The 130,810-nt window shown below is 44.4% G+C and overlaps 12 protein-coding genes and 2 non-coding genes across 14 annotated transcripts; 8 read left to right on the top strand and 6 right to left on the bottom strand.

Moving 5' to 3' along the window:
- Positions 1-3,389: 3,389 nt before the first annotated feature.
- LOC149272904 (olfactory receptor 52P1-like) lies at positions 3,390-4,325 on the bottom strand. Its single transcript, XM_089506614.1, has one exon. It carries the CDS (start codon positions 4,323-4,325, stop codon positions 3,390-3,392), a length of 936 nt encoding a protein of 311 aa, XP_089362740.1.
- A 16,880-nt stretch (positions 4,326-21,205) lies between these two features.
- LOC149272903 (olfactory receptor 51G2-like) lies at positions 21,206-22,204 on the bottom strand. The gene has a single exon (XM_089506630.1). The coding sequence runs from the start codon at positions 22,202-22,204 to the stop codon at positions 21,206-21,208; it is 999 nt and encodes a 332-aa protein (XP_089362756.1).
- Positions 22,205-27,178: 4,974 nt separating this feature from the next.
- Positions 27,179-28,448, bottom strand: LOC149272902 (olfactory receptor 51H1-like). The gene is made up of 2 exons (XM_089506629.1): positions 27,537-28,448; positions 27,179-27,220 (listed from the first exon to the last, which is right to left on the bottom strand). The coding sequence occupies exons 1-2, from the start codon at positions 28,446-28,448 to the stop codon at positions 27,179-27,181; spliced, it is 954 nt and encodes a 317-aa protein (XP_089362755.1).
- A 9,662-nt stretch (positions 28,449-38,110) lies between these two features.
- On the top strand, positions 38,111-39,064 carry LOC149272901 (olfactory receptor 51E1-like). Its single transcript, XM_089506616.1, has one exon. It carries the CDS (start codon positions 38,114-38,116, stop codon positions 39,062-39,064), a length of 951 nt encoding a protein of 316 aa, XP_089362742.1. The 5' UTR covers positions 38,111-38,113.
- Positions 39,065-41,572: 2,508 nt separating this feature from the next.
- LOC149272900 (U1 spliceosomal RNA) lies at positions 41,573-41,736 on the bottom strand. The gene has a single exon (XR_016279509.1). It is a non-coding gene; the product is annotated as a U1 spliceosomal RNA (small nuclear RNA).
- Positions 41,737-42,503: 767 nt separating this feature from the next.
- Positions 42,504-42,719, bottom strand: LOC149272899 (small nucleolar RNA U3). Its single transcript, XR_016279512.1, has one exon. It is a non-coding gene; the product is annotated as a small nucleolar RNA U3 (small nucleolar RNA).
- Positions 42,720-48,801: 6,082 nt separating this feature from the next.
- On the top strand, positions 48,802-49,758 carry LOC149272898 (olfactory receptor 51E1-like). The gene has a single exon (XM_089506615.1). The coding sequence runs from the start codon at positions 48,808-48,810 to the stop codon at positions 49,756-49,758; it is 951 nt and encodes a 316-aa protein (XP_089362741.1). The 5' UTR covers positions 48,802-48,807.
- Positions 49,759-69,460: 19,702 nt separating this feature from the next.
- LOC149272897 (olfactory receptor 51E1-like) lies at positions 69,461-70,420 on the top strand. The gene has a single exon (XM_089506628.1). The coding sequence runs from the start codon at positions 69,461-69,463 to the stop codon at positions 70,418-70,420; it is 960 nt and encodes a 319-aa protein (XP_089362754.1).
- A 2,549-nt stretch (positions 70,421-72,969) lies between these two features.
- Positions 72,970-73,974, bottom strand: LOC149272896 (olfactory receptor 52K1-like). The gene has a single exon (XM_089506627.1). The coding sequence runs from the start codon at positions 73,972-73,974 to the stop codon at positions 72,970-72,972; it is 1,005 nt and encodes a 334-aa protein (XP_089362753.1).
- An 874-nt stretch (positions 73,975-74,848) lies between these two features.
- LOC149272895 (olfactory receptor 52R1-like) lies at positions 74,849-81,254 on the top strand. The gene is made up of 2 exons (XM_089506626.1): positions 74,849-74,978; positions 80,905-81,254. The coding sequence occupies exons 1-2, from the start codon at positions 74,849-74,851 to the stop codon at positions 81,252-81,254; spliced, it is 480 nt and encodes a 159-aa protein (XP_089362752.1).
- Positions 81,255-87,747: 6,493 nt separating this feature from the next.
- Positions 87,748-88,692, top strand: LOC149272894 (olfactory receptor 52M1-like). Its single transcript, XM_089506625.1, has one exon. The coding sequence runs from the start codon at positions 87,748-87,750 to the stop codon at positions 88,690-88,692; it is 945 nt and encodes a 314-aa protein (XP_089362751.1).
- Positions 88,693-102,227: 13,535 nt separating this feature from the next.
- On the top strand, positions 102,228-103,247 carry LOC149272893 (olfactory receptor 52K1-like). The gene has a single exon (XM_089506624.1). It carries the CDS (start codon positions 102,228-102,230, stop codon positions 103,245-103,247), a length of 1,020 nt encoding a protein of 339 aa, XP_089362750.1.
- A 5,322-nt stretch (positions 103,248-108,569) lies between these two features.
- On the top strand, positions 108,570-109,511 carry LOC149272892 (olfactory receptor 52N4-like). The gene has a single exon (XM_089506623.1). It carries the CDS (start codon positions 108,570-108,572, stop codon positions 109,509-109,511), a length of 942 nt encoding a protein of 313 aa, XP_089362749.1.
- Positions 109,512-125,716: 16,205 nt separating this feature from the next.
- On the top strand, positions 125,717-126,799 carry LOC149272891 (olfactory receptor 52K2-like). The gene has a single exon (XM_089506622.1). It carries the CDS (start codon positions 125,717-125,719, stop codon positions 126,797-126,799), a length of 1,083 nt encoding a protein of 360 aa, XP_089362748.1.
- Positions 126,800-130,810: the final 4,011 nt, after the last annotated feature.

The raw sequence follows: 130,810 nt of genomic DNA, 5'->3' as shown, positions 1-130,810 counted from the left end.
AACCAGGCTTGACCATGGGTACCTCGTCCGCACTACATTCATGGGGCCCCTCTGTCCAATTCTTTCCCTCCGGGGCTGTTCTTTACTGTCCCCGTAAAGAAGTGTCGCTGCTACCCCAACTGGTGCCGGGCCTGGGCTGGCCAACTGGCACACCGGGCAAATCTTACGTTCCGCACCTTTCTGGTGACATCATGGCTGATGGGGGATCCCCTCGCTGTGACATCATCGAGGTCCCGATCGGGAGATCGCCGCAAGCTCTGTGACAGGCTGCCGAGTGACCCCGCGGAGGGAGTGAAAGAGAGATTATCAGATCACTTGTGAGAAGTTTAGGCCTCGCTCTCTGACAGCTGTCGCTGGTGGGAGGGAAAGGGGTTAATCCATTGGCTGTCGTAATGATCGGCTCTCACTCCTGACCAATAGGAATGATCTGATTATCCGCGGAGGACCCGCTGCAGAATGTAACTAACGTTAACTTTCAGGTCGATCCTGGTAAAGTTTTTGTGTTTTTTTTTACTATTTTTTTGTATTTTTTTTTTAAATGTGTTCACAAAGGTAATAGTTCTGTGTTTTAACCCCTTCAGCACCGGGGTTTTTTTTTAGTTTTTTTTTTACCATGTTTGCACTAAATGACCAGAGCAGTTTTTGTGCTTTTGCTATGACTTTATTCAACTCATTAACCGCACTCCTACAAAATATATATATATTTTTCAGCACGAGTAGGGCTTTCTTTTGAAATAATAATTATATATAAACCATCATTTAGTATGAAAAATATCTAATAATGTGGGGGAAATTAGGAAAAAAGGAAAAATGTTCACAGTTTCGCCTATATATATAACCCGTGTAAACGGGAAAAAACCTCCAAAAATGTATTTAGGTATTTGTCCTACTTTTGGAAACACCACATATGCCTGGTATTTTCATTTATTATGGCACTTACAGGGTTAAATATGAATGACGCGCATCGCTGTTTCTAAGCAAGATTTTTGAAAGATGTGATTGGCTGGGATTTGCGCCCCAATAGCAGCCAGAAAAAGAAAAACTGTTCAACAAAATCCCAAAGTATTTAACTAGGGGCATTTAAACAATTTTGATTTAACCATTTAAGCGCCAGTCCGTCCTAAACACTGCAGATTTTTTTTCATTTTTAACCCATTCTATCCAAACTCAGTATTTCAGTATTTTTTCCCCCTGGGTACGTGAAATGACTAAAATAACTTGTGATTTGTATTCAGAAACACCCCCCGCGTACAGGAATACCCCGTATACATGGGTAGGGCATGTCTCTGTGGCACTGCGGGTTTGGAACATGCGCATTTCAGTTTTCAAACATGGAATTTTGACAGATCAGTTTGTTGGCTCCAGGTCTCATCTGGAACGCGTAGACGTCCCATATTCAATTTTAGGTAAATCATGTTTTATTGTTTTAACATGTCAAAAATAGAAGGGTACAAGAAGAGAAGGGGTGGGGGGCAACAACAGAGTAGATGCTTCATAATATTAGAAATCGGTACGAGACACACAGCCACGTTGTGACACGAGGTAATTATGACCAGTAGTTACATGACCCATATTCAATTTTAACCCCTAAAACTATATATGTCCAAAAACTATACAGCCCAGGGAATCTAGTTGGGGCGTATTGGCCCGTCCCATGCAGCTGATTCCACCCCGGCTCCTTACAAATTTAGTCTAAAAAAAGAAAAACATTTTCACATCCACGTTGCGGTTTCACCATGTAAAAGAACAAAAAAGGTCTTGATTTGTGTTCAGTAACCCCCCCCCCCCGAGTACAGCGATACCCCACATGCATGGATAAGTCATTTCTCAGACATTGTGGAGTCAAAACTGGAACATGCGCAGTTCAGTTTTCAAACTTGTTTTATGTTTTTTTATATGTACATATCACTTGTAAGTGACAAGTTCAGGCCACTGACATTAATCTGGGAGAACAATTAATAAGTGATGATTTTGTGTATAATTATAGATGAAACACCATAGATAACCCTTCTCTCTTTCTAGGGCAGGGTCATCCAGGGGCTGCCATAATGATCAGATCACTCCTATTGGCCAGGAATGATCTGAGCATCATCAGCCCACTTTTGATTGGTTCTGCAGCAATTCACCTGGAAGCAACCACGACTTTCAGGTCAGTGCTGTTATTGTTATTTTTTTAACTCTTTCAGTGCTCATGCTCCATAGGAGCACAGCATTGACTGAAATTTTGTCCCCACAAGCTTGTGGGGACAAATATTAACCCCTGCCATACACGATCGCGGCATTAAAGGGGTTAACACTGCACGCTCGCTCTTAATGGAGAGTTGGCCTTCACACTGATGTGGAGACGAAGAAACCTTTCTTCCTGTCCCTGAAGGACACAATCGTCAACAAACTGGCGATTGTGGGGGGGAGCCTCTTTGATCACTCCTGTAGGACTGATGCAAGGGCTTGTGGGGGCCCTTTTTGCCATTGCTGGTCCGCCTGGGCGTGAGTAAGGGAAGGAGGTAGAGAGTAGAAGGAAGGAAGCATGTATGACTATATGTATGTTAGAGTGTATAAGTGTGTGAGTATGTATGTGTCAGTATGAACCTGTAAGTATGTATAAGTGTGTGAGCATGGATGAAAAAGCTTTTAAGCTTTTCCTCAGACATGAGAGGTCTTTAAAGGTTGCACTCTAAATCTACTCAGTTAGCCAATAAAGGTATCAAGTTGACTCTACTTGTCCCCCCCCCCGGGATACATACCTCATCGACACTGAAGCTGTTAAGGCAAAAAATGCCTTATTTTGTTTGCGCTCTGTTATATTTGTTTTTTCTCTTAAATACACTCTGGAGTTTGTGTTACAATATCTCCAGGCAATGGCTCTTGCAAGGTGGGGTGAGAGAGAGAGCAAAATACTCTGCATGACATTTTGTGCCCAATTGCTTTTTCATTCACATAAACATGTGTGTAATGCGAGTAATAGAACCGTGTAAACCATTATATAGATACCATTAAAAACCATAAAAACCATTATATAGATACCATTAAAAACCATTATATAGATACCATTAAAAACCGTAAAAACCATTATATAGATACCATTAAAAACCGTAAAAACCATTATATAGATAGGGTTTATCAGCATTTATTTAAGGCGGAATTAGTCAATGGCTTAGCACATATTAACTCTTCAACGGTAATGATTACAATAAAAGGCAAATCATAAAGTCAAAATCCACCGCAAATATGTGAAGATGGACCCAAAATTATATATATATTTTTATCAATATTTTTCAAATTATGATGTGGAGAACACCGTACCATCTGCTGATCAGCGAGAAGTTATAGAGAGATGAAAGGTGTCTTCAGACATATGATGAGAAGTGTTTTGGGTCAATAAATGATTTTCAGTGGAAAATCAATACAATTCTCTCCCGAATTTCCTTGGTTTTTACGCCGTAAACAATTGGATTGCACATGCATGGAATAAGAATATAAAGGTTTGCAAAAATAATGTGAACGTGGAGTGGAATGATGTGTCCGAAGCGGTGGGTGAAGAAGGAGAAGAGCGCTAAGATGTAGGAGATCAGGATGACGATAATGTGAGAGCCACACGTGCTGAATGCTTTGCGACGAGCTTCCTTAGAGGAGAGTCTGAGGACGGCCCTGACTATAACAACATACGAAAACGAAATACATGCTGTATCCACCGCGATCACCAGGAGAGCTACCGTCAAGCCGTAGACCTGATTAATGGTTGTGTCTGTACAGGCGATCTTCACCACGGCCATGTGCTCGCAGTAAGTGTGCGCTATGACGTTGGTCCTACAATAGGACAATCTGTTGATCAAAAGTGGGCAAGGAGCTGTGATTAAGAAGGCTCTCATGATAGCCAGAATGCCAATCCTGATTATAGTCTGATTGGTTAGAATGGTTGTGTATCTCAGAGGGTGACATATGGCAACGTATCGATCGAACGCCATGGCCAACAGTACCATTGACTCCATCACGGTAAAGGAATGAATGAAGAAGAGCTGGACCAGGCAGGCATTAAAATCAATGTCCAATGACTTGAACCAAAAGATGCTGAGGATTTTGGGTGTGGTGGTGCACGAACCAGCAAAGTCGATAATTGACATCATACAAAGGAAAAGGTACATGGGTTTGTGGAAACTTTCTTTGGACAAGATAATAACCAGCATGGCGCTGTTTCCCAGGAGCGTGAGGATGTACATGAAACACATAGGGATGGAAATCCAGAACTGGACGTCTTCCAGGCCGGGGATACCAATTAGGATAAAATTCGGGGGTCTGTAGAAAGTCTCATTTGAGTCGGACATCATTTAAACGTGAAACAGCCTGTGAAAGGAGAAAACGGAGATTAACCTTCACAATTTGCAAAAATACAGACATCACTGATAACTACGGGATTGTAACTTCGTCCTGATTCGTTAATAGTAACATATTTATAGGCATAATGAGATAAGATTAATAAAGATAAAGAAAACTCAACCCTCGCTGCCCACAGTCACCGTATTCCTCTGATTGAATCCATAATTATCTATGAAGGTGGCAGCTGTTAATTAGAATTGAACGTAAAGGTTTCTAACAGCAAAGTATATTATGTCACATTTATATGGCGCCAGATTCCAGATTTAGAATGACATAACAGATAAGTGGGATAGTATTTTGGTTGTTTCTTGTGTGAGGAATGGGTGGATTTGGGCGATTCTCAGGTGGCAGCAGGACTTGGTGAGGGACTGGATTTGAGGGATGAAGGAGGGAGTCTAGTGTAACAACAAGGTAGTGAACTTGGTCTGTCGGTTGGATGGTGGGGTTGTCAGTGGTGATGGATGGCGGGGTCGCCATAAGCTCTGTCTTGGAGATGTTGAGCTTCAGGTACTGTGACGCCATCCATAATGCAATTCCGGAAAGACAGTGGGTGAGGCGAGTTAGAGGGTGAGAGGTGGGGAGAGGAGATATAGATTAGGGTGATGTCGGCGTATAGGTGGTATTGGAAGCCAAAGGAAGATATGAGATGTCAGAGAGAAGCGATGTAGAAGAGCAGAGACCCAATAACTGAGCCCTAAGGGACACCAACAGATAGTGGAGGGGAGAGGAACAAGGAGCAGGGAAGGAGACACTAAAAGTACGGTCAGAGAGAAAGGATTTGAGACATGAAAGAGTTGTGTTTAAGATGCCATGAGCATGTAGGGTTTGTAGAAGGATAGGATGGCCGACCTGGTAAAGGCTGCCAAGAGGTCCAGAATTATAAAATGCAAGATGAGATCTTTGTGTTAGGTGGCCATTAATTAGTAATTTTAGTGAGCGCAGTCTCGGTGGACAGAATCCAGAGTGTAGAGGGTGAAGCAGAGAGTTAGAGGAAAGATAATGACTCAGTTATATGTTCCTCGTTACAGCAATTTGGAGGCCAGAGAGGAGGAGGGAAACTGGACAGTAATCTGAAGGGGATGTGGGGCCAAAGGAAGGTTTCTTTCGCATGGGAGAGAGGATTGCATGTTTAAATAAATATCGGAGGAAATAGAGAGGTTTACAAGATTGGTTAGGGTTGTTGTAAGGGCACCATTAAGAGATTGTAGGAGATGTGAGGGGGAGAGGGATCAGGTGGTGAGGTGGGAGGATGAGAGGACCTCAGAAACTGCAATAGGGGTGGCAAGACTGAAGCAGTTGAGGGTGGCTTGTGGCAGGGAGAGGGGTTGAGTTAATATTTGATTAACTCTATGGGGAGGATGTTATCCCCGATGATGTGTATTTTATTGTTAAGTGTAAAGTCTCCCTCCAAAGGCGCTCAGCAGTATTTAAACACATTTGGAGGGGACGGGTCTGTGTGGAATTCCATGGCTGAGGTGGACAGTGTGGTGGATGGCACAGAGTTACAGGGCCGACCATATCTAGCACTGAGGCCAGCGTATGGCCGTGCTGAGCTGTGGCGACAACAGGACCGGAGGGATCTGAGGGAGATTTTAGTAGTTTTCGTAGTTTGAATGTTAACTGGCTTTGGTGAGGCTGAGAGAATTGTGAGATTAAACAAAGATGGGAGAACACCAGATTGGTGGCCATCACGGTGTGTGGGGGAAGTGGTCTATTGCAAGAGACCAAAAGAGGATGCGAGCGATAGTACTTTAGCAGCGCCAGACGAGGATGAGTCTGATGTAGGAAAGATGGAAAGCAACTTTCTCGCTTTCTTTCCTCAATCAGGAGGCTGAGGTGGTGAGAGAGAGAAAAACAGCGGGGAGTTTGTTGCACACAGAAAGGAGTGCTGGGGTAACAGCAGATGGGTTTGAGGTTGTAGGCATGGAGGTTGTTTGTGTGGAAGGTGCGGGGGCTGGAGCAGGTTGGAACAGAGCATAGAAGAAGTAAGACCAGTAAGTGATGGTGTTGGGACTGGTGGAGATGGGATGCCATCACATGAGGTCGGTCATTAGTACGGAAGGTTTGAAGACAGGAAAGATGAGCATGTGAGATGAGGTGGGGTGATGACACAAGGGAAGAAGAGATGCAGAGATGGTGTTATTAAGTATGCTTATGAATGAAGGAAGGAAAGAAGAAGAAGAAGAAGAAGAAGCAGGTAGGGGTCATACTGAGGATCAGAGAAAGTGGGACGAAAGTATTTGCTGAATTACCTGATGAGTGTAACGGGAGATGCCAATGCCGTTCCCTGCAGGATTCTCTCAGTTTGTCTGTTTGCTTCTGATGATTCCGCTGGGGATGATGCCACTGAAGCTACATTTCCAAACAAGATGTTTAATGGCTGGATCTAGCTGCTTTCACAGCTGGGTTTTAGTTATTAAGACAAAAAAATCACGTTTTTCTAACAAAGAGGGATCTCTGGGAGCCATGTCTAAACGCCGACGCTGACACGTATGCAGTCCTAATCTCTATACATATAATACGAGCGTAGGGTGTCCTCCGTTATAAAACACATATAATTATCTTACATCACAATCTGCCTGTTAGTGCTAATTACCCTTTCAATTAACTGCCCTGTAATCATCTCGTTAGTGACCTGGATTTAATAACCGCAATTTCTATGCAATTCCATCATCTGGAGACATGTGGATCTCATACCGAGTGGAAACGTAACCCAAGGGACCGTATTTGCGCCTGCGCCGGTCGCCGTTCTCTGCAGAGAACGCAGCTTTTTTTAAATAAAAACCATTAGAATTCATTGTATTTCTCACTGAGCCCCGGACCCTCTCTGATTATTATTATCTCTGAGCTGTTTCGTAATGTCCTTGTTCTTTCAGGCTGTTATATATACATAGCTTTAAATATCTGTAGATAATTTGGGTGACTTCTGGTTGAAGGAACAAATTTCAAGGTTGGACGATCTGTAAGCATTTCCTTAAAACAGATCTCTCTGGATTTGATCTATACAGGTTCAAGAATCCCTGGTTTTACCCAAACTGCTCAAACCAATTTCACAAAGTTATCGAAAAAAAATGTCATCAATCTGAGATGATTTAAAGAGAAAATGTAACCGATAGAGGGTTACGTCGGTCTTTACCCCACAAAAGCACAGACACTAGACATTAGTAAAAGCGGACACTTATTACCATCGGTGGGACGCATCCCACCGGTCATTGGCGTAACTTGATCTGAATCCAGATGAGATCCATCCCGGTTCTCCGCCGCTCTTCCTGTGTCCGTCACGTATAGACGGGTTTATTTATGTCCTTGAGAGCAGCTGCTGTGGATCCGCCTGGGAATAATCCTCGCTCCGGAGGTGATCTCTGATTCTTACGGCCATGACCGGGCAGGTCTCCAAGGAGTCGCCCCCCGAGGACCTTCTGGACCAAGAAGCCCTCAGATCCCTCAGGATTAAGTGGCCGTGCATAATGATGGGTTTCCCGCATTATATGTAGCGACTCACAAAAAGTGTTACCCAAGTGCCTCTGATACCGGTCATCATGGGAACCTTCACTTGTTATTATTTAATGACGCACTTAATTGAGTCACCTGTGTTCAAGCAGAGATATCAACCATAACATACTGGGGGCAAAAGCACCAACTGGGAGCTTTATATATGATCCTAGGAGTCACCCCCCTCGGACCTTCTGCACCAAGAAGCCCTCAGATCCCTCAGGATTAAGCAGCACAGATAATAAATCATGTATAATGTGCGATGTGTAAATCCCTTTTTCCGGAAACAAAACAGCAAAATGGAGAAAATGGTTGGGCAGGTGGAAGAGGACATTTGTTTTGGATTCACCTCTTGTTCTTGTTTTGCATTCATTTCCGTAATATACAATTTCCTCCACATTGTTTAATTTAAAATGGAACTTCCGTGTGAAAGAACCCTCCATCACTGGGGCCCCGGAGAGGCCTGACTGCCAGCCTCCTCCCTATTCACGATGGGCCCTGGGTCTGTAGAGACTTCTGTGTCCCCCCAGCAGTATCATCTCATCACTGGGTGAGGGGTTTTTTCCCAGCCCTTACGAAAAATTACTGCAGTTTTTTCTGAAGTAATACTACAGTTTTTTGGACATGAAAAAACTGCAATACTGCACTTTTACTGCAGTTTTACTGCACTTTTATTTTATATTGCAAACCTACAGTTGTACTTCAATGTACTGCAGCTTTATTGCATTTGTACTTCCGTACAAAAATAACTGCAGTAAAACTGCAGTACAGTGAAGTCCAAATGCAGTAAATGTGCAGTAATACTGCAGTAAAACTTCAGTATTGCAGTTTTTTCATGTCCAAAAAACAGCACTATTACTTCAGAAAAAACTGCAGTAATTTTTTGTAAGGGCGGCAGACAGCCAGGATCTGCAACCAGGGAGAGACCGCCATTGTTTTAATTTAATATCAGACCCCCCCCACTCCATGGTGCATTATTATGTCCCCCCAGTTCCACCACTACATTTACCCCGGCCATCCCTGGAACTGGTTTGGCCCGGTAATAGATAGTGGAGGTTGGGACCCTATTGTATTGTTAATCCCGTTACTGCCCCTGTTGTCTCTGGGAGGCAGATTAAGGGGGCGGTTTGTACCCCAGTATCTTCTTTTATGTTAATATGTGTTTTGCTGGATATATCCAGCCGTCTGTGTCTAAAATAAATCAGTTCTCCTCTTCTTGTACCTAAAGACTCGTCTCGCCTGGTTATTTGGGTAGCGGATAGTGATAACCCTTTACTTTGCTTGGGGATATTGCTGACGGATTGCGGTGGGTTGTCATCCTAGCGGGAGAAGTCGTCTCTTGGCGGAGAGGGACAACCTGAGGTCCCTGGTGGGTCTGTCACATTCGTTATAAACGTGATTCGGTGCCTGTAGGTTACCGGGTAATATCGCCCGGCGGAGGTGGAAATGCCAGCTTTTTCCTGTTTCTTAAGTCCTGGGAATGCGCCTCCTTTAGGATCTGAGTCGAGGCCAGACCCTGATCTCTGACTCGCCAGACCCTGATCTCTGACTCGCCCCACCCTGATCTCTGACTCGCCAGACCCTGATCTCTGACTCGCCTGACCCTGATCTCTGACTCGCCAGACCCTGATCTCTGACTCGCCCGACCCTGATCTCTGACTCGCCAGACCCTGATCTCTGACTCGCCGACCCTGATCTCTGACTCGCCCGACCCTGATCTCTGACTCGCCAGACCCTGATCTCTGACTCGCCCGACCCTGATCTCTGACTCGCCCGACCCTGATCTCTGACTCGCCAGACCCTGATCTCTGACTCGCCCGACCCTGATCTCTGACTCGCCCGACCCTGATCTCTGACTCGCCCGACCCTGCTCTTTGACTCGCCCGACCCTGCTCTTTGACTCGCCCTCTTTCTCCTTAAAACAATTTTTTCAAGTAAGCGGATATAACACAGCAGATTCCCATTCCTTATGAGATATTTCCCTGAATCCTGTGAGATACGGGGCATCTGCCACCTCACCTGTTATTTAGTAACTCCCCGATGGCTACCCCATTACATAAATCTATGTGAGATTGTACAGCACTGTGGAATATGATGGTGCTACATAAATCATCAATAATTAGACTTGTGCAAATGGACCAAAAACTATTTTTCGTTTCGTTTTTGGTCCGTTAATTTCCAGACAATGAAATTTGTTTCCTGTCCTTTCGGTTCAGACAAAAATGTTTCCATTCGGAAACGAAAATTGTCACTCACCTCACTCAGGCTCTTTCACGCTCTCACTTACACTCTCTTATGCTCTCTCACTTACACTCTCACTTAATGTTTTGTTTGTTCCCTTGTGGGCTAGGCCCCGGTGAAAGGTGAATGTTTTATGAGGCAGGCACTATTGGCAATTTGGTTCAAGTTTCAGTTAGTTACAGAAGGTTGAGGCTTTATTAAGCGTGTCACAGTTTGATGGAAATGCTCAATACATTTGCTTTGGTCTTTTTATTATCCAACAAATAGTTTTTCTGCAGTGGGTCACACTCAGTTTTCATTGGGAGAAATTATACAGCATGACTTTAATTATTGTATAGTGAGCCAGACACAGGCGGTCGTACAGCATGACTCTAATCATTATTAGACTTGGGCACCAGGGGGCTCTTCGTGTTCGTCTTCGTGCTCGTCTTCGGGGGGGAAAAAACCTTCGTATTCCGCGAATATTCGCCCGTTCCTGTCTTCTCTTCGGGCGAATATTCGCGGACATTCTTCGTGCTCGTTTAATCTTCGTTTCCTTCCCGGTTGCCTAGCAGGGGTTAATACGGGGTTAACAACACATCGGAGCAGCAGCAGCTGCCGTGAAGGAACGTGTGTGCAACTCTATTGGTCGTTTCGGCAGGGGGCTGGTCTGGCATCAACTAGTGAATTGCAGAACGCACTTCATTCGTTGATGGCAGGCCAGCCCCCTGCCGAAACGACCAATAGAGTTGCACACACGTACTGAGGTGTACTGTACACAAAATGACCTAGAGACAAATGCTCCAAGGAACTTGGCCTCCGTTTATCATACACAATCACACATCCATAGATGTTTAATAAAAGAATAGGGATTATTTTACATTTTTAAATTGATTTTGGACCACTTGTAATACATGCCTAACATTTGCTACCTATTTACAATGGCATACTTTGCAACAACCCAACTTTTACTGGACAGGACTGGAAAAAAGCAGGACTGTCCACCAAAATCTTGGGTGTGTTGGCAGGTATGCGGATGGAAAAATGTTGGACAAGAACTAAAAAATAGCTTAGGGTTAATGTACGGTTATGTTTAAGATTAGTAGCAGTGCACTGCTTTGGTTAAAGATGTATTATGTCTAAATAATAATTTAATTTTAATGGGTTTTAAAAAAAAATTAGGGGTTTATTTAAATGTATTTTAAAGTTAGATTTATTATTTAGTACTTTATTATATTTATTTAATGTTTATACTAGTGCTACCTACCGAGCTATAACTACCAACGTGTATTTGCATACCTAGTTTAGCTAAATTAGATGGGACAGGACTGGAAAAAAGCAGGACTGTCCCTGAAAAAGTTGGGTCTGTTGGCAGGTATGTGGATGGAAAAATGTTATAGTATGAAGTGTGAGTTATAGCGTTAATGCTAGTGAGTGTAGAAGTGAAGGCCAGGACAAATAACAAGAGGAAAGGTCCTTGTGATTTTTGCATTGTACGTGTATGTGTTATGTGTGTTATGTGTGTTGTCACTTGTCACTGTGTTATATGTGTTATGTGTGTTATGTGTTATGTCACTGTGTTATTTGTGTTATTGTGTGTGTTATGTTTGGTTGGTTGTGTATCAGAAGGAAAATAATGAAATGGAAATGGAAAAGGAAATGGGAAAGGCGAATGAGTGGGCAATTGGCGACCCACTCACCTGTTTCACCCCAGAGCAAAGCATCCAAACACTGTCAGTCCTAGACGTTTGGCAGCGGACTTCCAGAGCTCAGACACAAGGCCCTAGCGTAAGCTGGCCACTCCGGCGGAGGTAGCAGGCGTTGCCACACCGCAAACAGACGCAGCCAGGGGGGAGAAACTGCCCTTACCATTAGGGACATTTTGGGCATGACTCTAGCCAGGAAGCGAACTGGCACAGAAGAGATGCTGGCACCACCACAACCACCACCACAACCACCACCAGCAGCAGCATTGAAAAATGGGAAAGGCGAATGAGTGGGCAATTGGCGACCCACTCACCTGTTTCACCCCAGGGCAAAGCACCCAATCACTGTCAGTCTTAGACGTTTGGCAGCAGACTTCCAGAGCTCAGACACAAGGCCCTAGCGTAAGCTGGCCACTCTGGCGGAGGTAGCAGGCTTTGCGACACCGCAGACAGAGGCAGCCAGGGGGGAGAAACTGCCCTTACCGTTAGGGACATTTTGGGCATGACTCTAGCCAGGAAGCAAACTGGCACGGAAGAGATGCTGGCACCACCACAACCACCACCAGCAGCAGCAGTGAAAAATGGGAAAGGCGAATGAGTGGGCAATTGGCGACCCACTCACCTGTTTCACCCCAGGGCAAAGCACCCAAACACTGTCAGTCTTAGACGTTTGGCAGCAGACTTCCAGAGCTCAGACACTAGGCCCTAGCGTAAGCTGGCCACTCCGGCGGAGGTAGCAGGCGTTGCCACACCGCAAACAGACGCAGCCAGGGGGGAGAAACTGCCCTTACCATTAGGGACATTTTGGGCATGACTCTAGCCAGGAAGCGAACTGGCACAGAAGAGATGCTGGCACCACCACAACCACCACCACAACCACCACCAGCAGCAGCATTGAAAAATGGGAAAGGCGAATGAGTGGGCAATTGGCGACCCACTCACCTGTTTCACCCCAGGGCAAAGCACCCAATCACTGTCAGTCTTAGACGTTTGGCAGCAGACTTCCAGAGCTCAGACACAAGGCCCTAGCGTAAGCTGGCCACTCCGGCGGAGGTAGCAGGCGTTGCCACACCGCAAACAGACGCAGCCAGGGGGGAGAAACTGCCCTTACCATTAGGGACATTTGAGGCATGACACTAGCCAGGAAGCGAACTGGCATCGAAGAGACGCTGGCACCACCACCAGCAGCAGCAGCAGCAGCAGAATTGGGAAAGGCGAATGAGTGGGCAATTGGCGACCCACTCACCTGTTTCACCCCAGGGCAAAGCACCCAAACACTGTCAGTCCTAGACGTTTGGCAGCAGACTTCCAGAGCTCAGACACTAGGCCCTAGCGTAGGCTGGCCACTCCGGCGGAGGTAGCAGGCGTTGCCACACCGCAAACAGACGCAGCCAGGGGGGAGAAACTGCCCTTACCATTAGGGACATTTAAGGCATGACACTAGCCAGGAAGCGAACTGGCAGAGAAGAGACGCTGGCACCACCACCAGCAGCAGCAGCAGCAGCAGAATTGGGTAAGGCGAATGAGTGGGCAATTGGCGACCCGCTCACCTGTTCCACCCCAGAGCAAAGCATCCAAACACTGTCAGTCCTAGACGTTTGGCAGCAGACTTCCAGAGCTCAGACACAAGGCCCTAGCGTAAGCTGGCTACATTGGCGGAGGTAGCAGGCGTTGCCACACCGTAGCAAGTGCAACCAGGGCGGGAGAAACTACCCTCTCCATTAGGGACATTTAAGGCATGACACTAGCCAGGAAGCGAACTGGCAGAGAAGAGACGCTGGCACCACCAGCAGCAGCAGCAGCAGCAGCAGCATTGGAAAAGGCGAATGAGTGGGCAATTGACGACCCGCTCACCTGTTTCACCCCAGGGCAAAGCATCCAAAAACTGTCAGTCCTTGGCGTTTGGGAGCGGACTTCCAGAACTCAGACACAACGCCCTAGCGTAAGCTGGCTACATTGGCGGAGGTAGCAGGCGTTGCCACACCGCAGCAAGTGCAACCAGGGGGGGAGAAACTACCCTTTCCATTAGGGACATTTAAGGCATGACACTAGCCAGAAAGCGAACTGGCAGAGAAGAGACGCTGGCACCACCAGCAGCAGCAGCAGCAGCATTGGAAAAGGCAAATGAGTGGGCAATTGACGACCCGCTCACCTGTTTCACCCCAGGGCAAAGCATCCAAAGACTGTCAGTCCTTGGCGTTTGGGAGCGGACTTCCAGAACTCAGACACTAGGCCCTAGCGTAAATTGGCTACACCGGCGGAGGTAGCAGGCATTGCCACACCGCAGCAAGTGCAACCAGGGGGAGAAACTACCCTCTCCATTAGGGACATTTGAGGCATGATTTCAGCCAGGAAGCGAACTGGCAAAAGATGCTGGCACCACCACCAGCAGCACCGTTGGAAAAGGAAAAAGGTGAATGAGTGGGCAATTGACGACCCGCTCACCTGTTTCACCCCAGGGCAAAGCATGAAAGTCTGTCAGTCCATGGCGTTTGGGAGCGGACTTCCAGAACTCAGACACTAGGCCCTAGCGTAAATTGGCTACACCGGCGGAGGTAGCAGACGTTGCCACACCGCAAACACGTGCAACCAGGGGGAGAAACTACCTTAAACATTACAGATAAAAAAAATTAACTTTCCAAGCTAAGAGCTGGGTAACCCAACTTGGGCAGATTGAATTTAAGGAAGGCAATCTGCTCCATCAGATGAGGTGCCATGCGTGAGCGCTGTGGACTCAGTATGTTTCCAGTCATAGAAAACACGCGCTCACTTTGAACAGTGGTTGGCGGACATGATAGTAGCTGCTGCGCAACCCATGAGAGTGCAGGCCACACACTCTTCTTTTCATCCCAGTAGCTAAGAGGATCAACATTAGGCGCAGAAGGAACTTCACAGAGGTAAAGTTTGACCATTTCAGCAGCACTACTCTCCTTTCTGCTGCTAGCTCTGTCAGATGGTCCAACTATACTCCCAAGTGCCTCTTCCCAAAACGCAGCTGCTCCACTCAGCTGTGTTGTGCTGCTTGTGGCACTGCTGCTGATGCTGCTGCTAGGAGTAGCAGACCACATCATCTCTTCCTCCTCCTGCACCTCTCCCTCCTCGGACAGCATTCCCATTTTACGCTGCCAGTCACGCACCTTGTTGACCAATTGCTCCCGGTAGCTACTGAGAACACTGAATTTCAAAGCTAGCTTTCCCTTAATTCTTGGATCGCAAAGGCACGCTAGCATCATTTCGGGACTCTCTTCCATTCGCTTGCGAAGGTGTACTTTTAGCAGATCCTTCAGCTTCCTGACTATGGCTGCTATGTCAGGATGTAGAGTGCCACCTTGAACAGCCTCACGGTTTCCAAGGAACACATCCATCTTGCTGCCTAGATGGGAGAACACTGGGATTACCTGGGCCAGACTGGCAGTGTTTGAGCTTAAATTTTCTGTGGCATCCCTGAATGGTTTAAGGACTGCCACTAGCTGGGCGATCACTGTCCAATCCTCCCTATTCAATGGAGAGGTAATCCCAATATTGTGCTCTGAGGCAAGATTATGGATTGCCCTCTGCTGCTCCAAAATCCTCTCGAGCATGTCTAACGTGGAGTTCCACCGTGTACTGACATCCTGACGTAGGCAGTGTACGGGAAGACCTGACCTCTCTTGCTCTTCCCTCAAAAGTTGGCTAGCCTTAACACTATGGTGAAAGTGCCCAGCGATCTTTCTGCAGCGGGACAGAACTACTGCTGCCACATTAGTTCCTTCTGACATTGCTGCCTTCACTACAAGATGGATGATGTGGGCTGCACAGCGCACACCAACAATATGACCATCTCGCAGCGCTTTCACCATATTGGCACCTCCGTCAGTTACCACAAAACCAACTTCAACATTGGTGCCCGCCTCTGCTCCCACCCAAAGGCTAAACATTTTCCTCATCGCATGCAGAATGTTTTGGGAAGTGTGCTTTTCATCCATCACTTCTGCATGGAGAAGGAAAGATCGGTAGCCTGCTGCAGCAGCTTCCTTAGACACACCGGGCTGCCACCAGTGTGCTGTCAAAGAAAGAAAGGCATGCTGGCCGCTAGGTGCACTCCACAAATCTGTAGTGAAATGAACAGACTGACCAGCAGCCTTGGAAAGCTCCTCTTTCACTGCTGCAACACAGGACCGATACAATGAGGGGACAATGTTCCTGCTGAAAGTGGAACGTGACGGAACTGTATATTGTGGAGCCACAGCCGCCATCAATTGTTTGAAAGGCTCCCCTTCGATCATAGAGAAGGATGCCCCTCCAACAGCAATGAACTGACCAATCAGTCGCGTTACTTTATTGGCCTGCTGTTTGGGCATTGACCTTTTGGATTGGAATGCCACAAATTGTTCCAGGGTGGGCTGGACATGCAGTGCTCCAACCTGCCTTGGTCTCTGGCTGCCAGCACTAGTTGCTGCTGCTGCTGCTGCTGCTGCTATTGGCTCAGAAGAAGAAGCTGTTGGGGTTTTTCCATGGCCACCAGCTATGCTGCCTGCACTAAGTTTTCCCTCTGCATCTTTCCCCAATAGCACAGCGTTGTGTTGAGTGCTGAGGTGATGCTTCATGCTAGCACTGGTAAAATGGCCAGACACTTTCCCTCTGCTTATTAGCTTCCCACAATGTTTGCACTTTCCATAGCGCCCTTCTTCAACATTTTCAAAGTGCTCCCAAATTGGGGCGCGCATAGCCTTGGAGTGTGCCTTGGGTGCTGCTCCTACTGCTCGGGGTGGATGAACAGAGGCAGAACTAGTGGTGGTGGGACTGGTGGTAACAGTACTGGCCATAGTGGGACTGCTAATTGCTTTAGATTTGCTAGGTTTTGCTGCTGCTGCTGGTGGTGGTGGTGGTGGTGATGATCGTAGCGGAGAAGGTGGAGGCTCAGGGGAAAATTGTGCACTAGTCATTTGGACACTGCTCCCTGAGGAATCTGATTCCTGACCACTCATCTCCTCTACTTCCTCTGGCTCATAGTCTAGCTCTTCATTAGCCAGATCGAATGGAATACCTGCTAGGCTGGAGCTAAGACTGATATCGTCGTGAGACTCGTGACTAGTAGTAGTGCGAGCAGGAAGAATAGACTCTGCACTTGGCCTCTCAGTCTCAGGCTCCTCTGCTACCTCGCTAGGTGGAGTTCCACTATGTGTAGCCCTCTCTCTAACTGTCTTTACAAAAATTTTGTAAGGACTTGGTGGCTTGCTAGAGGTACTAGGAGGACATGGCGTGGCGGTACCAGTGGGAACAGTAGGCACAGCACTAGTGGTGGTAGAGGCGGTAAAGGTGGGGGTGGTGGTGGTGGTGGTTTTCCCTACAAAGGAATGAGATCGCTTTGGTTTGGGACCCCTCTGAGTCTTGCTGCTAATTTGGCTCTGCTTGGTACCTTGCATGCTGCTGGTGGATGGGGAAGATGCTGCTTGGGGCAAAAGGCACTTCTTTTTAGTCACTGGGCTGGTACTACTTGTGCTACCCTTTAACTTTGAACGTGCTTCTGGTGCTTTAGGCTTTCCGTAAAAAACCATAGAGCTTGTGGGCCTAGCCGCACTACTACTGCCTGCTTTTGGTGCCTTTCCTTTACTTGATGATCCTTCAAGCAATGCTTCCCCAAATGATAAGCGAGAGCTTGGCCTACTTGGCCGACTAGACTGACGCAAAGGCTGCATCTTAGAACTGGTGGTGGTGCTGGTGGTGGTGCTGGTGGTGGCGGTGGTAGATGGAGCTTGTCCCTCCTTAGTCCCAAAAGGAGGATCCATTTCAAATTTTGTGTTGTGTGTGTAGTGTAGTGTAGTGTTTAAAAAACTATAAAAAAAATAAAAAAAAATAAAAATAAAAAAAAAGGAAAAACGAATTAAAGACAAAAAATTAGAGGAAGTTCTCTTCAGTGCTACTGCTTAAAAAGTAAAACTATGCACTACTGCACTGTGCTGTGTGCAATCTGCCAAAGTGCTAAAGTTATTTAAATTATTAACTCAAGATTAACTATTTAATAACTAGCAGTATTTTATTTTTAATTTGAATTTACACGGGCCTAAGAGCTTAGCCTACTACTATGCTAGCCTAAAGCTATATTTCCTTACTATAAGTCTACCTCTAGGCAGACGCTCTCAAACCCACTAAGCTAAAGTGAGGTTAAATCAGATTCAGTATATGATTTATTAATTAATATTAAGTTATATAATATTAATAGATTAGAAATAATTTACTTATATATTATGTATTATAGATAGAAGAATATAGATTATGAATTAGAATTTAGAATTAGAATTACTTATATTATAGATTATGAATTAGAATTTATATTGTTATATATTATTTATAATATATTATAGATTAAGATTAAAGAAGATTAGAATTATTTTAGTACTACAGCTAGTAGCTTGAAGCTTTGCTTAGTACAGCTCGTCACAGTCAATTTTTCTTGAAAAGAATTAGAAATAAAATAAAATGTCACAGCAAAACAGTTAGCTTCACTGCTTGCTGCACTCACTAGCCCAACAAGTTCACTTCACTGATGGACTGAGGTGAGCAAAACACTAAGGGTACTTTTAATAAAATTGAAATAAAATGTAAAATAAATGAGAAAATCTTTGCAAAACAGTTAACGTCACTGCTTGCTGATCAAAAAAAAACACAGCACTTATGCGGCTGCACTCACTAGCCCAACAAGTTCACTTCACTGATGGACTGAGGTGAGCAAAACAAATGAAATAAAATGAAAGATTAATTAAGAAAAATTGACTTGGTCTCTTGCTGTTGCTAAAACAAAGCACAAACTATAGAGCTGCAGCACCAGTACTAATAAGATTAGCTGAACTATACGCTAGTAGTAATTATTTAATATTATTACTTTTATTTATAGCTAATTTAATTAACTATTAAGACAAGAAAGAATTATAGAATTATTGATATTACTGATTTTAGATTAGACACTAGTAGATGTCTTGAATGTCTACAGTACACTCTACACTAGTATACTATTACTAACTATAACTGACAAATATATATATAATTTTATAATGAATTCAATTATTAATTATATTAATTAATATTACTGATTTTAAATTAGACACTAGTAGATGAATGTCTACAGTACACTCTACACTAGTATACTATAGAATATATATATATATATGACTGACAAATATATATATATATATAATAATGAACTATTAAATTATAGATTCTATTAAATTATTATTTATAAATGTTATTTAATTTATTTAAGCAGGACAGGCAATAGGCACTAGTGCCAGCCCAGGGCAAGGGCACCCCAGTGCCACTGAGGCACTGGGTGCACTGTCAACTCAACAGCACTTACACTACAGTTGATGACAAATTAAATAAAAAAAATTAAATTAATCAAATTATTATTATTAATTATATTAAGTAGCACTGAAGTGAGGATGAAGTACACAGTGAGAAATGGCAGGCTAAGGCTTACCAGTCTCACACAGAACAGAACAATCTCTCTCTGTAACGCTCGGATGCAGCACAGCAGTGTTGCCAAAGCAGTCACAGCGAAAAATGAATGGATCTCTCAGGCAAGCTCTGGTCTTATAAAGGCGCCTTCAGAATTCAAAAAACAGCAGCACAGGCATTGGACGAGACCCTTAGCGTGACGTCACAAGAGTGAGCTGATTGGACAGACAAGATCAGCTCACTCCTGTTTGAAATTTTGGCGGCTGCGCGGCAAAAACGAAGACGATCACGAAGAATCTTCGATTCTTCGTGGTTGTGAGTCTTCGTCTTCTCCTACGTTTTGCCGGCACTGTATTCTCTTCGGCGTGTCTTCGGAACGAACAAAAAAACGGCCTCTTCGTGCTCGTTTTCATGTTCGCCCGAAGACGAATGCGCAAGTCTAATCATTATATAGTGAGCCAGACACTGGTGGTCATATAGCATGACTCCTATAATTATATAGTGAGCCAGAGAAAGACGGTGCTACAGCATGGGTCCTATCATTATTAAGTGAGCCAGACACAGACGTGGTTGTCATGACTCTGGTAAGCAGGTCGGGTAGGAGCCCAGTCGCAGGGTACTGTATTATTGAAGGTAACAGGAACAGCAAGTACAGGCAGTAAGTCTCTAGGGAGGATGCCCACTGGCAGGGCGGACGGCAGGTTGCCCACTGGCAGGGCGGACGGCAGGATGCCCAATGGCAGAGCGGACGGCAGGATGCCCAATGGCAGGGCGGACGGCAGGATGCCCAATGGCAGGGCGGACGGCAGGATCAACATAGGGTCAGGTACAGGGCCAAAGCAGAACGGACCAAACACTTTAATGCAAAGGCCCTGACTGAAGGGCAGGGCAGGTCTTTTAAAGGCAGGGCTTCAATCAGGTAATGGGTGCAGCTGTACCTGATAATCTGCTTCTGAGCACTACAGAGGGAGGAGGGTGGCCACTAGTGGTAGCAGATGGACATGACAGCGAAATAATTATGCATGGTCCGGGCTAGCAGGGTGGAATCATGACAGTGGTACAGCACGACTTCCAATCATTATATAATGATCCAGACACAGGCAGTGTGCGGTCCTGCTGACAGTAGTGGAAGGTCCTGCTGGTGGCTGTGGGCGGTCCTGCTGACGGCGGTGGGTGGTCCCGTCAACATCATGGGACACATGCTATTTTTAATGCAGAAGTAGGTTTGCGACCTTGAGTCTCTTCTTAGTGACCCGGCGAGTTCTCTGGTCTCGTACTGATGCCCCCAGCTCTCCCTCTCCGACAGTTATCGCCCCCTCCCCAGCATGTTACCCGCGCTGCTCCTATCCTCCAGAATCTCCTGCCCTGTTCTGTCAGACCCTCCCATACTTCTTATAATTTTTTAAAATTTTAATAATTAATTTTAAACGCTCACTATAAACCCTCCTGTTCAAAGGAGCTTGCAGTCTAATCTCTAAATACTCCACTGCATTAGGAATCTCTAATATCTCCAGTGGCCCCGGAGCGGCGTTGTCTGTTGGTAGAACTTGTTGCATGAAGCAGGCATCGGGGTTCAGGCCCAATGTACAGGAATGTACAACCATATATATTAGATACATTTACTGAAGGGTGTTTGGGGCTTTTAAGGAAAAACTGGGTGTGGCCTCTAGGCAGCCGTTTATTGTCCTTTTATGGTAGTGCCACCTATAGCCCCGCCTCCGGAAGCTACGTTGTATAGTGTTATAGGTCTGTCTGCACTCACTGGAAATTGTGACTGTCGCCCCCTGCTGGGGTTCACTCACCTACCCGTACATAGTCCAAATCGGTGGGTTTAGGGGACCTCATTCTTCTGCCTAAATAATTGTTACAAATGTACCAGATACGGACCCCCACCTGAAATCAGAGGCTCCATCAACTACTTCCTGCCGCAGATAGGCCCATCCTCCGGGGCTGGAATCTGAAGGTCACATAAATCCAATCTACTCCTGTAGAGTGAAGCCACCATCGAACGGATTCAGAGGCGTCTCTCTCGTGGGGTGAAAAAACTTGTAGAAGCCTCTCCGGATCTGCTTGCTTTTGATGCTGTAAATGATTGGGTTGAGCATCGGTGGAGCAAAGAGGTAGAGATTAGCCATGAAACTGGTAAAGAGAGGAGGAACGTCTATCCCAAACCTGTGAATCATGGACAGGGCTACCATGGGGACATAGAAGAGGAAGACGGCACACAGGTGGGACACGCATGTGTTGAACGACTTGTAATGCTCCGTCTCCGAGGTGATACTCAGCACCGCTCTGATGATCAACAGATAAGAAAGTACAATCAGAACTAAATCCAGAGTAACCGTGCATATTATGACCGCCAAACCGTAGGTGATGTTGAAGACGTTGGTCCCTTCACAGGCCAGTTTCATGACATCCTGGTGCAAGCAGTACGAATGGGACAAACCGTTACCGTGACAATATGGCAGAAGTGTGAGGCTCGCGACCGGCGGCAGGTGGATTAATGTCCCTCGTATCGCTGAGGCCAGACCCATCTTGCCTACGGCTGGATTGGTGAGGATGGCCGTGTATCTCAGGGGATGACAGATGGCCACAAAGCGGTCGAAAGCCATTGCTACGAGGAGAGCAGACTCGATGACAGAGAGAGAGTGGATGAGGAACATCTGGAAGAGGCACAGTTGGGACCTCACCTTCCGAGAGTTAAACCAATAGACTCCCAGGACAGACGGGCTCGTGGACAGCGAGAATAAGAGGTCAGTGATGGCTAACATGGACAGGAACAAGTACATGGGTTGGTGAAGTCTAACTTCTTGACTGATCACAAGGAGGACCAGCCCATTACCCACAAAGGAGGTGAGGAACAGGAGACAGAGTGGGATGGAGATCCAGACGTAAGGATCTTCTAGTCCAGGCGTGGCCATCAGGAGGAACGAGGAGGGCATGGAGCTGCTGTTCAGAATGTTCTGACCCATCTGCATTTACAATGTGACAAAAAGGCCATTAACGGTGATCCCTGCAAGAAAAGCATTCAGCATAAGCACGGTGAGCTCCAAGAGTTAATTAGCCATATTCAGACCCAGTTGCCTTGGTGCTCTTTCTCTGACTCCAGCTGCCAAAAACCCCGAATCGCCCACATTCCACCAGTTTAACCCCTTCCCACCGGACAGGTCCATGTCTCAATACAGAAATGAAATCAAATGGAAATAAAACCTCCCGGGCACCTGCAAACCTATAACACACAGGTATACTCCTGCTATACCCCCACCTCACACAGGTATACTCTTGCTGTACCCGCACCTCACACAGATATACTCCTACTGTACCCTAAGCTCACACAGGTGTACTCCTGCTATACCCCCACCTCACACAGGTATACTCCTACTGTACCCTCACCTCACAGTTATACTCCTGCTATACCCCCACCTCACACATGTATACTCCTACTGTACCCCCACCTCACACAGGTATACTCCTGCTGTACCCTCACCTCACACAGGTATACTCCTACTGAACCCCTACCTCACACAGGTATACTCCTGCTGTACCCTCACCTCACACAGGTATACTCCTACTGAACCCCTACCTCACACAGGTATACTCCTGCTGTACCTTCACCTCAATACTCCTGCTGTACCCTCACCTTGCACAGGTATACTCCTACTGTACGCCCACCTCACACAGGTATACTCCTGCTATACCCCCACCTCACACAGGTATACTTCTGCAGTACCCTCACCTCACACATGTATACTCCTGCTGTACCGTCATCTCACACCGGTATACTCCTGCTGTACTGTCATCTCACACATGTATACTCCTGCCGTTCCTTCACCTCACACACATATAGTCCTGCTCTACCTTGATCTTACACAAGTAAACTCCTGGTGTACTGTCATCACAAACACGTATACTCCTGCTGCGCTGTCACGGGTATACTCCCGCAGTACCCCCACCTCACACAGGTATACTCCCGCAGTACCCCCACCTCACACAGGTATACTCCCGCAGTACCCCCACCTCACACAGGTATACTCCCGCAGTACCCCCACCTCACACAGGTATACTCCCGCAGTACCCTCACCTCACACAGTTATACTCCTACTGTACTCCCACCTCACACAGGTATACTCCTGCTGTACTGTCATCTCACCCAGGTAAACTCCTGCTGTACTGTCATATCACACACGTAAACTCCTCTGTTACCCCCAGCTCGTACAGCTATACTTCCACTGTACCCCCACCTCACACAGATATACTCCTACTGTACCCCCACCTCACACAGGTATACTTCCACTGTACCCCCACCTCACAGATATACTCCTACTGTACCCCCACCTCACACAGGTATACTTCCACTGTACCCCCACCTCACACAGGTATACTTCCACTGTACCCCACCTCACACAGGTATACTCTTGCCATCTCCTTACCTCACACAGGTATACTTATGCCATACCTACCACCTAACACAGGTATAATCCTGCAGTGCCTCCACTTCACACAGGTATACTTCCGCTGTACCCTCACACAGGTATACTCCTGCGGTACCTCCACCTGACACAGGTAAAATCTCCCGCAGTACCCTCACCTCACACAGGTATACTCCTGCTGTACCCTCACCTCACACAGGTAAACTCCCGCAGTACCTCCACCTCACACAGGTATACTCCTGCTGTACCTCCCCCTCACACAGGTAAACTCCCGCAGTACCCCCACCTCACACAGGTATACTCCCGCTGTACCCCCACCTCATACAGGTAAATTCCCGCAGTACCCCCACCTTACACAGGTATACTCCTGCTGTGCCTCCACCTCACACAGGTAAACTCCCGCTGTACCCCCACTTCATACAGGTAAACTTCCGCTGTACCCCCACCTCATACAGGTAAACTCCCGCAGTACCCCCACCTCACAAAGGTATACTCCCGCTGTACCCCCACCTTACACAGGTATACTCTTGGTGTGCTTTGTGGCCACACAGTCAGATGCCCTTCTTATAGCTGGCAGAGAATCTGTGGGGAATCTGTCCCTAAATGTCCATTCTTCATAATGCAGAAAATTAACCCTTTTTTGCCAGAGGCAGCTAATAAACCATCCAAGGCCCTTTTACTCCGTGCGAGATGGAAACGCGATTATCGGACGCATTAAATGCAGTTTTATGCAGAATACGTTGGCAGAGACGTATGGCTGATAACAGGGGTCCCATTTCGGGGGCTCAATGGAAGGCAGTGAAATGGTTATTTTTCCAGATCTGGAATAACCGATTTAAGGAAATTCACTGGGAGGGAAAGAATCAGAATGTCTCCGACATAAGGTGTAGCGCAGTAAGAATTAAAGTCATTAACCCGGCCCGATCGATCTCTCCGTCTAAGGTCTCCATGTTAATGCCCCAGGAACCCGAGGCCCCCTGTGAGCTGGACTGAGGGGCCTCCTGTAACAGTTTATTGAAAAGTCTGAATATATTAGATAAGAACTTATTTTATTAAATAACATTATAAAAACAATTAACCCTTTATAAGCCGCCAGTGCCTTGTCTACTCTCAGAAAACTGATGAATAACCGACTCTCTGTCTCCCCATTACTATAAAATCCCCCCTATTATTACAGGTTGTGCTGTACGAGGAAGCCGCCATCTTGCTACCCCATCACATGGTTTAACCCCTTATGGACCATAAAATGTTTTTTCAAAAACAAGCAGAGCGATTTTGGTGTTTTTATTCATTAACTTGTTTATTTAACCCCCGCACATTATATATTAATGTTTTTTTCCAAGACAAGTAATGCTTTCATTTATACACAAACCATCATTTAATATGAGGAAAAATCTAAACAAAAATGGAAAGATTTGGTCAATTTTTCTTAGTTTTCACCTATAAAAACTATACATTTTATGCCTGGCATTTTCATTTCTTTTGGCAGTTATGGGGTTAAATATGAGTGATGCGCATCCGTTTCCAAACTAGATGTTGGGTCCCAGTAGCGGCCAGTTTAACCATTTTAGGGCCACTCTGTGCCAAACATTGCAGTATTTCAATAGACTTCTTTCCTTTTGTATTGAGCCGCAGCCCCCGAGAGCAGCAATGACCCAATCCATGGGGAGGGCCTGATTACCGGACGTTGCGGGGGTTAAAATTGGAACTTCAGAATTTTGACAGCTCAGTCTGATAAGTGATCAGATGTAATAATTAATTATGTATTAAAAATAAAATGTTTCCTTTTTTATTCACAGTTTGTGAGTGGGCGGGGGGGTTAACCTCTTTCTCTCGTTCTCTCTCTCTCTCTGTCATCACTGTCATAATGATCAGATCACTCATTTTGGGGAATAAAGACACAAACATTAACTCCTAAAACACTTTCTGGAAGGTACAGGGTTTTCGCCTCCATGGCATATCTATATGGAATGAGATAAATAACATAAATCCCAGAGTGTGTTTCTCGTTATTAATCCGTATTCTCGATGTTATGACGCCGATCGCCCCTCTAGGACCACATTATATGAATTCAACCCCCACGGAAACTTCGACATGAGGGGTCATTATTGTGATTTATCCCAACAGGATGGGCTGCTGGAGAAGTTAGGCTTTATTACGCCATCATCGCCTGGCATTAAGACACGCCCATTCTCCGCCCACTTTCCCTCCTACCACTTGAGATTTTTATGTGTTTGGGGCTAGTGGCGAGCGGGACTGCCCACTGTTGCCAGCGGAACCGCCCACTACTGCCAGCAGTACCGCCCACTGATGCCAGCGGGACCGCCCACTAATGCCAGCGGGACCGCCTACCAGCATCCCTCAGAGGTACGACAAAAAATCTCAATGAAAGTAATTAATTGGTGAGATTTTCGGTTATATTTTTATTAGTTACAGATTTTCTATTAATCGAGGGAATTCTCTTTTTACACATTATAATGCATCATTTGAACGGTTCCTTCATAGGCGCAGATATTGCCCCGCAGGTAGGGCTTTTCCAAGAGGCGTGGGGTAAAAAACGCCAACATGTCACAGACATTTGGACGCGGATTGTTTTTTTTTTATTGCGAGATTTCCGTGCATACATTACCGGGACAAAACTGACACATTCATCAAAAAATAGAAAAGAGGAACTAAGAGAAAAGGAAGGTGAGAAGCGAGCTCCCTGAACCGCGTTACACCTCGAGGATAAATAATTAAATGAAATAATTGAAACTTTAGTTATTATTAATGAAAACGTTTCCATCGCTCTATCCAATAATATAATATAATAACAAACTGCATGGCGCTCGAGGGCAAACGATACATCACATGGGCAGAAACCCCCCATATCTTTATCCCAAAGTTTCAACCCACAAAACACTTATAATCGCTTGCTTTTTATGGGTTAAAAATTCTAGAAGGGGGCTAAAGCCTCCGTGGGGTTCTGACGGCCGTCCTCTCCTTTCCCGTTTTGATTTCATGGTGATATTTGTACTGTAAATTCTAACCGTACGGCGGGGTCAGACGGCACAGGGTTCCGGGTGACAGCCCAGCCTGGGGTAACGCGGACATCACCCCGAGGAGTACCGAAGGAACCCCTTTACGGGAAAACTCCCTGCTGCGTTTCTGTGTTGCGGGGCCAGACGTCTTCACATCGTTCCTTTGCACATCTGGACTGTTCTGGTCTCTTGTTTTGGTTCCCGGCCCCCCAGGCCGCTGCTCCTCAGTGTCTTAGGACTAGATTTTCCCCTAAAACCACAGAACGTTACACTATTGTCAACGGGGAAATCCTCGCCCTCGTGTTCCTGCTATTCCACTAGTGGTGATGACCTCACATGACATCATGACATCGAATTACCACAGAGGTCACTCCAGTGAGTTTTACTTACGTTTGTCCAGGATCTTCTGTTCCAAGATCAGCTGTTCCTCAGGTCTGAACATCAGCACGGCCTGGGCAAAAGCCGAACCATTTCTCCATGTGGTGTTTGGTTGTCCCAACATCTACCCATTCTGCAGACGGGGTCTCTGCGAGAGGAGAAAGACCTGGCTGGACCCTCTTTCAGGCTCCAGGTGCTGTGACCCTTCCCCTTATTATTATTTTTATTCAAATATTCACATTTTATTCATATATTCACATTTTATTCATATATTCACATATTATTCATGCCGTCCTATATGACATACATCGGACGTTATATGTGGAGCTTATCTTTCGCCTACAGCATGCGACAGAAAATGACCAAAAATGACTCACTTGGTGAATAATATAGAACATCGGTGACGGAGCACAGAAAGAAACCTACACCGTTATAACAGCGATCCCGTTATCCGGAATCCCAACCTTCGGCTGTTTCAGAACTTTCAGAATCTTCTGCCGGATCTGCTTGGTTTTGATGCTGTAGATCACTGGGTTTATCACTGGAGGGACCAGGAGATAGATGTCGGCCATGAGAATGGGGACAAGCGGCGCGGCGTGCTTGCCAAACCGGTGGACCACTGATAACCCAATGAGGGGTATGTAGAACAGCAACACGGCGCACATATGGCAGACACAGGTATTAAAGGCCTTGACGCGAGCGTCATTTGTTTTAATGCTAAAAACAGTCCAAAGAATCATTCCGTATGAAACAACGATGAACATGGAGTCCACTCCTTTGGTCAATAGCACAGCTATCAGCCCGTACCAGCTATTGACCGCCGTATCGGCACACGCCAGCCGTATAACGTCCTGATGTAGACAGTAGGAATGTAGTAGGACGTGGCTTTTACAAAATGGAAACCTTCTGGTGAGAATTGGGACCGGGAAGACGACACAGATCCCCCTGATTACTATCACCAGTCTAAACTTGGCTACAACAGAACTGGTTAAGATGGAGGCGTAGCGCAGGGGATCCCAAATGGCGATCAGACGGTCTACTGCCATGGCCACCAGAACCCCAGACTCCATTGCTGCAAAGGTGTGAAGGAAATACATTTGGGTGAGGCACGACTCAAAGTAGACCTGGTTGTAATTGAAGCAGAAAATGCCAAGCATGGTGGGGAGGGAGGTTAAGGAGACGGCGAGGTCGGTGAGGGCCAGCATGGAAAGCAAAATGTACATGGGCTGTCGGAAGCCTTCTCCTCCATGAATGATATACAGGATAGTGCTGTTCCCCAGCAGTGCGATTGTATAGAGGACGCACAGGGGGAAGGCCAGGAAGGTTTGCTTATCGCCGAGCTCTGGAATTCCACTCAGGGTAAATGTAAAGGAAACGTTCCGAGGGAATGCCATGGTCCCCGACTAAAGGAAGAAATTCCTAAGAGAAAGAGTGAGAACATGCAGCGTGAGGGTTCAGCAGTGCATGGCAATATGGGGGGATAGGTGTTTAAACATCTATGGAAAACGGTAAAGGGAGGGAGGGTGTTGGTCTTGGGGGGCATCAAGAAATGACTCCATTGATGACCAGGGGCAATAGGCTGGCTTCCAACAGAACCATTACTATTTATATGATTATTACTGATCATCGGGATGTGCAGAACTCATCACAGCAGGTCCTCAACGGCGTGAACTGCATGACTCTAAATCACGTAGCTGGGCATAGGATGGCCCGTGTCCCCTCCAAATCCCATAGGGAGGTACCTGCTCCGCTATAGTAAACAGGGGGTCTTGGGGACCCCATGCACACTTTATCATTTATTATACTGGGGGGGGGGGGTTACAACAGTTATTGTAAATTATAACTCCCTGTCTGTGCTGATCTGCAGCATTATCCGAACTTAAATCGATCAAAATCAATAGAATGAGTATCCCTGAGTGTAATATGTTCAAACGCTGTTAGTGTTTCCCGACGCGTTTCACCAAAACAATGTATTTGCTTCCTCAGGAGAAAATATTGACGGACTATGCAGAACTTCGCTGATTTTATTTTAAATATTTTCTCCTGAGGGAGCCGATACGTTGTTTTGGTGAAACGCGTTGAGATATTGAAGATATTGCGGACGTTTCTCACCATCCTGATTCGGTTGGGATTTCCACCCGTTTAAGCCAACCCTTTTGTAAGTTTTCTGGCTTTTATATTGAAGATATTGCACCATTCGGGGTTTTTATCTGTCTTATAGATTTGCCACTTGTGGTGTTTTATTTGTGAGTGTAACCGTATCGCACAGCGTTTGAACATATTACACGCTTGTGCTTTATTTCCCCCCATATGTCCATGCTGTACTTCCCACAATAAATAATGTTTGAATATTAACCCTTTGGCTGTCTATCACACATACACATGTTCCCAATGCAGTCACCTGTGTGCAGGCAGTGATTTCAGCTGTGGTAAAGCAGTCTGCGTGCATTTGTTTAGTTACTGCTGGCGTTACGTTTCGTTGTGGTCTAGAATGTCCGTGGGAAATGTTTCCGCTTTAGTCGCGCACTCTATTGAAGTGCTCGGGAGGCATCGACTCCAATGTTTTTTGGTGGTCCCGCAGCCTCATGCAGTTTCCATTTGCTGCCGTTACGGTTCAGACGGGTCACTGAAACGAGCCCCTCGTGTTTTAGGTACCTGACGCGCTTCTCAAACGGACGTCCTGCATCTCTTATTTCTCCGCGTCCCCAAACGAGATGTGAAACTGGATTTATAATGAGCCCACCAGAGCCCTACGGAGACCTTAACAGCTAAAACAACGGGCGCCTTGGGCATTAACCCCGGCAGGCAAAAGAGTTTCGGTTCTTTTTACTTTTAACTCCTAAACTGATGAGTAAATACGACACACAAGTAAGAAACCTAGAATCTGCCAGCAGATCGGATCCATCCGGCCTGTTTTTCCTAATATTTTAAATACCTGCCTAGATTAACTACTACCACTTCTGCTGGGAGACTGATCCATTTATCCACTGCCCTCTCAGTAAATGAAAACTACCATATATAACATCTAAGCCTCTGAGCCTCTAGTCTTAGATTATGACCCTAACATTTGTTCTCTCTGGGAGTAGCACTGCACCTATGGCACTGCCAGTTGGAGCGCAAGCTCTTTAGGTGAGGGATTGCCTCCCTATACAGTAGCATCGTGGAGTGCTGTATAATGGTATACAGTGCCCTGGAGGGTAACTGGCTGTAATTCGCAGGTGTTAAGATCGTACAGTAAATACTTAACAGAAGGTACAGCGTTACCCTGTTAATGTCTACCTAATGCTCCGATAAATTGCCCAATACATGTTAACGGCAGGGTCGAACTGACCAATGACAAGACATCAGGGATGTTGGAGTGCTGCTCCTAAGACCGTTCCTCGTGGGCGTAGCCCTTCCAGTACACCAGGCATTCCAACGGTCCTCGTCATATATGGGAGTAAAGGCTGAGCGGCACTTTGAATTCCTCTGTTTTGTTAACCACGATGGGAGATGGCCGAGTAGGAGCTCTTCTTTGTGCGCCATCAGGTACCCAACACTTGAGGAGCGAGACATGAAAAGTAGGGTGAGCATGCCAGGTAGAAGGCAACTGAAGAGAAGCCATCACAGGGTTTACGATCCTGATGATGGTAATAAATAAGTTTGGTTCCTAGGTTTTTGGTAGGAGAAGACAATTTGACGCGGGCAGAGGATATCCACTACTTTGCACGGAGGGGGCTGATGTTTGCCGCCGGTCAGCATGCGCTTTATAGGCCTCTTTGGGTTTATGAATGATCATGTTAGAGCAGCCCAAGGCCGGTTAGGTACCTGTAATGGCTGCAATAACCCAACGGGTTTGGGATTAGATCCTTAGGTTCGCCCACATCTCACAAGAAAGAATGTCAATGTCCTCTTTCATGCCAGGCCACCAAAATGAACATTGAGTTTGACCAACACATTTTTTTGAGGTTTTACAGAAGTATGGATTCAATTCCTTGTGTTTGAACAAGAAGCATATAGAGAACGTACAACTTACAAAGTATACATCCCGAGTCCCACTTTTGTCCCAGGTTGTGGCCAACAGCGGCCCAGACTGTTTTCAGAGTGTTTGCTGTAAGGTGCTCTGCACGTTCACTAATAGCTTACCAAAGGAGATCATAATGCAGGGTAGGATACTGTGTCCCAAAAGAGAGAGCCGTCCACCACCCTCCAACCGTTTTCCCCTCGGGTTGAGCTTTTTGGGCCGTGGGACATGTGATGATCTTCCACGGACTGGGGATAAGCACAGACAGGATAACGGGAAACAAGCCATAGTCAGGAAACCGGAGGTCAGGATAGTTGAATAACAGAGCCGAAAAAACCCAGGAAACCAGAGAAAAGGTTAGTCGAGGTCAAGCCAGGTTCAAATAAGGAATACATTTCTGGAATGCTCTAGAACATTTACACTCTGGCTGAGGTTTAAATAGGGCCTCCTATGAACATTGTGGGGGGGGGGGGTCATACGCTAGGCTGAGGCGCATTGACGTCACTCTGTAACAAGTCACCAGAATGAGGAATCTGCACACACCACAGGAACTCAGGTGCTTAGCTGTGCCAGGAAGAGCCAGCTCCCCAGTAAATCAAAATAGAAAAAGGCTCCAGGCACTCAAGGGTTCCACTCAGGCATGTTTATTTGAAGGAGAAGGACAACGTTTCGACCTCACGATGAGTTTCGACCTCAACTTGATAAAGACCTCATTGTGAGGTCGAAACGTTGTTGTCCTTCTCCTTCAAATAAACCTGCCTGAGTGGAACCCTTGAGACCCTGGAGCCTTTTTCTATTTTGAGTCACTCTGTAACAAGGCATCAGCCTTACCATACGGCTAACCGGGTCAATTGATGATATATAGGAGGCTCATTTGGTCTGTCTAGGACATAAACCATTGGCTTCCTATTAGCCCAGAATTAAGTTTAAATCCTGGTACTAACATTTAAGGCCCTCCATAACACTGCCCCCAATAATACCCCTATAATAATGTCCCCCCTTACATTAATGCCCTTGTAAGTAACTACTCACCTACTTGATCCTAACGTTCTTCCCGTAGGTTGAGGTTCTCCTCCTCACTTATCACCTCTTCCTTTTCCCGTCTATAAGATTTCACTCGTTGCCCCCATATCTCTGGAACCGACTTCCACCGAACCTGCAGCTTTTACCCCCCCAACATTCAAGAAACATCTCAAAACTCACTTCTTCAGAGAAGCCGCACCATAATGTCCCTGTCACCGATACCCCCTACACTACCTCTCACCTTTCTCCACACCTTTTGTTTGTCCTCATCCCATTCTCTCTAGATAGTAAGCTTGCGGGCCGAGTCTCTGCACCTAATGTATCGGTTTGTCTCAGTCTGTCAGTTCTCGTCTTGTCAGACCCCTTGAATGTATGTATTGTATTAAGCGCTGCATAAATGTAAGATAATGACATCCTCCGCAATACTAATCCCAGCGGCCCCGATACATGGAGAGTCCGGCCACTTAGTTACTTCGGTAGTGCCAGACAAGTTAGCCGAACCTCCACAACATGCCCCACAGGCACTTAGATTAACCCGAGAGAGTCGGAGCAGGGGTTCCTATCTCTGGCTAGGCAGGCGACGGTCAGACGAGAGTATTTCAAGCACAGGTCAAGAGCAAAGGCAAAACGGGCAATCTATGGGGCAAGCAAAAGGTCAAATACCAGGTTATCCAAAGAGGACATTGTGGCACAGCAAGAATTGATGGCAAAGCCAGAAGTGAGTGTGTGTATAGCTAAAGGATCAGTGTACATGTATAGGTAAGGGAGAGGGTGTGTGTGTCTATGTATTATTTTTCAAGAAAAAAACGGCAACTTAAGCACCTTTCAACCGGCCCTCTTCCTCTTTTATCATATCCGGTTTACCTATTGTACATCGCTACGGAATATGATGGCGCTATATAAATCAATAAATAATAATAATAACAACTGGAGTAAAACTAGATGCCACCGTCTCTTCATGTCTGCAAGAGTTTAAGTAAAATATCGTGATGACAGCGTGATGACAGCGGCTGTGGCTGGCAGTTGAACTTAGTTTGAAGTTTAGCCCCGGATCGCCTGCGTGTTGTTTTCAGGTTAGTGATTTCCCGGGGCCCGCGCGTGGCTCTCGGATGAGATTCCCAGTCGCCCAGCGATCCCTGCAGGGATTACTAAACACTTCCTATATATACTCCCAGTCTGACGGCTCGACAGAGCGAATCTACAGGCAGATCACACCACGGCTTCCACGAGCACCCACCGAGACCACGGGGCACGCAGACCACAGGTGAGAGGGCATGAGGGTCCCCTGCCCCAAGCAACGGGATCTTAGAACTAATGGGTTTTACTCCAGTATCAGGGTCTCGGGGTGAAAATAGCAGATTATCATAGTTTTACCCCAGTCTCAGGATCTCAGGGTGAATGGGCAGATTCTCAGTGTTTTTACCCCAGTCTCAGGGTCTCGGGGTGAATGGGCAGATTCTCAGGCTTTTACCACAGTCTCAGGGTCTCGGGATGAATGGGCAGATTCTCAGTGTTTTTACCCCAGTCTCGGGGGGGAATGGGCAGATTCTCAGGCTTTTACCCAGTCTCAGGGTCTCGGGGTGAATGGGCAGATTCTCAGTGTTTTTACCCCAGTCTCGGGGTGAATGGGCAGATTCTCAGGGTTTTTACCCCCAGTCTCGGGGTGAATGGGCACATTCTCAGGGTTTTTACCCCAGTCTCGGGGTCTCGGAGTGAATGGGCAGATTCTCAGTGTTTCTACCCCAGTCTCGGGGTCTCGGAGTGAATGGGCAGATTCTCAGGGTTTTTATCCCAGTCTCACAGTGAATGAGCAGATTCTCAGGGACACGCAGTCTTATTGTCCTCTGATTTCATGATATCTGAGCGTATAACATCTGGAATCCCTGCTTGAATACAGGTGACTTTATTAAGAATATCTTTACCTCCTGACCACTGTTCTTATAGCCATCTCTCTGCCACGACCAGTCACTGTATGAGGGGCTATTAAAATATTTAAAGAGCCTCAGGATCAGCAGATTTAGAAATGTTATTCCGATGGACCTCCCAAAATCTTTTTCCGCGTTTGACCAATAAACGTTGAATAAACATAATATCTTCATCTAAACATCTTTACTAAGACATCTCCCCACATTATTTAACCATTTCTGCCGCCTCGGCCCTTCGTCACATTTATTAGACATCCTTTGACGCGTGTTTCTTGTTCCGCCCCGTGCCGGCCGACATCTTTAATTCATTTTATTTACAAAATGGCTCTTACCGCAGATTCTTTGGCTCCCGCCAGGCGGAAAAGATTGTTCTAAGTCATTGGAAACCATTTTTTATGGATAATAAGAAACAGAATATTTGATTTTATAACAGAGTTTCTAGCAAATAGAAGGCTTTGCTGTATAACTAGATTTTATACATCACGGAGCTGCAATAAATACCCCAAATTACAGAATAATTACCCCGTATAGTGTTACGCAGCTGCCGTCTCTCATGCAGCGAACAGCGGCTACGGTACAGGAGCGCCAGCTTCTTTTCTCCTTTCAGACTATTTTTTTGTTCATGGCTCTTCATCTCCTGCCCTCTGTGGCTGTCCCTGCGCGGCCCCCGTACCCCCAAACCTGAACCCCTGACCTACAGAGCCGTTAACAGCCCTGCGCCCCCTGTACCTCTGCTGCTTTTCCAACTACTCTCCTCACTCTGCCCACAACTTGCGTCTCTCTCTCCATCCGCTCTCCCCTCTCGCCACCTGCGCCCCCCGCATGTTACCCGCGCCGCTTCATGCCCTGCTCTGTCAGACTCTCCCCAACCTATTACAACTTTTAACCCCTTACTAACTTGCCCTGTCCATAGGAGCTTACAACCTATCCCCAGCCTACATCTTGACAAAATCATCCGCCCTCCCCACCTTCCAGATCTCTGCCCGCTGACTTCTCCCCATCCCCCTTACTACACTCACATCATTCTCAGCCAGCAGCCCCTGTTTTTCTGTCTCATTTTCCAGGAGCAGGGCCCTCTCGTCCTTTTGCCCCCCGTGGTCCTCATCCTCTTCTTCCTGCTTTATATGGAGACCCTGAGCCTCTGCGGTTGGGGTACATAGCATCGGCAGCGCCTCCACCCGGCTGGGCATCCAGGCCATGACTACAACTCACAGTAATAACAGTAACAACACGGGGTGTATGAAAGAATAAATGGCAGATAAAGTCACGCAGGTAATACAGGGGCCGACCAGGAACACCAAACCCCGTCCACCCCGGCCCAGCATAGAGTGACCACATTTCCCGGATTCCCCTGGAAATTGCATTGTCCCGGAAATTGAAACGGCGTCTTTTTTTTTTGATGCAGAGGAGAGAGAGGGGCGCCGAGCGGTCGCTCTTGGCGCTCCTCAGTCTCTTCCACGAAGCCTCTAGCTCGGTCGCAGTGCCGGCATTTCATGCTGAGCGCCAGAATATGACGCAAATGGTTGCGTAGGGTCCAATTTTTTCAATATAAAATGTATTGGCAGCAGGGTCTAATAATATATATATATATATATATATATGTTCGCAGCAGGATCTAATATTTATATATATTGGCAGCAGGGTCTAATATTTATATATATTGGCAGCAGGGTCTAATATTTATATATATCGGGAGCAGGGGCTAATATTAATATATATCGGGAGCAGGGGCTAATATTAATATATATCGGCAGCAGGGTGTAATATTAATATATATTGGCAGCAGGGTATAATATTTATATATATATATGTTGGCAGCAGGATCTAATATTTATATTTATTGGCAGCAGGGTCTAATATTTATATATATCGGCAGCAGGAATGAATATTAATATATATCGGCAGCAGGGTGTAATATTAATATATATTGGCAGCAGGGTGTAATATTAATATATATTGGCAGCAGGGTGTAATATTAATATATATTGGCAACAGGGTGTAATAATATATATCGGCAGCAGGGTATAACATTAATATATATCGGCAGCAGGGGCTAATATTAATATATATTTGGCAGCAGGGTGTAATAATATATATCAGCAGCAGGGGCTAATATTAAAGAAACTGCCAGTTCAGCTGTAATTTTTAAATCATGTTTCAATCATAGTCTTTACTTATTATAAGTACATATTATGTAGTTGAAACTGCACGTCTAACGTATATATATATATATATATATATATATATATATATACACCTGTGTGTAATCTCATGCACTTCATAGTGTGTCCCTGAATGGGAGAAATAAAATGTAGTCACCCTAGCCCAGCACCCTCAGCCGTCACCCCAATGGCTGATGGGTAGCGGTTGGCGCACAGACGGCTTGGGGCCCTTTGAGGTAATCCAGAGGTTTAAAGCAATTATTACAGAGAGGGCGGCGGAACTCTTTATTAACGTCCGTCTATCAGCGTGACGGGGAGAGGATACTCCTTACCCGCTGCGTAGGCCGAGGGGAGCGCCAGGGTCTGTCAGCCATTTTCTGTGTCTGGATCCTGCTCCCCAGCTCTGTCTCTCAGGGAGCAGCTGATGGCACGCACCACAGCCTCACCGGATTTAACCCGGATATACACCGGAGCCACACATTAGTGGGATGCTGTCCTTCTCCCTCTGTCTCTCACTGTTCTGGAAAGTTCCAGCTCAGGGTCTCCCTATTGGCTTATTTAGTCACATGACCGCCCAGCCAGTCGCCAGGTGCCAGAGGAGCAGCAGGAAAAATTTGAGGGGTATATAGTTACATACATAGTTTTACCCAACCTTCCTACTCTTTTTTCAAAAGAAAGCAAAGAAAAAACCCTAATTAAGCTACTCCGAATTCTGCCATCAGGGGGAAAAATTCCTTCTTGACGCCAAAATCGGACTTCTTTTTTTATAGCCCTGTGTGTCATGCCTTTCTAAAAAAAATATCCAGACCCCTTTTGAAGGCATCTAATGTATTTGATAACCACCTCCCTTGGCAGTGGATTCCGTACCTTTACTGCCCTCACTGTAGAGAATCCCTTCCTTTGTCGTCTATGAAATCTCCACTCTTCCCGTCTCTGAGGACGAGCTCTTGTTCTATGTACATTTCTGTTCATGAACAGGTCACTGAAGAGCTCTTTATATCGGCCCTGCATATATTTATATAATGTATATCGGCCCCGCATATATTTATATAATGTATATCAGCCCTGCATATATTTATATAATGTATACCCTCCCTGCATATATTTATATAATGTATATCGGCCCCGCGTATATTTATATAATGTATATCGGCCCTGCATATAATTATATAATGTATATCGGCCCTGCATATATTTAAATAACGTATACATCGGCCCCGCATATATTTATATAGATGTATATCGGCCCAGCATATATTTATATAATGTATATCGGTCCTGCATATATTTATATAATGTATATCGGCCCCGCATATATTTATATAGATGTATATCGGCCCAGCATATATTTATATAATGTATATCGGCCTAGCATATATTTATAAAGGTGAGGTCTTACCATCGACCTGTAAAGAGGCAGATATCTTTTAGATTCTAGCCTATTGTTCTGACAAATGCAACCCAGTCTTACCCCAACTGTATAACCTGCCCCGTCTGTAATGCGCCTCTTTTTCTAGTTTATTCTAGTGGTTTTTCCCTTTATTCTCACCCTCCCTTTACCCTCTCTCCCTCCCCTCATTACAGTCCCCCCCCCATTTATCCTCTTCACTTGTAACCCCTTTTATTATATTTTATTGGTAGAGCGAAGTCTCTGCCTGTCTGGGGAGGGAACGGCCGCTCAATCATAAAGCAATAAACCGAGACGCCTTATTGAGCGCCTTATCTAAAGCCAATCTCCTAAAAATGACCCCTAACTTTGTATGTAGAAGGAAAGTAAAATGGAGACGTAGGGAAAGAGTAGGGTTTGTTCCAAATAGTAGATATAGTTTGATAATATGATGTAATATGATGACATTGAGTTCTCTTGGCCAAATAATGATCCTTCTTCTGTTCCAGAACATGACATTTCCATGAGAAGATCAAGAAGGTCTGAGGTAATATCTGGAATGAACTCGTCAAACATCACCAGCTTCATCCTCAGTGGGATTCCGGGTCTAGAAGACTACAATTTCTGGATCGGTTTTCCTGTGCTCTCTATGTACATCGTGGCTGTCTTAGGGAACTGCACCCTCATGTACACCATCAAGACCGAGCCGGACTTACACGAGCCCATGTATATCTTTCTATTCATGCTGTCCGCCGTCGATCTCTTCTTAGCCACCACAACCATGCCCAAAATGCTGGGGATCTTCTGGTCCAACTCTAGAGAGATCCCCTTCAACATGTGCCTGGTCCAGATGTTCTTCATCCACTTCCTGTCGGCTCTGGAGTCTGGAATCCTGGTGGCCATGGCTGTAGACCGTTACGTGGCCATCTGTCACCCTTTGAGATACTCCGCAATTTTGACCAACAAAAACATAATAAAACTCACCCTGATGATTGTGGTCAGGGGGTCAGTGGTCATGATTCCCTTCCCGTTGATTATCAAGAGACTCCCTTTCTGCAGTGCTAATGTCCTGACGCACTCCTACTGCCTTCATCAGGAGGCCATGAAGTTGGCCTGCGCCGATATCCGAGTCAACATTATCTACGGGCTGTTTGGAATCCTCTCTGTGATGGGTGTAGATTCGCTCTTCATTTCCTTATCCTACTTTCTAATAATTAAGGCCATAGTTGGCCTGGTGGAAGAAGCCAGTTTAAAAGCTTTCAGTACATGCGCGGCTCATATCTGCGCCGTCCTCGTCTACTACATCCCGCTGATCGGCCTGTCCGTGGTGCACAGATTTGGAACCGCCGCTGTCCCAAACCTACACATACTCTTTGGGAACGTTTACCTCCTCGTACCCCCCGTAATTAACCCCATCATTTATGGCATTAAAACAAAGCAGATTCGCGGCAAACTGCACCGGATTTTCTGCAAGAGAATGAATTGGACCAAAACTCCCGGGAACCTGTAATCTCCGCTTTAAGATAAAATAAATTATATTATTAATTATTATAATAAATTACATTCTATATAATATTTCCAGGCAGTTTTTAAAATTGACATGTGAGTAAAATATAGTTGAAAGGGACACTGGGTCTAATACCCCCGCATGCGCAGCCGTGCTCCTATTAGCCCCATCTCCCAGGCATATATAGGGATTTTACCGGTAACACTTCTAGAAAGTATAAAAATGACTATTTTTGTATAATTCACCTTCTATCTTAGATTCAACGAATGCAAATGTACTTCTTCAGCAGACATCAAATGATGCCATCATTCAAACCTTATTTGCATGCTTTGCCTACAACATGAATCTGCGGAAATATTCAAATCTAAGTCCATCCTTAATCTTCATGGCAATAAAAAAGAGAGAAAGACCAGAAAAAAAGGGGAAGCAGTAAGCCCCTTTTCCAATGGTGGGTTTCTAGATAGGTGAAGAGGCGACTCTTCCCTCTTTTCGCTGGCCTGGGGAATGGTTCTATGCATGTTTAATAAAAGCTGTGGCCCAATGCCCCACCCCACACAATGGTGTCCAGTGTCTTTATTTCTCATGGAGGGGTGGGGTATTTTGGGTTCCTTCTTTCTTTGCCCCCTTGCTACAGGTCTAAGCAGTCAAGAAAAACTTCCATACAAAATAGTCTCTGAGCCTTAGAGTATGACATCTAAAATGTCTCCTCTCAGCGAGTAACGCTCCACCTACAGCACTGCCAGTTGGAGCGTAAGCTCTTTAGGAGAGGGAATGTCTCCCTATACAGTGCTGTATAATGGTATACGGTGCCCTGGAGGGTAACCGGCTGTAATTTGAGGGTTTTAAGGTCCCACAGTAAGTATTTTTTAATTCTGTAAATTGCAGACATGTCCACATCTTACCACAAGGGGGCAGACAGACACCCAAAAGATACCGAGTTACCCTGTTAATATAAGTCTACTTTATGCTCAAATTACCTGGCCAACACATGGTTAATGGCAGGGCTGATGGGAAGTTGGCTTTAAGGCTGGTGGCCGCCTAATGTCATAAGTGAGGCCTATGACTGGAGGCGGTGGTTTTTGCATGTGGAAGATAAACGAGAAGTCAGACAGTGACACCAAAGCAGCGAGCGTGTGGGGAAGCGACGGCCGCACTATTCACATAGACCGCGAGCGAGGTTTGTTATCGAAAATTATGCAGATTTTTTGTCAGAAACAGAACCAGACTGGCCAGAAAAAAAAGGCGAGGTGTCGTTACAAAATCCGTGTCCTGTGTCATCTGTTTATTCTTTATCTCAATAAAGATTCAAAATACAAGTGGAAAAAAACACACATGCTTTGTGCAAAAAACAGTGCAATCGTGCAAAAGAAAAGGCTATATATACCTTCGTATACACCACACAGTGGGCGCTAACACTAGGGATAGTGTATACAAAAATAAAAGATGCATGCAGAGGTCCGAAGAACAAAAAGTGCTTACCTCAAGTAAGCTTAACCTCACACATCACCATAGCGCCCAGTCTAGAACCAAAGACCGCTGACAAATATGATGGGGGTAAATGCGATGAAAAACCCATCCACATAAGAATAAGGGTGTAGCAGAGGCATTATTTAACACGGACCTACACACACCAGCCAGAAATCCTAAACTTGTAGTGCAAGTCTACTACCACAACTGCAAGGGATTCTGGGTAGGTATATGCAAATACGGTTTGCCTCTATATACACTTTATACATGGAGCAAATGTCGGCTGTTTCTACAGCGTTTAAAAAATACCCAGGACAGAGGTGTAGAAGCCAGATAACCAATCGTGGCAGCTGTTTCTTCAACCACTGAACATACATTACATCCAAGGCAGGCTGCGACGCCGCGCAGAACGGCAACATCAGCAGCTTGACCGAGGACGCTCTGTGATAGCGTTTTTGCATGCTTTGGAAAAGCAAGAAGGATAAAAAAAACAACCAGAGAAGCGTGAGTGATGAGACCACACGTTTAACATTTAAGACCTCCCAGGGGTGGGGCTTATGCAGATATATTGTCTCTGACGCAGGAGCAACACCTGATCAGGCCGCAAGAGTCTGGGGCGGTACCCTTTTCCCTAACCATAACGGAGGCGGTTCCTGGCAAAGCTAGAGGTGAGGCAGCGCAGAAGTACTTTGAGTACTTCTGGAAAGGCAAGCCTTGGTGTGAGCTCCCGGAAAGAGCAGACAGAAAAGTTTGTAGGCGGCAGTCGCGAGCGTTTGATGAGCATCGGAAGAGACAGGGCGAAGGAGCTTCCTCCCAGCCCGGCTGGGTTTGAAGCGGCAAAGCCAGCTAACCTAATGGGTGCATAGACGGGGTAAGGCGGAGGCATCCCTTAAGCCGCTGAGTAGCCCTCTTAGGAGGTAGCAGCAAGAATCGCTCCTTGAGAACCAACAGAACATAATGCTACACTGCCTAGCTCACCAACAGAATAAGACCCTGCCAGCAACCAAGATACTGTTGCAGGCTCTATCTTTAAACCAGGATAATTAGGGGAAAGCACAAACGCAGCCCCCCGCCACCAGAAATTATGCAGTCAAGTTTCCCGCATTTGGGGAAATCACAGAGATCAGCACAGCTGGAGTGCAATGGTTGAGCCTCACCCTGGGAGAACCCCCCTCGTGATCAGGTTATCTCCCCTGCCAGGTAAGTATGAGTTGCCATAGAAGATGGTGGGGGGCGCCACTTCCACAGCCCTCGCTAAAGTCGTGGTGGGGTTTCTGCTCTAATACTTAGCCCTGTGAAGAACAGCTGCTTGGACAAGGTGCCTGCACACAGGAAATTCCTCATTGTTGCCCTTCAGGGAAAAATATTTCTGTGTTAAGCTGCGCTCGTATAATCCAGCATTCCCAGAGTACTTTGCAGCACAAAAATTTGCACGCGGTAGCACCGCCCATCAACCAAGGGATACAAGAAGGAGCATCCAAGGATGAGCGGGGAGCCTGGGCCAGAGGCCAATATCTTTGTTTACCCCGGACTTTATATCCTTTAGTCGCATCACTAGCTCATGGACCGACGCATCAGTCTAAAACCATTATGAAGGAGATTATCGACAAAATCTGGATCGCACCAGGAATCACCCCGATGCTAGCACGAACCACCGAATCAGGCAGGGAAGGAGCGTTGAACTTGTGAAGTGTTTACCCATTGGCGACCTTAAAGCACGAGCCGGGCAACAGGACTTGGCTATTATTTGATGTTGGTACGTAGAACGTTTCCATTAAAGGCTCATGAAACATAGGCAACATTAAGCCCCTCGCGAGGTGTCTATCTTGTTAAGAGTAGGCCTGCCTTGAAAGCTAGTACGACGGCATAGAAGGAAGGCCCTTGACGCGGAACAGACGCGGCCATCGAAGAAGCCAACAAACACAATTAAGGCTGTATCCGCAGAAAGCACAGCTCGACGTCACTACGAGAAGTAACCACTCAGCTTGCGCGTTCCCCCTCCTAACCTGCTCTCGCGACGAAAGGAACAGTCATCAAAAGCAACAAGCAGCCGTTAGCCACAGTGCTTGATACTCGCTTCGCGCTCAGGAGAACGCACTTGAGCTCTTCATCATGGTTACCGAGCCTGACCACGTCCGAGCACATTTCTCCGGTCGGGCACTATAGAAATGATCCCTGAAAGTATAGTCTTGACGTCCGCCCTGCGACTGACACCGTCCCACCTAAAGGCATCGCTATATAGCTTGCAGCGACAAACTAAAGCTAAGACATTCGCACAACACGGAAAGAGAAGAAGACTTTGCATTGCATTAATATTATAAATAATTTGGGAAATGGCTGAGCCTCTTTTCTTTTTTGAGAGACCAAGGTTGTGCTCTTCGGTCATCTTCTGTCGTGTGTTCATCAATCGTAAAAAAAGGGAGCTGCGGTGATCCAAACTGTGGAAGCCACATGGAGCCGTGTCCTCAATCTTCGTCTTCTTGGGCTGCACTCCCCAAAGGGATATGCGGCCAGGATCTTCTAGGATCTCCCTGAGAGGTGATCCACTGAAGTCTTCTCGTCCTCCTGTACGAGAAACTTTTTAAGGGGCCCAGAAGGCACACACCACAGTCCCCGACCAATACTGGACTGAATCTTCACTGTAGCTTCTGGTGACCCAATGGTTCCTGACTTCCGAAATCTGAATGAAACGTGCTCTGAATAAAAAAAACCTGAAAAGTACGTGCCAGTGAAGGTATCACAGGCCCCAGCCAATGGTTGGTAAGGTAAAAAAATCACCCTCCACCACCAGCCAATGGCTGGGTATTAAAAAATAGTGCATCATGAGGATCCAAGGTGAATACAACGTGCTTATCAACCCGTGCAAAGCAAAAAAAAGTGCCCCCCCACACTCATCACAGTGCCGAGTGCCCCTGTGGATCCATGCTAGGAGACGCTATAACACCTCAGGCTCTTTGACGCTATCCCCAGCCTTAAGACCAGTGGACCAAGCTTTCCCTCTCTCACAGGTACTCACTTCATCTTGATCCACATTGAAAACGTTGCCCGTCTTTCCTCTCCTTGGATAAGGCAGTTGCCCACAAAGTGAGTGGAATGCGATTCAGGTGTTGCTGCTTTGAACAACTCCCGGTATCTTCTACACAAAGCAATAACTACAAAGGTGACATAGAATATAACCCCCCAAAAAGCCCTGGATATAGCCTCTCAAGAGTGGAGAATCATCGATCTAGCAGCATCTGTTTGCTGAAGGTGTCAATGTACAGATCCTGACATTCACCTCATTCTGTTTGATGACCATGGTCTGTCGGATCCAAGGTTCTAGAGATGGTAGGTCCCCTGAGGCCCTACTGCTTCCGCTAGTACCATCACTGGGTCTGAAGAGCAGTCTGAAGGCAGTTGGGTGGTCCCTGCTGGGAGGTCCAGAGGTGGCAGCTCCAAGGCTGGGAGGGCATCCTTCTTTCCCTTCATCTCCTCTTGCAGGCAGAGGTTGCTGTTTCCCTAAAGATCCTGTTGGAAGGGAGGTTATAGCTTCTTCCTTGAAGGTCCTGCAGGTATCAAAAGCATATATTGCCACCTTTCTACAGCTGTTTATCAAAGAGGGGAAGAACCTGTAGATTCTTTGCTGGTTATTCAGAAGCTGAAGGGTTCCTCCTTCTACTGGGGTTGGAGTCTTCCTGCGTATTCTGCCTTTATAGCTGCAGAAGATTCCTGAAGATTGGTAAGTTCTCTAAACTCTTCTGCTTGATGTCTTCCTGCTTCTCGGCTAGTTATGATAGCTCAAGCTGCCAGGAGCGCTGAGAACATGTCTGTACGAAATCTGATAACTGGGTACCCACATCCTGTACGGAACGTCTCGTTTGTGGGAGAGCTCCCCCCATTGCTTTCATCTTCCTGCCCCGAGAACCTTAGATAATGGCACTATATAAATCAATAAATATGAATCATCGCCTAACTGGAAGCAAAATGGAAACTTAACCCTGGCACTCAACGGGTTAAATATAAGTTATTAATTGTACCTACATGGCACCTTCTCTTATGTGTACATGAGTTTAATCAGAATATCATGATGACAGCGTGATGACACCGGCTGCGTCTGGCAGTTTCCTGGTTTAGCTTTAATCACTAATTCACTGTTCATTGAAAATTAGTCAGAAGCCCCCGGATTGCCTGCGTGTTGTTTTCAGGTTAGTGATTTCCCGGGGCCCCGCGTGGCGCTCGGATGAGATTCCCAGTCGCCCAGTGATCCCCGCAGGGAGTTTGAAGCACTTCGTATAAATATTCCCAGTCTGACGGCTCGGCAGAGCGAATCTACAGGCGGATCACACCACGACTTCCACGAGCAGCCACCGAGACCACGAGACACACAGACCACAGGTGAGAGCTGTCAGGACTTACCCCACACAGGGGGCATATGTAGATTATCAGGGTTTTTACCCCAGTCTCAGGGTGAGTGGGGCAGATTCTCAGCGTTTTTACCCCAGTCTCAGGGTGAATGGGAAGATTCTCAGGGTTTTTACCCCAGTCTCAGGGCCAATTAGTAGATTATCAGTGTTTTTACCCTAGTCTCTGGGTGAATGCGTAGATTCTCAGGGTTTTTACCCCAGTCTAAGGGTGAATGCGTAGATTCTCAGGGTTTTTACCCCAGTCTCTGGGTGAATTGTTAGATTCTCAGGGTTTTACCCCAGTCCCGGGGTGAATGGGCAGATTCTCAGGGTTTTTACCCCAGTCTCTGGGTGAATGGGTACGTTCTCAGTAAACGTTTTATTTACTTGAAAACAAAGACTAGAAAATCCGCTGCTTTATAAACATAGTATTTCCAATTTACTTAAAATACACTGTTTTTATTTGTCCAGTCCCCCTTTCCTCCCCTGATGCCCCTCTTTTCTAGGAGGTCAGAATGTTTGCTGGGTATGAGGGTATCGCAGGGTTCTACAGCCCTAAAAGCCCCAATAATGTGTATAGATACAGCGCTGGGGGGGTTATATTACTGTATACAGCGCTGCGGGGGTTATATTACTGTATACAGCGCTGGGGGGGTTATATTACTGTATACAGCGCTGGGGTTTATATTACTGTATACTGCGCTGGGGGGTATATTATTGTATACAGCGCTGGGGGTTATATTACTGTATACAGCGCTGGGGGGTATATTATTGTATACAGCGCTGGGGGGTTATATTACTGTATACAGCGCTGGAGGGTTATATTACTGTATACAGCGCTGGAGGGTTATATTACTGTATAAAGCACTGGGGGTTATTACTGTATACAGCCCTGGGGGGTTATTACGGTATACAGCGCTGGGTGGGGGTTATATTACTGTATAAAGTGCTGGGGAGGGGGTTATATTACTGTATACAGCCGGGGTTTCCCCCTATACTGACTCTCTCTTGGCGTATTGGCTCTGCATGCCGTGTGTCAGTGTACATCCGTGTACGGTACATAGTAACATGTGAATGTGCCGGCGTCCTGTTGGCCGGGGCCCAGCTGGCTAGCGTTCTGCTGCCTGTTAATAATAAATTGCGGACGTCTCCCCCGAGCTGCAGCCGCTTCCTCTTTCTCTGGGTTGAAGTCGTGGTTTATCTCTCGCGTATCTTTAGATGTTATCAGCCGACCGCCGGCTTCTGAATGAGCGCTTTGTTTCTCCTCTCTCTATCTCTCTTATCAGTTAATTGCGGGTTATCTCCTAAATTAGATTCTCTCCGCGCCGCACCTGCCCCAGGACACACAGCGCTCACTCTGCCCCAGGACACACAGCGCTCACTCTGCCCCAGGACACACAGCGCTCACTCTGCCCCAGGACACACAGCGCTCACTCTGCCCCAGGACACACAGCGCTCACGCTGCCCACGTACATGGCTCTGGCTTTCTCCGTGTTACACGTCAGTTGTGCCACCATCACACCCGGACCCACGCTTGGTATTTACACGTGAGATCTCGGACCCCTCGCATCCATGAAGACGTTTACTGGAAAGGTACGGCTGCAGATTTACTAATATGTCACGTATTGGACCCAATCAATGCATTGTAAGCAATTCCCGTGACCCCCACGCGTTCCGTGGCCCCGTTTGTGGGACTGTGTAGTAATATTTTGTGAGGATTTCTTCTGTAAAATGAGGAGAGAGCTACGTGATGTAGGTCTGGGTCTCCTCTGCTGTAACTTGAGTTCAGGTCAGAAAGCAGGGTATTGATTTGGGTCAATGTAACGGGAAAGCCAAGCGTGGCACTTGCATTTCTTAAGGCCCCCCCGTGTTTAAAGGGGAAGCTTCCTCTGGGCAGCCATCTTTACTTTAAAAAAAATGTCCCTCCCATAGTCCAAGTAACCCCAAAGCCTCCATCTACCCCTGCCAGGCCATACTGCCCCATTTGCCCCTCCTAGGTCATACTCCCCCCATCTGCCTCTCCCGGGTCATTTTCCCCCATCCCCTCACTAATATGTTTCCAACTTTCCACTTTTCTACCCAATCAAGACCGTGACCCAGTTTTAGTACAAATTTACTCACCCCCATAAATCTGCCCCATCTGTAATGTGCCTCTTTTTCTATTTTACTAGTTGTTTACTTGTCTCACCTCCCCTTTTTACCCCCTCTCCCTCCCGGCTCTCTCTCTCTCCCCCATTTATCCTCTTCACTTGTAACCCCGTTTATTGCATTTTATTTGTAGAGCGAAGTCTCTGCCTGGGGAGGGAACGGCCGCTCAATCATAAAGCAATAAACCCAGATACCTAAAGCCAATCGCCTAAAAATAACCCCTAAAAAACCTTCCCCTTAGACTCGGGGCAGTTCTGGGCACCGGTCCTTAAAAAGGACATTATGGAAATAGAAAAAAATGCAAAGGCGCCCCCAAAAAATTAACAAGGGAATTACTTACTGCATCTTTTATAACTGCGTCTTAGAGGGGATATTATAACGCTGTATAAATATATGCGGGGCCAATATACATTATATAAATATATGCGGGGCCGATATACATTATATAAATATACGCGGGGCCGATATACATTATATAAATATACGCGGGGCCGATATACATTATATAAATATATGCAGGGACGATATCCATTATATAAATATACTCGGGGCCGATATAGATTATATAAATATATGCGGGGCTGATATACATTATATAAATATATGCAGGGAGGATATACATTATATAAATATATACGGGGCCGATATACATTATATAAATATATGCGGGTCCCATATACATTATATAAATATATATACGGGGCCGATACACATTATATAAATATATACGGGGCCGATACACATTATATAAATATATGCGGGGAGGATATACATTATATAAATATATGCGGGGCCGATACACATTATATAAATATATGCGGGGCCGATATACGTTATATAAATATATACGGGGCGGATATACATTATATAAATATAGGCGGGGCCGATATACGTTATATAAATATAGGCGGGGCCGATATACATTATATAAATATATGCGGGGCTGATATACATTATATAAATATATGCGGGGCCGATATACATTATATAAATATATGCGGGCCGATATACATTATATAAATATATGCGGGGCCGATATACATTATATAAATATATGCGGGCCGATATACATTATATAAATATATGCGGGGCCGATATACATTATATAAATATATGCGGGGCCGATATACATTATATAAATATACGCGGGGCGGATATACATTATCTAAATATATCCGGGGCCGATATACATTATATAAATATACGCGGGGCCGATATAAAGAGCTCTTCAGCAATCCGTTCATTAACAGAAACGTACAAAGAACAATCGGTTGTCCTCTGAGACGGAAAGAGTGGAGATTTCATAGACGACAAAGAAAGGGATTCTCTACAGTGAGGGCAGTAAAGGTACGGAATCTGCTGCCGAGAGAGGCGGTTCTATCAGATACAACGGATGCCTCCAAAAAGGGTAAAAGCAGAACATACAGGGGTATAAATGACCGAATAAACAGTCATATTTTAGAGCTTCTCGATCCGAGAAGAAATCTGATCGGCTTTTGGAGTCAAAAGGAGGAAGGACAGGTAGAAGGGTGAACATGATAGGTTACTGTGTTACTATATTACTATATATGTTACTTAGAAGGAAAGTAAACCGGAGAAGTGGGGACAACGTGGATTTTGTTCAAACTAGCAGATAATATGATGTCATCTGATGACATCGGCTTCTCTTGGCCAAATAATAATCCCTCTTCTGTTCCAGAACATGACATTTCCGTGAGAAGATCAAGAAGGTCTGAGGTAATATCTGGAATGAACTCGTCAAACATCACCAGCTTCATCCTCAGTGGGATTCCGGGTCTAGAAGACTACAATTTCTGGATTGGTTTTCCTGTTGTCTCGATGTACATCGTGGCTGTCTTAGGGAACTGTACCCTCATGTACACCATCAAGACCGAGCCGGACTTACACGAGCCCATGTATATCTTCCTCTTCATGCTGTCCGCCGTCGATCTCTTCTTAGCCACTGCAACCATGCCAAAAATGCTGGGGATCTTCTGGTCCAACTCTAGAGAGATCCCCTTCAACATGTGCCTGGTCCAGATGTTCTTCATCCACTTCCTGTCGGCTCTGGAGTCTGGAATCCTGGTGGCCATGGCTGTAGACCGTTACGTGGCCATCTGTCACCCTTTGAGATACTCCGCCATTTTGACCAACAAAACCATAATAAAACTCACCCTGATGATTGTGGTCAGGGGGTCAGTGGTCATGATTCCCATCCCGTTGATTATCAAGAGACTCCCTTTCTGCAGTGCTAATGTCCTGACGCACTCCTACTGCCTTCATCAGGAGGCCATGAAGTTGGCCTGCGCCGATATCCGAGTCAACATTATCTACGGGCTGTTTGTAATCCTCTCTGTGATGGGTGTAGATTCGCTCTTCATTTCCTTATCCTACTTTCTAATAATTAAGGCCGTAGTTGGCCTGGTGGAAGAAGCCAGTTTAAAAGCTTTCAGTACATGCGCGGCTCATATCTGCGCCGTCCTCGTCTACTACATCCCGCTGATCGGCCTGTCCGTGGTGCACAGATTTGGAACCGCCGCTGTCCCAAACCTACACATACTCTTTGGGAACATTTACCTCCTCGTACCCCCCGTAATTAACCCCATCATTTACGGCATTAAAACAAAGCAGATTCGCACCAAACTGCGCCGGATTTTCTGCAAGAGAATGAATTGGACCAAAACTCCCGGGAACCTGTAATCTCCGCTTTAAGATTAATTATAAATTACATTTTATTTAATATTTCCGGGTAGTTTATTTGTAAATAGAATTTACACGCAAAAAAGATTTTTAGCAAAGGGGTTACGCTCCGGGGGGGGGGGGTCATTGGGGTGTTTTGTTTATCTCATTAATACATAATGGAAATTTAATTTTAATTTAACTATTAAACATATTAAATAATCTGTAGATTTTACCAGTAATTTTTTAGCAAGTATAAAAATGACTATTTTTGGCTAATTCACCTTCGAGCATGGATTCAACGAGTGCGAATCCACTTTTTCAGCAGACATCAAATTATGTCATGTGATGATGTCATCATACAACAAATTCTATCATAGAAACATTGGTTCATCACTTCATCTTCTGTTTAAATTCATAACAATAAAAATAAAGAGAGAAAGACCGGAAAAAAGTGGAAGTTTCTCCAGATGAAACATAGAAACCAGACTCTGCCTGCAGATCGGCCCCCGTCTAGTTGCCTGTTTTTCCTGCTGTAAAGACTCAAACCTTAATTAGTCTCACTGTATTACCCTCTATCACTTCTGCTGGGAGGCTGTTCCAAGTATCTACTGCCCTCTCAGTAAAGTTTATATGTTATGTAAGTAAACAAGACTTTGTCATCTCTATATATTTTATTAATATTTTATTTTATGTATACTATAATTATTATACTATTATTGCCTGTTCAGTCTGACGAGCTGTTTCCAGGGCAGCTCCTAGGCCGGGGTTGAGTTAGAATTTGTAATACCCCCAATCCTTCTCACAAGAGTTTATTATTTAATCTATAACCCCAATAAAAACATATTACGAGGATGTGTGACAGATCCATCTATCATGATATGTAGGGATTGATAGAAGGGATATTACCACACCTGGGAACTCTCCGGGAGAAGCATTGGACCCCCGGGTCAACATCCGAATCCTCCGACCCACTCCCCGGCCATTTCCCCTTTAAATGCGGGTGTTTACCGCAATCTCACCGGGACCGCCCACCGACATCAGCGAGACCGCCCACTGACATCAGCGGGACCGCCCACTGACATCAGCCGGACCGCCCACTGACATTAGCGGGAGCGTCGTCAGTAGGCCGTATCCTGCCAGGGTAGGCCCCAGGCATGGATATGACGGTGGTGCACGATACTGATGTACATTGAGGCATTGAGAATGTGTGTTTAGTATTTTGCTGGGGTACGTAGCACTGGCAGCACCTCCACCCGGCTGGGCATCCAGGCCACGACTACCACACACAGTAATAACAGTAACAGCACGAGGGTGTATAAAAGAATAAATGGCTGATAAAGTCACTCAGGTAATACAAGGGCCGACCAGAAACACCAAACCCCTCCACCCCTACCCCAACGGCTGATGGGTAGCAGTTGGTGCACAGACAGTTTGGGGCCCTTTGAGGTAATCCAGAGGTTTAAAGCAATTATTACAGAGAGGGCGGCGGAACTCTTTATTAACGTCCGTCTATCAGCGTGACGGGGAGAGGATACTCCTTACCCGCTGCGTAGGCCGAGGGGAGCGCCAGGGTCTATCAGATATTTTCTGTGTCTGCATCCTGCTCCCCAGCTCTGTCTGGCAGCACACACCACATCCACACCAGATTCACTCCGGATACATAAGGGATCCACACACAGGAGTCACACCGGATCATGGCTCAGAGGGATGCTGTCCTTCTCCCTCTGTCTCCCTCATTGATCTGGAAAATTCCAGCTCAGGGGTCTCCCCATTGACCTAATTGGTCACATGACCACCCAGCCAGTCGCTGTCGTCAGGTGCCAGAGGAAAAATCTGAGGGATAGACTGGTTTCAGTAGAGGGGGACGGGTTTTTTTTGGGATAATGTAAATGCCAGACACACCTGACTTAATTGAGCCAATAGAAACGCTCCGATAAGAGTTCAGAAGGAATTTAATTTGAGGAAAAATCATATGAAACCATTTAATGAACTATTTAAAAAATCCCTAAATACACAAAGTCATAAAATCAATAGGAACACTTTCCATGAAGACGCTTTGGGGTCTTTGGCGAGACAGAACCGGAGCTGATTGGCTGTAAGTCACGTACAAGGGAACGGGCACCATTACAATTTAAAGCGGCCGCACGGCTATTATATCATAAAGCGCATACGACGGCTGGAGATTTCCCAGGAGAAGCTGTTTAGAAGACTGTCGCCTAAAGAGAGCTAACTTCAGAAATTGGCCTGGAGTCCCAGGAAGAAAGATGCACAGATGTGCGCTCAAAGGGTTAAAGGGATACCAGGGGGGGCAGTTTATACGACTTAAGGTCCAAATTGATGAAACTTTTTATATTCGCCCCAAAATGTTCCTAAAAAGATTGTTTAACCGAAAGATGTCACCAGTATACAACCCCCCCCCCAATAATTATTGGTTAATTCTTATTCAGGAAATCACCCATATGCCTATCCCACGTAGGATTAAATGCCCTCACTGTATTAACCTCTGCCACTTCTACTAGAAGGCTGCTCCACTTACTAACTACTCTCTGAAACACATTCCATAGTTCCCCCAGGGGGGTTAAATGGATCACTGCCAGGGCGATAAATTATTTTTCAGGATTTTGTGGGTTATTTTAGGCTTTAAAAAGTTCTTGTTTGTGTTTTGCGCTGAATATATTTCCTGGCTGGGGTCGTATTCTAAAAATTCTAAAGATTATGCCGAAACCATAGAAACGGGATATTTTACTACTGGTTGTTTCAAATTTAGCAGTTTTACCCAGAATTAATTTAACGGCTGAGCAGGTGGAACGCGTTGGTTCTCCATGATCCTTGTGGACATCGAGCGGCTCCTTCTCTTTGTCTCAGTGAGTGGTCAGAACCATACCTTGGAACTTTATGGGTCGCGAGATTCCGGCACACCCCACTGCCCTCTAACCACAGCGTTTTCCCGCATGTAGAACCGCCCACTAACATTAATGGAACCACCCACGGGAACGCCTACTCGCATCCCGAACAGGTAGCTGGACCTGGATGATCCCAGGTATGGTCGGAACATACATCAAATTCCACCAGCGGGGGGGAGTGGCTGCATGAGGGGTGTGGCTAATCATGTATGTGGGCAGGGCTAGTCATGTATGTGGGTGGGGCTAAACCCCAAGCACATAAAATTTCTATTAGACGTAAGGGGAATTAGGCAGGGGACCCCCAAATAATGCTTCCGCCACCAGGAGATCTGTCTCTGATGTCCCCTGGAGTGTCTGGGACACACACAGTCATTAAAAGCTGGGTTAACCTCTACCACTTCTGCTGGGAGGCTCTTCCACTTATCTACCACCCTTTCAGTAAAGTAAAACTTTCTTCCATTCCATCTAAGCCTCTCATTCCAGGGTCGAGGGGCATGTAGGAGACACCAATCAAAAATCTACAGTGGGAATTAGGGGAAAAGTCACAGAGAGAATCCCCAACCAACATCAAAGAGTGATGTTTACGTAGAAAAGCCTTTGAGCTCGAGCTATTCCGAGCAGCACCAAGTGTCCAGGCAGTGGAGGCTCCTCTCTGAGACCGCTGAGGCTTCGCTTGAATTTATATGTGAACATTAAACAAGTGAATTAAACTTTCCCATTTGTTGGCGCTCTCTTTGTGTCTCTGCCGACGGACGGCAAATCATTTCTGTATTTATATTTCCCTTCTGCTGTGAGTGGAACGAAGCCAACTTCCCATCCCGAGTGTTGGAGCCGACAGACAGTTGGGACGTTAATAAGTAAGGACATTAAAGGGGATCCAAGAAGCTAAAATGGGGATCATTTAACTCATAAAGCACGCAAAAGGCTGGAAATGTTTTTAGCACGCGTTTTTGGGGACAATAACATTAACGCACCTTAAAACAGACTATACTGAGACAGAAAGAGAAGAGGGCCCTGCTCCAGGGAGCTTACAATCTATTGCAGCGAGACTGCATTTCCACTAAATTATAGGACAAGTGTTTTTTTAAATTATTATTATTAGTATATCTTATTAATAGGAGTAGGAGTAGGAGGAGGAAGATATTTTATTATTAGTAGGAGTAGGAGAAAGAGGAGGAGGTTTTTTCATTATTATTAATATTATTATCAGTAGTAGTAGTATTGTTTTTATATATTATTAGCAGTAGTATTATTATGTATTATTATTATATATAAGTAGTAGTATTGTTATTATTAGTATTAGTAGTAAGAGTAGTATTATATATTATTGTTAGTAGTAGTAGTTGTATTATTATTATTACCGTAAGTAGTAGTATTGTTATTAGTAGTAGTAGTAGTAAGAGTAGTATTATATATTATTGTTAGTAGTAGTAGTAGTTGTAATACTATTATTATTATATATTAGTAGCAGGAGTATTATTATTATTATTATTATTTTATATTACGGTAATAGTAGTATTGTTTTTATATATTATTAGCAGTAGTATTATTATGTATTATTATTATTATATATAAGTAGTAGTATTGTTATTATTATTAGTAGTAATAAGATTATTATTATATATTATTGTTAGTAGTAGTAGTTGTAGTACTATTATTGTTATATATTAGTAGCAGGAGGATTATTATTATTTTCTATTAGTAGTAGTATTGTTTTTATATATTATTAGCAGTATTTTTATTATTTATTATTATTATTATATATAAGTAGTAGTATTGTTATTATTATTAGTAGTAGTAGTAGTAAGAGTAGTATTATATATTATTGTAAGGCACGTACCGTACGCCGGACGGTACGTGCCGTTCGAGGTCCGGGACTTACCTCCCGTGGCAGACCGCGTCTGCTCGCGGCAGGTTCCCGGTCCCTGCCGCCGTCTCGGGCGATGTGTTCTTCACTCCCCGCGTCCACGCGGGGAGCCGGGGAACACGCCGGCGACGCCGTTCGGGTCCCCACGGAGGGGGCGGTGCTCCAGCACGCCGCCCCTAGTTTCTCTCCTCCTGCTAACGGTGTACAGGAGGGAGGGGGAGGAGTGGGGGTAGGGGCTTCCCCTGGGGGGGCGGCACCTCTTGTGCCGTCTCACAGGGAAGAGGTGGTTGGGGGCGGAACAGTGGGTGGAGATCTAGACGTGACGTCAGACGCCACGTCTGGGATCTCTATAAAACCCTCAAGCTCCCTTATGTCGGCGCTCAGATATTCTGAGACGCTCTGTGCCCTACACAGCGTCCCCAGTACTGTGCTCCTCTACCTCTTTGTATCCTGATTTGCTGCCTGGACCTGACCCTTGCCTGTGACCTGATTACGCTATTTGATTGCTGCCTGGACCTGACCCTTGCCTGTGACCTGATTCCGCTATTTGATTGCTGCCTGGACCTGACCCTTGCCTGTGACCTGACTACGCTATTTGATTGCTGCCTGGACCTGACCCTTGCCTGTGACCTGATTACGCTATTTGGCGTCCTGCCTTTACCTGATTTAGTTATCGTGCCCTATCTCTACTATTCTGGACTGTTCCTGTTACCTCCAGTAGTCCTGCATTCTGGGCTCCTTCTACCCTGCTAATACAGACACCAGCAAGTGTCTGACATAATATCTGAGCCATACATGGAGTCCGCGGGGCTAGCAGAGGCCATTACATCTATGGCCCACCAACTAACCACCCTTAATCGCACTGTGGGGGAACTCCAGGCAGAAGTGGCTGATCTCCGGTATCAGCTACAGGAACTTCGATCCGGACGCTCTGCACCATCGGCTCCGGATCTGACCAATGCTTTTGCTCAGGCAGGGACTATCTGGATGTCTTCGTTGTTATATATTTAGATGACATATTAATATACTCGGAGACCCTGAAAGAGCATAGAGAACATGTGCACAAGGTTCTCATCTGGTTGCGCGAAAACAATCTTTATGCTAAAGTGGAGAAATGTGCCTTCGAAACTGACACAGTGGAGTTCCTCGGTTTCCTCGTAACCCCCCAAGGGGTCCAAATGCATGACAAGAAGGTTCTGGCCATCACTTCCTGGTCTTGTCCTACCAACAAGAAAGAAGTCCAACGTTTTATAGGCTTCGCTAATTTCTATCGGAAATTCATCCGTGATTTCTCTAAAGAAATACAACCCCTTACACTTTTGACCAAAAAGGAGGGTAGATTCATCTGGACTTCTTCCGCTCAGGATGCCTTTGATCGTCTCAAGCGTCTCTTCACCTCAGCACCTATCCTTGCCTTTCCTGATCCCTCCAGACCCTATATCTTGGAAGTAGACGCTTCCGATTCGGCGATAGGGGCTATACTGTCTCAAAGAAGTGGCCCTCAAAACAGTGTACACCCAGTTGCCTTTTTCTCTAAGAGGTTGACTCCTCCCGAGAGGAATTACGATGTCGGCGACCGTGAGTTACTTGCCCTTAAATCTGCCCTTGAAGAATGGCGACATCATTTGGAGGGTGCCACCCATCCTGTATTGGTATACACCGATCATCGTAATTTGGAGTACCTCCGCACAGCAAAACGACTAAAACCTCGCCAGGCTCGTTGGGCCCTGTTCTTTAGCCGATTTCATCTCAACATCACCTATCGTCCAGGATCTAAGAATGGCAAAGCGGATGCCCTATCTCGTACTAACGAGGGATCGGAGAGTACACCAGACATCGACGAAACCATTTTACACAAGGGTCACTTGTTAGCATCCTTTCCGTCTATGTGGGAGAGACTTCGTTATCACAGCACCTCTGAGAGATTTACTGCCCCTCGTTTCTGTACACGCAAAGAGGGGTTGCTTTACTTCCGTGACAAGATTTTTGTGCCTCCTCCTGTACGTCAGGAGGTAATCCGTCTTCACCACTCTACTTTGGATGCAGGACATGGAGGTTCACGTAAAACAGTGGAGTTAATCCAACGTCTCTTTTGGTGGCCGGCTATGCGTAAAGAGATCATCGCCTTTGTTTCAGTTTGCCAAGTGTGTGCCACCTCCAAGACCTCACGCCAATGACCTGCCGGACTCCTTCAACCTCTACCAGTACCTGAACGACCATGGACTGATATTTCAATGGATTTTATTGTAGACTTACCTGATTCACATGGGTATACAACCATCTTGGTAGTAGTGGATCGGTTCACTAAGATGGCCCACTTCTTACCAGCCAAGGGTCTACCCAACTCCTCTGAGACAGCCACCTTATTCCTCAAAGAGATCTTCCGTCTTCATGGCTTACCCCGCTCAATCACAACTGACCGTGGAACGCAGTTCACCTCTCGCTTCTGGCGTGCCTTCTGTAAAGGACTACAGATACAGCCCAACTATTCCTCCTCCTTTCATCCGCAGAGCAACGGGCAAACTGAGCGAGTTAATCAAATACTCGAACAATATCTACGTTGCTATATAACCTATCTACAAGATGACTGGGTCCAATTATTGCCTACAGCGGAATATGCCTATAATAATCAAACCCAAAGGACTATTGGCTGTTCTCCGTTTTTCGCTAACTTCGGGTATCACCCTGCTTCCTTGCCAGCCGCCCCTACTTCCGATGCAGTGCCCGAGGCTGCAACCAGACTTCAGCATCTCATCCGGTCCTTCAATACCACACGAACCAACATCCTTAAGGCCCAAGAGACATACAAGACCTATGCCGATCGTCTCCGTTCTCCAACCCCGTGCTACCAAAAAGGAGATAAAGTATGGCTCTCCACTACACATCTTCGTCTATCCTGTCCATCGAAGAAACTCGGTCCTCGTTTTATTGGTCCCTTTTCTGTCCTTGAGATGGTTGGTTCTGCTGCAGTCCGTCTCCAGCTACCCGATAAATACCGTATCCATCCGGTTTTCCATATATCCCTTGTGAAACCTTGGAGACCCTCGTCAGATCCTCCTCCTCCGCCTCCGGTAGAGATTGCAGGGGAGAATGAATACGAGGTTCAGCACATCCTAGATTCCCGTGTAAAGAATGGCCATTTGGAATATCTAATACATTGGAAGGGCTATGGGACGACGGATCGTTCCTGGGAACCTATAAGTAATATCCATGCTCCTGCCAAACTCCGTGCTTTCCACCGTAACCACCCTGATCGCCCCAAACCTGATCGCCCCCGGAGGGGTCGTCTGGGAGGGGGGCTCTGTAAGGCACGTACCGTACGCCGGACGGTACGTGCCGTTCGAGGTCCGGGACTTACCTCCCGTGGCAGACCGCGTCTGCTCGCGGCAGGTTCCCGTCCACGCGGGGAGCCGGGGAACACGCCGGCGACGCCGTTCGGGTCCCCACGGAGGGGGCGGTGCTCCAGCACGCCGCCCCTAGTTTCTCTCCTCCTGCTAACGGTGTACAGGAGGGAGGGGGAGGAGTGGGGGTAGGGGCTTCCCCTGGGGGGGCGGCACCTCTTGTGCCGTCTCACAGGGAAGAGGTGGTTGGGGGCGGAACAGTGGGTGGAGATCTAGACGTGACGTCAGACGCCACGTCTGGGATCTCTATAAAACCCTCAAGCTCCCTTATGTCGGCGCTCAGATATTCTGAGACGCTCTGTGCCCTACACAGCGTCCCCAGTATTTGATTGCTGCCTGGACCTGACCCTTGCCTGTGACCTGATTACGCTATTTGGCGTCCTGCCTTTACCTGATTTAGTTATCGTGCCCTATCTCTACTATTCTGGACTGTTCCTGTTACCTCCAGTAGTCCTGCATTCTGGGCTCCTTCTACCCTGCTAATACAGACACCAGCAAGTGTCTGACAATTATTGTTAGTAGTAGTAGTAGTTGTATTATTATTATTATTATTTTTATTATATATAAGTAGTAGTATTGTTATTATTATTAGTAGTAATAAGATTAGTATTATATATTATTGTTAGTAGTAGTAGTTGTAGTACTATTATTGTTATATATTAGTAGCAGGAGGATTATTATTATTTTATATTAGTAGTAGTATTGTTTTTATATATTATTAGCAGTATTATTATTATTTATTATTATTATTATTATATATAAGTAGTAGTATTGTTATTATTATTAGTGGTAGTAGTAACAGTAGTATTATATATTATTGTTAGTAGTAGTAGTTGTATTATTATTATTATTATTATTATTATTATTATATATAAGTAGTAGTATTGTTATTATTATTATTAGTAGTAGTAAGAGTAGTATTATATATTATTGTTAGTAGTAGTAGTTGTAGTACTATTATTGTTATATATTAGTAGCAGGAGGATTATTATTATTTTATATTAGTAGTAGTATTGTTATTATTATTAATATTATTATTTTGGACTGCACCAGAAAAACGTCTGTGCCATCAGGGGGTTTGACCTTACCTCCATTCAGAGCGCAATGTTGGCCCCTGCGGACCCACCGGGCGCCTTCATATTTTTAATGTAAAAAAAAAAAATAATAATATATATATATATCTATATATATAAAAAAAATAAAAAATGGCTGAACAGCATGATTTAAAAATGCAAGAAATGTTCTGAAAGAGGGTCCATCGCCTTTCTCTTAACCCTTCAAGCACCCGAGGAGGACTCCATTCCTTATCATAAATACTCCTCGACGGGTAACAGAATCAGCCGAATTCTCGTGTTGCTAGGATTAACCCCAGAACAGGGAATTAATATTTAGGCCCGCGGGGTACATTCAGCTTGTTTGTTTAAAATACCCCTCTTGAGGAGATATAATTTCATCTACTGACCCGGGTGGAATTCTCCTGATCGATAAAAGAAATTAGGAGAATCTTCTCCTTCGTATAATCTTGTGAGCTGAACCAATCAGGGGCCAGGATATATAACTCAGTCATCGCTGCATGTAACGGATCTAATATCGCATAGAACCCCCTGCCGGGCTGGCCGGACGTTCCCTCTGATCCTGGAAATGTTAATTGTAAATTAGTAGTAGGGCCTGGGGAGGTTGGTCATGCCTGTCAGTGGTCAGCAGGGTCAATGAGATAGAGTCACACTAGCTTTCAAGTTCTCATCAGAAGAAGTGACCTCTGAGGTGGAACCCCAGAGCTCGCACAATATCTGTAATGTCCATTTGAAGGACTCGATTATCTGATTTCAAATGCAGAAAGTCCATGTGAAGGCACGGTCCCAAGCGAGGATGGTCCACCGAGGAAGGATGAACTGACTCTGCTATAATGCCGATGGGCTTTACTTGCCCCTCGAGCCAGAAGGTGTCAGGCCTCCCATGGTGAGGGTAGCGAACGTTCTGTCAGTGAAGGTAAAACAGAAGCTCAGGAGACCTCCCCCGGGTTAGCCCCCCCATATTAAATTTTTTTACAAAAGATCATGGCATTTGTTAGATCTTTGTTAGATCAGGTTTGATCAACTGTTTTTTTTGTTAGATCTACTCTAAAATAAGCAATATTAACAATCTTTTTCAGGGGGGGCTAACCCGTAGCCAGCCCCCCCTCAACAAAAATTTCAACAAAATGTTACTGATTATGATAGCTCTACGTTAGATCAGGTTTGATCAGACAAAATTTTTGTTAGATCTAGTCTAATTACTGAGATATTGCATATTTAATGAGGGGGGGCTGGCCCCCCCTCAACTGAAATTTGGAATTTTTTTTTATGGATCTTGGTAGATATTCGTTAGATCAGGTTAGATCAACTGTTTTTTTCGTTAGATCTACCACGCAGGAGGCGGTATTCACAATCCTATTTTGTGTGCGGGGGATGGGTACACATACGGTCTGGCCCCCCCTCAACTGAAATTTGGATTTTTTTTAATGGATCTTGGTAGATATTCGTTAGATCAGGTTAGATCAACAGTTTTTTTCATTAGATCTACCACGCAGGAGGCGGTATTCACAATCCTATTTTGTGTGCGGGTAATGGGTATACATAGGGTCTGGCCCCCCCTCAACTGAAATTTGGATTTTTTTTAATGGATCTTGGTAGATATTCGTTAGATCAGGTTAGATCAACAGGTTTTTTCATTAGATCTACCACGCAGGAGGCGGTATTCACAATCCTATTTTGTGTGCGGGTAATGGGTATACATAGGGGCTGGCCCCCCCTCAACTGAAATTTGGATTTTTTTTAGACATTGTTGTAAAAGCACTGCACATTTTTTTCTACAGTATTTACTTAGTTGTGTTTTAGACCATGCAAATAACTTTAATATTTAGTTTTATTATACTAATTAAACTGTTTATTAAAAAAAAACAGAAAACTGATCCTTTTTGTTTAGGTCTGTGTACATGCATTTTTTCAGCCCCTATGTATACCCATTACCCGCACACAAAATAGGATTGTGAATACCGCCTCCTGCGTGGTAGATCTAACGAGAAAAACTGTTGATCTAACCTGATCTAACGAATATCTACCAAGATCCATAAAAAAAATCCAAATTTCAGTTGAGGGGGGCCAGCCCCCCCTCATTAAATATGCAATATCTCAGTAATTAGACTAGATCTAACAAAAATTTTGTCTGATCAAACCTGATCTAACGCAGAGCTATCATAATCAGTAACATGACCCTTGCACTGCCCATACCCAGGAGGTTCCCCATTTCTCAAACCCGAAATAAGAGACAGACACCAGCAGGATTGGATTTAGAAAAGGCCGAGACATTTATTTAACAAATGTCTCGACATAACTTTATTTAACAACATATAAATTATTATAAAACACTTTAATAATAACTTCTGTATAAATACTATACAGTCTTCTGTACACCTGTGTACAAACAGCTGAGGGTTCCCAACCTAAACACCAAACAATGGCTTCACACTACCCCTTCCGCCGGATACCACAATCGCCCAAGCGACCGCGGGTCGGATAGGGGAGCTCCACCTTAACGCTTTGTTTAATCCTGTACAGGGAGGGCATTAACTCTAACCTCTAACCAAAACCATCAACTTGCCACTCCCATTATCATTCAAACTTCTCCAGGGAACTCCTCCGCCACAGCAAAGAAAACGGATCCTGCAAAAAGAAAGAGGGAAAGGGGGAAAGAAAAAACACACAAAGCCAACACAAAAAACACAAAGCAAAAGACAAAAAGAGGGAGGGCGGGCGGGAAACTGCTCCTGTGGTGTTCAGTAATTGCCCCTTGCACGTGTGCTTAGAGGGGCTTTATAGCCCTGTCCCCTTCCCCCTACAGTCACGTTCCTTGTGACTTCCCCCACGTTCCCTGTGCATTCTCACCTCGTGCTAACCCTTGCTGAGTTAACCCTTTCCTGCCCTAATACCATGTGCACCGTCCTGTAGTGCTGGCAGGGTCATGTTCCCCTTACGCCTATGACTCCAGGGTTTCTTTTTGTTGAAATTTTTGTTGAGGGGGGGCTGGCTACGGGTTAGCCCCCCCTGAAAAAGATTGTTAATATTGCCTATTTTAGAGCAGATCTAACGAAAAAAACAGTTGATCAAACCTGATCTAACAAAGATCTAACAAATGCCATGATCTTTTGTAAAAAAAATTTAATATGGGGGGGCTAACCCGGGGGAGGTGCTCAGGAGGCTGCCGACGTCGGTGAATGGAGAAAAAATGACGACTTTATGAGGAACCCTGGAGCTCCATCAGCAGGAGAGTTAAGTGACCTGAGCCAGCTTGGTGATGGTGGTAGTTTTGCCGCGGGCTCTACCCATACAAGACCATAAGGGATACTTTTTTGCCAAAAATTTGGGAAGTTTCCCAAGTCTCCACTCTCTGACTAGAGGGTCAGAGACTGAGATGAAATGGAAGGAAGTTTCACTTTACTGAGAGGGTGGTAGATAAGCGGAACAGTGTCCCAGCAGAAGTGGTAGAGGGTAATACAGTGAGGGTATTAAACAAGAGACGAGACCAACGACCGATTAAGGTTTTTACAGACGGGCCGACGGGGGCCGATTTGCCAGCAGTTTCTAAATCAAAAATGCTGACATAGAACATTGTATTGCAAAAATATTAACCCCGGATCGCCTGCGTGTTGTTTTCAGGTTAGTGATTTCCCGGGGCCCCGCGTGGCGCTCAGATGAGATTCCCAGTCGCCCAGCGATCCCCGCAGGGATTACTAAACACTTCCTATATATATTCCCAGTCTGACGGCTCGGCAGAGCGAATCTACAGGCAGATCACACCACGGCTTCCACGAGCAGCCACCGAGACCACGAGACACACAGATCACAGGTGAGAGGGCACCTGCATCCCTGGGAGCTGTCAGGCCTTACCCCACAGCACAGGCTTAATGGGCAGATTCTCAGTGTTTTTACCCCAGTCTTAGGGTGTTGGGGTAAATGGGCAGATTCTCAGGAACACATAGTCCAGAGCCAAATCCTCCATATTCTCCTCTGATTTAATCCCTGCTTAAATACAGGTGACTTCACTTTTCCTCCTGGCAAGTCACAATTTCCAAAACGACCGTTATTGGAATATGCGGCTCCTGCCATTAGTGAGTCCCTGCAGTAGCGTTAATATTTAGGATGTCTTGGGGGCTGAGAATTCAGGAAGCCCCCTGGTTTGGTCACAGGTGACATAAAAGAGGAGAGGCTGCTGTCCCTCGGAGAGATCTCTGTCTTCAGACAGCAGTGGGGGAGATTATTACAAATCCACTCAAAATTAGTGAGCAGACAACACCTACATTTGAATCATTTGTATAGCGCCAGCGTATTCTGTAGCGCAGTTTCAATATGGGACAATAACATTAACGCATGTTAAAACAGAATGTACTGAGATAAGAGAGAAGAGGGCCCTCCTCCGGGGAGCTTACAATCTATTACAGCAAGACTGAATTTCCACTAAGTTATAGCACAAGCATTTTTTGTAATTATTATTAGTAGTATATCTTATTAATAGTAGTAGAAGTAGGAGGAGGATATTTTATTATAAGTAGAAGTAGGAGGAGGATATTTTATTATAAGTAGGAGTTGAAGGAGGATATATTATTATTAGTAGGAGTAGGAGGAGGATATTTTATTATAAGTAAAAGTAGAAAGAGGATATTTTATTATTAGTAGGAGTAGGAGGAGGATATTTTATTATAAGTAAGAGTAGAATGATGATATATTATTATTAGTAGGAGTAGAAAGTGGATATATTATTATTAGTAGGAGTAGAAGGATGATATATTATTATAAGTAAGAGTAGAAGGAGGATATTTTATTATTAGGAGTAGGAGGAGGATATTTTATTATAAGTAAGAGTAGAAAGAGGATATTTTATTATTAGTAGGAGTAGGAGGAGGATATTTTATTATAAGTAAGAGTAGAATGATGATATATTATTATTAGTTGGAGTAGAAAGAGGATATATTATTATTAGTAGGAGTAGGAGGAGGATATTTTATTATAAGTAAGAGTAGAATGATGATATATTATTATAAGTAAGAGTAGAAGGAGGATATTTTATTATAAGTAGGAGTAGAAGGAGGATATATTATTATTAGTAGGAGTAGAAGGAGGATATTTTATTATAAGTAAGAGTAGGAGGAGGATATTTTATTATAATTAAGAGTAGAAGGATGAAATATTATTATAAGTAGGAGTTGAAGGAGGATATTTTATTATAAGTAGGAGTAGAAGGAGGATATATTATTATTAGTAGGAGTAGAAGGAGGATATTTTATTATAAGTAAGAGTAGAAGGAGGATATTTTATTATAAGAGTAGAAGGAGGATATTTTTTTATGACCGGTAGTAGGAGTAGAAGGAGAATATTTTATTATAAGTAGGAGTAGGAGGAGGATATTTTATAATAAGTAAGAGTAGAAGGAGGATATTTTTTTATTACCGGTAGTAGGAGTAGAATGATGATATATTATTATAAGTAGGAGTAGGAGGAGGATATTTTATTATACGTAGGAGTAGTAGAAGGAGGAGGAGATTTTTTACAATTATTATTAATATTAGTAGTAGTATTATTGTTTTTATATATTATTATTAGTTTTATTAGTAGTAGTAGTGGTAGTAGTATTGTTATTAGTAGTAGTAGGAGTAGTATTTTATATTATTGCTAGTAGTAGTTGTATTATTATTATTATTATATAGTAATAGGAATAGTATATTATATTATTAGTAGTAGTAGTATTGTTATTAGGAGTAGTAGGAGTAGTAGTAGTGGTAGCAGTAGGTGGAGGAGAAGGATTTTATTATTATACATTTTATACATTAATATTTGTATTATTATAATAAATTAGTAGCAAGGGGAGGAGTAGGCATATTATTATTATTATTATTATATATTAGTAGCAGGAGTATTATTATTATTATACTTTATTTATAAAGCACCAACAGATTCTGCAGCGCTGTACAAAGAAGAAAATGTTACAGATAAAGACAAGTACAATACAGCAATTGACATACAGATACAAGAGGAATGAAGGGCCCTGTTCCCGCAGGAATTTACAATCTAGGAGTATTATTAATATTATTTTATATTAGTAGTAAGAGTATTATTATTATATATTAGTAGTAGTAGGAGGGGGTGGAGGAGTAGGATTATTATTATATATTAGTAGCAGGAGGAGGAGGAGGATTATCAATATTATTATATATTAGTAGCAAGAGGAGGCGAATTATCAATATTATATATTAGTAGCAGGAGGAGGAGGATTATTAATATTATTATATATTAGTAGCAGGAGGGTTATTATTTTAATATTAGTATTATTATGTATTATTAGTAGTAGTAGTAGTAGTATTGTTATTATTATTAATATTAATATATATTAGTAGCAGGAGGAGGAGTATTATTATTATTTTATATTAGTAGTATAAGTATTACTATATATTAGTAGTAGTAGGAATAGTATTGTTATTATTATTAATATTATTATATATTATTATTATTAATAGTAGTAATATTCTATATTAGTAGTAGTAGGAGTACTATTGTTATTATTATTAATATTATTATATATTAGCAACAGGAGTATTATTATTATTATTTTATATTAGTAGTAGTATTAGTAGTATTATTATATATTAGTAGTAGTATTAGTATTATTATATATAAGTAATTGTAGGAATAGTATTGTTATTATTATTAGTATTATTTTATATTCGTAGTAGTAGTATTATTAATAGTAAAAAAATCATGTTCCCGGATCTTTTTTGTGTTTCTGTCCTCCGTAGTATTTTCCCACAGTCGCAGCTCGTCCCCCCCCCCCCCGCCGCTGTATGCGGCCCCCTCTGCTCCTGAATTATTCCGGCAGACCCGACGTTCTCGCTTTATATATTTTTGGGGATTGAATTCTTGCCGTTTTTATCATCTCATTGGTTTCAAACACAAAGGTTTTTTGTTTTTTTTATAAAACTTGGCAACATTTGTGAAAACGTTGTGCCTTATATTACATTTTATTTATGTAGCGCCTGCAGATTCCGTAGCGCAGCAGTGTGATAGATACAAACAAGGTTTATAAACTTGCACTGAAATGGAGCCGTCTCTTTCTTAGGAACGGGGAGGCAAACTCAGAAAAACGCCATATTTCTGGCAAATGGCTTCTGCCTCCGTTTGGGGTGAGCGGGTGCTTGTGGGGGTTCTTGTGGGGATGATATATTTTCCCATAGCAGTGATGCACGGAATGGCGGGGTCTCTGCAGGTTGTCTCCTTATTTTTTCCTTTACTGAGAGAGGGGTGGATAAGTGGAACAGCCTCCCAGCAGAAGTGGTAGAGGGTAATACAGTGAGGGTATTAAACATGCATGGGATAGACATACGGCTCCTGAATCTAAGATGAGACCAACGACTGATTAAGGTTTGAGTCTTTACAGCAGGAAAAACTGGTGTTTAGACGGGGGCCGATCTGCCCTCGGGTTGTGTCCCCGTTTTCCAGGTCCGTGTCAGTGGCGTGTTCTGAGGACACATTTACACGCTACCATTTCCCTTCATCTGTGGCTTGTAGGCAGTGACCTCCTCCTCTCCCGGTATCTCCCACGTAGATCAGTAATCAGCCCCCCCCCCCCGGTCTTCTGTTAATTTAATAACCCCCCGCACTGGCTCTCTGCCTCCCTGTTACACGGACACGGCTGGAGCCACGCAGGGCATTTCCACGGGATCCTGGACCCCGCCATGGCCGGAGGATGGGGACCCCGCGCCAGGTACCGATGATCTCTGGGGCGGCTGCTGTGGGTCAGGGTTTGCCCCTCAATCTCAGGGTGAAGGGCAGATTCCCAGGGTTTTTACCCCAGTGTTGGGGTAAATGGGCAGATTCCTTGGGTCACACAGTCTCCTCTGATTTAATTGCATACCAGTTAGCTTTTTCCTCCCTGCTTTATCACAGCTTGAATCCCTGCTTGAAAACAGGTGCTCCATTCAGAATATCTTTGCCTCCTGACCAGTCATACCTGGGGGCTCTCTAAATGAGCGGTCTCTGAGATATTAACCCTTTATTGCCCTTCATGAAGATTATATGTAGTGACTCACCAAATGTGTTACCCAAACGGCTCTAATACCGGTCGTCATGGGAACCTCGACTTGTTATTATTTAAAGATGCACTTAAAGGAGCCACCTGCATTCCATCAGGTTATTAGAGCCCCTGTTAGCGAGTCGCTGCCATAGAAACTAAAGGGTTAATATTTTGTAATATGTGTCCATTATTATCATCATTATATATTAACATGATCTAATCACACCACCATGAGGGGGCAGCACCGAGCGCTTACATCATCCCCAAACACCACAAGTCCAGCCGTCCATCCCCGGCCCTTCTATGACATCATACATTGTACAGCGCTGCGGAGTATGACGGCGATATATAAATAATAATAATAACACATTGTACAGCGCTGCAGAGTATGACGGCGATATATAAATAATAATAACACATTGTACAGCGCTGCGGAGTATGACGGCGATATATAAATAATAATAACACAGTGTACAGCGCTGCGGAGTATGACGGCGATATATAAATAATAATAACACAGTGTACAGCGCTGCGGAGTATGACGGCGATATATAAATAATAATAACACACATTGTACAGCGCTGCGGAGTATGACGGCGATATATAAATAATAATAATAACACATTGTACAGCGCTGCGGAGTATGATGGCGATATATAAATAATAATAATAACACACACATTGTACAGCGCTGCGGAGTATGACGGCGATATATAAATAATAATAACACACATTGTACAGCGCTGCGGAGTATGACGGCGATATATAAATAATAATAACACACATTGTACATCGCTGCGGTGTATGACGGCGATATATAAATAATAACACATTGTACAGCGCTGTGGAGTATGACGGTGATATATAAATAATAATAACACATTGTACAGCGCTGCGGAGTATGACGGCGATCTATAAATAATAATAATAACACATTGTACAGCGCTGCGGAGTATGACGGCGATATATAAATAATAATAACACATCGTACAGCGCTGCGGAGTATGACGGCGATATATAAATAATAATAACACACATTGTACAGCGCTGCGGAGTATGACGGCGATATATAAATAATAACACACATTGTACAGCGCTGCGGAGTATGACGGCGATATATAAATAATAATAATAACACATTGTACAGCGCTCCGGAGTATGACGGCGATATATAAATAATAATAATAACACATTGTACAGCGCTGCGGCGTATGATGGCGATACTTAGTTTTCAGCGTGTAGCTAGTTAGGTGACAGAGCCGATTATCTCGCGTTTCACTGTCCAGATGTCTGAAGATTTAATCACCGCCATTGAAACGTGCGCTGCACTTAGTTAAATGGCTCCATTATCAGTGGTCAGGGGCCGCCGTGGGACGCGTTAATCGGATTTCGGGATTCTGGGTGTTTGATGCAGAATGGGTTGAAATAATTAATGAATGAATCTGAGGAAACATCATGGAGGCCGACACGTTTCCGATGCTGTTGGGAAAAAGCGTAAGCCGTGTGTCTAGAAGGGTAAATAGAGCCGCGTATCCTGACCCAGCGTAGCAGGTCCGGGGGGCCGAGGGCACGGGGTCTGTAACCAGTGACATCACGGAGGTCTGTGCCGGCAGTGTTCCCAGCGCTGTACGTCCTCGAAAGCTGGTGCCCTGGGGTATGAAGATTCTCCTGAGCCGTTACTGGAGGTCTGTGTGGGGCGGTTTTACCCTCAAACATCTAAATAGGGAATAGAGAAGTAGCCTCTGCCTCGCTTTTTAGGTCCCAATCCGCTTTGTCCTCCTCCTCCTCTTTTCCTCTTGATTATTTATCTTTATTTATATCCTCTTTGTTCTACATTTTAGCCCTCCCCCCAACAATGTTGGTGAAGCACGAAGCGGGGCTCTCCCCATCTATCTATCTATCTATCTATCTATTATATCTGTCTATCTATCTATTATATCTATCTATCTGTCTATTATATCTATCTATCTGTCTATCTGTCTATTATATCTATCTATCTATTATATCTATCTATCTATCTATCTATCTATCTATCTATTATATCTGTCTATCTATCTATTATATCTATCTATCTGTCTATTATATCTATCTATCTGTCTATCTGTCTATTATATCTATCTATCTATTATATCTATCTATCTATCTATCTATTATATCTATCTATCTATCTATCTGTCTATTATATCTATCTATCTGTCTATCTATCATCTGTGTTCTCCGTAAATAACTTATTGTTGGAATTTCAGAGCTAAAGCCGCGTGAAACGTTTCCTGATTATCTTCTCCATCCCAGAGCACCGATGATCCACGAGTCCAGAACGATCTAGAACAGGGTTTCTTGTTGGTCGTCCCGTTCTCATGGATTTACCTTCTGGGTTTGACTTACCATCTCTTTTTTGCTGTTACAGAACATATGATCTTCATGACAAATTCCACAAACGCTCTGAGATCATGTCTGGATTTAACTCGTCGAACATCACCGGCTTCATCCTCAGTGGGATTCCAGGTCTAGAAGACTACAACTTCTGGATCGGTTTTCCTGTTCTCTTGATCTACATCGTGGCTGTCTTAGGGAACTGCACCCTCATGTACACCATCAAGACCGAGCCGGACTTACACGAGCCCATGTATATCTTCGTCTTCATGCTGTCCGCCATCGAGTTCTTCATAGCCAACACAACCATGCCCAAAATGCTGGGGATCTTCTGGTCCAACTCTAGAGAGATCACCTTCAACATGTGCCTGGTCCAGATGTTCTGCATCCACTTCCTGTCGGCTCTGGAGACCGGAATCCTGGTGGCCATGGCTGTAGACCGTTACGTGGCCATCTGCCACCCTTTGAGATACTCCGCCATTTTGACCAACAAAACCGTAATAAAGATCACTGCTGCGATAGTAGCCAGAGGAGCCGCGGTCGAGGTTCCCCTTCCTCTACTTATCAAGAGACTCCCCTTCTGCAAAAGCAATCTCCTGACGCACTCCTTCTGTCTTCACCAGGAGGCCATGAAGTTGGCCTGCGCCGATATCCGAGTCAACATTCTCTACGGCATGTTTTTAATCATCTTTGTGATGGGCGTAGATTCGCTCTTCATTTCCTTATCCTACATTCTGATAATCAAGGCCGTGTTTGGCTTGGAGGAAGAGGCCAGTCTGAAGGCTTTCAGCACATGCGCGGCTCATATCTGCGCCGTCCTGTCCTATTACATCCCACTCATCGGAGCGTCCATGGTGCACAGGTTCGAAAGTAAAGCTGCCCCGAACCTACACATCTTTTTTGGGAACGCGTACCTCCTGGTGCCCCCGATACTAAACCCCATCATTTACGGCATTAAAACAAAGCAGATTCGGAGGAGAATTCACCGGATTTTCAGCGAAAAGTGGAAATGCAACAAAGTGTCCTCCGACCTGTAATCCCGCCATCCACGTAGAAAAATCCGGAATTAGTCTATTTATAACAATCTAATAATGTAATTCTTTATGACTCAAGGAATGGCCAAAAACACACATTCCGAGGGAATTTTGAAAACTGTCGCCCCCCCCCAAAGCACAACCTTAAAAAGTTTATGAATAATTTAATTTACGGGTTCTACAGAATGCGCAGAATATGTGGAGTGACTTCTGATTGGATGATGAACATTCTATGGACTCACAATATATTTGTTTTGGGGGGGCAGGAAGTTTGTCTTCCCTGCGGGCGCAGAAGAGAAAAGCAACATATGGATTAGATTTTTTTGTTTGTTTTATTTTGAACAAAAAACCCCAATATTTATCGAAAAGAAAAAATCTGAGTGGGGGAGGGTAACTGCCGTGTGTTCTTTGCCATTAATTCCTCATAATATGATTAATAAAATGTTTGTTGCTGGTGACTTTAGTTGGTTTCTCACTCAGAATGAGTTATGGATGTCATGGGTCAAATCACTCATTTCTATAAAAATAATTTTAAAATTAAAATGTAAAATTCCCCTCTTTAGGTGCCAATTGTACCCCCTTCACCCCCCCTCCTGCACCCATTGGGAGAGTTTTGGTTTCAAAAGTAAAAAAAAAAATTAAAAACTACCATATAGGAGGCACTGAGCTCATTCTGGAAATCACTGGCAACCTGTGTGTGTGGGGTGGGGCTTTAAGAGGCCATCCAATGATGGACCGTAAGAATTTTATTAAAAAAACTTTAAAAAGTTAAAAAATACATCTGTTCTAATAGCGCCGGATTCAGGGATAAGGCCCAAAGGTATTTATAAGGGGTCTTATTACCATGGCAGCCAATGGAATTACCCTGTTGGCAGATAGATTCTATTGGTTGCTAAGGCAATAAGCCCACTTTTAAAGCTTTGCACCAGAGGCATTTTCTTTCTAAGTAAAGTATCACTGGAATTCAGCCATTTCTCCTTCTGTCCATCCACTTCCCGCCATCTTATTTCACATTCATGGAAGGAACCCCCTTTTACATTACGGCAGGACACTGCGCTCGCATTCTAAATGTCCGTGCAGGAAACCCTGGACAGTTGGTAAGTACAGGTTGTGTAGGAACCCAAACTCCGGGGTCTGCTAAATGCAGCTCATCGGTGTCCATGGTGGTATTTGCTGAAACGACCACCACAAACCCTTTAGTTACCTACCTCTGATGTCGTCAAACGGTTAAAAAGTGGAATGTGACATCATCCCATAGAGTCTCTGGGACCCCTTCCTGCTGGAGGTGGGGGTTTGTCAAGCTTATCGCCCATCGCTCTACTATAGCCTCTCCCAGGGCCGGCCCAAGTCAAAATGCCGCCTGGGGCGAATTTTAAAATGCCGCCCCCCCCCCTTATCTACCCTTCCTCTCCCTCCGTCCCTGCCGCCCCCCCCATTATCTACCCTTCCTCTCCCCCACCCCCCCCCTCCCCTTGTACTTACCTTTCAGCAGTCCTGCGGCGAGTCTCCCTGTTCGGTCTCGAACAGGGAGACTCGCCGCAGAGGAGAGAGAGAGGGGCACCGAGCGGCTACTGACAGCTTGGTAAGTGAAAACCACTCGGCGCCCCTTTCCCTCTGTTTCACTTTAGACAAAATAAAACAGGGCTTGGGGCGGCGCAGTGCCGCCCCTTCAAAAGTGCCGCCTGGAGCGGCTGCCCCACTCGGCTCCATTGTCGGGCCGGTCCTGGCCTCTCCTCACTTGCTGCCTCTACCACTAGCCCCGCCCTTATGTGCAATTAGCCTCGCCTCTTGCAGGAAGCCACTCCCCGAGTATATTGCGAATGGTACGGAGTGCGTACTCCACTTCCCTCAGAGGTCGCCCCATAGAGATAGAAATATTTTGGTGCCATAAAATGTATGGATGATGTCATCATAAGAAATGCATCATCCTTTCTTAATCTATTAATGATACAAAATCATAGACAATTACAAATTTCTGTGCAACTTGAAAAAAATGCTGTATTTCATTTTAACAAAAAAAAATTCAGTCCGCCAATAAATCTTGAGCGTGTATTCAGTCGGACGATATTTGTTTATTTAACAGATTCAGGAAGGATTTTAAAGCTAATTTTAGCAAATTACACTAAATGGAAATCCCGGCCTAAACGCGACGGAGGAAATGTTTTGGAAACGCTCATTAAGTGGTTTCTTTACTTGACCGGACAGGAAGTGTTCAGACTGCACAGGAAGCCCAGAGGAAGCCCCACAAATCATTTACACGGGATGACATCGTGATAAGTCCTGTCCTGGGTACGTGTCATGTTCTCGCTGCTCCCGTGGAGTCGGTTTCTGTTATTTCCCCCCCAGTATCAGCCAGTGTTACCCCAGTGTCTGTGTTACATTAAAATTTATTCTAGCCCCGCCCATTAGGACAGTCGCGTGACATAATATTTTGTTCCATGTTTGTTAAACCCGGTTTATCCTGTAATGGTGAATACATTAACGGGGTCTATCGGACGAAAGACAGTTTACATTCCAGATTAATTGGACCGGGAAGGATTTTTTTGGGAAGCTCAGTTTTGGCGAGGGGGGAAATTGCAACAAAAACATGAAAAGTTTGAAGGACCTTTGAAGGACATTGATTTGGGCCGCAGAAGCTTCCCTACCCGCGTACGAATCTGTCTTGTTTTCACGCCATAGATGATGGGGTTAATAAGAGGAGGCAGCATGAGGTAGACATTGGCCAGCAAGATATGGATATGAATAGGGACATTTTTCCCAAACCTGTGGACCACCGATGAAAGGACAACAGGAACGTAGAACACAAGGATGGCCCCAATATGGGAAGCACAAGTGCCGAGAGCCTTCATTTGGGCTTCTCTGGAGGACAACTGGAACACAGCATGGATAATTAATATGTAGGACCATATTATGAACATCAAGTCCAAGCCAACTATGAAAAGGGCCACCACTATGCCGTAAATGTTGTTGAAGGTCGTGTCGGCACAGGACAGTTTCACCACAGCCATGTGCTCACAATAGGAGTGATGGATGACATTGGCTGCACAAAATGGCAGCCTCTTGATGAGGAAAGGTAACGGGACCATTAAAGCGGCCGCTCTGACGACAGCCAACAGGCCGATACTGGTGATAAGACATTTGGTTAATATTGTGGTGTATCTCAGTGGGTAGCAGATGGCGACGTATCGGTCAAATGCCATGGCTAGAAGTATAGCTGATTCTATTATGGCAAAGGAGTGGAGGAAGACCATCTGGGTGAGACAGGCCTCATAGTAAATCTGATGGAAGTTGAACCAAAGGATTGACAACATTTTGGGAGTGGTGGAGCTGGTGAGCACCAAGTCAGTGGAGGACAGCATGCACAGAAACAAATACATGGGCCCGTGGAGGCTTCGATCGATCTTAATGATGAAGAGAAGAGCGACATTTCCAATAACTGATGTCACGTAGACCATGAAGAAGACAAATGCGATATAGAGATAAAAGGTTTCTAGACCTGGGATTCCCAGCAGGATAAAATATGGCGGCCTGGAACTGGTACTATTTGCCTGGGTCATAACGTTGGCAATTTTCCGTCTTTGAAGAAAAAAAAAAATATATTTATGATAATTAGTAAACAAAAAATTATATTGTACTATTGACACAACGATAGACTGATTTCCCGGGGCTCTCTACCACCTATCCGGCAATCCGAGAAACGTAACTTCTGTCTGGTTGCAGCTTGCTGTCCAGGGGTTCATTGGGAGGTGGTTTAATTGCACCTCCCCCAACACATTAATCTGGTTTTGGTAGCCGTATAAACTGCTTTGTGTGCCCACTATGTAGGAGGTGAGAGTAGCTTCTCACCCTATTGAGAGAGCGCCTTGACGTGGCGGGTGAGCTTAATTATGCTTTGGCCAATTCATATAACCAAAACCTCTCATTTATGTTATGTTTATATATTTGTTGCCAACTTTATTAGGGTGAGAAGCGCAGACAGTGTTGGGTTTTTGTACACACTGTATTTGCAGCGCTCACTCTTGTTTGGTAGGCCTCATTTTACACATTTGTATTATTTGAGCCTGGGACTAGCTTAGCTCACCGACATTTTTCTTTTCCCTAAATGCTTAACTTCTATTTGGATTTCTTTCCACCAAATATTTCCCATTGTTTCTCAAAAAAAAAAAAATAATACCCATCAATACTGTTACTAAGCTACACACTGTGACAGGACAAGCGTTCTTCTGCAGACAAATGGCAAGTTTATTGACCGCTTTGTCTGAAGATATAAAAATAATGAATTGACCATTTTGGACCAATGAGCACCCTGTATGATGAGGGGGTACCTTCCAGGACATTCACATTGGACTGGCCTCTTAGGACCACCAGACAGAACCTCACCGTGATCTTCAGGGTCTTCTTATACGCTTGGAGGGAAGGCAGCCGTCCGGAATGGTGGACCTTCAAGACCACGTGGTGAATTTAGGCAACAAAGCCATCATCTCCTCCTGTATCAGGCTAGCTGGCTCATATGTTGGTGTAAAGTTTATCCGGGTCACGGAATGCTTTTGTGTCCAGTTCCGTATCCCGTGACCCGGTAATATTTTATATTGTGTGTATTATTGTGTAACCGGCCCAGAGACTGAATGTGGCTGCAGCTCCGGCCTTCAAAGAGACAATTAGGTGCTCTTAATCAGCCAGCACAGCCCTGTCTGCCCCGCCGGCCCCCGCACTACAGGGGGGATAACACAGGTGGGGGAACCCATTGTATCCCTTAATCCCCTCACCTGATACATCCCCTGTATACTGATGGGATTTGTGATGGGATGTGGCTGATGGGATTGGGGGTTGGGTTCGTTGCTCCTTGAATTGAGATTGTATAAAGTTCTGTGTGTTTGTAAATAAAGTTCTTGTTTTACTGCAAATGGTGGTCTGACTGACCCGTGGAGGGACTGACTGGTGATTCCTCGGCCCTCAAACAGGGGGACCCAGCCTTGGGTACGGTGACCCTGTAACAATTAGACTTGTGCATTCGTCTTCGGGCGAACATGTTCGTTCCGAAGACACTTAGAAGAGAAGACCAACAGAGGGCAGCATTCTGCCCGAAGATATATTCGACTTATGTGGCAGTGTGCTCATTTGCATTTATTCAAATAAAATATATTCCCATGATCCTTTCGTGTAATGGTTTAATACAAACCCCCCCCAAATAAATAGAAAAAAAGAGTTTGCAAGTTCGACAGAATTAATGTCTGCGAGTGCGGCGGGGAGACCAGCGGATGATGGGAATATATTTTATTTGAATAATTAATAAATGAAAATGAACACACTGCCACATATGGCTAATATAGCTTCGGACAGAATGCTGCCCTCTGTTGGTTTTACACTGAGTAGCATAATATTCTGCCCGAGAATATATTAGCTATATATATATGGTAGTGAGCTCATTGGTCGCCAGCAGGAGGCCCCCTACTGGCGACCAATAGAGTTGCTGATACGCACATTTAAACTTCTGGCGCCAGAGCTGCTGCGGTACCCCGTTAACCCCGTATTTACCCCTTAACCGGAAAAAACAAAGAAAAAACGAATATTCGCCCGAAGAGAAGACAGGAACGTGCGAATATTCGTGGAATACGAAAAAAAATTTTTGGACGAAGACGAGCGCGAAGACGAAGACCCCCCTGGTGCCCAAGTCTAGTAACAATCACTACATCTAATGTGCCCCCTGAACACCATAACACCTGATCTACCACAGGGTGCTGCAAAAGCTATTTCCATAACTGGGAACTCTCAGGATTGGCCGCTGAAGTCTCAGGGTCTTTGCCCGCTGGGATCATATTTAAGACTCCCAGTTGATGGTCAATGTTCTGGTTGATATCCCTGCTTGAATGCAATTGACCCAATTAAGTATATCTTTAAATAACGACAAGTCAAGGTTTCCATGACAACTGGTATTAGAGCCATTTGGGTAACACATTCGGGGAATCGCGACCTAGAATCTGCATGATGGGCTATTACAGGGTTAATATTTAGAGTCTCGGGGGCAGCTCAGTTGCGGCTCTTTCTGTCCGTAGCCCTGGATTCTGTAAATGTATGCATTAAATACCCGTTAGATTGTTTGCTGCTTTATTGTTAAATCATACAGAATCCTCCTCATTTCTCAAAGACTTCCAAGAAAAAGCTCGTCGACTTCAGACTCCCCCCTTAGTGAATAAACTCCAGAGTTCTAACTGATAAAAGTCCCAGCTATCGCTTGTAACTTCAAGGCTAGAGAAAAGTATCTCCTACTTATGATCTAAATGTAATCTTTCACAGCACTGGACATATTATTACTAATCGATTAAGTATTATTTAACCCACGGCATGCCTGCGCACTGCACAGTAAATGGTTAGGTTGGCTCACCTGAGGTGCCAGGAACGGATGCTGCCGGGGCCGGGGATGAGAGAGATCGCTGTGCCAAGGCAAAGGGTTATATGTAGCAGAGACCTGGCATCAGGGAGGTATATTAATTACCCCAGGGGGGGCTGGGGCAGGATGCGCAGCTGGATCACACTCTACACCGTCTTGAAACCGACAATCACATCTCAGGCCAGAGACATGCCTAATAGAGAAAAGTGACTGTTTCTAAGGATTTGTGAGATTAATGAGGTTTATTCACCGAAAATGCGTGTTGGCAAAAGCCATTCCACACGCGCACTCGCACTAAATCACCCTCAACTCGCACTCGATCACCCTCAACTCACACGCGCACTCACACTAAATCACCTTCACACCCTCAACTCGCACTCGCACTAAATCACCCTCAACTCACATATCATTCACTACGATGAGCTGAATAAAGGAAGGATCTTGCAGATGTTTCCACCGTGGATTCCAGCCTCCCTCAGTGATTGCCACTCACATGAGGGTGTAATAATATGGAGCGAGGGGAGCATAGCTCACTTATACCCCCCCCACTCAGTAGGATTATAGTGATACTCGAAGGGTATGGATATCCTGTGCCATCCCGCTTACTCCCTACCTATTCTGTGCCCAGTGGGAAGGGGGTATTAAAAGTTACAAAAGGTATGGAGGGTGTTAAAATGCCAAATTACACAATCGTTATGATATTAAACACATTGTTACATCATATTATTCAGTGTCATGATATTAAACACATTGTTATATAATATTATTCCACTTTATGATATTAAGCACAGTATTATAAAATATTATTCATTGTTATGATATTAAGCACATTATTATATCATAGTATTTAGTGTTATATTATTCAGCTTTATATTAAACGCATTGTTATATTATTCGGCGTTATGAAATTATATAGCAGTATGATATTAAGCACACTATTACATGATATTATTCAGCGTTATAATATTATTTAGCGCTATAATATTAAACACATTATTATACGATATTATTCAGCATTATAATATTAAACACAATGTTATATGATATTATTGAGCGTTATGATATTATATATGATATTTTCCGCTGTTATGATAATAAATACATTGTTACATGATATTATTCAGCGTTATGATATTAAACACATTGTAATACGATATTATTTAGTGTTATGATATTAAAGACATTGTTATATAATATTATTCAGCGTTATGATATTAAACACATTGTTATATGATAGTATTCAGTGTTATGATATTACATATGATATTTTTCGCCATTATGATAATAAATACATTGTTACATGATATTATTCAGTGTTATGATATTAAACAATTTATTATATAATATTATTCAGGGTTATGATATTGACACATTGTCATACAATATTATTTGGTATAATGATATTAAACACATTGTTATATGATATTATTCAGTGTTATGATATTAAACACATAGTTTTATAATATTCAGCGTTATGATATTAAATACATTGTTTTACAATATTATTCAGCATTATATTAAACACATTGTTATATGATATCATTCAGCTTTATGATATTAAGCACATTGTTTTTTATATATGATATTTTTAGCTGTTATGATAATAAATACATTTTTACATGATATCATTCAGTGTTATGATATTAAACAATTTATTATATAATATAATTTGGTGTTATGATATTAAACACATTGTTATATAATATTATTCAGCGTTCCGATATTAAACACGTTGTTATATGATATTATTCAGCTTTATACTAAACACATTGTTTTATAATATTATTTAGCATTATATTAAACACATTGTTTTATAATATTATTCAGTGTTATATTAAGCACATTGTTATATGATATTATTCAGCATTATTCTATTAAACACATTGTTATACGATATTTTTCAGTGCTATTCTATTAAACACGTTGTTATATAATATCATTCAGCGTTATGATATTAAACGCATTGTTATATAATATTAAACGTATTGATTGCTGATATTGTGCTACATTTCACTATGTAGAATATATCGTTCCACGCGATCATTACTGACACAAAGTGTTTTTTTTCTATAATTTCTATTTTTACATCAATTGGTTTTAATTGTATTTATTAGTTAAGCTACTGGTGCGTCCGGCTCTGACCAGGATATTAAGCGCCGCTCGCTCTTATCGAAGTTGAACCTGTGGTAAAGTCCGTGTGAGACAGAAAAAGAGCCGCTGGGTGATTATATGATTGAACGTGTGTTTTTGGGCATCTTGTGGATTTTACGTATTTGTAATAAAAGCTATTTTTTTATTGGCACTGCCCATCCTGTCGTCCTGTGATGTGATCGGGATATACTCCCGGCTGCTGAATGTTGTTTCTTTTGATTACTGCTTCTGGAGTTAAGATACGTCTTCCCCTGAAATTGGGGCTGGCAGATTGCGGGTTTCTGTGTAAAGCGGCTTGTCGGAGGGGAGAAGCTCTGATAGGGACTCCCTTTCATATATGTTACTGACACGAGTGGCGCATGTGCTAAGCGTGAAAGACAACGAGGAGTCTTTAAGGATCCACGTTCCCATTTGGAGCAACAATGTAATGATTCTCCATGAGAAATGACCTGGACTCAGCTGCCACCTGCTGGCTGAACCAGACACTGCGCCAAATTCCACTGCTGGGAGGCTGTTCAACATATCTACCAACCTCCATGTAAAGTAAAACTAAGAGTCTGAATCTCTAAATTTGAGACTTTGGAAACATTACACCCCAGATATTATTTGAGGCATATACATGGATAGATAGAACAATATATTCCGACTGAGAATAGTTTGCCCCAAAAGCTGCCACCTTAGGAGTTTTTTATTCTAATTGCTCGGTTATCAGTAATTACCTCCCGTGGCCGGACGCCTTTAGTGGTTTGCAGATCTCATATATTAGTCCTATCTGCCCCAGCGTGTAGCGAGGAAGCTTTATACCACCCACCACACGTACCCGGCAGACCCTCCAATCAACATGGCCTGAAGTGTGAGTACCCGGCTTAGTGGTCCGTGCGCCTCATCAACACTGTAACATATCCACTGACATTAAATGGCAAACGCGTTAAGTGTTTATTAATTTTACCGCCATGACAAGGGCAGCGCCAAGACTTAACCCAATTTTTTTTTCCTTGGAGCCCGGGGAGCGTGCTCCTGGATTCTGCAACTGTGCCATGGGCAGCAGAAGCCAGAATACGATACTGAGTTCCCTCACAGGGAACCCAGACAAATTCCTTTCCCCCCCCTATGGAAGGGTCAGATCTCGAGTCTCACCCCAAAGGATGAGACTCATTTGCTGTCCTTTTCTGAAGAGAGGAAGGGGCCGAAAGGCTCCCAATCCTCCTCCAGCAAGGTCCAGGCTTCCCTGGCTCTAAAAAGAAAACTGTCCAAAAACAAAGTGACAAGATTGTGTGCCAAATCATAGTGAGGGCCTCACCGTGAATTGAAAAAAACATGAAATCAATAAAAGGGGAAATTAATTGGCACTGGTGAGAAACAAAGTGATATATAAACTAAGGCAAAATAACTTAGGGACAGACCATTGCTAGCCTAGTCAGGTTCAAAATCAAACTGTCTTAAACCCAAGACCTAAAGGTACAATGGGAAGTGAGATTGCGCACTCACCATGTGCAGTGGCGTGCAATACCACCCACAGGCTTTATTACTTCCCCCCAGTCCAAAGTGGAGCTATACTTGATTTGACAACCCACTGAAAAGCACAGCATTAAGCCAATACAAAAACAAGGCTGACACAGGGATACATCAAGAACTCACTTTATAGAGGACGCAATCACCACCAGCCTCCAAGAGCTCTTCAATAAGGTGGTGGTGAGCTACAACCAGCATGCATCACAACATATGTAAAACAATATGCAGATCATATGTAAATTAGTTATAACAGAAAACCACCCCAACTTACACGAGCCTGCCATCAAAACCAATAATATTGGTCAGACAGGCTGGAGGAAGGGGGAAACTAGCATCTAGAGAGCTCTGGTCTTGCTCATCTTGCTAGGAATCCCCGGGTTGGAGTCCTTACATGTTTGGATCTCTATCCTATTCTTCATAATCTTCTTCATTTCAGTTGTTGGAAAGGACTCTGTCCTTCTGATCGTCGTTACGGATGTGAGCCTCCATCAGCCCATGTATCTATTTTTCACTATGTTGGCCTTCATTGATTTAGTGCTGGCCAATACCACCATGCCCAAGCTCCTCGGCATCTTCTGGCGCCACTCCAATGACATTGACTTCCACACCTGCCTGCTCCAGATGTTCTTCGTCCACGCGTTTTCCACCATTGAATCTGGAATCTTCGTGGCCATGGCTTTTGACGGATACGTTGCAATCTGCTATCCTCTCAGATATGTGATCGTCTTATCACCAGGGGTGATCATTAAGAGCGGAGTCCTGGCGGTGATACGCGGGGTGGCATAAATCCTGCCCCTGCCGCTCTTGGCTTTGAGGTTCTATGAGTACAGAAGGTGATGCTTTATGGCAATGCTACCGAAGTCTGTTCCTCCATAAACTTTCATTAGTCAGTGTCCATCTTGGTGATTAAGACTGAGCCATTCTATTGTTCCCCACAAGCAGTCTGATAAGGAGTCGGGGTGTTTAGTAGATCGGGGCTCATATAACAGAGTGAGAATCATACAAACAGCTGATATGCAGCTGCCTGAAAATATTATATTATGGAGCAAAAGCCACACATTGGGTAAAAAAGGAAACAGACAGATATTTCTGAAAACTTATTTTTAATCATAATTTTTAAAGGACGCTTCCTTGAGGCTAGGTTTCCACTTGTTTTTTTTTTGCTAAAAACGCCCATAAAAACGCCAATAGCGCCACCTGGCGTTTTTTTAGGGAAAAAAACGCTGCAGCCAGATGTTAGCTGTTCTTCAATAGGAAATCGCACAATGCCAGATCCACTTGGCGTTTTTCTGTTTGGCGTTTTTCTGTTTGCCGTTTTTTCAGTCCTCTTTGGCGTTTTTCTGCTTTTTTGGGCTCTGTGGCAGTTTTTCAGAATCGCAGGTTGCTGACACTCTGGCGTTTTTTGCAAGGAAATCTTGGCGTTTTTCTCCAATAGAAGTCTATGGGAGAGGAAAAACGCCATGAAAAAGCCATGTGGGTTTATTGCCTTGGTGTTTTTTATGGCGTTTTTTCCACAGTTACAATGCCTAGGATGGACCCGGTATCTGTGTGTCCTACGAGAAATAGGCTGAAAACAAACAGTTTCACACAAAACAAAGTCCTGGACTGGTTCATATTGAATTTTACACCATTTGGAACAAACATGCCATTACAAACAAACATACGCGACGCATCAACTGGATCCTGCGTGCCAAAAGCAACAGCAAACAATTTGCACCATCATTTGGGGCCAATCTTCCTAGAGGAGCAGACATTCGGAATAAAGCAGGCCTTACAAACCACAGAAAAGAGACAAAGGGGTCTACCAAGTAAATGACATCGGGGGCAGATACTTGCCATTTATCCTAATCCCTTTTAGCTGGGTGAAACTGCTAACTTGTAAAGGCTGGAAAAACTGCCTAAGGTCAAAAAAAGCAATTTCCACAGAAAGGCTAAAACGCCAGAAAAAACTCCAGAAAAAAACGCCAAAACGCAGGAGAATGCAGTGGCAGTTTTTTGGCGTTTTTCATCAAGAAAAAAAACGCAGGACAAAAACCCAAGTGGAAACCTAGCCTAAATGTGAAATAATACTGCAGTAAAACTTCAGTGAGGCTAGGTTTCCACTTGTTTTTTTTTTAGCTAAAAACGCCCATAAAAACGCCAATAGCGCCACCTGGCGTTTTTTTAGTGAAAAAACGCAGCAGCCAGATGTTAGCTGTTCTTCAATAGGAAATCGCAGAATGCCATATCCACTTGGCGTTTTTCTGTTTGGCGTTTTTTCAGTCCTCTTTGGCGTTTTTCTGCTTTTTTGGGCTCTGTGGCAGTTTTTCAGAATCGCAGCATGTTGACGCTCTGGTGTTTTTTGCAAGGAAATCTTGGCGTTTTTCTCCAATAGAAGTCTATGGGAGAGAAAAAAACGCCATGAAAAAGCCATGTGGGTTTATTGCCTTGGCGTTTTTTATGGCGTTTTTTCCACAGTTACAATGCAGAGGATGGACCCGGTATCTGTGTGTCCTACGAGAAATAGGCTGGAAACAAACAGTTTCACACAAAACAAAGTTCATATTGAATTTGACACCATTTGGAACAAACATGCCATTACAAACAAACATACGCGACGCATCAACTGGATCCTGCGTGCCAAAAGCAACAGCAAACAATTTGCAGCATCATTTGGGGTCAATCTTCCTAGAGGAGCAGACATTCGGAATAAAGCAGGCCTTACAAACCACAGAAAAGAGACAAAAGGGTCTACCAAGTAAATGACATCGGGGGCAGATACTTGCCATTTATCCTAATCCCTTTTAGCTGGGTGAAACTGCTAACTTGTAAAGGCTGGAAAAACTGCCTAAAGTCAAACAAAGCAATTTCCACAGAAAGGCTAAAACGCCAGAAAAAACTCCAGAAAAAAACGCCAAAACGCAGGAGAATGCAGTGGCAGTTTTTTGGCGTTTTTCATAAAGAAAAAAAACGCAGGACAAAAACCCAAGTGGAAACCTAGCCTAATACTTAATAAAATGGAACCTGCCATAAATCATAACCATGTCGTAACGTGACGTGTCTTCACTCAACCAGGAGGAAACGGGGAGCGCGCAGGACCAACAAAGGGACCAGGTCCCCCGAAAAAGATCTCTTAGTCCAGGTGAAGAATCAGGCAAAAAAACCAACAGAAAAACGCCAAGTGGATATGGCATTCTGCGATTTCCTATTGAAGAACAGCTAACATCTGCCTGCTGCGTGCGTTTCACTAAAAAAACGCCAGGTGGCGCTATTGGCGTTTTTATGGGCGTTTTTAGCTAAAAAAAAAACAAGTGGAAACCTAGCCTCACTGAAGTTTTACTGCAGTATTATTTCACATTTAGGCTAGGTTTCCACTTGGGTTTTTGTCCTGCGTTTTTTTTCTTGATGAAAAACGCCAAAAAACTGCCACTGCATTCTCCTGCGTTTTGGCGTTTTTTTCTGGAGTTTTTTCTGGCGTTTTAGCCTTTCTGTGGAAATTGCTTTGTTTGACTTTAGGCAGTTTTTCCAGCCTTTACAAGTTAGCAGTTTCACCCAGCTAAAAGGGATTCGGATAAATGGCGAGTATCTGCCCCCGATGTCATTTACTTGGTAGAGTTCTACGCCCCGGCGGACCCTTTTGTCTCTTTTCTGTGGTTTGTAAGGCCTGCTTTATTCCGAATGTCTGCTCCTCTAGGAAGATTGGCCCCAAATGATGCTGCAAATTGTTTGCTGTTGCTTTTGGCAGGCAGGATCCAGTTGATGCGTCGCGTATGTTTGTTTGTAATGGCATGTTTGTTCCAAATGGTGTAAAATTCAATATGAACTTTGTTTTGTGTGAAACTGTTTGTTTCCAGCCTATTTCTCGTAGGACACACAGATACCGGGTCCATCCTCTGCATTGTAACTGTGGAAAAAACGCCATAAAAAACGCCAAGGCAATAAACCCACATGGCTTTTTCATGGCGTTTTTTCTCTCCCATAGACTTCTATTGGAGAAAAACGCCAAGATTTCCTTGCAAAAAACACCAGAGCGTCAACATGCTGCGATTCTGAAAAACTGCCACAGAGCCCAAAAAAGCAGAAAAACGCCAAAGAGGACTGAAAAAACGCCAAACAGAAAAACGCCAAGTGGATATGGCATTCTGCGATTTCCTATTGAAGAACAGCTAACATCTGGCTGCTGCGTTTTTTCACTAAAAAAACGCCAGGTGGCGCTATTGGCGTTTTTATGGGCGTTTTTAGCTAAAAAAAAAACAAGTGGAAACCTAGCCTCACTGAAGTTTTACTGCAGTATTATTTCACATTTAGGCTAGGTTTCCACTTGGGTTTTTGTCCTGCGTTTTTTTTCTTGATGAAAAACGCCAAAAAACTGCCACTGCATTCTCCTGCGTTTTGGCGTTTTTTTCTGGAGTTTTTTCTGGCGTTTTAGCCTTTCTGTGGAAATTGCTTTGTTTGACTTTAGGCAGTTTTTCCAGCCTTTACAAGTTAGCAGTTTCACCCAGCTAAAAGGGATTAGGATAAATGGCAAGTATCTGCCCCCGATGTCATTTACTTGGTAGACCCTTTTGTCTCTTTTCTGTGGTTTGTAAGGCCTGCTTTATTCCGAATGTCTGCTCCTCTAGGAAGATTGGCCCCAAATGATGGTGCAAATTGTTTGCTGTTGCTTTTGGCACGCAGGATCCAGTTGATGCGTCGCGTATGTTTGTTTGTAATGGCATGTTTGTTCCAAATGGTGTCAAATTCAATATGAACCAGTCCAGGACTTTGTTTTGTGTGAAACTGTTTGTTTCCAGCCTATTTCTCGTAGGACACACAGATACCGGGTCCATCCTCTGCATTGTAATTGTGGAAAAAACGCCATAAAAAACGCCAAGGCAATAAACCCACATGGCTTTTTCATGGCGTTTTTTTCTCTCCAATAGACTTCTATTGGAGAAAAACGCCAAGATTTCCTTGCAAAAAACACCAGAGCGTCAACATGCTGCGATTCTGAAAAACTGCCACAGAGCCCAAAAAAGCAGAAAAACGCCAAAGAGGACTGAAAAAACGCCAAACAGAAAAACGCCAAGTGGATATGGCATTCTGCGATTTCCTATTGAAGAACAGCTAACATCTGCCTGCTGCGTGCGTTTCACTAAAAAAACGCCAGGTGGCGCTATTGGCGTTTTTATGGGCGTTTTTAGCTAAAAAAAAAACAAGTGGAAACCTAGCCTCACTGAAGTTTTACTGCAGTATTATTTCACATTTAGGCTAGGTTTCCACTTGGGTTTTTGTCCTGCGTTTTTTTTCTTGATGAAAAACGCCAAGATTTCCTTGAAAAAACGCCAGAGTGTCAGCAACCTGCGATTCTGAAAAACTGCCACAGAGCCCAAAAAAGCAGAAAAACGCCAAAGAGGACTGAAAAAACGCCAGACAGAAAAACGCCAAACAGAAAAACGCCAAGTGGATATGGCATTCTGCGATTTCCTATTGAAGAACAGCTAACATCTGGCTGCAGCGTTTTTCCACAAAAAAAACGCCAGGTGGCGCTATTGGCGTTTTTATGGGCGTTTTTAGCATAAAAAAACCAAGTGGAAACCTAGCCTTAATCAGTAATTAATAGGTTTATTATTTTTATTTTTTTAGGTTTATTTGAGTGATATAATGATTTTCTTCTTAGCCCTATTTTTGGGGGAAACCTCGAATACAGATGGTTCTGATATATTTTAGAGAAAGCATTTTTTTTTTTTTAATGACAGAATCATACATTTCTGCCATGAGTTTAATGTTTTATCTCCCTCGTCTAATCACCTGTTTCCGAATGCAGTTAATTGCCTCCCACAGCTGGGAGAACAGGCTCTTTAATGGTCCTTAGTGGTTTGCGTGGGGGACGCGGACTCCCGGTGGTTTCGCAGCAAACATCATAAATAGCACCGTGCGTTTTGCCGAGGACATTCGGCTGCGAGGAACCTCCGGCCCTCAGATGGATGCAAACGGTGAGTATGCAGCCCCCGAGCCTGTGTGCGTGCTCTATCTGCTAAACGCAGCAAAGGATGTTAGCGCAGGATCAACACGTAACCGGCGCCAAGACTGATTCTGTGCTCAGATCCTACTGCAGTTCCATATTTTACCTATAGAGGGCACAGCCGGGTCAGTTATACAATGCTCCACAATGGCCCTTGATAAAGGGGTTAAAATGATCATTAAAAATATTGCTGCCCAAAAAAACTTGTCTTTCGTGGTGAGTCGGGCCACAGAGGGGGCAGATTCTACATATCCCATACCCCTCTCGCTTACTTTTTCTTTTTTTTGTCTTTTTTAACCCGTGTTTGAACTTTTTAGTTTGTAATTACACAAACCAAAGAATATTAATATAAAAAAAAATTCAATAAACATTTTCAGCTCACCGCCTGACTCTGTGACAGTGACCCCTAATAACATACCCCCTAAACTAAAAAATCATATTGAGAAAGTCTAAAATCTGTTAAACAAGCTATTTTTCTTATTTTCTAGATCTCAGCATGGTCCCTGGGGCGCCCTAATGGGCAGAAGATGAGGACTCCGGGGACGTCGACTGAGCCAGGACCCAGGAATGAGTAAATTATGTTTTTTTATTTTTATAGAATGTTTATAGGATGGTAGAGATTTTACGGTATTTTACCCATTGTCCTCCTTTGTGGTCAGGAGTCCGCAATCAAGTCAGATGGATGGCAGATGGAATGCGCTCTGATATGCCAACGGCCGGAGAAAAATACATTTACCCCCAATACCCTCAATGTATTTTTTGTGGTGGTGAATCCTTGTTGTTAATTTTGTCCTACGCTATGACTACCACTGAAGCTCGTCTAGTAGACCTTCCCCATCGTAGCCGAGCTTAGCTACGCTAATGGTGGGGGGCTGTGCAGAGGCCCCTGTTTATATCCAGAGATCCAAGCTACTTTCTTTGTGGGCCTCTTAACTCAAGCCGATGGTCAGGCTACAAACAACATAAATAAAAAAATGGATGTCTGTTTACCACCGCTCTTTTTCTTCTTCCTGTTGGGACAGGAAGGAGCTCCGACGAAATGGGAGGGGTCAGGCTTGAGGTCTGGTAAGGATTAGTTAGGCGCAGTCTGTGTTTGAAGGGGAAGGTGAAAGTGAGGATAACTGGGGGAGGGGTAGCACCTTGCCTCAGAGGCCTAGCTTTAAGGGCAGACTGCACCGTCACTCAATATTTGGGGTTGGTTTGTCCAGCTTGTCCCTAGAAGATTGTGTTCCTGGGACACGTATGTTAAACAACATCAATCAGTTAACGTTCCTGTGCTTTTTTAAGTAGGATATCATGGATGTCCTCAACGAGACCTGTGTCCACCCATCCACGTTCATCTTGCTAGGAATCCCCGGGTTGGAGTCCTTACACGTCTGGATCTCTATCCCGTTCTTCATAATCTTCTTCATCGCCGTTGTGGGAAATTACTCTGTCCTTATGATCATCGTTACCGATGCGAGCCTCCATCAGCCCATGTATCTCTATTTCACCATGTTGGCCTTCGTTGACTTAGTGCTGGCCAATACCACCATGCCCAAGCTCCTCGGCATCTTCTGGTGCCACTCCAATGACATTGACTTCCACACCTGCCTGCTCCAGATGTTCTTCGTCCACGCGTTTTCCACCATTGAATCTGGAATCTTCGTGGCCATGGCTTTTGACAGATATGTTGCAATCTGCTATCCTCTCAGATATGTGATCGTCTTATCACCAGGGGTGATCATTAAGAGCGGAGTCCTGGCGGTGATACGCGGGGTGGCATATATCCTGCCCCTGCCGCTCTTGGCTTTGAGGTTCTATGAGTACAGAAGCAATATTATCCTGCACTCGTACTGCGAGCACATGGCCGTCGTGCGGTTGGCCTGCGGAGACGTGACTGTTAATGACCACGTTGGAATAACCATTGGGTTTCTGGTCCTGATAATGGACTCCTTGCTGATAGTTCTGTCTTACGCGATGATTCTCCGGACTCTTTTAAGACTGGCGTCCGAAGCTCGTCTGAAGGCGTTCGGCACGTGCATTTCCCACGTCTGCGCCATCCTGACATTCTATGTACCTATCATGTCCTCGTCTTTGGTTCACAGATTTGGAACCAACGTCCCTCACCATACCCACATATTACTGGGAAACTCCTACCTCCTCCTCCCTCCCCTGCTTAACCCTCTGATCTATGGAATAAGAACTAAGCAGATTCGGCAAAAAGTGTCAAAACTAATTTTTTTAAAGCGTTCCAGATAACTATATTAATTGCACGCACATTAACCGTATGATGTCAGGAGGGTGTTAACATGCATTTTTTAAAGCTGTTTATTTAATACACTTTTCAACATTTTAAACCTCGCCATGATAACATGGTGCTGAGTGAGTGCCTGTGGGACAGCGCGCCCTAGTGGTGGGCAATGAGGCAGCTGCCCTGCAATCCCAGACCCCTCAACATTCCATGTGTATAAATTGGGGCACCTGTGCTGGGGTGTGGCTAGAGGTGGGAGTGGGCGGGACCACCTGCCCAGCTCACCTGGAGAGCCACCTCGTGGCGTTTAGCTGCAGAGGGTCAGCAGGTGTTGGAGCTACAATGGAGTCCTGGGCTGCAAGAGTGCCGAACTCCACAGCGCACAAAAGTGAAAATCAGGACAGTCCTGTGAAAACCGGGACACTTCAGAGGTATGCATTTCAACAGAAAGTGTAGCAGACCCCGTCCGGACCATGCGCAAAACTTTACTGATGGTTTTTAAGAAGTTTTATTATACATTTTCCGTTGTAACTCCGTAAGAGCTGAACAGAATACAAATAATATGCGTCAATGACTCTATCTTTCTGTAGCGTTATTATTAACGGGGAGAGTTAAATAAATATACAGACCGTACGCCCTTTCAGGGGGTTTGCTTCACAAATTAATCGACCTTATATATGAGAAAGAACTCTGCTGAGTCTTAGCAACGCGCCGGCGCTCTGTCTGCCGTCACCAGTATGACTCCGCGGATCGTAGGACCTTTTCCTCCTGATACCGGTCCTACCCCTACACCGAATGCGTATGTAAATCTATTTCCTCCCCCTGATGCCCCTCTTTTCTAGGAGCTCAGGGTACCGCAGGGTTCTACAGCCCCAAAAAAGTACAGCTATGAATGTTAAGAAATAACATTAAGCGCGCCGTGACTAGGCCCAGATCTCGGGTGACACCTATGTCTGTATAATTAAGGTCTTGGGGGTATTTGACAGGATGATCTCTACCCCGGTTGGGTAGACCCGCCAAGCCGCGCTTCCTTCTTCCCGAGACCACAGCGATGAACCCCTTCAAGTGCCAGAAGCGCCAGCGTGGAAAGGAGGAAGGAACGCTGCTACACAGGAACCGCAATGGCGCTGTAACTAGCCGTAGCGTAGTGCATAGAACACTCGTAGCGTCCTGAAAAGGACAGCGGGACCCCAAACATCAAACACACAGCTCAGCCACATATTAGACACAATTCGTGAAACACACACAATACACATACAAGAGCCACACGCCAGCTCACATTAACAGACAGGATGATGTCTCTGACCCTGGGACCCCCCAGTGGAGAAATAGTCTGGGGACATAAAACATGCTGTTTCGGGGCCTTCCCAAAGGAGCTCTCCCGCAAACAGGTGTCCCTGGATAGCTCGGGGATACAGTCCGTTTATATTTCACCGGGTCATGGCTGACTTCCGACACGATGAAGAGCTCCAGGGCTCTTGGAGGTTCTCCTCCAGTCATGAAAAGGTGGAGCAATCACTCAACCAGCTGGATAGCTCAGGAACCCCTGTGGGGTCCGTCACTTGGGGTCCGAGCGTCACCTGGTTAAAATGTTAGCAGGGCCGCAGCATTTCTATGTGTCTCCCGGTCAGACCCACGGCGCATTTACGGCTTCCCTGGCGACTGATAACCGGTCAGCTCCTCGAGGTCTGTCTGGGAAGCTTAAGTAGGGTTCCGGTTGGTTGGTCTCTTTTTTGCCACCCTGTACCCCTGACAGAAATCCACCGAGGGGAAATGCTGGGAAGTAGTGGATGCGGCTCAGGGCGTGCCTAGTCCCAGTCTCCGGAGGTTTCCGTGACGGGTATATATTATGGGATGGAATGTTGGTCAGCACTGTATGACAGGCTTGGATTTGGTTAGTCCGCGTCTTTTGGGCAGCGGCGATTGGAGGGTATTTAAGGCAGGACCCCCGCATGGTGTACCATCACATTACCTGATCTTACCTCAGCTGTTTCCCTCCCTTTTAGGTTGTTGCCGTTGTCTGGTATGGCGCAGGCTCCTGGGGCGACAACCAGCAACTTAATAACAGTGAAGAAATCACTCAATTATTATTTATTGTTTTATATAGCGCCATCAAATTCCGTAGCGCTGTACAATGGGTGGACAGGACATAACAAGTAGTATGTAATATAACAAATTGACTACCAGAGACAACAGGTGAGGAGGGCCCTGCGCACAGGAGCTTACAATCTAGAGATTGATTATTATTGATTGATTTATATAGCGCCATCATATTCCACAGCGGTGTATGATGGAGACATAACAAGTAGTGCATCGCATAGCAATTAGGTCAGAATTAAAAGGTGATGGTTATATAAGCCCCCTTACAAGAAAATAAAACCCTCTATTTACTAAGCAAACATACTGCGAGACGGTATATGCCTGGATGGTACGCACATCCCATATGGGACACCCCTGTATTAGCCTCTACCACTTCTGCTGGGTGGCCACTTATCTCCCACCCTCACATTTAGCACAGTGGTGATTAATACACCCGCTATACGGAGAGGTTATTTATTTTTAAAATGTAAGAAATAATTGGTTTCTTGATCAGACTGTTAGGGTTTTCTAAAATGCCTTTAATTAAATATATTTTTTCTAGTTATGTACAATACATGCACTGGGGCTATTCACTGGCCCCTTTTCTAGCTGCTGGCTGAGCATCTTCAGAGTGGTAGTAAAGCTGATTGGAGGGCTATCCACCCCCCCCCCATTGCTCTAAAGGTTAAACTAAGGTACCCCAAAATCCATTCTTTGCCACTAAAATATTATCCTGATGCCCGCAGGGGCCAGCATGGCCAGAGTTGGGGGAGGGGTTCTGGGGAAGATTACTTAAGGGGTTGTGACCCGAGTTTTAGGGACATTTTGCAGTCACCTTACCTTGTGTTGTTTGTCCTGCCCATCCTTCCTGTTGATTGGGGTATGTTGGGGTATTTGTATTATGTTGGGGTACTTATGTTGTCACAGCTGGGTGGGTCGCTTACCAGGCATCTAGGGGGTGTGAATGCTCTGGGGGGGGAGAGCGTTTGGCGGGGGGTCCCAGTCGGTGGTGCTGGGAGCCTCAGGTTTGGGCATTTTGTCCGTCCCTGTCTGGCGGTTCTGCGTTTGCCTCGCAGGCTTTATGGTTTTTGTTAATTATTTATGTTTATGGATGTTATTTATTATATTTATGTTCATTTTGTAGTCTTTGCCCTGTTAATGCAATGAGGTGTTGGGCCTAAGGGTGCCTAGCATTGACTCGGTTAATAAATAAAATTGGCTGTGGCCTTTTCAATCCAAGTTTCATGTGTCTGTCGTTATTGGGTGGGGGGCCTGCCCCGGAGATGAGGGTACTTCAGTCATGCGGTGAGCGGGTTATTTCGTGAGGAAACTTTTTGTGCCGGTATAATATAATCCTGCGGTGAACGGGTTAATTTGATGATTTTTGTGCCGGTATAATATAATCCTGCAGTGAGCAGGTTAATTTGTGAGGAGAATTTTTGTGCCGGTATAATATAATACTGCGGTGAACGGGTTAATTTGTGAAGAGAATATTTGTGCCGGTATAATAGTATCCTGTGGTGAACGGGTTAATCTCTGATGATTTTTGTGTCGGTATAATATTATCCTGTGGTGAACGGGTTAATTTGTACTGATTTTTGTGTCGGTATAATATAATCCTGCAGTGAACGGGTTAATTCGTGGTGGTAATTTTTGTGCCGGTATAATATAATCCTGCAGTGAACGGGTTAATTTGTGATGATTTTTGTGCCGGTATAATATAATCCTGCGGTGAACGGGTTAATTTGTACTGATTTTTGTGCCGGTATAATATTATCCTGCGGTGAACAGGTTAATTCGTGAGGATAATTTTTGTGTAGGTATAATATTATCCTGTGGTGAACGGGTTAATTTGTAATGATTTTTGTGCCGGTATAATATTATCCTGTGGTGAACGGGTTAATTTGTGATGATTTTTGTGCCGGTATAATATAATCCTGCAGTGAACGGGTTAATTTGTGATGATTTTTGTGCCGGTATAATATAATCCTGCGGTGAACGGGTTAATTTGTGATGATTTTTGTGCCGGTATAATATTATCCTGCGGTGAACGGGTTAATTTGTGATGATTTTTGTGCCGGTATAATATTATCCTGCGGTGAAAGGGTTAATTTGTGGTGGTAATTTTTGTGCCGGTATAATATAATCCTGCGGTGAACGGGTTAATTTGTGATGATTTTTGTGCCGGTATAATAGTATCCTGCAGTGAACGGGTTAATTTGTGATGATTTTTGTGCCGGTATAATATAATCCTGCGGTGAACGGGTTAATTTGTGATGATTTTTGTGCCGGTATAATATAATCCTGCGGTGAACGGGTTAATCTCTGATGATTTTTGTGCCGGTATAATATAATCCTGCGGTGAACGGGTTAATTTGTGATGATTTTTGTGTCGGTATAATATTATCCTGCAGTGAACGGGTTAATTCGTGGTGGTAACTTTTGTGCCGGTATAATATAATCCTGCGGTGAACGGGTTAATTCGTGGTGGTAATTTTCGCGCCGGTCCGTTTGCCCCCCCCGTGGATGTCCGGGAATAGACCGGTCCGGGAGGGCCACTCGTCTGGCGGGACTTCAGTTTGTAAACAGGTTAATAATAAGTGTATCTGGAGCCGCGGGGCCCCTGGGGGCCGGCCCGCTGCTGGCCGCGTTATTATTCTGACCTTGTTAGCCGTCCAGCTAATTAACTCTTTCCCTACGGAGCGGCTGGTTAAGGCCCGGCGCTCGTTACCGCTGATGAGGCCGCCGCGTGTCATGCGCGGGGAGGAAATCGTAGGGGCAATAATCACACTTTCTATATACATTATCGTATATACTTCACAGTATGGAAGTTCGGTTCTATTTTAAAGAAAAAATGCACATTAGTGGAAGGGAAAGCGGTATTTATGGAATGAACCGGAATCCGGGGATTTAACGTTTTTGGTATCAGTTTGTCGGAATTTGTTACATACAGAGAGAAAACCAGAAGCCCCCCTTAATTCATCATGCGCCCCACTTATAGATATGCCCCTCTGCCCCCTGATACGGCCCTCTGGTCAGGAGGTAAAGGTATTCGGAATGGAGTCACCTGAATTCAAACTGGGATTCCACCTGTGATATAGCAGGGAAAAAAGAACCAATCAGGATCCTCGGATATCATTAACTCAGAAGAGACTGTGAGACCCCAAGAACCTGCCCCTTCCCCCCGAGACTGGGGTAAAAACCCAAGAAGCAGAATAAAAGAGCAAATCCTCACAGTTTCTACAAATATATACAATAAAAATATTCCCTTATAATAATTATTTATATATCGCCGTCATACTCCGCAGCGCTGTACAATGTGTGTTATTATTATTTATATATCGCCGTCATACGCCGCAGCGCTGTACATTGTGTTATTATTTATATATCGCCGTCATACTCCGCAGCGCTGTACAATGTGTTATTATTTATATATCGCCGTCATACTCCGCAGCGCTGTACAATGTGTGTTATTATTTATATATCGCCGTCATACTCCGCAGCGCTGTACAATGCGTGTTATTATTATTTATATATCGCCGTCATACTCCGCAGCGCTGTACAATGTGTGTTATTATTATTTATATATCGCCGTCATACTCCGCAGCGCTGTACAATGTGTGTTATTATTATTTATTTATCGCCGTCATACTCCGCAGCGCTGTACAATGTGTGTTATTATTATTTATATATCGCCGTCATACTCCGCAGCGCTGTACAATGTGTGTTATTATTATTTATATATCGCCGTCATACTCCGCAGCGCTGTACAATGTGTGTTATTATTTATATATCGCCGTCATACTCCGCAGCGCTGTACAATGTGTGTTATTATTATTTATATATCGCTGTCATACTCCGCAGCGCTGTACAATGTGTTGTTATTATTTATATATCGCCGTCATACTCCGCAGCGCTGTACAATGTGTGTTATTATTATTTATATATCGCCGTCATACTCCGCAGCGCTGTACAATGTGTGTTATTATTTATAAATCGCCGTCATACTCCGCAGCGCTGTACAATGTGTGTTGTTATTATTTATATATCGCCGTCATACTCCGCAGCACTGTACAATGTGTGTTATTATTATTTATATATCACCGTCATACTCCGCAGCGCTGTACAATGTGTGATATTATTATTATTTATATATCGCCATCATACTCCGCAGCGCTGTACAATGTGTTATTATTTATATATCGCCGTCATACTCCGCAGCGCTGTACAATGTGTGTTATTATTATTTATATATCGCCGTCATACTCCGCAGCGCTGTACAATGTGTGTTATTATTTATATATCGCCGTCATACTCCGCAGCGCTGTACAATGTGTGTTATTATTATTATTTATATATCGCCGTCATACTCCGCAGCGCTGTACAATGTGTGTTATTATTTATATATTGCCGTCATACTCCGCAGCGCTGTACAATGTGTGTTATTATTATTATTTATATATCGCCGTCATACTCCGCAGCGCTGTACAATGTGTTGTTATTATTTATATATCGCCGTCATACTCCGCACCGCTGTACAATGTGTGTTATTATTTATATATCGCCGTCATACTCCTCAGCGCTGTACAATGTGTGTTATTATTATTTATATATCGCCGTCATACTCCGCAGCGCTGTACAATGTGTGTTATTATTTATATATCGCCGTCATACTCCGCAGCGCTGTACAATGTGTTATTATTTATATATCGCCGTCATACTCCGCAGCGCTGTACAATGTGTTATTATTATTTATAAATTGCCGTCATACTCCGCAGCGCTGTACAATGTGTGTTATTATTTATATATCGCCATCATACTCCACAGCGCTGTACAATGTGTGTTGTTATTATTTATATATCGCCGTCATACTCCGCAGCGCTGTACAATGTGTTATTATTATTATTATTTATATATCGCCGTCATACTCCGCAGCGCTGTACAATGTGTGTTATTATTATTTATATATCGCCGTCATACTCCGCAGCGCTGTACAATGTGTTATTATTATTTATATATCGCCGTCATACTCCGCAGCGCTGTACAATGTGTTATTATTATTATTTATATATCGCCGTCATACTCCGCAGCGCTGTACAATGTGTTATTATTATTATTTATATATCGCCGTCATACTCCGCAGCGATGTACAATGTGTGTTATTATTATTTATATATCGCCGTCATACTCCGCAGCGCTGTACAATGTGTTATTTATATATCGCCGTCATACTCCGCAGCGCTGTACAATGTGTTATTATTTATATATCGCCGTCATACTCCGCAGCGCTGTACAATGTGTTATTATTATTTATATATCGCCGTCATACTCCGCAGCGCTGTACAATGTGTTATTATTTATATATCGCCGTCATACTCCGCAGCGCTGTACAATGTGTTATTATTATTTATATATCGCCATCATACTCTGCAGCGCTGTACAATGTGTTATTATTTATATATCGCCGTCATACTCTGCAGCGCTGTACAATGTGTTATATTGTTAGTAATTTGTATCTGCAGGGCTCACAGACGCTCTGTAATAATTAACCTTTTCATTTCCTCCTATAATTATTCTTTGCGTAGTACAGATGTGTCCGCGGTGCCATCTAGTGGCCAGATTGAAGCATCTCACTACATCATTCCATCTGAATAAAAGACCTCGGAGGTTTAGTTATTGAACAACTTACTGGAAATATCATTTCATTAAAATCCTTCAATCTATGAATCTACATAAAACTACAAGGAATTAAATGCCGGGCCGGCTCTGCCAGTAGGACTCCATAGTTACCCCATCTGCCTTCCCAGCAGCGAGAATAAAATCGATATGCGCGGCCGCACTCCGGGGGCCACTCAGTCCTCCCCACCCCGGGGCCCTCATTCTCACAATCGCGATGCCACAGCTGAAACCTCAATATTTTTGCTACAGATCTCACAACGAACGAGCAACAGGATTTGTTTTGGCCGAGCAAAGGGTTAACTTTATAATTCTGATAATATCATTATTTTAATTAAGTTTTGTTTTTTTGTCAGCGCGGGGGGGGGGGGGGGGGTGATCAGTCGGGGTGGAACAAACCCAAAAGTCTGATAACCTGGCCCAAAAATAAAATCACAAGACTGGCAGTGTGTGTGGGGGGGGCGCGTTGGGGGATTCTGCCTCGAATATCAGGGGCATAAAAATCAGCAATGATCTAACAGGAGATCTGGTGCAATCACCGTGGCAACCAGTGGTCTACTTTCTCCAGAATTATTTTTTTTTTTAATGCAGGACCCCTAAATTTTCATTTTGGAATTTTACATTTTTTTCCTTTGAATTGTTTTGCTGGTTTTGACTCGTTTCTTTCTCAGTGTTACATTTTTTTTTAATGTGAGTTAACGAGCCCCCTTAGACGATCGCACCTCGTGAAATAACATCTGCGCGGGGGGGATATAAAGAGTTAATGGCATTTTTCTGTCGGTAGAAAGTTTGTAATTTGCGCGATTCCCGCAGGAACCGTCTTACGAATGTTTTCAAACAAAGAGATAAACAGCGAGCGGCCCTCAGGGGCCACCGAAGAAATAACAGAAGCCAAGAGGTAATGGAGCGATTGCGAGCTAATTGGCCAGCAGGTGACCGGAGAGCGCGGGCCGACCGCCCGAGACCCGCGGCCTCCCCGCAGCGCTCATTACCCCTCCGCCTCGGCCGACCCACGTCCGGCTCGTTAGTTAATTGGATGAAGTGGGAACGCTTTACTCCCGGCCAGGAGCCTTATGAGTCCTGGCGGTGATTAAACGTGACCAGGAGTCGGAAAACATCGCAGGACAATCCCAAGAGACTCGACAAAAATCCGAATAAGTCCCGCTAGGAAAGCGAGGTCATCTCAGATTAAAGTTTAGTAATTTATGGAAAAAGAGAAATATTTCTGGTGTTTTTTTACTGGCCGTATCGATCATTTAATAAAACTGAAATATTATTTAAAAAAGATATTAATTTATAATGGAGATTTAACATAAAATAAAACTATAAATTAGTTACGGAAATAGAAACTACGTAATAAAGTACAATATCTAAAAAAAAAAAAAAATATATATATATATATATATATATATATATATATATATATATGCGGTACAATACCTAACTTTTTTTTTTTTTTGATTAAGTAAAAAATAATAAAAAATAAATAAATCTGGTCATTTTATTCTAATTAAAACGATCCTCTATATATGAATTCGAAACGGCTAAATGTGTAATTCTGTTAAAGGGAGACGTCAGCCTCTGTTTTCGGGGTCTATTTTGGGGGGAATCCAGTAAATTTTATTGCATGCCAATCAGCAAAGCCATTCTTTAGTTATTGGAGTTTTTCCATCTCATTTGGCCCCTCCCCCAGCTTCCTCTACTGAAAGCAGGAAGTGTACTGGAGTATGCTCCTCGCACGTGCTCAGTATTCCCATGGATTCCATTTAAAACTAAAATGTTGGGGACCAGCCTGTTCCTTTTAAATATTAAACTATTTTAAAACGATATAAAATAAAATATCACTCAAAATGTCCCAAAATGCAGTTTATTTTATTTTTATTTGTTTGTGATATTAGGACGCCCCCCCCTTCGTCCGTAGAGAGTAATTTATGTAGAAACATAAAATTTTGTGTAAAAATAAATAAATAAATAAATAAATTCTAGTGGAATAGTGTTATTTTAGGAATAAAATGGACCCCAGGAGTGGTGTCATGGAATCGTGGTACTAGGTGTCCGAATGTCATTTTTAGCCTATATTTTATTTTCACATTTGACTCAAATAAGCCTTTTAACCTATTAAATGTACTAATCTCCGCAGAGAGGCAATAAATCGGGTAATATGCGGCGCGAGGAGCCGCGTGGGGTATTATTACCCACCCTGCCCCTGCCCCGGCTCCTCAGTGTTATAGAAAGCCGCTGGTTATCTGCTTTTCCGTTTTTCACAAACTTTTTAGTATGTTTTTCATCAGATGGGGACGGTCCTGTTTTTGAGGGGTTTGAGGTTAGCGAGTTGAACTGTCCTGTCACAAAAAGTCTGGATGAAGCCCCGCCCCTAGACACACCCCTAACCATACCCACTAAAGCATAATTGGATTTTTAATTTAGCTCTCGGCCAATAGAAATTGTGGAAATGTCCCTGGTGCCCCCAGCTAAGATCCCTTCCCCCCTCTTGTAACAGCTGAGCGATCTCTTTAAATTTAAGGTGGTGCCCCCCTTGCAAATGAATGGGGGTCCCTTATATGCATTTAACCCCTTCCCCTGCCCCAGCTATTTACCGCCTGTCAGCTCCAGTGCTGGCTTGGCAAGGGGTGGTGTAATTGAATTAAATGAGAGCACTGATTGGCTGCTTGAAGCGAATGCTCAGAAAATGGCGGGAAGCTCTGGAGCTGCAGCTTCTCCCTAAGGTTTTGGTGTGCATTATTCTTTGGATTCGTCCCTTTGGCTACGTAACTACGTCAACGGAAAAGATCAGCAGCTCCCCCCTAGTGTGAGAGGAGGAAATGGCAGCTGATTCACTCTAAATATCCTCACATCCACTCCAGTATTAGGAGTCCCCATGAGCGGACATCGTCCCAAACGACATATCATTAGCCTGCGCAGTCTGTACATCCCCACTGTCCATACCGGCCCTGACGTGTCACAATAAGATGCACCGCGATGTAGAGGGCTTTGTTGGTGGCGGTGTTCACCATCATCAGGGGCCGCCAGCAAAGCCCTCAACGTTCCCTCAGTCCCTGCATGCAGAGTCGCCGTGATATGACATCATTTCCTAGCACAGGGTGTGATGACTGCAAAGGAGCAGGAGACCAGAGCGGCCATCAGCTGCTGGACCACAAGGGAAGAGCCTCCTTCTGAGCCTACAAAAGGAGCTGCATGGAGTGAGTGTACATGTATGTGTGAGTGTGTGTAAAGGTGTGAGTGTGTGTACATGTAAAGGTGTGAATATGTGCGTGTGCATGTATAAGTGTCAGTATGTGTGAGTGTGTGTACATGTATGTGTGTGTGTGTATGTAAAGGTGTCAGTATATACCCGAGAGTTTTATGGTATTTTTCTTCCAGTGTTTGTATAATTTTTAGCATATTTCCAGTTAGGGATACATTGATAACCATTGTGTTCGTGCGACACACGCTAGCGATACCGATCCGTGTGACACCCCCCTGCTGCATGTAACGCTTCTGAACCCCGTTCCTGGTCGTGCCGAATGTCCGAACCCTTCCCAGAAATCATTCTTTACCCATCATACATTTCTCTATGCGTTATCATGCATTTTTTTTTGCCAGGGAATGCTTAATTGTCATGTGACATAAAAGCGGGCCCTGATTGGCCGTTGCCCTTTGTATTTTTGATGATTAAACCTTCAGAGGAAAGAATAAAATGAGAGATCGGCGGATGGTTATTTGCTGAACATCCTAGAGAGAGGGGGCTATTAACGTTTTGGGTGAGCCTGTCCCCGGGGGCCGGGTGCTGTGCGTTAATTAAATATCACGCGTGATCATTCGCTGCGATCCGTCTGGGGATATCTGTCGGCTGAGTGAGATAGTAATTAGCCTGTGAAACCCATTAGGAGTCGGTACAGGGGGGGGGGGGGGTATTTATATATAAACCGCCGCTGGTTTATCACCATACAGAGGAGGCGGCAGACAGAGAACGTAGAGCCGCAGCCAGGTATGTACCTGCGCAGGTGTGTGTGTGTGTGTGCGCATGCGCAGACCCCCCGTAAACCCCATTACGTACCTGTATGGAAGCCTAGGGGCAGAATTCACCTCTTTGTATTCTTCTGGTGTAATCCGCCCTCAATGTTAGAAATAAAGCTTATTTAAGAGCGTAATATAGAGATACGTCCGACTAGAGACAAGAGACCGGAGTCTAACACTAGAGAGTCAGAGACTGAGATGGAACGGAAGGAAGTTTTACTTTACTGAGAGGGTGGTGGATAGGTGGAACAGCCTCCCAGCAGAGGTGGTAGAGGGTAATACAGTGAGGGTATTAAACATGCATGGGATAGACATACGGCTCCTGAATCTAAGACGAGACCGATGACTGATTAAGGTTTGAGTCTTTACAGCAGGAGAAACGGGAGACTAGACGGGGGGCCGGATGGGGCCGATCTGCCGGCTGGTTCTGTTTAACAATAAAGGGTGAAACCAAAGAATCCCCCACTGTGGCTTCTGTGCCCCAATCGGTGAGAAAAATCATTGAACCGAGGAGGAGGAGGGCAGCTGCTGCTGCAGGGCTGCAACTTCTACCTTAGATAATTGCTTTTTTAATTTGTTTTTTAAAGAAACTCATAAAATGCTTATAATACGTTCTCTGCTCCTGAGGGCTCCCGGGGGCCGGAGGTTTTAATGTCAATTTTATTTAAAACATTTCTGACGCTTCCTTCAGTGAGGACGCTTTTATCGTTCATCCGACCAGACACAGAATATCTGCTGATCCTTCGCCGGAATCGTAACGACAAAGAATTCCAAATTGTACCAGAAATTAATTTTAAAAATCATTTAAAATTGTAGAATAAAAAAATAAATCTGCTGGCGCCATAGAAATAAATTCAATGGATATTAGGGGGGACTTCGAACTCTCAGAAGGTCTTCTGGATGTCTCAGAACGGGGCTTTTTTGGAACTCTTCAACATATAAAAATTCACTTTTCTTTCCGAAAAAGTGACAATAGCTATTATTCAACTTAAAGATTATTAATATATCATTTTTTACAACCAAAAACAAAGCCTATTAAATGCTTAGTATTTGTTAGTTGCTTTGGTAATTTGAAGGGGAGTTTTGGGACGATGGGGATCAAATTTTCTGAAGCAGAGGTTTTTCAGAAGTGTCTTAATAGCATCGACTCTAAAACCACCCAAAAAACTACATTTTTTTATTTAAAAAAAAAAATAAGGCTGTTCCGCAAGGGCCGGTTCTCACGCAGCCATTTCCCCACCGACCTCTACTAAAGTATGCGGCAAAAATAGAGCGTTTTCCACATTGTAGTTTTTTTCAGCATTAATAATACCTTTATGTTTTTTTATGTTTTGGAGGCGATTAATGGGTCAAAACATTCCCTTATTATTCTCTACTGTTGTGAACATTTGGGTTGAGTGAAGAGTTTTTTTTATTGGGATGACATTTTTTTTACGTTTTTATTTTCATTATTTATTTAAATATTTTTATAAATCTTTTCTCTCTTTGATCTGCCCGCGAGCCGCTCACACTTCTCACCTGATTATATGTGAGCGGGGGAAAGGGGGTCTCTCTCTCATTCTGTGTCACCGCGGGAAGGAAATGCCCAAACCTTCCTTCCGTGTCGCTTATATCCTTCCATGCAGCCAATGACGTAATATTACGCCTCTAGTCTTTAAGGGGTAGCAAAATAACGAAAAAAACGGCCCTGGTTTCACCGTAACGCTATTTATTTCACACATTTTGTTTTTGCTTCTCGTAGCCGATAATTTGCCGTCTCACAGATCTCACAATGAACCCCAACCAGACCTTATTCTTCTCTCACACCGAATTCCTGCTCCTTGGTTTCCCTGGGATCTCGAAAGCCCGACCGCTGGTGGTGATCCCGTTTCTTTCCATCTACGTGGTCATCCTGACCGGCAACTCGCTCGTCATCCACCAGATCCGGATCGAGAAGTCCCTTCAGTCCCCCATGTATTACCTCATCTCCCTCTTGTTTGCCGTCAACATCACCAGCACGAGTGTCGTTTTGCCGAAATTCCTCTTGGGTTTGGCGTTTAATCTGAACGAGGTCACCCTCCACGGCTGCCTGGCGCAGATGTTCTGTATCTACTTCTTGGCCATATTTGAATCCAGCGTCGTCCTTCTCATGGCCCTGGACCGGTACGTGGCCATCTGCAGACCTCTGCACTATCACCACATCATGACCAAACCTTTTCTGCTTCGACTCGGCCTAATCGGCCTGGTGCGCGGCGGCGTTCTGGTCTCCCCGTTGGTTATTTTGGCGTCTAGAGTCCAGTTCTGCGGATCCAACGTCATTTTGAACTTTGCGTGCGAGAACATGGCGCTCCTGAGCCTGGCCTGCGGGGATGTCTCCAAGTCGCAAGTGGCCGGGATGGCCGTTAGGGTCCTCGTCACGGTGGTAGACGTGGCCTTCCTCCTCATATCCTACTCTGGCATTCTTTACACGGCCATGAATATTGCTGCCGGGAAAGCCAGACACAAAGCCCTTCACACGTGCAGCACTCACCTGTCGGTGGCCGTGTCCATTTACCTCTCGGCCCTCTTGGCGTCCGTCGTCTACCGCACGGAGACCGTTTCCTACGACGTCCAGAACCTGTTTAGTGCCGTATACCTCATGGGGCCGGCCACGCTGAACCCGTTTATCTACGGCCTGCGGGTGAAGGAGATCAGAGAGTGTCTGGCCAGGTCCTGGCATAAGCGGAACGCGCCGCTCTCCTCGCCGGCGCACAAACGCGCGAACAGGACGTTCGTCCTTCGATTCACTCCAAATAAGGACGGCGAGCGATGAACCTCGGAAACCATTTTTATTCGGTGATCTAAGAAAAAAGTCTCTAACCGCAAAAAAAAATAAAATATATATATGTCGTCGTACCGGAACCTAATAATATAGTCTTTGTGATAACTTTTAGCGACCAGCATTCCGAAGATGAGACCTCTGAGGTCTTGAAATCACATGTTTCTCTACATAGTGAATATCGATCTTCTTTAGATTTACTTTCTAATATCACACAACGTGTGCTTATGTTTTCTTCATTTCTTATTACTTTATTAATTTAAAACTAATTATTTTATCACCTGACCATTTGCCATTGGAGGGAGCCCGTCATGTGACCTGGATATGCCAATGACATAATGATAATATTTCACTGGGGGGGAAAAAATCTGTTTAATTGCAGAGAAATTTAAAATGTTATTTCCATGTCTAACCTGCTCTTTTGACCCTTAATTTTCTTATTTAAATTTTTTTATTATTTGGGTTAAATTATAGATTTTTGAAAGGTTTATCTAATAAAACGCATCTCTGTACGGGTTTTCAGTTTATTAGGTCACTATTGTCATGTTTTAGACTATTTACACATTTAAAATATAATTTATCCAAATTACTTGGTCAACTAAGAAAAATAACGAAAAGAAAATCACAAAATTGCAACAAAAAAGAATCAAAATTGCAACAAAAAAGAATAAAAACATGTTGAGTGGTCGTGTTATAAATTGAGAATTTATTACAATAAAACAGATATTTAACTGAATAAATCTTCCTTAATATGTTTTAAATCAAAGGATATATTCTAGAAAATGTATGTAAAGAGGAAAAAAAACCCGAAATGAATATTAAATAGAAAATAAATCATGAGATTTCCTCAATCCGTAGATCTGTTGAATTATACTGAAATTGAAGCGTTTTAATTGAAATCAGTGAAATTCTGTGATTATATTTCAAAAAAATAAAATATTATTTCCTGACCATTCGTTTTTGCAGGAATTAACAGTTAATTAATAATTAAAATGAATTATTGGTTCATATTTATTTTTTGGTGTTTTGGTTAAATATTGTGCTTTGGAAACAAAAAATCTTAATTTTATAATATGGTATATTTTGTGATGTTAAATAATTGTGGAATAGTTTAATTCCGGTATTTATCATATAAATAATCGGTTATCAAGGGCATTCTATCGCAGCGGCTCGCTAATGGTGGTAGCCAAATGGTTCTTGTCAGTCTCAATGAAGTCACCTGTATTCAAGGAGGGATTCCAGCTTGAATCTCTCCAATCTCAGGGTGAGGGGGCAAATTCGTTTATATACCCTACGTTGATCTGATGACATCCAAGACTCGTCCCTGACATTTTATGGTTGATATCCCTGCTTGGACGCAGGTGACTCCATTGAGTGTTTCTTTAATAAAGTCAAGGTTTCCATGGGGGCCGGTATTAGAGACATTTGGGTAAAACATCTGATGAGTCGCTGCATAGAATCTGCGTGATGGGCCATTAAAGGGTTAATAATGTATAGTTTATGGTGCGCTCATTTAAACATTTCCAACGTATGATGGAGGCCATGAGATTGAGATTGGGGTAAAACGCTGAGAATCTGCCCCGATACCCTGAGATTGGGGTAAAACGCTGAGAATCTGCCCCGATACCCTGAGATTGGGGCAAAACGCTGAGAATCTGCCCCGATACCCTGAGATTGGGGTAAAACGCTGAGAATCTGCCCCGATACCCTGAGATTGGGGTAAAACGCTGAGAATCTGCCCCGATACCCTGAGCTTGGGGTAAAACGCTGAGAATCTGCCCCGATACCCTGAGCTTGGGGCAAAACGCTGAGAATCTGCCCCGATACCCTGAGCTTGGGGCAAAACACTAATTCCCAGGTATGAATACGTTGTTGTTGTTATTATTTGGGATTAATCTGTCATAAAACGTGGAATCCGCTACCATTTTTATTGCGTAATAAATCCATTTCAGCGTAATCTCTGTATTACCGCCGGTTCCCGCTCTGTTTCTGAAACAAACCTTCTGCGCTCATTTACTTTAAAACTAAATTAAATAATAAAAAGTGTCAGAATTAATCATTCTACTCTCTTTAGGTGCAAACATCACGGCTTACACTTCCCCCCCAAACACTCCCTCACTCCCTCACTCACTCACTCACTCACTCACTCACTCACACCCTCCCTCCCTCACTCCCTCACTCCCTCACTCCCTCACTCCCTCACTCACTCACTCACTCACTCACTCCCTCACTCACTCCCTCACACCCTCACTCACTCACTCACTCCCTCACTCTCTCTCCTCCTTCTAATTATCCCTCTCCTTTCTTCCATCACTCCCCTGTGATAACCGATAACCCAACCCCAGCGTTTCTATCACAGGATTCCTGTCTCCAGCGGCAACCATGAGAGTTTTATAAACCTTTCCTTAAACGGATCGAAAAAAGCTAAACTACGATTAATTATTCAGCGTTACTGCCGGGGCCGGTCACTGATTTATCTATACATTATACAGGGGGCCGGTCACTGATTTATCTATACATTATACAGGGGGCCGGTCACTGATTTATCTATACATTATACAGGGGCTGGTCACTGATTTATCTATACATATTACAGGGCTGACTCCTGTGATCGGCCCTTCATGGTAACTCATGTGCTATTGAATACTCGTTATTTTTTAATTCAGATTTTCACTCCAAATGTTTAAATTAATTAACAATCCTTTAATTATGAAAAACGTGAAAGTGATTATTATTATCATTATTACGGTATTATTTTTGTAATCATTATTATTACTGTATTATTAATAATTATTATCATCATATGAACAGAATCCGCCGAGTAAATCATTTAGTAAACGATTCTCCCCGTTGGCCGAGGATCGTCTGGAAGGCGTCTGTGGATTTACCCCCTCGGGGGCCGTTCCACTGAGGGCCTATAAATAAATAGAGTTTCCTTCATGGATCCGGGTTCTGATTGCAGCTTCTTCGTGAGAGTGCATTACATGCTGTGCCCACTCACTCTGTGCCCACTTACTCCGCGCCCGCTCACCCTTTGCCCACTTGCTCACCTGCCTACTCACTCACACGCCCACTCACTCACCCACTTACCACTCACTCGCCCTCTGCCCACTCACCCTCTGCCCACTCGCTCACCCTCTGCCCACTCACTCGCCCTCTGCCTCCTCACTCGCCCTCTGCCCCTCACACAGTATTGCACGCAGGCACTCCCAATGCTATAAATCCTCCAGTAAATGTAAATAGAGAGAAAATGCTGAATTTCCCAGAAAGAGAAAATTGGGGAATAATCAGCGTCGGGATCCTCGGCAGGTACCCAAACATTTCGTTTTCACACAATAATTTTCAATGAAAATATTATTTATTTTTTGGGCTAAACATTTCATATTTTTCCTGATATCGGATATGTTTTATCGCCGGATAAGACAGAAGGTATCAGTCATGATTAACCCCTTAATGTAAAAAGAAAAAAGCCAGCTGACAACCTAAGGGTTAAATCTCATGGCTTTTTCCTCACAACTGCTTTAAAGAAAATTTTAAAAATCCACTGATATTTTGGGGTAATTTTAGCCAGACGTAGGGGCAGAATGCAGGGAACCGGGGGGGCGAAATGGTGCTCGCCACGATCTGTCTGCATAAACCAGATGTGGAAAATGCAGATAAATTGGCGAATGATGTGGCGCATTGCAAGAAAAATATACAGAAACTCTTAAAATAAAAAAAGTTTTTAACAAAATCTAACTTTTACAATTTAAAACCGTTCAGATTTAACTCCCCCTTGGATTATTGAATGCGCAGTCGTTGGTCTCGTCTTAGATTCAAGAGCCGTATGTCTATCCCATGCATGTTTAACCCCCTCACTGTATTACCCTCTACCACCTCTGCTGGGAGGCTGTTCCACTTATCTACCACCCTCTCAGTAAAGAAAAACTTAAAGAAAATTATATTTACTTCATTTGACAACATATAAATCCACATGTATGTGACATGTTCTAAGTTATATTATAAATATATTATATTAGAAACAGAATTTTATATTCTATTATATATTAATTATTGCATTATATATTTTACATATTTTATTAAATTATAAATATATTATTAACATAATTATTTTATATTTTATTATAGATATTTTATTATAAATGTATGTTATTTTATTATATATTATTCCATTATATATTATACATATTTTATTAAATTAAAAATATATTATATTTTTATGTATTAATTATTATACAGTATATGATAGATTTTATTGGATTATAAATGTATTATAAACGTAATTATTTTATATTTTATTATATATTATCCAGTATATGATTGATTTTATTATATTATAAATGTATTATAAAAATAATTATTTTAGATTTTATTATTTATTAATGATATTATACATTATATGATAGATATTTTATTATAAATGTATTATGAACAAAATTTTATTTTATTATATATTATTCCATTATATATATTATACATATTTTATTAAATTATAAATATATTATAAACTATTTTATATTTTTATATATTCATTATATTATACAGTATATGATGGATTTAATTATATTAGAAATGTATTATAAACGTAATTTAATATTTTATATGAATTATATTATACAGTATATGATATTTTATTATAAATATATTATAAACATAATTTTATATTTTCTTATATCATATTATTATTATAAATATTATTTATTGGACTGAAAACTATTCCTGACAAAAATCAGTAGATTTATGAAATTTATAAATTTGACAAATCCAAAGCCCTGTCTATCGGAAGTCCAAAAAGTCAGCAGTAAACCTTCATAGCGTAAGATACTTTTCGCCTTCCTGACCTCAGTGGTCTCCAGCACAAAATACTTTGAGGTTTATCTTATTGGTTTTTGGGGTTGAGATTTTACAGTTCAATATTTCCAATTTCTTTTAATGTTTTTTAAAAAAAAATGTATTGTTAACATTATTATTAGTATCTGGTCTTGCAGGAAAACCAGAATATTCCACATCTGGCAAAGGAGGGCCTTATTGTAATCTGGAGGTGTTATAAAGAGGAAATATTATAACCCCCCCCCCCAAAAAAAATCTATTTTATTTAGCAGCGGAGTTTTTTTTCTTTATCCCCCTCTTTCTCATTCATTGGTCGTCGTCTCTTTGCTATAATAATTCAATCCGTATTTTATTACATTTTTATTTTGATGACATTTCACCCAGCGGGTAGAATCCGTAGTGATATATTTTATATTTTAAATTCATGTTCCGTGGCGTTTCTGTTTCTCTCCAGGGCCGCTTCGGAGTCGCTTTTGATTTCTCGCTATGAAGTTTTCCAACCCTAATGAGACTTCGCTTTTTTCGCACACGGATTTCATCCTCTTGGGCTTCCCGGGGATAGTAACGCCCCGCCGTCTCCTCGCCTTCCCCTTCTCTGCCGTCTACGGCCTGATCCTGATGGGCAACGTGGTCATTCTGCACAGGATCTGGGTGGAGAAGGCTCTCCGGTCCCCCATGTACAACCTCATAGCCCTTCTCTTTGCGGTGAACATCTCCTGCACGACGGCCATTGTTCCCAAAGCTCTGACGGGGCTGCTGCTGGGACTGGACGGCATCGGCCTCCATGATTGCCTGTTTCAGATGTTTTATATTTATACGGCTGTCATGTTTGAGTCTAGCATCCTCTTGATGATGGCCTTGGACCGGTACGTGGCCATCTGCAAACCTCTGCGCTACCATCACATCATGACGAAGAGCCTCCTGCTCAAGCTGTCCGTGGTGAGCGCCATCGAGTGCGGCCTCTGGACGTCGCCTATAATTATCGTGGCTTCGAGGGTCCGTTTCTGCAGATCCAACGTCATCCTGAACTTTCTCTGTGAGAACATGGTGCTCCTCAACCTGGCGTGCGGCGACGTCTCCCGGCTCCAGATTGTAGGACTTGCGGTGAGGATCGCGGTCACCGGCCTGGACATCACCGTCCTGCTCATCTCTTACTCCAAAATCCTGTACACGGCGCTCCACGTGGTTTCCAGGAGCGATCGCCATAAAGCGCTGCACACCTGTGGCACGCACTTGCTCGTGGTCGTGCTGAATTACTCGTGCGGCCTGCTGTCCTCCATGGCCTATCGGATGGACATCTCGGTGGACATTCAGAATCTGACCAGCGCCGTATACTACCTGTTCCCAGCCACCGTGCACCCGATTATTTACGGCTTCAGAGTGAAGGAGATCAAAGCCTGTTTATTAAAATCGTGGGGGATGGCATGAAGACGCTCTCTGTAATTCTCTGTCTCCCGCTCCCCCTCTCTCTCCGTCTCCCGCTCCCCCCTCTCTCCATCTCCCGCTCCCCCTCTCACTTTGTCTCCTGTTCCCCCTCTCTCTCCGTCTCTGGCTCCATCTCTCGCTCCGTCTCTTGCTCCATCTCCCGCTCCCCCTCTCACTTTGTCTCCTGTTCCCCCTCTCTCTCCGTCTCTGGCTCCATCTCTCGCTCCGTCTCTTGCTCTATCTCCCACTCCCCCTCTCTCTCTGTCTCCCGCTCCCCCTCTCTCTCTGTCTCCCGCTCCCCCTCTCTCTCTGTCTCCCGCTCCCCCTCTCTCTCTCTGTCTCCCGCTCCCCCTCTCTCTCTGTCTCCCGCTCCCCCTCTCTCTCTCCGTCTCCCGCTCCCCCTCTCTTTCCGTCTCCCGCTCCCCCTCTCTCCGTCTCCCGCTCCCCCTCTCTCCGTCTCCCGCTCCCCCTCACACTTCGTCTCCCGCTCCCCCTCTCTCTCCGTCTCTGGCTCCATCTCTCTCTCCATCTCCTTCTCCCCCTCTCTCTCCGTTTCCCCCTCCCGCTCCCCCTCTCACTCCATCTCTCGCTCCGTCTCTTGCTCCATCTTCCATTCCCCCTCTCGCTCCGTCTCTTGTTCCATCTTCCACTCCCCATCTCTTTCTGTCTCCCGCTCCCCCCCTCTCTGTCTTCCACTCCCCTCTCGCTCCGTCTCCCGCTCCCCCTCTCGCCGGTATCTTTATATTGTAAATATATTGTGTTTAGAACTCTGTGTGCTCATCTGAAACTATAAAATGATTAAAAAATAACAACTCCAAACTGTAGAGTTCTTCACCCAAATGTTTGCTTTTCCTTCTAGATAAACCGATAATATACGTCTGGGGGTCTCAATCTGTCCGGCTTGGAGAAGAGAGTGAGAGGGGATGGGGGTGACATTTAAATACATAAAGGGGTTAATAAAGGACTGGAGGGAAATTTATTTCAAAGGAGGAGAAAGTCAGAGACTGAGATGGAATGGAAGGGAGTTTTACTTTACTGAGAGGGTGGTAGATAAGTGGAACAGCCTCCCAGCAGAAGTGGTAGAGGGTAATACAGTGAGGGTATTAAACATGCATGGGATAGACATACGGCTCCTGAATCTAAGACGAGACCAACGACTGATTAAGGGTTGAGTCTTTAGAGTCTAGCCGGGGGCCGGATGGGGCCGATCTGCCGGCGGGTTTAATGTGTGATGTAAGGAGTGCGTCAGTTATGGATGAAGAATCTCGGCGTTGCGGACCTCCTATTACCGCAGCATCGCAACGCTAAAAGAAAGGTTTCCCTTCTTAAAACGTATTAACCTCTTACTTGCCAAAAATATAAACTTTTATGACTCCAAGTACGTCACAGCTTTATTAACATTCCGTGCACGCCGTCAACCGAATATACAGGATTATAACCCGGTACCTGTATCCCCACTAGAGCTGCCGGCGTCCCCAGCGCCCCACATAACTACCCCAATCACAAGGCCAAGTGCCCCTGGAGTGTCCTGCACTTACCCCTCTGGGCACCAAGAATCGCCCTCACCGGCCTCAAACCGGAGCACCCGGCTACAAAACCCTGGGGCGAAAAAATCTTTCCTGTAAATAAAAAGATAACTGCCCTTCTAGGCCTCCCTTTGATACCCTTTAGACGCCCCCCCCCCCCATATCCTCACGTGCCTTCGTGCTCATTGGGGTATTATCCCTTACCTGGCACAAATTTATCCCTGTGAGGACAGTTACATTAAAAGGGGGGGTACCTGCCCTGCACCTCATTCATGGGGCCCCTGCATGCCCCTCCACCCCATTTTTCCCTCCAGGGTTGTTCTATTCATTCCCACTAGATGGCGCTACAGGAGCTTCTACTTTATTTGACATCAGAGATTCTGTATCAATACCTTTTACTACCTAAAACAGCCCAAACACGGCATTCCTTTAGTGAGAGGGTGGTAGATAAATGGCACAGCCTCCCAGCAGAAGTGGTAGAGGGTAATACAGTGAGGGTATTAAACATGCATGGGATAGACATACGGCTCCTGAATCTAAGACGAGACCGACGACTGATTAAGGTTTGAGTCTTTACAGACTAGACGGGGGCCGGATGGGGCCGATCTGCCAGCAGGATTTAGTTTTTTTTATGTTCTATTTAATGAAAAACAACAATATTTAACTTAATTTGGTGTTTATTTAAAATTCTGAAATTTTGTGGAAAAAAAATTATTGGAAATGATCTGATTTTTATTACATTTCACGAGATAGTGTTATTTTAACGTGAAATATTTTCACTGCAACAGCGCTGCAGTATCTGCGAGCGCCATATGAATAAATATAACTAAGTGTGGACCTTGTGATTTTGTTACATAATCCTGGCTCAGGAGACATGGCCCGAGAGAAGACCCTACGCCCGTCTAGCCTGCCCAGGAAGTGAGACTTTAGCATCCTGTCCTGTGATTGGAGGAAAGGATCCAGTGGATTCACCAGTTGGCTCCCAGTACCTGCTGCCCATCTGCCCCACGTGGGGCTATTGCGTATCTAGCTCGGTCTATTGGGGCCGAGGACAATGGCCGACCTATTCACCCTCCTGTGTGCGGCCATAGAGGTCACGACATATAGATGACCACCTAGCGGGACAGCATCAGCCATGTTTTCCAGGACACACATAATTTTTACATATTGCTGCCCTGCAGTATGGATGATGTATAACTGACTGATTGGTTCTTTCCATAATCTATACATTATTATTATTTATTGTTTATATAGCGCCATCAAGTTCCGTAGCGCTGTACAGTGGGTGGACAGGACATAACGAGTCGTATATAACATAACAAATTGACAGCAGGTGAGGGCAGCATGTTATCTGGGGCGGTCAGCAATCTGTAAAACTTAAACGTGTCCCAGAAAACATGGCCGACGCCATCACCCAATGAACATCATCGCTCGCCCGGATTGGGGACCCTCTATTATGGACAATGTTTGTAAAACCCCCCACCCTGGTTACTTATTAATAATGAATTACTATTTAATGATTTCTTTCATAAATAACGAAGTTCAGCCTATTTTACAGGATACCGGAGCTTCAAAACGTAACTCCCCCCCCACATCAGTAACCATGCTGACCGACGACTTCTTAGATCCACCCGCCAACGGGTTCCTTCACTGGCCTCGTTTCTCGCCTCTGAGGGGGTCGTGCCTCAGACTGGTTTCCTTTTATTTACGTCTTAGGCTCCGCCTCTGGATCTGGGCACTCCTCTGGGTGTGGCTTCCTCCATCTGTATTACTCTTTATAAGCTGCTGTAGCCAGTAGTCCTTTGCCTGTTCTATGAGCCATTTATCTGTCCCCCCTGCATGTCCCCAGCCAGTGGCTTTATTCCCCGACCATGGCCATTGCTAAGTCCAGGCTGTTATTGAACACAGGAAGTGTACTGAAGTAAACTTCCTGCACCCGCCCTGAGAAAATGGGAGGAGGCCACAGCAGCAGCGAATCGCACGTATGTTGCCACCATCATTTCTCTACATCTCGTTTATTTTTCCTTTATTCTTTCAGGACAAGTAGGGGTTTTTTTGTTGTTAAATTATACTCATATATTTAAGCCATTTTATAACATTTTTAAAGTAGGATATCAAAAAAATCACATTTATTCAGATTTCCAGATCCACAGCTTGTATGACTGGGAGGAAATACAGAAAAATACATTTCTTCACCTGCCCTGATTTGGAAACCAATCACGGCTCCCGTATCATTTTCATTTATTTTAAGTTCCCTAGAAAAATAGTTTTTTATTTTTTAACCTTTACTTAGCCCAAACCCATTTTTAACAAATTCCCCACTAACTGAGTGCCCAGCACACTAACGACACAATCTAAAATGACAAATGGGGTCAGACCGGGGGCTGGGTCCCGGGGAAATACAATTTTATTGCTGTTCTCTGTCTCTCTCCAGCTCACGATCACAGATGCAGACAACGGAGACAAAGGCGGTGCTTACAAGCAGTCACCTGACTGTATCCGTGGACGTGAATGGCTGTATGAGCGATCACATGCTGCAGACTGACCACTGGGATCATGGCGAGGCGGGAGCTGTTTTAACTGATGAGGTGAGATGAGGTCCCATAGGACTATCTTTTTTATGACGTACCTGCTACGTCGCCAGTCGTGAAGGGGTTACACATCGCTGTTTCCCTTTCTTTTGCCAGTGCAGACCTTGAAGCATCCAAGGATGGATTGAGGAGCTTTGGGCCCTGGAAGGATTATACAGGAAGGGCCCCTCCTCTGGATTTCCTGCCTTTACCGAGCATTTTTCCATATACACACACTTAGTCATACACACATTCATACATACACACATTGTGTGGAAATCATCCTCCTTCTCTGCGCACCAGGAAGTGATGTAATTTCTGGACGCACAGTGTGACTGACGAGGCGGTGATTGCTGCGCGGCGCAGGTGAGCGGCACGGATCCTGGAAACCACTGGCCGTACCCAACCAACAGGTTCAAGAAAGAGGCGCAGCATCTTCTGCCTTAGCCATGGGGTGGCCGGTCCAGGGGGTTGGGGCTGATTGCCTTAAAGGGGGCCCCCTGGACCTATAGGAAAGGGGGATCATGACTGCTGGCCCATGCATGGTGGTTTAGTAGGTTTCTGTCATTGGTGGGTAGCTGCAACAATGTTGCAGCTATCAGGGTTTATAGGAAGGTGAAGAGGTGATTCTTACCTCTTTTTCCTGTACCAACAGCAGCTTCCAGACGTTCCAGGAGTTCCTGTTCTGCTGTTTGGTTCTAATACCTGCAAAAAAAAAAACAAAAAAACTTTTCAAACAGAAGAAGATAGGTGACAGTGAGCCTACTCCTGTACTTGCTATGGACGCTACCCAAATTGTCACCTTGCTGCGAGCATATGCTGCAGCTAATGGTGGAACGTCTCTACAAGACCTGATGCTGCAGGCACAAAGCGAGGATGCCTCGCCGGCTGCAGCAGAAGTGGTGCCCGCGGTGAGAGGGCGAAGAACGAGACGCTCCCGCCCTCCGGTACGTCTTAGCCCAAGCCCGGTCCGGCGGGCACGAGGGGGAGGAGTGCCGTCTTCGGCTGTGGCTCCAGAGGAGGCGATTCAGGATGCCGAGTCTACGACCAGTCCTCCGGTTTTGGCCGTCAGCCGGCCGCGCCAGGCAGCTTCTCCATCGCCCGTTCGGAGAACCACGAGGTCAGGCCGCGCTTCCAGCAGTTCGGCGCGAAGACGGGGGCGTTCCAGAAGCCCACGAACGTCGCTCCTGATGACGCGCACAGCGTCTGACGTCAGCGCGCATGCGCATCTACGGCCACGAGGGAGCAGACGCCAGAGCTCGTCTGCTGGCAGGCAGACGGAGCACCCGCAGATCACGGTGATGTCACAGGGGATTCCGCGGCATGGGCGTCCGTCTAGCGAACGGATGGCCCCGGTTTTATCCCCCCAGCGGCGCTCTCACCCGAGAGTGGCTAGAAGACGGACGGCATCTCCTAGACCATCACACCCGGATCCGGATCTCGACCTCCACACCTCTGAGGATGATCTGCATGAGCCTCTTCAGTTGCCTGTCACATCTCCAGCTGCCCCTGGTGGTGAGTTTTGGGAGCACAGGGCATGGGATGTTGCCTCTAGTTGTCCAGGGGTTCCGGCTGAGAGTGGTGGGAGTGATCTGGTTAACCTGCTAAAGGCAGTGGTGGACAGGCTTGATACCCTTCGTCCAGCTGTTAATAGTAACCCAGCTGTCTTAGGTCATGGAGACGGTGCTCCTTTGGTTTCTGTTCCGGCTTCTGCATGTGAGTTGTCACCTTTGGGCATGCATATTCCTGCCGACATTAAAGAAAAAATTTGGCGAGGGGAATTTGTTGATGTTCTGACACTAGTTCCCCCTGATAGGGAATCGGTTGACAGACCACGGAGGTCGGAGGGTCACGATTCGGATAAGGTTAAACAGCTTCCCAGAAGCTTCGGTAATTGGTTGCAGGGTTTTTCGGCGTTTTCTGCAATTTTATGTGAAAAGTTCCCAGAACGGAGTCCTTCGTTGTTTGCGTATCTTGATTTGATTTGGGGTGCTTACAAAGTTTACGGTGGTCAGTGCTGGTTCCTGTACGATCAGCAGTTCCGCCAGAAAATGGCGGTGCGTCCTGGTTTGCGTTTTGACATGCAGGATGGCAACCTGTGGCTGTTGCTTATGACTCCTGCTAGGCCTCTGCCCTTTCGGGGTGCCGCCGCTGCTGCCTCAGGAACGGCGGCGGCGGCGGCCTCCAAGAGGGGACTCTGCTGGCTCTACAATGAGAGCCATTGTAGATGGTATAATTCCTGCAGGTTCAGACATGAATGCTCCCATTGTGGGGGAGCGCACCCAGCATTGCGTTGTTTTAAAAAAGGTAGAGGTTCCGGGGGTAAGCAAGGAAAGGATGACTCAGGTAAGGGTGAAGACGCGGGTGAGCGTCCAAAAGATGCGACCGTGGCTCGCCCAGTACACTAATCGGCGTGATGCTTTACTGTTGGAGGATAGTTTCTCTAGAGGTTTCTGGATCCCTTTTGTTCCGTCTGATTCCCCTTCCATTTCCAAAAACCTACAATCTGTTCGGTTGAATGAGCAGGTAGTTGCGGAAAAGCTTCAAAAAGAGGTAGAGGCTGGTAGGATGGCTGGCCCCTTTTCTTCCCCTCCTTTCGCCAATCTTAGAGTCTCTCCGCTCGGGCTAGTGCCCAAGAAGGAGCCAGGCAAATTCCGCCTCATCCATCACCTGTCATACCCTCCGGGTGTCTCTGTCAATGATGGCATTGACAAGGCTGAGAGTAGGGTTCATTATGCGTCTTTCGATAGGGCACTCGAGTTAGTTCGTGAAGCGGGTTCGGGTTGTTTTCTGGCTAAGGCGGACATCGAGTCCGCTTTTCGACTCCTTCCTATCCATCCAGCCTGTTTTCACTTGCTGGGTATATTTTTTCAGGGTTACTATTATTTTGACATGTTTTTGCCCATGGGGTGTTCTATCTCCTGCTACTATTTTGAAGTTTTTGCAACGTTCCTCGAGTGGGTGGTTAAGCTCCGGTCAGGTCTTCATTCGGTGCTCCATTATCTGGACGATTTTTTGTTTGTTGGTCCTTCTGGTACTTCAGCTTGTCAGCGGTTGTTGGACGAATTCCGCTCGGTTGCTCAGGAATTTCATATTCCTCTGGCGGAAGATAAGACGGAGGGCCCTTGCACGACGATGTCCTTTCTAGGCATTGAAATCGACACGTTAGCAATGGTTTTTCGCCTTCCACAGGCTAAGATTGACACTCTGGTTCAGCTATTGGAAAGGTTTTTAGGTGCTCAAAAGGTTCAATTGAAACAGGTTCAGTCTCTTCTAGGTCACCTGGTTTTTGCATCCCGTGTTATGCCCATGGGTCGGGCTTTTTGTAGGAGGCTGTCCTTATCGTTAGTGGGTGTGCGGAACCCTAGGCACTTTATTAGGGTTACTAGAGCCGTCAAGGAAGACCTTTCTGTGTGGCGCACCTTTTTGGATCAGTACAATGGGCAGACTTGTTGGCAGCAGGCTGAGTGCTTTTGCTCAGAGCTTGAGCTTTACACTGATGCTTCCGGCTCCATCGGATTCGGAGCATATTTCCAAGGTCAGTGGTGTGCACATGAGTGGCCTGCTGATTGGGTTGCTTCAGATTTGCGACGCAATTTAACTCTTTTGGAGCTATTTCCTATTGTAGTTGCTGTTGAGCTGTGGGGTCATGAACTTGCTGATCGGCGTGTAGTATTCCGAACTGATAACATGAGCGTCGTTCACGTTATCAACCGTTGTTCCTCCAGTTCACTCCCGGTGTTGGCTTTGTTGCGTCACTTAGTTCTTCGCTGTCTCCAATTCAACATCTGGGTGAAGGCTAGACATATTCCCGGAGTTTCAAATGTCATTGCGGACTCATTGTCTCGTTTGCAGTTCAGTCGTTTTCGGGAGGTGGCTCCTTCAGCAGCGGTGTCCGGCCTTCCTTGCCCTACGCACTTATGGACCCTCGTTTCTCAGGCCTCCTGAAGCTCTTGGGTAGATTGTTGTCGTCACAGTCGATCCAGGCTTATTGCAAGGTGTGGAAGTCTTGGTGGCTCTTCGCGGAAAATCGTTCCAGTTTTCGGGATAATGACGGTAGGATGCGGGCCACTTTGTGTTATCTCGAGAATTTAAGAATGTCGGGTCTTTCGGGTTCGTCTGCTGCACGTGACTTGTCTGCTTTATCCTTTTTGTTTCAAGCCTTAGGGTGGCAGGATGTTACCAAGGACTTTGTGATTCGTAAAATAATAAAAGGTTGGAAGAGGGGTAAGCAGCCGGATCGCCGGCGACCAGTCTCATTGTCCTTATTAAGGTCTATACTGTGTCATATCTCGTCTTTTTGTTATTCTGCTTTTGAACTCGCATTGTTCAAATCCGTTTTTTCTTTGGCCTTCTTTGGGGCCTTTCGCATTGGTGAACTTGTGTCGGTTAATAAGAGTTCCCCCGGAGGCATTTTGAGGGAAGATGTTTCCATCTCTGGCGGGCTCTTGGTTGTTAAAATTCGGAGATCCAAAACCGATCAGCAAGGCCGTGGTTGTTTGGTATCTTTGAGGAGAATTGGTGGTGAGTCCTGTCCAGTTGCTTTGCTAGAGGCATTCTTGAGGGTCAGGCCATTGGTTGGTGGCCCATTATTTGTACATCTTGATGGTATCCCACTGACTCGATATCAGTTTTCTTCGGTATTCAAGCGTTGTCTCTCTGTAGCTGGGGTTGATTCTAGTCATTTTTCCTCACACTCCTTTCGTATAGGGGCTGCCACTGAAGCGTATAGGTGTGGTTTTTCTTCGGGTAAAATTCGTAGTATTGGTAGGTGGCGCTCTAATCGTTTTCGGCTTTATGTTCGCCCTCAGTTGTTGCTGTAATTGTTGTCTCTCTCTTTCCTAGGCCCCCCAAGATTGGTCTGGATCATCGGGCATTCTTATATTCACTGGGCAGCTCTGAGGGCGGAATCGCGTGTTTACGGCAGGAATTTGGGTTTTTCGTTTGACGTGGCCCGCATCCGTTGGCGTGGTTTTCGTGGTCTTCGATGGGATCGTCTGTTTATTGCACAGGTTTGCGCCTAAATTCATTATTTTAGTCATTCACGCCGGCGGGAATGACATTGGTAAGGTTAAGACAATTTCCCTCATTCATCAGATCAAAGATGACTTGGCCAGATGTTGTTCTTTGTTTTCAGGTGTTACTCTAGTCTGGTCCGAGGTCGTTCCTCGCCCGGTATGGTCTAATGAACCTAGGCTTAAGCCATTGGAGAGGTGTCGTAGGAAGCTTAATCATTCTGTCTCGAAATTTGTCTCCAGTATAGGTGGCGTGGTGGTTCGTCATAGAGAGCTGGAGGGTGATAATCGTAACCTCATGCGTAAGGATGGTGTTCACCTGAATTCTATTGGCCTTGATATTTTTAATTTGGGTCTTCAGTCGGGCATTGAAAGGGCGCTGTCGGCGGGGGGGGGCGCTTCCCGGCCCATAGTGGTCTCTGGTCCGGGTCGCGGTGGCGGTCTGGTCCCCTGGCCAGCGCGGTAATTTCAGGCAACCTGGATCATTTGCCCATAGCGGGCTTGGGGAGGCGTGTCCTGCGGGCGGCTCATGGCACCTGCAGGGCTGGGACTCTTGGTACAATCGGTGGTAATTTAACTGCCTGTTGGGCCTAGCGCTCAGCAGCTGGCAGGTTGTTTTCAAGATGTGTAGGTTTGGTTTCCGCTGGCCGGGGGAATGGTTTTAATAAAGCTGTGGCCAAATGCCCTATCCCACTCAATGGTGTCTAGTGTCTTTATTTCGGGGGGTTTGGGTGGGGTTATTTGGTTCTTCTTGTTTGTTCACCTTGCTATGGGTTTAAGCAGTCATGGGCCTTACAGGGGTAATCAGGCTGCTCAAGTGCTGGCTGAGGGTGCTGCGAGTCGACGTCAGAAAATAAGACAGGAAATTTTATTCCGGGCAGAATTTGGCATTTATTGGTCTGACATTAATTCATAAAAGTGTTATTAAGCAGATAAAGCCCTGCACCTTTAATCCAGCGGCCCCGCTTACAGCGCAGCCAGATCATTTCGATGAAATTGGCATCTTTTGGGTTAATAATCAGCGGATCCCTCGAGGGATCGTCCAGCAGATAAATAGCAAAAGCACCCGGGGAGAGGCAGCCGCGGACAGAGAGCGAACGACACTCGGCGGGTTCACCCGGAAGGTGCGTAAACTTCTCTACTGTGCTACGGAATATGATGGTGCTATAAAAATCCATAATAATAATAATAATATAATAATAATAATAATAATAATATAATAATAAATGATATAATAATAATATAATAATAAATTATATAATAATATAGAATGGAGCCAGAAGGGTCTTAACGTCATTTTATTTATAATAATAATATTAGAGATTGAAATAGAATATTTAAAACTTTTTTGGCCGGATCCTGGTAAAAATATTTAATTACTGTGAGCTTTGTTATAAAATTAACCCTCTGATTAGTAAGGCGTTACCCCAGTCTCGGGTTGAATGGGGCAGATTCTCAGGGTTTTTACCCCAGTCTCGGGGTGAATGGGCAGATTCTCAGGGTTTTTACCCCAGTCTCGGGTTGAATGGGGCAGATTCTCAGGGTTTTTACCCCAGTCTCGGGTTGAATGGGGCAGATTCTCAGGGTTTTTACCCCAGTCTCGGGGTGAATGGGCAGATTCTCAGGGTTTTTACCCCAGTCTCGGGGGGGGATGGGCAGATTCTCAGGGTTTTTACCCCAGTCTCTGGGTGAAGGGGCAGATTCTCAGGGTTTTTACCCCAGTCTCTGGGTGAAGGGGCAGATTCTCAGGGTTTTTACCCCAGTCTCGGGGGGGGGATGGGCAGATTCTCAGGGTTTTTACCCCAGTCTCAGGGTGAATGGGGCAGATTCTCAGGGTTTTTACCCCATGTCTCGGGGTGAATGGGCAGATTCTCAGGGTTTTTACCCCAGTCTCGGGGTGAATGGGCAGATTATCAGGCTTTTTACCCCAGTCTCGGGGGGGAAGGGGCAGATTCTTGGGGTCACAGAGTCTCTTCTGATTTAATGATATCTGAGCTTTTCTCCCTGCTTTATCACAGCTGGAATCCCTGCTTGACTGAACGCTAGGAATAATTCACTATTACAGATGCCCGTTACACTTCAGACAGAAATTACAGGCGAGTAAAACCCACGCGGCTCATTTAATCCATTACTGTTTTAGCACTTCCACTGGAAGCCAGTTACAGGTATTCACTACTCTTTTGTGTGGATCCTTCTTTAAGAACTCATGACTGCAGAACACATTTGAAACAGCTGCCCGTCTACTGGGGCCGCAGACACAAACACCCGAAAACATACAAAAAGGGGGCGATAACCAGAAATAAAAATAAATATTATTCACTTATTAAACTCTAACGTATTCCGCAGCGCTGTACAATGTGAATACGGGGTTAACACATACATGTCAAAGATACGCGCATAAAGATAGACCCTGCATGTGAGCTTACAATCTATAAACAGCTAATGGGGCGAGACAGAGGCGCAGCAGTAAACCCGGGGCAAAGCCCCCAAATAACATATTATAACGTATTATGGGGACCTCTAGCTGAATGGTTTTTTAGGGCAATTAACTACCCCTTTGCTTCGAACCACGGCATCTGCTGCCATCCATGTGAATAGAGCAGGGTCACTTTGCAGGGTAACAGCAGCACTTTGTGCCCCTATCACTGCAGTGTGATCAGCCCCGTAGAGTCAGCTGCAAAGCGTGTCCAGATCTCCGTGATACCGAAACTCATCATACAGCCCTTACATTTATATATTTAAAAACCTTCAAATTATCATCTAAAAAAACATAAAATCATGCAACAGATACAAAAAAAAAGGCGGGGGAGGGGAAAAAAACCACAAAAAAATTAACCCTCGCAAAGCTGGCACCTTTTTAATTTGCGGATTGTGATATTTAGCTGAGCTGTTTTTACTGTAATTATTGGCGATTATTGAAGTAAATTCTGCTGTGCGCTCTTCTGGAATCACTGGTGAAAACATTAAATGTCCCCCGGCACTGAGAGGGTTAACTCGTTTGCGTTAAAGCGTTTCTTTAGGCTCCTCCGCGCGTCGTTAGATGCCCTTGATTTCAGGGAATGGAATGGAGCCTCCACTGTGTCAGAGATTTGGACCGGTCCCCGGTCAGGGGGATCGTATCACCGACGGTATACATTCCTCCTCTCCCGCTGCTGAAGCGATGATATGGCAATAAAAGAATATAATAATATTGTAGCTGCCAACCATATCGCAGGGTAAAAAAAACTGCAAAAAAACCCAAACATTTTTATAAATGCTGCACAATTCTTCTTTTTTTTTTAGGAGACAAATCTTGTTTGGGATCCTCGATGGAGATGTTAAAAACAAACCGGTCCCCTTCGTTCTCCCACGCGGAGTTTCTGCTGCTTGGATTCCCGGGGGTCACGGAGCACAGAAAGCTCCTGTTCATCCCGTTTTCTTCCGTCTATTTAATGATCTTGCTGGGAAATTCTCTGATGATGCGAAGGATTTGGGTGGAGAAGAGCCTGCGCTCCCCCATGTACCTCCTCATCTTCTTCCTCCTGGGGATGAATGTCTTCTACACCACGGCTGTGGCGCCCAAGATGCTGCTGAGTTTTCTGGGGCTGAACGCCATCTCCCTGTCCGGCTGCCTCGTCCAGATGTTCACCGTCTACTTCAGTATTATGATGGAGTCCAACGTCTTGCTGCTGATGGCCTTGGACAGGTATGTGGCCATCTGCCGGCCCCTGCTCTACCACGCCATCATAACCCGGGATTTGCTGATGAAACTGTCGGGCGTCGGGGTCGTACAGAACCTTCTGGTGGTTTTTCCGGTCGTCTTTCTGGCCTCCCGCGTCCGGTTCTGTAAGTCCAACGTGGTCCTTCACTTCCACTGCGAGAACTTGATGATCCTCAACTTGGCGTGCGAGGACATCTCCAGAATCGAGAACATAGGGCTGGTGGCCAGGGTCGTGATCACCATTTGCAACATCGGTATCCTTATCGTTTCTTACGCCAAGGTTCTCCACTCGGCCATGAAGATCGCGGTTGGGATCGCTCGGAGGAAGGCCCTGCACACCTGCCTGGCGCACCTCCTGGTGGTCTTCCTGGTCTACTCCACCGGAATCGTATCGTCCGCTCTCTACCGCGTCGGACCCTCGGTCTCCAACGACGTTCAGAATCTGTGCAACGCGATATATTTACTGCTCCCGGCCGGCATTAACCCTTTCATTTATGGTCTGCGTATAAAGGAGATTAAGGACAGGTTCATGAAACCTTGGAAGAAGAAATCTAGACTGGTTTCTGTATCCACGGTGACCAAGGAAGGACGTTCATAAGATTTCTCAACGAGTGGCCTCAACGAGTTTCCTCGCATCGTATTTATATCCGGGGTCGATAAGACATTAACATGTTAATTAAATCTTTCAAGGGGATCATTTCAAAGGCTTAGATGGAAGGTGGTAGATACGTGGAACAGACTTCCAGGAAAGGTGGTAGGGGTTAGTCCAGTGAGGGACTGGGGTATCTCACTGCATAGGACCGTTCTCTGAATAGGACTCCCCCCCCCCCGCGATGTGGCCGGGGAATTGGGAGTCGGTGTAATTAGAGCGCATGGTGTTTGTGTTGTGATAACGATAGTAATTAGTGAATTATCACTGGGGACGCGGGCTGAGAATAAATAGATAGCGAGACGGGGCCCCGGGGTTTGGCGACTGAAGGGTGGACGTGCGAGGTATGTACGCCGGGGCTGGGGCAGTTACTCTGTCTGAGGGTTTCATCCGCTCTAAACAGTCGGGGGACAATTACTAAACCAGAGCAGCGAATAGGAATTTAGTAGAACACGGGGAGGAAAAAAGTCAGATTTCGCTCACGATTTGCAAATTATAATTTCTGTGCTGAACAATTACCGCTATTTTATAATTTTGTGCAAATCTATTGTTTATTTGTGCGGAAAACACAAAAAAAATATAATAAATAAAATAAAGACATTTTGGAAATAGGTAAAAAGATCTGACTTTGGCATTTGTTTAGTACGATCTTCCCCTGGTGCTGTCTTTATATATTAAAAAAAAAATGATTCAGTTTGGTAAATTTTGGTATTTTTTTCGGTAATTTTTGGTAATTTTTTGGGGGTAAATTTTGGTAATTTCAGGCGAAGGAGCTGGAAGGATGCGGACCTTAAATTTTTTTTTATCACATTCAATGTATTTTAAGTCGTATTTAATAAAATAAATCAGGTTTTTTTGTCACAAATTATTGCGGGGGGACATTTTAATATTACAAAAGCGGCTTTTGAAATATTAATGACCTATTAAGAGAATTTTGGGGGGCATTTTGGGGACAGATAAGACCTTGACACACATCAAGGGCTAAAAATGGGGGAACCCTGATATTTGAAATGTGATTTTTTTTTTGTGTGACTTTTTTTGTTTCAAATTCAATTCTGAAATAAATCAGCAGAAACCATCAAAAACAACAAATTGCTTCAAATTTAAGCCTGAAAATATTAGCCCCCCCCGAAGCGTGTGCATAAAAATTATATGAAATGATTTATCCCTTTAGAAATATTTTATTTAGTTACTTGAATGAAAATATATTAATATTTGAAACACAAAATGGACTATAATTTTTTTTTTTAAAGTCACATTTCGTCAAATATTTCCCAGGCACCTCGGATGAAATTCTTTCTTTTCTTTATGTTTGGTAATAATCGTGTATTTCAGAACTGTGTAATAAAGTATTTATTTAATAAATAAACATGCATGGGATCGACACGGCTCCTGAATCTAAGATGAAACTGCCAGTTTTTATTTTTATAAAATGAGTAAAACGTGATTTCTGGAGGTTCTGGGGAGCCTCCTCTGTCCCTTTCTACCAGACTGATGAGATTTGGGTGTAATTCAGAAATTAAAAAATGTATAAAATACTAAAAAAGATATTATGTTTTTCTACTCAAAACATGAATTACATTTTAAGGAATATAATTACATTGAATATACATTTATTGCAATTAATTTATTAAAATTCATGTTAATCGGTCCTTTTTTATCCACCAGTTTGATCTCGTATGAAAATGGCATTTTATTAAATGTGGTCCTTCCCATCGCTTTTTATAATAAATATCTCTTTACGGTTTTGGGGCATTTCCTTTGTTTTTTTATGAAAGGTTTTCTGGGGAAAGGAGGTTCGGAAATCACTTGGATCAAATAACACACAACAATTTCTACAATTCTACAAAAATCCCTACAATTTCACAAAAACTCAGACAATTCTACAAAAATCCCTACAATTTCACAAAAATCCCTATAATTATACAAAAACTCAGACAATTCTACAAAAATCCCTACAATTTCACAAAAATCCCTACAAATTCACAAAAAATTCTACAAAAACTCCGACAATTCTACAAAAACCCCTAGAGTTTAAAAAAAAGTTCTACAACTTTACAAAACTTGTATTTTACATACATTTTTAAATTTCTGCAATTTTACAAAAAGCCCTAGAATTTTACAAAAATTCCTACTAAAACAGTAACATATTTTGGGTGCGTTATTAATAAAGGTTTTTCGTGCCCCTTTTAGTATTTAGGAAGTGTTTTGTAGCGTAATGAGAAGCTGTCCAGGAGCGTGTCTTGTCCTCAGAGTATATAATCCACAAATCACTATTTGGGGTTTAGTCAGGGAATTTTCCACCACCGGTTAGGTTAAGACGGGTTATTAAATCGGGCCCCCCATCCACGCAGGAGCGAGGGAAACCCAACCAAATTCTGAGAATTTCCAGCAGGAATAACCCAAATTAATAAAATCTTTTTTTATCCGACGTTGTTACCGTAAAGATATTTCAGCTTACATTTTCTAAAACGTGGTCAATTCTCGCACCGCATCATCGCTAATAAAGAACTAGAGAAACGGGATTATTTACTGAGCAGTGGTAGATAACTAGAACGGCCTCCCAGCAGAAGTGGTAGAGGGTAATAGAGTGAGGGGATTAAACATGCATGGGATAGACATCCGGCTCCTGAATCTAAGACGAGACCAGCGACTGATTAAAGTTTGAGAAAACGGGCGACTAGGTTTCTATGGTCAGACCCCCCCCGTTACATCATTTACATGTTTGTGTTTCTTCTTCTTAAAACGATGCCACGCGAGTCTCTTGATGTCTCCATGTCGGTTTTGTTTCCTGACAGCAGGTTTCTCTGGACGATGGAAAGAAGCCCCGGGAATTTCTCTCACGCAGAGTTCCTCCTCCTCGGATTTCCGGGGATCGTGAAGTTCAGGGCTTTGCTGCTCGTCCCGTTTTGCCTGATCTATGCGGTGATTCTGACGGGGAACGTTCTCCTCATCTTCAGGATCTGGGTGGAGAAGACCCTCCACTCCCCCATGTACTCGCTCATCTGCCTGCTATTCTTTGTCAACCTCTCCTGCACCTCGTCCTTCATGCCCAAGTTCCTCCTGGGTCTGGCGTTCGATTTAAACCGGGTTACCCTGAGCGGCTGCCTGCTGCAGATGTACGTCGTCTACGGAACGCTAACGTTTGAGTCCAGCGTTGTCCTTCTCATGGCCTTCGACAGGTACTTGGCCATCTGTAGGCCGCTGCGCTACCACAATATTATGACCAGGCACCTGCTGGTCCAGCTGACCTTGCTTTGCTTGGCTCGGAGCGTCGGCATCGTCCTTCCGTCGGTTGTATTGGCGGCCAAGGTCCGGTTCTGTGGATCCAACGTCATCCAGAACTTTGCTTGTGAGAACATGTCCCTTCTAAGACTTGCCTGCGAGGACATCAGCAGAGTCCACACCGTAGGCTTCGTCTTGAGAACGTTTGTCACTGTGGGTGACGTCAGCCTTCTGGTGATATCCTACGTCTTTATCCTCCGCGCCGCCATGTGCGTCATCGGCAAAGCCAGGAAGAAAGCCTTAAACACGTGCGGCACGCATCTCATGGCGTGCACCGTCATTTACTCGAGCGGCGTGCTGTCCGGCCTCATTTACAGGGTTGAGACCTCGGTTTCGGTCGACGTCCAAAATCTCACCAGTGCCATTTATTTCCTCCTGCCCGCCAGCGTCAACCCATCCATCTACGGCTTAAGAATCAAGGAGATTCGAGTGAGCTTGATGAAAGCCTACGGGCGAAGCTCGCGGGGAAGCCGGGAAAATCACCGGGGTGAAATAAATGCCTTTCAGGTCCCAAAAGCAACAGAAAAACGCAGAGATTTACCGTGAGCCAAATTTACCGTGAGCCTTAACCCATTCACACCAATAAAGAGAAAGCCCGGGAAAGAGCAGAAAATGAACTCGCGGAGCCCAACTATGCGGAGAAGTAATAAGTGGGGGAGGAAGAGAGGAAACCGGAAGCGGAGGGCAGATAGCAGAATGGGGTCTTACAACAATTCCTTAATAATAATGTAGGAAAAAACCCTTCATTGTATTGTAAGCAGACCCCTGGGTTATGTCTCTTTCTCCCTCAGCCTTCGACTAGATTGTAAGCTCCCAGGACCAGAATACTCTCTCTCTTCTTTCTGTCCCAGTGCTTTTGTCAGTTGTGTATATTGTTCATTTGCTCTCTCTCCCCTATTGTAACGGCGCTACAGACTCTGTTGGTGCTATATAAATAAACGTAACGCAATGTAAAATGATTGATTAATGCAAAACGAGGGCTCGTCTTCCCTTTAATCATAGCGTAAATTCATGTAAATTAGCTTTTATTTCAATAAAAAGGTGGAATTTAATGATTTTCTCTTGTTTGTTCCAGCAGCGCCCCCTTGTGGGATCAGCGCAAACTGCAGCACCACACATACAAAACAAAGTGTTTGCTACATTTTTGGAAGCCTTTGGGGTGATGGGGGGGGGGGCAATTCTTCAGCACAAGTGGCTATTTTAATATCCAGAATTTCCAGGCCTATACTCTTAATAAACTTTATATATATATATATATATATATATATATATATATATATATTAGAACCCTCTCTTGTGTGTATAACACGGGAGCAGCCGTATTAACTTCCTGTTCTCAGGATCTACATGATTATTGCTCCCCATTAACCCATACAGTCCCAACTAAACAGGAAACATGCGCCAATGCAAAAAGGGACCATTTTCATCGATCACCAAAAGCCCTTTTTCTGCAGTTTATTGGTGTCTTACCCTACCAGCCCGGGCGGAAGTCGCACATGTTAAAGGGGACACGCAAAACTGCCACGCATGTACTGTTAAACACCGAGGCTTCTTCTGGGGAGCATAAAAAGCAAAAACCCTGACTGCTGCCTTTAGGATGTGATCGGTCCATGGAGGAGGAAGCCTAATATGGCTTCTCGCTACCATAGTAACCAATGTTCTCTAGACTGTAAGCTCCTGTGCGCAGGGCCCTCCTCACCTGTTGTCTCTGTTAGTCAATTTGTTATGTTATATACTACTTGTTTTGTCCTGTCTAACCATTGTACAGCGCTACGGAATCTAATGGCGCTATATAAAACAATAAATAATATTATTAATTATCCTAAGGTTACAGAGCCAGCGTGCTACCAACTGATCTATTGTGGGGTCCCTGCTACCAAGCGGCAAAAGACCCCCCACACAGGTGTAAAGTGAACGCATTCAGCAATTCCTCCAGACTACCAATACATTTCACAGAACCCTGCAGTATGTGGGATGTATAACAGTAACTGATTCCCGTGAGCTTTACATGTACTGCTCAGCAATGTGTGAAAAATACATGTGCCTGGAAATCATGTCTGACGTGGTCGCCGCAGTCCTGGCGCGTAGTCACGTTAATTGTTCATGTGTTTCATACATGACTCTGGCATGATTAACCCTTTGGCGATACTCCGTATATAAAGGAGTTAAAGAGAAATATCAGGGCAGGATGGGGTCAGGTAAGGGAGGCTCAGGGAGAGCCCCAAAGAGCTAGCTAACTAGGAGAGCGCAGGGTTACGCGGGAAGGTTGTGCATGCTACGTCTACAAACGAACACAATGTGCCAGAATAGGTATTAGGAGTGCAGTTGGCCACCGCGCATGCACAAACGTGGCCACAATGGCTTTAACGCCTTAAGGGCCAAAATGTTTTTTATTTTTTTATTTTCTCGCTTCTTATGTTCATCTGGAATTTCCATCTTTGTACCCAAACAAATAATAAATCTTCTGTATATATAAATATATATATATATATATATATTATATATATATACCGTATATATATAAAGCATGCAATAAAAGTGCAAAATAATAATAATAAATGTTCTGGTTCAATCTACCCAGTAAATCCAAAACCGGCCAACAAAACTATATATTTTGGGGCATTTTCACCCTTTTTCCTATCAATCTCAGCCAAACTTTTTCCCCCTTTTGAATGCGTTGCGATATTGCAAAACTTTCCCTGTCCAGTATCCATGCGCAGAGAGCGATATAAATTGTATTTAGTACTGCACTACTTAACCCATTGGTCTCCAACTCCATTATAAAGAGCTTTAAGCGCCATCATACATAACTCTAATGCTCATTTTCCAGAAAAGGTCATCATGTGCTCTCCATATCCGATAATTACCCACTTAATGAGCGTTTAATCACCGGGGACCCGAGAGAAATGGATAAATTGTGAGACCTACAGAGCAAGTACTGAAAGCGAGGGCCATCCTGATCCAAGTACAGCGCAGGGTACACCAAAGGTACGCTAACATTAATACATCGCAAATAAATAATATCCAGCAGAATATTTTATTTTTAATTTTCTTCTTTAACTCACTTTAAGAATTTAAAGAATTTAAGAACATAATATAATATGAAGAATATACAGGATATAACGGGTTATAAGGACGGGATTAGTTATACGGCCGGAGAGTATATAATATATAATATGAGGAATATACAGGGATATAACGGGTTATAAGGACGGGATTAGTTATACGGCCGGAGAGTATATAATATATAATATGAAGAATATACAGGATATAACGGGTTATAAGGACGGGATTAGTTATATGGCCGGAGAGTATATAATATATAATATGAGGAATATACAGGATATAACGGGTTATAAGGACGGGATTAGTTATACGGCCGGAGAGTATATAATATATAATATGAGGAATATACAGGGATATAACGGGTTATAAGGACGGGATTAGTTATACGGCCGGAGAGTATATAATATATAATATGAGGAATATACAGGATATAACGGGTTATAAGGACGGGATTAGTTATACGGCCGGAGAGTATATAATATATAATATGAGGAATATACAGGATATAACGGGTTATAAGGACGGGATTAGTTATACGGCCGGAGAGTATATAATATATAATACGAAGAATATACAGGGATATAACGAGTTATAAGGACGGGATTAGTTATACGGCCGGAGAGTATATAATATATAATATGAGGAATATACAGGATATAACGGGTTATAGACAGGAGTAGTTATACGGGGGAGAGTATATAATATATAATATGAGGAATATACAGGATATAACGGGTTATAAGGACGGGATTAGTTATACGGGCCGGAGAGTATATAATATATAATATGAGGAATATACAGGATATAACGGGTTATAGACAGGAGTAGTGATACGGGGGAGAGTATATAATATATAATATGAGGAATATACAGGATATAACGGGTTATAAGGACGGGATTAGTTATACGGCCGGAGAGTATATAATATATAATATGAGGACTATACAGGGATATAACGTGTTATAAGGACGGGATTAGTTATACGGCCGGAGAGTATATAATATATAATATGAGGAATATACAGGGATATAACGGGTTATAAGGACGGGATTAGTTATACGGCCGGAGAGTATATAATATATAATATGAGGAATATACAGGGATATAACGGGTTATAAGGACGGGATTAGTTATACGGCCGGAGAGTATATAATATATAATATGAGGAATATACAGGATAAAACGGGTTATAAGGACAGGATTAGTTATACGGGGGGAGAGTATATAATATATAATATGAGGAATATACAGGGATATAACGGGTTATAAGGACGGGATTAGTTATACGAACGGAGAGTATATAATATATAATATGAGGAATATACAGGATATAACGGGTTATAAGGACGGGATTAGTTATACGGGGGGGGGAGAGTATGTAATATATAATATGAGGAATATACAGGGATATAACGGGTTATAAGGACAGGATTAGTTATATGGCCGGAGAGTATACAATATATAATATGAGGAATATACAGGGATATAACG

The sequence above is a fragment of the Sceloporus occidentalis genome, unplaced genomic scaffold (genome assembly GCF_023333645.1).
Source record: "Sceloporus occidentalis isolate IW3139 unplaced genomic scaffold, rSceOcc1.0.p SCAF_403, whole genome shotgun sequence".
In the NCBI taxonomy this organism is placed as follows: Eukaryota; Metazoa; Chordata; class Lepidosauria; order Squamata; family Phrynosomatidae; genus Sceloporus; species Sceloporus occidentalis.
Note: the sequence above shows the minus strand (reverse complement) of the source record. Positions and strands in the feature narration are given on the sequence as shown.

Bases quoted from the DNA above. Each gene is read 5' to 3' on its own strand.
- LOC149272904 (XM_089506614.1), bottom strand. From the start codon at position 4,325: ATGATGTCCGACTCAAATGAGACTTTCTACAGACCCCCGAATTTTATC.
- LOC149272903 (XM_089506630.1), bottom strand. From the start codon at position 22,204: ATGCAGATGGGTCAGAACATTCTGAACAGCAGCTCCATGCCCTCCTCG.
- LOC149272902 (XM_089506629.1), bottom strand. From the start codon at position 28,448: ATGGCATTCCCTCGGAACGTTTCCTTTACATTTACCCTGAGTGGAATT. The intron at 27,221-27,536 runs GTTCTGAAACAG...GGGTCCAGCCAG, and splicing joins TCCGGCAGAAGATTCTGAAA to GTCTTTCTCCTCTCGCAGAG.
- LOC149272901 (XM_089506616.1), top strand. From the start codon at position 38,114: ATGAACTCGTCAAACATCACCAGCTTCATCCTCAGTGGGATTCCGGGT.
- LOC149272898 (XM_089506615.1), top strand. From the start codon at position 48,808: ATGAACTCGTCAAACATCACCAGCTTCATCCTCAGTGGGATTCCGGGT.
- LOC149272897 (XM_089506628.1), top strand. From the start codon at position 69,461: ATGTCTGGATTTAACTCGTCGAACATCACCGGCTTCATCCTCAGTGGG.
- LOC149272896 (XM_089506627.1), bottom strand. From the start codon at position 73,974: ATGACCCAGGCAAATAGTACCAGTTCCAGGCCGCCATATTTTATCCTG.
- LOC149272895 (XM_089506626.1), top strand. From the start codon at position 74,849: ATGGTGGACCTTCAAGACCACGTGGTGAATTTAGGCAACAAAGCCATC. The intron at 74,979-80,904 runs GTATCCCGTGAC...TCTTCATTTCAG, and splicing joins ATGCTTTTGTGTCCAGTTCC to TTGTTGGAAAGGACTCTGTC.
- LOC149272894 (XM_089506625.1), top strand. From the start codon at position 87,748: ATGGATGTCCTCAACGAGACCTGTGTCCACCCATCCACGTTCATCTTG.
- LOC149272893 (XM_089506624.1), top strand. From the start codon at position 102,228: ATGAACCCCAACCAGACCTTATTCTTCTCTCACACCGAATTCCTGCTC.
- LOC149272892 (XM_089506623.1), top strand. From the start codon at position 108,570: ATGAAGTTTTCCAACCCTAATGAGACTTCGCTTTTTTCGCACACGGAT.
- LOC149272891 (XM_089506622.1), top strand. From the start codon at position 125,717: ATGCCACGCGAGTCTCTTGATGTCTCCATGTCGGTTTTGTTTCCTGAC.